This window comes from Bradysia coprophila (genome assembly GCF_014529535.1).
Source record: "Bradysia coprophila strain Holo2 chromosome X unlocalized genomic scaffold, BU_Bcop_v1 contig_79, whole genome shotgun sequence".
In the NCBI taxonomy this organism is placed as follows: domain Eukaryota; kingdom Metazoa; phylum Arthropoda; class Insecta; order Diptera; family Sciaridae; genus Bradysia; species Bradysia coprophila.
Window position 1 is genome coordinate 2250072 of NW_023503370.1, and position 144179 is coordinate 2394250.

Consider the following 144179-nt stretch of genomic DNA (forward strand, 5'->3'; position numbering starts at 1 on the left):
ACAAGCAAAGCCATCGGAAACATTCAAACCGCATTGTTTGCGTACTGATGTTCGACCAAAATATAGGATCAGAATTACGACACACACAGTTGATTCTATGTAAGTGCATATAGAAATATACGAAACAAGATATGGGCTATGCTCTATTCTATTTAGCACATGTAATACATATCGTGTATACACAGGATAAACTCTCTGAAACTGAGCGGTACAAGTGTTTAATGTGTTCAAAACCTTTACCTTCCAACAACCTATGCATCACCTCTACTACACAGCATACCCATTCTATATACGTATACACAGCGTAGATTATGTCCGCGCCGTTTTGCATCCGTTCGGGTGTAAATATTCTAGCATAACAACATTCACATTAAATCTATGGGTATATTGCGACAATGACACAAACAGAGGCTTATGTTTCTATCATTTTTGTCGCTGAACTTTTAAACGCACTCAGCTAATTATATGTTTCTCTGATTTCAATCGTTAAAAATGCTTTTTTATGTCCCTCGTGTGGTATTTATACCGACAAAATGCATAACAATCTTACAAGTTCATGTGAAAGCTTTTTACGTTGTTCATATGCAGTCAGACTCTGAAATCAACAATAAGAACTTAGGTTCCGCTTTGCGTCAGTATATTTAATGTGCACAATAACACTGCATCTAAACCAGAGATGTTGGATCTATAAATGGTGTCGGTCGTTGTACAATTTGAACAGTGGTTCATAATAGCCGAACTTTCCATGGAATCAGCCTTTTATACACACTCGGGATATTGAGACCGCAAAGCATTGAAGCACTCAAATTATCTCAATCATAATATCTATTTCAGAATTCGTTGAATTAATTAACTCAAAACAGCCCGACGCAATGTTCACAAAACACAATCATTTTTATCACAAACGTTCACAGCCACCAAATGCATTTTAGTTGCGGATTCCACATGCACTTGACTTATCCATTTGATATACATGAGGAATTCTCGGAATTTGAACACAAAATATATGGATCGGTCGGTATAAGAGCGGACATATATCATTGTTTGATTTCAAAAAGTTATATCAGTTTTACAGATGATTTACAATTTTTAACATAAAAAAACATGAAAATCCATTTAGTTAGTGCTGTACTTTTATGAGTTAAGTTTGCTGGAATAAAGCTCCCGGCAGTGCAAAAAAAAAACTACAACCAGTGAGTGCCCACCCATATGTCGATTGAAAAATGAATTCTAAAAAGAAGTTGTTTGCTCCATTGCATATAATCGCTAACTTGACAATATTATTCAGCGTGTTATGGGCCCTCTGACTAAATGCGTCAACTTTTCCATGGGAATATTTTTCAATTTCCTTACATTAACAAGTAACGGCTACACATGTTTCAGTTTAGAATGCCACAAAAGTCTCGTTTGTATTTTATTGATGATCTTCTGGCAATATACTAAAAATTATAAAGCTCATGCCATGCGTGAGAGACTAATTTAAAACATTAATTTCGTCGTTCCATGGCGGAACGCGCGTTGCATTTGTGCCAGTCTCAATAAATTTTCCTTTTCACCATTCATTATCATAATAGTTTATACAGTGCATAAACTTGTCCGTATATTCAAAACATCCGAGATGAATTCCCGGTCTAAATAAATTTACTCGTTTTTAATAAGACCCAAATAAACAAATTCCAAAATTATGGTTCTGAATAACATAATGTTCCGGGTATTTTCTACGTATATATGTATATAATATGTCCTGACGGTGACTACCATTTCGACCCCATCCATTCATCCCTTGTATGTTAATACACATAGTGTTGAATAGAATTTTCAGACAATATAAAGTATTTAATATCTATATATGTAGAGCATATGCGGACACTGTGGTTTATCATGACAATAAATTATATGTATGTGACATGAATACGGTAACAACTAACAACTGAAATTGTATACAGTTTAAAATGAATATTCATTGCATTGCAATGCAATGGTGGTTGGTTAGCTTTGCATAAAAAAAGGGAAAAAATCTAAAAAAAGGAAAAATAAAAATGCCCTGAGCAAAACCGAAAAAATGGGATTTTATTCCATAAAATTGTGCAAAGGTACCATAAATTGCAATAGCACAACGAAAGTTTTGTTTGAGCTTTTACACTGTTTTATTAAATAAAGACGGTAACTTAGATATACCCAGTTGTTTCAAATTAGATATTGTGATATTCTACATTGAGTTTAAATCAACAAACTTTTATTTGTTTATGTAGAAGAAGCAAAGAATCTTTCTTCTTATTCTTCTTCCACTTTTTTTTATTATTTTTTTTACCTTTCCGCTTGTTTGCACAAATCATTTTGAACCTGAGTTTTAAAACTGTGGATTTTTTTTTTCGTCAAAAGAATTACATTTTTCGTTCACATTTAACATAAGTTGTCACACCTCGAGAACCTTACGAATAAATAAACAACACAAAAAGTAGCGCCACATTTGCTACGATCTTTTGTTGGGGAAATGGTACGTTTGCTCTAATGAAAATGTCGAACGCTTCAAGCTGTTTGGAAACTAAAGCTCGAATGTAATAAATTCTATTACATTTCTAGTACATTTCGCTATTTTTTGGGGAACTAACTTCAACTACGACATTTCAGGTCATTGAAAATCATTGAGAAACGTATTGGAGACTTTCACATAACACTAGTTCTTTTCTCAAATTTGACACAAATTGTATATGAAATTCAGGGTTGGGCTGCGTTTGAAGTTTATAGAAATTTTAAAGAACAAAGTAGCGGTCCATACGGTACGAGATCTCAGCGTCATCCATTCAATAGTCACAGAATTGCTAGACATGTTCCTTGGAATCGATTGATATTGTATCGATTAACGATGAGTCAGTTGGGCATGCGCATTTTTTTGGTATCGACGAGAGGCAGTCGACAATTATTTTTTTTACATTTTCTATACAGCCACCTCAATTATGTTAGAAATTTTTATTCGACTTCTTGTTTTTATTACAGTTTAATATTCTTCGCATTCACTGTCGGACTTAATGTTTCTACTTGCAAGCGTAGAGGGAGACAATTGGTGTATAGACATTACAAAAGTGTGTAATTTATGGATGGAAGTGTGGAACTATTGCATTGACAAAAAAGATTTGAAAATCTTACATGTTGCAGGTAACTTTGGCTTCAGGTTACTACAACAGCTACCATAGCTATAGCGAAAAATCCATACAAAAAATACGGCTGCTGGTATCAGATTACCTGGAGAAAAAGTTACCTGCAACAGGTAAGATTTCTAAGTCTTTTTGTCAGTGTGGAACTTAAAAAAACAATCAAACACATGAATTACTTGCTAAGAAAATTGAGTTAAGTGTAGTAGTGGACCTGTGTTACGTTTGCTTACTAACGCGCGAGCATGATATTCTTTCTACTTACTTTGTAACGCCAAAGCGGCTGTGACGCAAAAGCTAAATACAAAATTGAAAACAGTAAGTATACGCTGATTGGAATTAGAGTATGCAATCTCATTCGAATCTTTTTATTCGATTATGAATGGCATGATTTTAGTAAATAAGAGAGAAGGAAAAAACTCAGATAATCCAATAATACAGAATGACTGACTATATTAATATTCTGAAGCTGTCTGAATGCTGTTGTGAAGACTTTTGATGATACTTTTTATCTGTTGCTTATTACAGCAGTCAAAGAATGATATATGAATGATGCTGTTCTTTTCTTGAAAATGGGGTTTTGGGCGGAGAAAAAAATATTCTGAAACTCAAAATGAATAGCGAAATTCAGCTATGTGAGATATTTTAATTAGAGCTGATGTTCAATAAACAAAGCTTCGAAATGGTTTTTTATTTTTATTTTTTATTTACTACTTTTCAATGAGTTTCGCAAAGTGCACCAAGGAACTGTACGGCGTGAATGATTTTTGTTTAACTTTAAATGGGTTTCGATAGCTTTTGAGCTTAATATTTGATTACAGAAATTTCCCTATGCTCTTTCAATGAAACGCGAATTAAAATGAAGCACCAGAGCGGTCGAAACGTGAAAATTGTAAGGACGATCCTAGATGACGACTGTTGACACAGATAAAAGTGACTTTGCTGCCAAGGTCTAAAATTATACCGCTGGGACAGTATCGCAAAAAATTGGTTGTTTTTGCTGTATCGTGCACAAAATTTTAGTGATAACTCCTCCATTAATTTGAACAACTTCCTTAGACCTTGGAAAAAGTGAACTTTTTCATAGGGGTAAACTATTACGGTTCATAAAATTCGTAAGTAAGTCAATTTCGTAAACTTTTGGCATTTAATGTATGGGCGAAAAGACAAACGTTTACGAAATTGGCATACTTACAAACTCTACGAACCAATTCGAAATTTCGTTAGATTCAATGAGCAACTATTATAAAGAGCAAAGTTATTATTGATAAATTGATGGGCTAATGTTTAACAAAATTATTAGAACTGTTTTGACTGCTCGTTTTTCTCAACAATTACAACGAAATTATTGCATAAACCTGTGGCCTAGTGTCATAATTACACATCTAGAGTCTAATAGAGTTTAATTGATACAACATTTTTGGGCCTTCCAACAGCGAAAACAAAAAATATTTAAATTTACCTATCGAAACTGTACGTTTGCTGGATGCGCTATTGAAATACCTGCAAAATGAGCTATCACAACAATAGCTTGAAAAAACTCACCCAAAAGAGATGACTTTTTCAATTATAAAATTCTTGAAAATTACACCTCGGTGAAACTTGGTGCTATACCAAAACGGCGGTAAAACATTTTTTTTAACTTTTTTTTAATTTTTGTATGTTCTAGTAGACCCTGTAGATGCCGTACAGAGTGAAAACTCTGCAAAAGCACCTGTAGATTTTTATTTGGCTCGGACCCACAATCCAGCTTCCTCCTTTAGCTAAAAAAAAGCGGTGAATCTGTCATTGTTTGCATCTTCGAGCTAACGAATTCTTTCGGTAGTCACTGGTTGCACTGGATTTATGTGTCTACTTATATTGATTATGTCTCGCTTGATGAATATATAATAATCTTGGTAGATTTCGTGCTTATTTCCTTCCTAATCGTATTACCATCAACATTTTGTGATGATTTATTGGAGTATATTCAATATGCAACTACTCTCATTTCTTTCTTCTTCTTTTTATTCGGGAAATGGAAAATATTTTCGTTTATTTATTGTACACTATTCATATCTACACTGTGTTATACAAATTGCTAACCATTTCAGTGTAATGCATAATGGATATTGTTATAATAATAATTTTTATATTAATAGTACAGTAGCTAACAATATTAAATGTACAAATTTAATACAGTTACGACTCTATTGTGGAGGACACGCAATCCAGCCCTACTGAGCAAAAATAAAAATGTAGAAAAAAAAACTATTGTGTATACGAATGCATAACTGTGATTAAGTTATACATAGTGTGACTGAGGATATGACATGAAAACATTACTTAATTATTATTTAGCTCATGTTTTCCTAACAAATAACAGAAAGCATGCAACATTTTTTTGCTCCTTCTCTCTCTCTTTCTCTCATTTTTCGTATTTATTTTTATTATTATTTTTTTTTGCTCCATCTTAATAAACATTGAAGTTTGATATTGCATTACAAAATAAAGTTTTTAATTCATTTTTTCATAATTTTAGGTTTCTATAAATTTTCAATAGCGTGGATAGAAAGAATAAAAAAATCCCCAGAACTGCTGTTTGGTGCTATTATATGGTAGTGCATGGGGTTGGTTACAATAAACATAACTTTTTCATGTAGAACAAATTTGAAATAATATAATACGAAATGTGTGCACAAACACATCTTTCACTATTATGGTGCGCGCCTTTTGCAAAAGGCAAACTACTAAAATGTTTATGGTGCTTCTGTGCAGCACCTTATTTTTCGCAAACGAAGTGAAGAATTTAGTATAGAGGTAAATTATCAGGAATATTTATCTTGATGTTGCAGTAAAGTCTCTGTTCGTTTTCATGTTTTTGATGGAGTTACTTCGTGGAGGGTTAGAATATAGAATAAACAATAAGTAAATTATTTTATTAACGCTCAAAAAAAGTAAAGTTTTTTATGTGTGCAAAACACATACATGGAAACCTGAAAGCTTGCATGTGCTGTTTAGGTATTTGGTATGGTAAAAATCTCGTAGCAATGACACCTGACACCCATTGACTTTTGATGGTGTGCTGAAAATGTTACATGGAAAAAATATGTTACTTCAGAGCCTAGTAAGATTTAAGTAATTCCTGAACATCACATTTGGGGTCCTTTTTAGTCCACTTTCTTGTGTCGAATAAAATGGCTCCGCGAGCCTTAAGTTCTTTAAGATTTTTCTTTGTTCCGTGTAGAGCCGGGCGCCGGCGCCAGCCGCGCCGTTCGCCGCCGAAAAAAAGAGCTAAAAACGACCTCGCCGCCGCCGAAGCATTGCAATCGGCTAGCCGATTCGCGCCGCCGCCGGTGTCATCAAACTCACTACGCCGCCGCCGCCGCCGGTTTGTTTTCTCATCATTTTTCGGCGCAATCAAAGTAGCTCTGAGTTCTGATACAAAATTAGTTGGAATTTGGAATAGAATTCATTTTAGTTTATTTCTGTCAATTTTATTATATTTCATAGTTAATACTGAGTACAAACAAACGATCGACAACAAAGAAACTTGCTCAATTGATGTAGTTATTTTCAATGTTAGCAAAAAGCGTCTTCTTAACTAATTCATAATTGTCGTGGATAAATAATGTTTTCTCGACGACGTATGGTGATAGGCTACTGCGCTTTGCGCTTATGAGAATCCCCGCGTACGAGAATGCTCGTTCACTCGACGTACTTGTCAATGGTATACACAGATATTTCTTAACTAATTCGCCTAACAGAGGCAGGCTGCTTTTGTTGTCCTTCCAAAATGACAAAATATTAAAGTCGTCTAATTTTGTCATCCGGTATAACCGTTAAGAAATACTTGTGTATTTCTTCATCCACTTTCGGGTCCTCGTTTGTTGGAGTAGGATTTGATTTTTGTGAGTGTTTTTTTATGAGAGTTGACAAAATTGATGGTTGTTTTTTCTTTGCTTTAGCTTTGGAATTCTTCCGTGAGTTTAACGCAGTCGTGGATGATTTTGGTTGACCGGCAACCAAGGACGACGGTTCAGACTGTTTGGAAATGCTTGGTTACATTTCTCTTCTCCAACTCTGACTGGAGTCTTGGAAGGTGTTGCAGTCTCGGATCGAGTAGAGCTCCAATCAAAATTTCGTCTGTAATCGGGAATCTGAAATCCAGTCGGCCTAACATTTTCTCTTTCAGCTCGGTGATGATGAAATGGTCGTCGTCGCTTGGTGTCAACAGTCAACACTGATTCGATTTCCATACGGAAAATTAATGCGCTCGACAGAGTGGGTTTCTTTTCGTAAGAGAAGGACTCAACGGCTTCTTTGAATACTTTAAGGAAACGAATAAGATTCATTACCAAGTCCCATTCTTCGGTGTTAATTGTTATCGGTTTTTTCAGAGTAGGTATAACTCTATTGACCGCAGCGCGCTGTGTGCCGAGGCTTTCGCACATGATTAGGATGCTATGCCAACGGGTTTCCGAATGAATTTTAACACTGATGTATCTTCCCTTCTCGATAGTCCGAACGGGATCAGATTCATCATTTAACAGCGATACCAATGCCAAAGGTAATCGCTCTTCTGCGGAAAAGCCTTCATCGTCGTCAGTGCCCTCGAACAAATCATTGAGAAGTGCTTCATCGAGCTCGTCGATTCTCGTCAAAATTTCATTCTGGACTTTTTTGCTCCGCGTTGCAAAATGTACTGATAACTGCAAATAATTTCTGATAAGAGCATAAGAGGGGATAAATTCGACAGTTCTGTCATAGTCCACTGTACTAAAATGTTGACAATGTTGATGGTCAAGGGTGGTGCTGTGGTATTTAATTTGTCGATTTATTTTATAATTATTTTTTTGGTCGAGCACTTGCAATTTTTTTAAAATAATTTTACAGATGATGATGATTTCAACCGTTACAACACATGAACACAACTAACCAAATATGTCGTTTCCTATTCCTCATAAAGAACGGTTAACGATTTTTTAACGATTTTTTAATACAAAGAATTTTAAAACGGGCGCCGTTCCTGCACCGAATGCGCCGCCGCCGCCGATAAATTTTTTGACGTACGCCGCCGCCGAATTTCGGGAAATCGGCTGAGCCGATTTCAGCCGCCGCCGAAAATTTAAAAATGACGTACAGCCGCCGCCACAAAATATTGACCGGCGCCCGGCTCTAGTTCCGTGTTGTTACCATGAAAAGTTGTGGAACAAAAAAAAATCCGGAATATTGTTTTTCCAGGCGGAAAGGCCATTTACATGGAAACCTTTAAGGACGAGTTTGGAGAAATAATGATATTTCATGGAAGAACTTTTTTTTTGTGGAGTAAGTATAAGGCCTCCCCGAAACAGTGTCCCGGAAAATTCATCATCGTTGAAGCCATTTTCCTTAGTCATTTCCAATTCATATTTCATGAACGAGGTTCCACTTGTAAGCAATATTGAAGTACTGCTTACTTCTGATGGCGGGCCGGCCATGATCCATGTGAAGGAGAAATGTCTAATCCTGACGTTCCAATATCTTATTTGTTCTAGAAACTAGACATTTCTGACGTTTTTCGCCACTTTTCCGGCTAACATTTGAACTTTTATCAAGTTTGAAGTCACCAGATGTTGACAATCGACATCTAGTCCGATAAAATACCTTCATAAGATTCTTGTTTCATAAATAACTATTTTCACGCTCATTTTTGGATGTAATAAAACTGGTTCAAACGATAGGCTATGTAAGTATCGAATTGCCTCACCAAATTGCATAAATTGCACATCGTATCTATGAAACAATCAAATACTCAAGTCTCATGGGACATGTTTGGCTTATAAAGGTTTGAAAAACTTTTATATGTTCACTGTTCACATACGTTTGTACAAAAAAAAAACCTTTGCTTTACAACCCATTAAAGCATCGTTTTAATTAACAAGTCTTTTCCGCCACTTTACTCATAGACCACAATTATTGTTCCACAAAAGAACACAAGAGAAGAGCATTTATTACATCCAAGCCAGTCCACTGTGTTGACTCCACTCACAGTTCTCCTGTAATTCAATGTAGCCTCATATTTTTCGGGAAAAGTCTCTGATTTTCAGTTATAACGGGATTAGAAGAACGCAGTGAATTAGCGCTGATTAGAACATATTTGTCATGTTCTATATTAAATCACGAAAATGTGATTAAATATGCCGAATGGCATAATGTAATTCTTCCGGCAAGTCTCCTAAACTAAACGGGATAACTAGAAAGGAGAAAAAGAAACTTTGGCCGTTATCACATTAGAATTACATTGGAATAATTCTTAATACAAACGAACGACCACACGGATATGTCTTGAATATTATAATTTGTTGTAAGAGCTCTTATTGTAGGACAGAGCAACAAACTATCTGTATGTGTATTATAGCCCGTAGCATCTATCTTATAAGGTTAAATCGACATGTTCCAACCTCAGTTGAATTTTGTAAAGTAAATGCATTAGCATTATGCTATTGAGAATATATAGTTCAAAGAGAATTATTATTATGTGTACACCTAAGAGACCACAATTCATGTGTTTCTACGGCACAAAGGAACAATATGTAATCTTCAATATATGATGGCATAGTGTGAGCATTACTCGAGGATATAAGAATGGGGCTCTTAGAAAATGTAATAAAGTAAGCAAACGAATTTATGTACACCATTCGTATATCATGGTTGATATTGTAGAAAATGAAATATATTACATTTTGATTCTGGAAGCAAAATAATACATTTTGAGTTGTACACATATATTTGTTGGCATATTAGCATATTAGTACAAGTACACACAACAATCTGTGGAAAACACATTAACATTGGATGTGTAAATTGAATAAAGAGTGGGAAATGTCGTTACGAGATGTATCGGATTTGTATTGTTTCTTGATGCAATTTTTTTCATTGGTTTTATTGGCCTGGTAATTTTCCATTGTTAACAGAGAGCCTCCAGGCATAGGTGACGAGCTGTCGTCATACAAACTAATTGCATCAAGATTTTTCGGATAATTAGTCGGGAAACAGCGACTTTTTATAATTTATTTTGACAAATAAGCTTATTTTAAGACCATAATTCTTCTACAACATATGAAAAAAACATAATTTAGTATTTTTAAAGTTCAAATGAAAATCCACAAAACTCACATCAAATTTATACGACAATCGGCAATGTTATAACATGGCTTCGATGTGCCTTTGTTATTGTTCATGTGTGTTTGTGTTAGTAAATAATAGTTCTGCATTTACAGAATTTCTTTTACGATAATTCAAATATATTTAAAAAGCATTTTAATAATTTTGTACGACTTTCTTCTCACTATTTTTAAATATTCAAAAAGACTGTCAAGAGACTGTAAGTTTTTTAGAACAGTTTAGAACTTTCATTTACTAAGGCACATAAACAATAACAAAGGCACATCGGATCCATGTTATAACATTGCCGATTGTCGTATATATTTGATGTGAGTTTTGTGGATTTTCATTTCAACTTTAAAAATATTAAATTGTGTTTTTTTGTGTTAACTAACTGGTAACTGTAAGCTAACTATAGTCAGCTATATGTTTTTCATAAGGACAAAAATTTTTATTTGTATTTGAAGTGGGTTGATTTGATGCGTAATAGTAGATTACGTTGGATGCTGTGAAAATAATCCATTACACGAGGCAACCATTTTGTGATAAAACCAAACTCACAAGTGTGTTTTTTGAACAACAAGCTTCGTTAACTTTCTTTTCGATAAGTAGTGTAGAGCCTGTTTATCCACTTGTCGAGTAGCAGTTTCGAAGCAAGTTAATTAAAAGCAAGTACAATTAACCGCAAATTTTCTTCATTTAATGGATCCTTTTGAGCAAGAGACAACCAGTCGTGTAATGGCCAACTTTCGAACGAGGCAGGCAATAAATTCTTTTACTCCAAGAGTTTCGTTGTTTCAACGGTTTAATGATTTAAACCAAGAAAAAATTCCTGATTATGGTGTCTCTACAATCTTATAAAATACCTCCCGAATGTAATCGATTTAGATCTTTAGAAAAAGTATTTTGACTCGGATCCCAGCAAATTCAAAAAATGTCCTATCGATGCAACGAAGGTAAAGTTCGAAAATCATCGAAATCAGTGGGAAATATCTCGGGAATGACAATAGTATATTATGTCACTGTATTTTTGACCCAGGTGGTTAAGACGTCCGTAGATGGAGCGGAGCGAAGCGATTCTGAGGACGTCTTCATCAATATACTTTTGGTCTCACTTGCGGTGAAAGAATGGGATAAAAAAAATTCACTTTACATTGTGCTAACCTAGGAGAAAAGTAAAAATTTCCAAATCGAGTGATGCTCTCTGCGTTTTAATGAGAAATATTTTGGTATTTTATAATCTTTTTTGTTTAACACATACCTGTTGAGTGCATCCGATATTCAGGCCTTGCCATTCTGTGTATATAAAACCACGCATGGTAAATGGATGCGTCCATTTCGGCAGGTAAAAGAACAGCTGGATGACATACACAGATCTACTGCAACCATTTTCAGTGCAATGTAATTTATTATATATTCACAGTTCCAAGCGGTTCCAAGAACTTCAGGTACACACATGACTGTGACTGGGTGCTATTATGACTGACAGTATGTTAGAAAAAATAGAACAGAAATCCATTTTACAGTTATGAACTGTGCATCTCTTCATACTGACTTATTTGTAAAATGTTTTTTCCTTCAGTGCTGAATGTGTGTGTACAGCATCCCTGATAGCATATACGTGATTTTTTTTATTTAACTAAAATGCTAGATCGTGTAATTATTCCATACAAGAGGCCAAATTCAGACAAGTCATCTTGTAATTCTTGGACAGAAATTGTAGTGAAACTTTCTATCACAAATTAACTCAATAATGTTTATTAATAGTCTAAACTTTAATGTCTAGTTTCCTCTTACCAAAAAAGTACTCCGTGTGAGAGACAGAATTGAATTTTTTCTTTGTTTATTTGACAGTTCACTCTCTAACGGAGTACTTTTTGTTGAGTGGAATGGACACTTAAAGACTTTATTGCATTGGCGTGTATATATCGACATTAAACACTGTTATTCGGAGTACCAAACATTATTTCACTCAATTATTCCATTGATATGACGTCATTATTATTTATCTAGGTAAATATATCCTACATTAATATGTCGATAAGTTGATCGTTTGCGCCAATACAATAATAGTACTTTATTTCATATGGAGTAGGATCCTCGAGCGACAGCGAGAATCCTACTCCATATGAAATACAATGCTTTATTGCATGAGCGAAAACGAGACAACAACATATGACTGCACGGAAAATCCTGATATGCGTGTGAGAGCTATAAGTGGACTTAGCACCCCCATTTTTTGGCATATAGCTGTGTAATGTATATTGCGAAGACTACAGTTAAAATAGCTGTGTAATTTATATTATAGCTGTGAGCCACATTTCAAATCTATCACGAGAAATAAAAATTTTTCCCAAACTTTCATGAATTTTGCGGTCACCCATCTAAGTACTAACCGCGCCGATTGATGCTTAACCTGAGAATCCAACCATCACATACGCTGCTGATGTGCTAATTTTGCTTGTGCTTTAACATGTTCTTATTTCGAAGCGTTGCTACGGCAATATAAATCCTGCAGCTATATTATGTGGCACACAGCCTAATTCAAGTCTGTAGTTTTTATATTTTACTTTTGTGAGTTGTCACTACAAGGATTGTTCTAGGTTCTGAAAGAAAGTGAATTGAAACCGCGCGAAGAATCACGAATTCAATTATTTTCTGTGAAATGACGAGTTTGATTTTTACGATTTGGCTAATTAATTAATTCGTTTCTAATGCAGTGAAATTTCGGATATTCTCATTCGTCTGTGTTTCTACGGAATCTGACAATATTGAAAAGGTATTACTATAACCTGATCATCAAGCTTCATTACAATCAGCCAAGATATTTTAGAACAGTTTTTGTTTGTATATTAACATTGAGTCCAACCAGCACGAATCATGACTTGAATGCATGGTCCCATACATTTTCTCATATGCAGCACACAGCTATATTTTTCATACGTCAAATATGCGTTACATAGATATGATATATAGTACACAGCCACAATATGCAGATCCTAGCCATAAAATGTGTCCCCGGTGCATAATGTAGCTCTGTAATCCATAATACAGTTGTGTAACTCATATTGCATCTAAATAACCAACATTAACAGAATATGCGTTTAGTAGCTATATTTTTATAAGTCTTGCAGCTATATTATAAAAACTACAGTCGAGGAAATTTAGATTTCGGGTTTTCCAAAGGTATTAATCTTATTTAACCCACACTTTATCCCACAACAATGGAATCCACAAATTTAAATTTAGTTAACACAACGGTCACAATAACGGCGCTGCAGTCACGATTTCAAAATGTGATATAGGGTGGCTAATTAAATTTTGGTTTTAGCTACATTTTCTCTTGGTTTTTAATTATTATATTAGGCTTCTAAATTAAGAGTAAATTTATGCAATATAAACCGTTTGAGTTTGAAAAAAGATGTTTTGTATCAGTGAACGATATAGGAAAGCGTTCAGTACGTCTCAACATACAAAAGAACGTAAAATATAATTGTACATTTAGCCACCCTACGTCCATCATCGCTTCTATTGTCTTCAAAAACATATTGTGTGCTTGTCATGATATGTATCAGTCGTTTGTTTATTTATGTGTCTCATCTAAAATGCTGGCCAGCAAAATTTTGATCATTAAATTCAACGGCAAAATTGATCTAAATGTTAAAATAATTGTGAATAATAGTGAAGTTAATGTGGTTTTGTTTTCTCTTCATAAAGGAATTTGCATCAGTTCGATGTAAAGTGCGGAGCACCATTGGAAAAAAAACTTGTCGCTGAAGAATGATCAAAAAGTTGCTGGACGCAATAGCTTCAACTAATGCTTTGCAGGATATAGAATCAAAATTAGAGAAACACCAAGAGCCGTCCATTTGAAATCTTCACAATCATCATTTCAACTAAAGGTTTTTTTTAACGAAACAGAAGTTCGCTCGCAGATTCGGATCGGAACATCTCATTCGTTTTCGCTAAAGCTCGTAGCCGTCATTAATCATGATTCCCATGAAGAATCGCCAAAAATAAAAAATTGGCAAGGGATGAAGAAACGCCGGCAAAAACAAAGATTGATAAATTTGTCTTTGTTGCGTTTCTTCACACTTTGGCGATTCTTCGTGGTGATTAAACAAATCCTTGGAAATTTATCCTTTTACGAAATTTATCTAAAAGGCGTTATTTGTTCGAAGCTAGTGAATCTATCCTTTTATAAAAGTTACGAAATGCTGCCTGGTTTGATCCTAAGGAAACTCTTATTTTACGTCAGGTAACGGCATCTTGTTCGATCCTAGGGAATTCATACTTTAACGAAAGATCCCGAGGACACTATCATTTTACGAAAGATAATGTAGAGACATTTCAAAAACGTATTTTTACACTTTGGCGTTTCCTCACACTCTGGCGATTTTTCTCTTCTTCTCTTCACACTCTATCGATTTTTCTTGGCAATTCATCATTATGGTTGATTTGTTAAATCAACAAGAAAAATCGCCATAATGTGAAGAAAAACCAAGAAATATCGCCAAAGAGTAAAGAAACTCCAAGGATCATAGAGAATTGAAAATTTGTCTTTATGGCGTTTCTTCACACTTCTGAGACTTTTCTTGATGATTTAACAAATCAACTAAATATGATGAATTGTCAAGAAAAATCGCCAAAGTGTGAAGAAACTCCGAAATATGACAAATACAATATTGTCGATTTGACTATAACTTTTATTTAGAAAAAGATTGTACGGGACAGTATGCACTGCTTATCATATAATTCCTCTCTCTTGTGTTTATCTGTGTTCTACGAAGCCAAAATATAATTTCGGACTACAAGTAAACCGTCTCGACTGCCCAGTAGTTATTTTCCTAAGTTCCTAATGAGTGCAAAAAGGCTATTTCAACATTAGTTAGGAAAGCATAATTTTTATGTGAATGTTTCTGAGGTTTTCCATCTTAATATTTTCATGAAGTTACAAATAATCCACAGAAAATTTTATTACCCTAGAACGAGGTCGGAAATACATCAAATAAATCAAATAGAAAACAGACTTGGAAATTGTTATTTTGTCTAAAAGTTGATATTAAAATTCTTTGGAAATCGTAAATCGCATAATTGCATGAGCAGGCATCTCAGGATTATAAATCAGGAACTTTGAAGTTCGTCATATATTCATATTCTTATCTTATTCCTGACCAGATTCTGTTTTCATGATTGAGCTCAATCATGAGCTTCACTTATACAAAGAGTTGAATTTATTTCCTATGCCAAATTGTAATTTGGCGAAAAAGAATGTTCCGAATCTGCGTTTCGTTTAAAAAAAAGCCTTTAGTTGAAATGATGATTGTGAAGATTTCAAATGGATGACTCTTGGTGTTTCTCTAATTTTGATTCTATATCCTGCAAAGCATTAGTTGAAGCTATTGCGTCCAGCAACTTTTTGATCATTCTTCAGCGACAAGTTTTTTTTTCTAATGGTGCTCCGCACTTTACATCGAACTGATGCAAATTCCTTTATGAAGAGAAAACAAAACCACATTAACTTCACTATTATTCACAATTATTTTAACATTTAGATCAATTTTGCCGTTGAATTTAATGATCAAAATTTTGCTGGCCAGCATTTTAGATGAGACACATAAATAAACAAACGTCTGATACATATCATGACAAGCACACAATATGTTTTTGAAGACAATAGAAGCGATGATGGACGTAGGGTGGCTAAATGTACAATTATATTTTACGTTCTTTTGTATGTTGAGACGTACTGAACGCTTTCCTATATCGTTCACTGATACAAAACATCTTTTTTCAAACTCAAACGGTTTATATTGCATAAAGGTACTCTTAATTTAGAAGCCGGATGTAATAATTAAAAACCAAGAGAAAATGTAACCAAAACCAAAATTTAGTTTATCCACCCTATATCACATTTTGAAATCGTGACTGTAGCGCCGTCATTGCGACCGCTGAGTTAACTAAATTTAAATTTGTGGATTCCAATGTTGTGGGATAAAGTGTGGGTTAAATAAGATTAATACCTTTGGAAAACCCGAAAACTAAATTTCTTCGACTGTACAGCTATATTATAAGTTACACAGCCTTTATCGAAATTCACGGATTTTCCGTGTGTTTTGACAGCGAACGATTAATGTATGAATTAGCGCTCTAGATAAGTAATTTTTCGGGGAATCACACCGCGAATGCAATAAAAATTATAAGGTACCAGTGCATATACCACGAACGAATCTCTTCTGTATATTACACGTACACTCGTACACTTGTGTTTGTGTAATATACAGAAGAGTATTAATTCTCGGTATATTCAGCGGTACCTTAATGTACTATTATACTTTAGCAGCGCCACCATTTATCTTTGTCTTTTCTTGTCAACCTCCAAGCCTTTACATCTTTATAGATTCAAATGAAATAAGTTAATAAGATTTCACATCTTTAGATCACACAGATGCCCTACGTTTCTATCAACACATTGCAAATCATGAATGCAACATCGGCTTTCTCGCTTTAATAAAGAGTATGGCTTGATGATGGCCGTATGTAGAATGTAGACGGAAACTTTAGTTGCCGATATGCTATTTTTGGTATAGTTTAATTAATTTTGTCACTATTCAAGAACAACCTCCCATCTCCCATGACCCATTGCATAAAGTTGCGAATCCGAATAAACATAACGTACGTCGTATGAGGCACAAGTGGATCGTTGTGGTTTTGAAATGTTTCATTTCTCGTAAAATTTGATATTTTGATCGTCTACACGCGCTAATAACGTCAAGCGTATCGATCCGTTTACTGGAACTAAACATCTATCTTCTTCAAAGTCAGTGGCCACATGGGATGTCAATCATATTTTGAAATCTTCATAGAAAATACCAATCAAATTATCCAGACACATCCATGAACATTTGGCTGAAACAATATTTGTGGATGTAGACTAGTCCATAAAACTATGGAGGAATTACCCCACAAAATGATAGTTGCCTAAAGCGAAAATCCAACAAAAGGTAATTGTTGTGACACGCCGTTGTATACCATTCGCATTCTTGAAAGTTTTCATTCCGTTAATACCAAGAAAAAATTGACTGGTGACATCTACGGCACATCAGACAAAACACATTTCTCTGCTATATGTATATAGATGGCACCACAGAACAGTTCATATAGTGACACTTCGAATATTCGTTAAAAATCGGAAATTATAAGACTCTCAGAGGAGAGTGTTTTGGAGTGCGTACAGTCCACAAAATTTCGTTAAATAATTCCTCCTGATGTTTTCTTGTAAACTAATTTTTATGAAACAAACACTGACCATGCCAAAAGATTTAAAGTTTTTTTTTTTGGACTTAAAGTGCAGATCTGTATGACAAAAGTTAGACCTCAAATGATTTTTTGACAGGTTTGTGAAGCCTTCCTTTCAAAGTTATACTTGACGAATAACCACTGGAACACATCGAATTGCTGTACGCTCTCTTGGCTCTTTTTGATTTCCATTTTTTAGTTTGTTTGAACGTCAACTTTGATAAGTCAAAGAAAGAAAACTAAAGTTTTTTTTCGCTATAATTCGATGTAAAAGACCGTAGAATTCAATCAAATTAAAATCAAAGTGTACTTTTCGGTCAGGGGATGATGTCTAAATCAATTGGTTACGCAAAAGCAATGAAAGAAACGTACTATCTCGCGTAATAATAACTGGTGTTTGTTCTATGTAAGTGCAATTTCTAATGTCCGAAATAAGCCAAGTGATTTTTTTTTTGTTTGAATTAGAATAAATTTATTAGGTCTGTAATAATGTCACCGCATGGAAATGCTGGATTTTAGCATTTTATTTTTAGATGTTTGTCGAGCGTGAAAAGTGTCAGCTTAAGCATAAAGTTTAGTAATATTTTGGTGTATATGAGGCGGTCTGTGCGGTGTTATCGATTTTTTTTTGTCGGTTCTCTCTCTGTTTGATTTGATTCATCATTTATTGTAACAGAACCGAACAAACAAAATGCAAACAATTTCGATGCGTAAATGTGCAATCCATTGTACGAATTTGCGTTGTGTGTGCGTGGTTCTTTTTATTATTATTATGTTCTGTTTAGACTTTGATCATTCGAATTCGATTGTGGCTTACCAAGGCGTTTTATTGCACAATATCACAATGGATAAAAAAAAACGTCTTACAAGAATATGGACTTATAAAACGTTGAATGATCTCAATTAATAATTTTTTCTTCTTCATGTTCATTTGATTACCCCCCGCATTTTAATGAGAAAATTATATTCGTTTGAGAAATTTATCTATTACAAGACTATGGCATCACACACATGTATATCTTACTACAATATTCATCGTGGTATCTTTTACGAGTAAATTAAATTAATATCCAAAACGATGTCGACATATTCGCACATAGTGTGGATATGTTTTGGTGTATCAGCTAATTACAACATTTTGTTTGACGTTCGAGTGGTGATATTACAAAATTAGTGTCAATTCTTGTCGTCAATTTTATCAATTTACTTTTATCCGCTTCTCTCGATTCGGATTCTTTCACTTCAAGAACTTAATTGCCTTTGATCAAAGTCGACCTATATCAACTGTTATTGTTTGTCGAAATTGATTCAGATCTGTTCACATTGTTTCTTATGTTTCTGTTTTTTTACTTAGATAAGAAAATCCAATTTCTCAATTTTATGTTTAGGTAATACCTTCAAATATACTTACCATTTTACACAAAATATGAACATTCAATACACACTGTACAGAGTACACTCACATCATAGGAAATATTGATTGCTTGAAGTAACTATATCCGTCAAGTGGATTTAAAAATGTCGTAACTGCGGTATTGTAATCGAGAAAAGGGAAAACAATTTGGCTGTGTATCAAATATCAGTCTTGCTTGCTATCGAGCTGTTTTTTTTTTCAATAAACGGAAGAAATTTTTAGCTGAGACTGATATTCATATTCTATCCTTAAATTCTGGTCAATGAGTTTGAACTTTCTACGAAGCTCTTCCAATTCTCTTGAGAATCTTAGCAGATCTTAAAATTCATTGAGTGAAGTTCGAAGTAATTTCCAGTCAAATTTTTATTTTAGACCGATAACACACGAGCAATTTTGCGTTGATGGGATCGACAATTATGCTGCGTTTTCCATTGTTTAGCCTGTTGTTAACATTCGATTACAATGGAAAATGCAGCATAAATGTCGAGATCCCAATAACGCAAAATTGCCCGAAATAAAGGCGAAAAGAGAGACAAAAGACAGCGCTGTTGACTATGTTGATCAAAAGACAAATAAAATCGATTGATGAACTGAAACATGATCCTTTAATACTTTCTTCCACTTTCTGGGCTTCGATGATGCACTTGGCGATTACAGTTATTGAGACAGAAATTCACAAATTTATATTCAATTCGAAAGCAAGGTTTTATTAACATCTGTGCCGATTGCAGTGAATTACTACACTGAACATGCGTTGATAGTTAATGGCTCAAATCCTTAGCGCAAATTTAAGATCTCAAGCATTTTCTCGTTCACGAAGTGTAAAACTAACGCTTTCGTCAAGCGGTTTTTCATTAAATTGAGTGGTCATGTACCAATGCCCCTTTTCATGCCACCCAGAATTTGCATAGATCCCATCCAATTTTATAGGTGTACAACAGGGCCTACTTTTGGAGATTTTTTTGGAAATTTCCAAAAAATTGCCAAAAATTTCCAAAAACCAAATTTTTCCACCATTTTGAACGGTTTTGGCAACTGCTGAATCAGCCTTGCGTTTTAACTGACTCTCGATTATTTCTTGACAACGTCAGGTTTCAAATCAAGAAGAGCATGATTAATTTGAAAGATGAAAGCGTCAATAAATCAAACATAAATCATTGAGAGCCGGCTTAAACATAAGGCTGAGTTTCGGAGTTGCCAAAACAGTTGAAATTATGGAAAAATTCGGTTTTTGGACGTTCGCAGTTTTTGGAAATTTTTGTCAATTTTTTTGCAGATTTTGGAAAAAATTTCCAAAAATATGCCCTGGTTGGAAGTAAGCCTTGAAAAGGTTTTGTCGCATCCGGTTGTCCCAACCGAACCGAACCCAAGGACCTCGACTTTTTTTTGATAAGAACTGAACCGCTGAACCGATTTTATCTTTTTAAAGAACCTCATTCCGAACCCGAACCCTTAAAAAGGAACATGATTTTTTTCCCGTTCAATTTCAATGATTTTATTTCATTCAATCAATTCCTGCCAAAATCAAAGAAACTTTAACAAAAAATCGAGTCTAACGTGCAATTTTCGATATTATTCGAATCGAACCCTCAAACCACTTTTTTGTCAAAAAGAACCGAGCCGCAAAACCGAACCTTATTCTTGATTAAGAACCGAAACCCGAACCTGAGTCATTGTTTTGACTATTTTTTATTACGTTTTTGCAAGGTTCGGTTGCCCGGTCGAATCTGAGCGTAAAGTTTTGATGTTTTTGATTGAAATAAGAAATAGATGAGAAGCCAGTGAATGAAATGACCTATTCTTCAGCTGACGTTATAGAAATGGTCTGCCCTTTTAGAGCTTAAAATTGTTGACGATCTTTTCCTCAATTCAATTTTGTTTTCCTTTTCTTTCAGATTAGAAACACCATCGTTAAAATTCTGATCTAATTGCTCAAGACAACAGAAAAAACACCTAAAAAATCAAAATGTCTAACAAAGTTCCCAGCAACGCTAACATTTGCAACGATATCTACGCTAATCTGCCTCCTCACAATATAGTTAATGAACCACTGAAACCTCAAAAGACCAACGACTCGCCGGCGTCACTAATAAATAATCAAAATTCCACACGAAAACCGAATCTGTGCAAAGAAATGCTGTACGCGACACCGTTACGAAAATCGGATCGATTCAAAGGCCGAGAAAAAACGAAAGCTGCGAGCATCGAGGCTGATCCGACAGAGGCTAGACAAATGAATAACGATGATTCGATAGGCCGGGGTAACGGTGATGCTGTACTGGAGGACCGTCGAATATTGAGCTTTCTGAAGGACACCACACAACTGCATAAGAAAATGGAGCTGCATCGAGACTTTCCGAACTCGAATTTTTCGTGTTTGGCCCGCGAGGAGCATTTTGCTAATTTGGTGCAACAGAATGTTGTCAACAGCGACGCGCAAAAAAGTCTAGAATCGAATGATGAGGCAACTGGTGTGGACGATTGCACTGAGAATTTGGAAGTGGATGGGGAAAAGAATCTGGAATGTTTGATGGAGAAAAAGCTGTCACCGGATAAGGAGGTCGGTGATCTGATCTGCTTGGATGGTGAAGTTCCTAATGGGATTGCTGCAGGTCGAAAATCTACCGGCAATCTCGCAAACATTCACATAAATCGTGAGTGGGTGCTGAAAAAAATTGCAATGTCGTTGGAACAACGATCGTCCAAGAAACCGATTTCGAGTGTGGCTAACGAACCGATGGTCAAATCAAAGGACCTTCCACCGTCCAGTTCAATGTTCCCTCGAACATCAGTACAGTCACAGAGTCCGTCTCATGTTGGGTGCATCATTCTCGGATCGAATGGTTCCGGGAAGACATCTGTATGCCGCAGCATATTGGAAGGTAATTCTGGAACGAAGGGAATTTTGAATCGGAAATTGCTCGGCTGTTATTTCGTCAATTCACAAAATCCTGACTGCCACAATTTGAGCATGTTCATAAGGAGCATCATTCTACAAATTCTGAGTCATTCCAGTCACATAGCCAAAGATGACGTTGTGTGTGCAAAATCATCCGGAAGCAAAACGGAGACTGACAACGAGAATCAGAGTTTTGATAAAGACTTGGAAAGTACCATTGAGATGAAAGAAAAGTCAATCGAAGAGCAAGAACTGCTGTTGTCCGAACTCAAATTGAGCGAAAAGGTGGCCGAATTTTGTGCAAGGAAATCTCCAACGAAAGGAATTATTCGTCAAAAATCAGAGCCGAGTTCCAGACATTATACTCCAGTTAAAGATTCCTATCAAACGCATCCACCTCATAGCAAATCTGTCGAGGCGAACATCAATTCAATTGATAGCAGTAATGGAAACACGCCAACCAAAACAGCAAAACCGAAGCAGAAAATATCGAAAATTCCGGTCAAAATAGGAACTAAGAGTCCGAAGCACGAATGTGTTCAGCAGACATCAAGTGGAGATGTTGCTGAGGATCAATTGGCCGACTCGTTGCCAGCGTCAGAATCGAATGCCAACAAAGACGACGAACCGGCGATTCCATCGAACGAAAATGTGACTGAAACTGTAGTAACAGACATTGACCGGCAGGAGGAAGAGCCAGCGGCTGCTGTTGTGCCAGAACTAGAAATGACTGACGAAAAATCATCATCCGAACATATTCCTCCACCATTACCCAAAACGAAATCGTGTCGAACAACAACGGCGGACGAGTACTACGAAATGTTGGTCAGCAATCCGGATATTTTCGAAAGTCTGTACGCTGACAATATCGAAAAGAATCCCGACGATTGTTTCAAGAAGGCGATTCTGTTTCCACTGTTAGAGTTGACACCGCCGAAAAACGCTCTCCTTCTGCTGATCGATTCGATTGACGAGAATTACATCAACGAAGGTAATTTGATATCGACACTGAAGGGCCGAAATTCAACGAAGAGCCGAAATATCGCCGAGTTGCTATCGAATCACATTCTTCTGTTTCCGAAGTGGCTGTTTTTAGTCTGCACCGCCAAGAAGCAAAACAAGCACATCACCAAGATTTTCAACGGCTTCAAGAAAATCACACTGGACGACCTGAGAAAGAGCCATGTCGTCAAAGATGTGCAGGAGTACATCATCAATCGTTTGAACACCGACTTCAAAGGATCCATAAATCTGTCCAAAGAGGTCATCGAAAGTCTCAACCAGCTGTACATTAAATCCAACGGATGCATTTTGTATCTACAGAAGGTGTTGAACGGCATCAAGGAAAGTTTCTTTTCATTCCGGGAAATTAAGTTGATTCCGTGCACGCTGAACGGCCTATATCTGTACATCTGCCAGAAATCGTTCAACAAAAAGCAATACACAAAAATACGGCCTATTCTGAACGTTCTACTGGCATGCAGTGGTTTCGTTGACCAACTATTCGTTCTGAATTGTCTGCGAGCACACAATTACAGCATCGATGCGGATGAATTCGATAAGCGAATCCACTACATGCAAAACATTCTCATCTTCAATGGCAATAAAATAAAGATCTTTCACAATTCGTTCTGCGACTGGCTGGTGGACGTGAAATTTGCAACGAAAAAATTTCTGTGTGATGTGAATGAAGGGCACGTAATGATTGCGATGTATTATACGCTGATCAGCGAAACATTGTGTCCGAATTTGGTGCGTCGCTACATTTACCATTTGATCAAATGCGGTGAATATTTGACCGGCAAAAATATCAACTTGGATCTGATACTGATACTGTTGGAAACGAAAACCAATCTGAGCGATTGTTTTTACACCAATTTGCTGAATTGCTGTAACGTTTGCGAGGACGAGTGCAAGAGTGACGAAAACTTCCTACCAAAGACGAAAGAGATAATCGAGAAATTTCTCAACAATGAACTGAACGAGGACTTTTCCAGTTTTTTGTGCGACTTTTTCAAACCCAATCTTCCAACCGATCCGAAAACGTTGAAACTATTAATTGAAACGGGTATCAACAATGCGGATTGCCAATTGTCCTACGAATCTTCAATGAATTCCCCAGCTCTAACCGACAAATCGCAAAATATCGATTCCGAACTCGCCGAATTGCTGATATCCAGCGAACGGAGTTGTCAACAGGAGGCGTTACAGCTGCAACAACGTCCACTCAGTCCCGATGACAGTGGCATTAAAACGGGTGTGGACTCAAAATCAGATAAGCTTTCCCTATCGCGACATCATCTCACGGAAAATCACAACTTTGAACTACACAAGGGCAAGGCGCTGATTCACATCCTGGCTAATGAAGGTAATTTCATGCTACTTGAACGAGCGTTAAAGGCATGCAAAGATCCAATCGATTTGGAAATCGAAGATGTTAACGGACAAACAGCATTGAATATAGCGGCAAGGAATGGACATTTGGAAATTGTTCAGCTGTTGCTGAGTCTGAAACCTACTTCCAGCGACCCAAAATTCAAGCAAGTTGATGTTAACCATGCCGATAGAGACGGATGGACACCGCTTCGTTCTGCGTCATGGGGTGGTCACACAGAAGTTGTTAAACTGTTGATCGATCAGCCATTCTGCGCAATAGATTTGGCTGACAAAGAGGAACGAACGGCACTTAGAGCAGCTGCTTGGAGTGGCCATGAAGATATTTTGAAAATTTTGATCAAAGCTGGTGCAGATGTGAACTCGGTTGATAAACAGGGTCGTACATCACTGATAGCAGCTTCGTACATGGGTCACTATGACATTGTCGAAATTTTGCTGGAAAATGGAGCCAATGTCAATCATTTGGACATTGATGGACGCAGCGCTCTTTGTGTGGCTGCACTGTGTGGCACATCCGGTTACAGCAAAGTTATTTCGTGCTTGTTGGAACATGGAGCCAATACAGACCAGTTGGATAATGACGGAATGTCACCGCTGCTGGTAAGTTCATTCGAAGGGAACAATGAGGTGTGCGAATTGTTGTTGGAAAACGGTGCAGATCCAGATCTTGCTGATTTTATGGGCCGAACTCCGTTGTGGGCTGCATGTACTGCTGGACATGCAGTTGTGGTGAAACTACTGTTATTCTGGGGATGTGGCATCGATTGTATGGATTCCGAAGGACGTACAGTCTTAAGCATTGCTGCAGCTCAAGGTAAATTCAAGGGTTGTCCGTCAGGCTTGAGTCAAAGTCTCTCTAAATTTGACATTTTGTGCTTCCCGTAGGAAACCTAGAAACAGTACGACAGCTTCTTGATCGTGGCTTGGATGAAACACATCGTGACAATGCCGGCTGGACACCATTGCATTATGCTTCGTTCGAAGGATACGCAGACATTTGTACTCAACTGGTGGAGTCTGGGGCAAAAATTGACGAGTGTGATAATGAAGGCAAGACTGCATTGCATCTTGCTGCGCAAGAAGGTCGCGATTCGGTTATTGAAGCACTACTGTCCATTCACAACCGAAATGGTTGCGTTGATCTACGTGCGCACGATGGAAAAACGTCGTTTCGATTGGCTTGTATTGAAGGTATCAGAGTCGTTACGGAGACAAATGAAAGTCGTGTGCCGTTGCAAGTAAACTTTTTTTTTCCCGTTCAGGTCACATCGAATGCATCAAAACTTTGCTGAAATTCGGTTGCGACGTCAACTTGAAGGATGCCGATTCACGAACAACGTTGTACATTCTCGCTTTGGAAAACAAAGTGAAAATTGTGAAATTCCTACTCGACCACTCTAACATTAATGTCAACATACCAGATAGTGAAGGACGCACTGCCTTACATGTGGCTTCGTGGCAGGGTCACATAGAAATGGTAAAGCTGTTAATATCTCAAGGTATGTCCCGTTAAAGAGCAAAATGATTGGTTAACGGTTATGTCATTGACGTTCCACTTTTTTGCACTTCAGGTCACGCAGATGTTAACGCTATGGATCACGATTGTCGTACTCCACTTCACTCTTGTGCTTGGCAAGGTAATTACGACTTACACGAACCAACGTTTTGACTGAAAATTCATGAACTTTCGTTGCATTGCAGGTAATCACGAAGTGATGGAAATTCTGTTGTATTTCGGTGCTGTTGCGGATCATGCATGTAAGCAAGGAGCAACTGCGCTCGGCATTTCGTCACAAGAAGGTCACGAAAAGTGTGTCACCCATTTGCTGCAATATGGTGCGAATCCCTACAAATCCGATCATTGCGGTCGAACACCGATCAAATTGGCAGCAAAATCGAATCGAAATAATGTGCTGCGTGTGCTGGAAAACTTTACCAAGAGTAAGTGGTCATCGTCGTTGACAACAGTCCCGTTTCGGTGAGTGCATGTTTCATGTGATTCCCATTATTTTGTTGCAGACGAGGCCAGCTTTGATCCGAAACACCATTTGGCGCACATACAGAAATCACCCGATAAGCCAATACTTGCCGTCAGCAATCAAAATCCGAATTTGTTAATGCCAACGAACGCAACCAACGCAACAAATTCGACGCAAAGCAGCAATAATTTCTATGAAAATACGATGCACTCCGACACAAGTAGCTTACAGAAACGGAAAAGTGTCATTTCTAGTCAGTCAACGGGTAGCAGTAATAACGAAGTGAGTATAAAGTCGGCAAGACACATGATTCAACAATAACAAAACGTCGTCGTTTCAGACACCGTTGTCGTTTACACAACAATTGCAAAGACATTCACGACATAGTTCTAGACATCAAATTGTTCAGTCTGGCCCAGTTAGCAACTCAAAATATTCCAAAGGATCTCAAAAACATTCACAAATTTTGCCAAATGTCGACGAATATCAAACAAACTTAGGTAAGTCAACACTTTTACGGCATGCACTTCAAAGCAATGGTTGCATCTTCGTCGTCTCCGAGCCTAAACATCCACATTCAATCCATAGGATCACACATACTGTCCAACGACGCCGATCAATTAGATTTGGGTTGTATGTCTCCGTTATATGCTACACCGCCGCATTCGCCCAGCAGTGACATTAGTTCTCCCGGTCAGCATCCATCTCTGCCGAATTTCGAAGATGTGGGCGCCACAAACTCCACGCTGACCAATCAAATGAAAATGGATCATTTTGCACGCGACACCCACATGCGCATCATTTTAGGAAATGCCAACAAAGAACAATCGTCGACGTGAGTTATATCGAATCATTGTAGACCGGGCAATATGCTCAGTAATGACTCGTTTCATACAGAAAATCAAAACGAAGCGGAATCGCAACCAATCCAGCTGTACGGATGATACGATTTTCCGCGGCTCAATTGATTCGACGCACCAATAATATGCTGTCATCGAACAGTAACAGTCAGGGATCATCTAGTATTGGAATCAAATCGGGGACATTTCAATGGCGTAAAGAGAGTCAAATGTAGTTATGGCCTAAGGGGAAATTTGCGGAAGAGAAGAGAGTGGAACGTGCGGAGATCGTAAGTTATTTAATTATTTGAGCTGTCATTCCTAAGGCTACAAAAAATATTTCACAGACTTGAGATCACAGACACCAAACAAAAATGTCTCGTGATCTTATATGTCTCGCTGGTGGTGTCTGTTTTAAAGAGCTTAACCACTTAATCGAACACAAAATACTAAACTGATTACTTATTACAACTTACAAGCTAACCTCGCCATTACATATACAAACAAAGCAAATGTTTCAGTTGCTTCAGTAGCTATCAAAACGACACAGTCACATTTCGTACTGAGAATAGCGTGAAGCTGATCATGTTCGGTGTACGCAAATTGTATTTTTTAATTGATAGAGTAACAAGCGAACGAGGGGTCTTCGAAACGTCCGTATCGATCTCTGAGACATTGTTTCAAGAAAGATTCTAGGTCGATGGACAACTTTTTGCGATACATCGATTCTGTCGGCATTTTTATTCATGATTGGATTAGCAAGGCCTCTATCGCTTCACTCAAAATTTTAAGCGTAGCATGTATTCAATGCATTTAGTGGTCCTCTTTTTTCGGATAACCAGCTCACCTCTGGTCCAGACACGGAATATAATTTTGCAATTTTATTATTTCTGCTACATAAGTTTTAGGGGTCTGAAAATGAAAGGTTGTTTTGTGAAGAGGAAGTCGGGTCAACCACCTTGAAATGCATGAAGAACCTCGAAAAGATCAAAGAGTAACCTGTGATGGGTTAGTGGTACCAGTGACAATATTTACTGTATTCATTACATTTTGTTGTCTCAATTTGCGTACACGAACTGATTCTGCTTTCGCCTGATAATTACTAGATTCTGAGTACTATGAATCTCCTGTGGAAACAACATCTATAGAAACGAGCATTTATGTGAATCCAATTCCAAATAACTTTGAACTTTGAGTGATTTTTGGGTCTGATGTATGTCTTACATCTAAATCGATAGAAAATGTCAAATAAAATTATTTTTGTATTGTTACAACCACCCACAACATTCTGTACATGACACACACTCAATTAATTATTCAAATTGTGATTAAATGTCATTGAATGTAAATGAGCACGAACAATGACTGGCAATCACACAATGGTGTTTTGGGTCTATATTGACTAATTGAATGTGTCAATGCTGTAGCTTTGCAATGTCATTGAATGATAGTAATGAAATTCAAGTTGTACAAGCTCCTATGTCGTTGTGAATTTGCACATCGCTCTTCGATCGGAAACATTATTATTATTGAGTGAGCAAAGGTTGCATATATGTATAGGCACATGAAAACAAGTAGATACGAAGTGCAATGTATCTACATTTGTCGAATTGTCAACCACAGATGATTTAGCCATCGTTATAGTTGATTAACTCGAATGCTAAGCATTAACCACATCAACAACGAATAAGTGCCATTAAGACAAACACGGTGTCGAATTGAGTGAGTTCCATGGAGATTTATGCCTCGAATTATCAATTCGATTGGGGTTTTGTATGCGCTGGCAATAGAAAAGTCACTATTTCAAGTTCGGTAGTACACCGTTGTAGGTGTTTGGATGAGTACAGACTTCTTGTCGAATATTCAAGATTAAGAGTATCACTGTCATCTGTTTATGTGAAAAATTAACAGAAAGAAAATCAGGTCATATTCCAACTCACTATCAGTTAACCGAAGAACCAGTGCCGCCTTAGCCTCAGAGTAGTGAGCCCATGCGACTTGTGATAGAAAATTGAAGATGATGTTTCTTATTATCTAAATTGCGAAAAGATCGCTTACACTTCTCATTTGTTTACACTTCTCATCAATCCGATTGTTGCGTGGTTGACTGTCAGAAAATATCGAATCAAATATCTCCTTTTAACAGCGTCTTCCTCACTGTCCTGTCGTGATTTTGTTGTTTTGGAATTGTCCTTTACCGATTGTTGGTTTCAATTCGTCGTTTCGTTTCCATTACAAGCTATGATGCAACTGAAACCTTAATATATTTTGGAATATACAAATTTATATTTTGCGCAATAAATACAACTCAAGAAACGTTGCATGGTATACACTATAACAAATATATTTAATTAATCGAATGAACTAAGAGAAATGAACAGAGGGAGAGAGAGAAAGAGAAACAAAGTTAATTACACTTACCATAGAGACGAATCCAACATTGAATAAGATATACAATAAATTAACAACAAGAAAAAGAGAAAAAATAAAACGAAATTAATTATAGAACAAAGAAGGAAAACCACTCAATACAAAAAGTCTAGATACGTATTTTAAGAATATAAGCAAAACAAAAAGCAAATATTTAAAGTATTTTTTGAAAATGAACAAAATCAGAAACACGGAGGAGGAGCAATGTTTCGTTTTGGTGACACACATTTTTCTTTTAACGTACTCTTTTGAATGAGCATCGTGATTATCATCCCAACCTATAATGCTACGTTATATTTCAGCCATTCTAAGACATAGTTATTGAAAATGCGAACTATTTATTCATAGAGCATGCAGTTAGAGTTCTCGTAGAAACAAACGACAGGCTCAAATTCTTAGGAATTTATGCGATTCTTTTGTATTTTTTCCTTTGGAAGGGATGACTTTTGGGGTTTACGCGAATGTCAGAATTCCACCCATTCCAAGTTAAAACGACCATGCCGAAAAACATTATTAACAGATTGACCCTAGGTCGCGTGCATCAATGGTTTTTCTGACAACGTCAAAGTTCACTATCCATCTCCCTCATCTACCCATGCGATATGTATAGCCTTGTTTAAACTATCAAAAATTTGCTAGTGAATGTTGACGCATAATTGTTGTACGTACGTGTATATGCGGGTAGCAGTTTTTTCAGCGTGAATCTTCAAATTAAATTTGATTTTTCTGTCACTTCATTCTTGGTATAGGTTACCCGCTCTCACCTTATTCCGTTTTCCTTCAAAACTGTCGTCAGATGAAAGCCCTTTGAAAATTTTGAGAACACTTCAATGTTCTGAAAATTCTCGAAAATTCCTGAAATTTGTAAGAATTTCCAAAAATTCTTCAAATTCTTGAAAGTTCCTAAAAATTCCTTGCAAGAGTTATCTAAAATAGGCTATGTGTCAGGTCAGGTCAATTTTCAAGTTTCATCAATTTCGGAATATGTCGACCTTGCTTAAAAAGCTGCCCTAATTATGGTTTGATTTAAACCTAGCATGTCAAGTTTCGGGTTAAATTGTGTACATAAATCCTTCCGATAGCTTTTCAGGCCAGATTGGACATTTCAGATTCAGGTAAATTCAGGTTCGGGTAAACGTGACCGAGCTTCACACAGTCATTCTGCCATTCGAATATTTTCTGAGTAACATGTCAAATCTGATGTTGTTGTGCGTTGTGCATAAAGGATGTGATATTAACATAAATAATCAACATAGCCCAACACATTTCAATTTAAAACTATTTGCTTTTAAGCGAAATTTTGTCGAGTCTTTAAGAATTGTTCAGAGTTTTTAAATAGAAGGAGAGTGCAAAAAGTATTGTAAAGTATGGATGACGACCGACGAGTTCATTATTTATGAAATTTGCCAATAGCTGGAATATAACGTTGCGAACGAACCTTTTTTATTTATTTATTTTAGAAAATATTAATAAAATTGTATATCATCTAGTCCTTTTATTTATTAAAACAAAAATATTTTTTCATTTTAATTTATTTTTATTTTATCGTTTCGAATTTGATTTTTATTTCTAATTATTATACACAAACAAAACAAAAAAAAAAAGTTAAACAACAATATGACCCGCAATGGTTTTTATATAATGGATTTTAGCTGTAGAAAACTTATAATAAATTAAGCAAGAAGTAGTGGTAGAAATTGTAATTAATTGAATTTGAAAAATATTATTTTTCCGTTTTCGTTTTTTTTGGATAAATTTTCTTTAAATTATTACATTCACATTAAAGTTGAACCATTTTCTTCTTTAATTATAAAGGCGTTTTCGAGTTCGATTGAATTTTTTTACTGGAACCTTTTTGTAAAACATATTTATTTGAATAAAAAATGATTTAATTAATTTTATTGATTTTAAATGGTCTGCCATCGGAAGTAAAATAAAAAAAAGTGATACGGAGACGTCGAAACGTAGCTACTTTAAACAATGAACTTAAGTTTAAACAAACAGTTGTGACAAAGTAATATCGGAAACGTTTCGTTTGACTAGATTCAGAATAAACATGAACGTTAAACGGGCAACGTGCCCTAATAGAAGTGTTTATTTATCAGTAGAAAGAATTTAGCTTTCTGGCACTAATGAAGTGCGAAGAATATCTCTTCCAGTAGCTACAACAGTAGCTGAAAGAAGTATCGAAGCTTCATCAAATTTCGAATATCGCGACCGTGACAGGACCGGTTCATTTGCGCTGAAGTAATGTGAGATTTGAACTAATGGTGTAAAGAGTTTGGTCATTCCTAAAAAATTGATGCACTCAGTGACGATTGACTACGAGAGAGGATTCGGGTTAACTGAAATGTTTGCACAATCGACAGAGGGTTTGGTCATTCCGTGAGAAGAATTGGTTCAATCTCACAGTCAATGTATAACCGGGGATTTGCATCCGGCATTGGCAAGACGAAAATTGAAATGATGGGAGAAACAAAGGCAGTAGAATTGGCTAGTGTGGTTTCCTCTCTTCACCCGAAAACCACAGATGGGAGTGTTAGGAATTCCACGAGTGTTTCCACTGTTCGAACTGAAATGAGCCTAGCAACCTCTTGAGTTGAAAATGGTCAACGTAGACCTAGACATTGCCTTAAATACGAGGTGCTTGTGTGAAATAGATTCAGAATAAACATGAACGTTAAACGGGCAACATGCCCTAATAGTGTTTATTTCTCGGTAGAAAGAATTTAGCTTTCTGGCACTAATGAAGTGCGGGAGAATATCCCTTCCAGTAGCTACAATTCTATTAGTAAATCTAGCTGGGCCGGCCTGAAAGAAGTATCGAAGCTTCATCAAAATTCGAATAGATGAGTTCCATGACACAAATTGCAAAAACTACCAGCTACGAAGACCATATTAGCCAAATACTTTATTCTGGCTTTGCTTCAGTAACTTCCTGACTATCATAAGAGATCCAACGATACAAACATTACGAAGGATCGTCAATCGTTAATCGAGTTCGCACAAAAATAAAAATCTTCAAACAAGAGATCGGCTTTGAATGAATGTTTTACATAGAATAAATCCAAAGTGAAAGGACACTGTTATTACTACAGTGAAAAATCTGAAAAAGTAAAAGTGACTGAAACGAATGGTAGTTTGAGACGGAGAAAAATCGGCTATAAATTATGAAATGACGCGAATTGAGCAGCCAAGCTTAATACTAACAACTAACAACCTTCTCTGGTCTATGCACTGTTCAATAAACAGTGTTCATTGTACACATAAATGCTCAGAAGTTGCTAATGACTTCCCGCATCTGCCATTAATACTTAAAACGGAACAACCATTACCCAATTCTAAATGATCGGTAGATATTTTCATTTGTTTTTATTCAATTTTAACTGGTACGAATTACTGCCATCTATACCAACTTCTTTGAACTTTGGTCAGATGTGTTAGACCAAAAAAAAAGTGAAAACTATACACATTTTTTGTCCACACTCAAATCATATATTTGTTTCTATAGGTATCATGCATGACTCACAACAAACACAATAATTATACGTTTAGGCTTTCGTTACTATGTCGTCAGCTAATGTGTACCGGTATAGCCAATTTATTGCTAGATAACTCTTAAAATTTGCGGTGCTGTCTGCTGAGATACTGATGCATTTTCTGTCTGTGTGGAAGAGGATGCCCCTTGCGAGAAGGATGATGTTCCCTGTGAATCATAATATTATGAACCTTCTTTAACAATCTACCCGGAAATTGAACGGGATTATTATTCGTGAAGTTTGGCTCGCTCTTTTTTTAATGAAATGCCGTCGAAATAGCTTACCTCATCTTCCTTCTTGTTGGTATCAGTATTCAATGTGAATCGATTCCGGAACTGGAGACCTTTCCATCGACTGTCGAAACCTTCAAGAAAGTCTTTGAAGTCCTTCATTTTGAGAGGTTTCCTTTTTGGCATTTTTCTTACAATTTTAATTTCAATTCACAACGAAAACAAAATTTTGGATAATAACGTTTCAATCAAGATTCAACCACTTGAAATTATCTTAAAATATTCTTTATCCAAGCCGCACTTTATCCAATTTCAGTATACAATGTAATGTCCGATATGTTCACATAGTCTGTCTTTTTGTCATTAATTATTCTGTTTTGTTATAGCCACGATTGATTCGAGTTTGAGAGATTCGAGTGTGTTATATTTACTCTCTGTTTTATGTTTCGGGGTCAGTTAAGGCGGACTCGTTAGAGACTTTCGCAATTTTGAGAGGTATTGCACTCTAGCTAAAATCACCCCAATTAAAATATATTTAAAAAGAAGTCATACAAAAACAGTTGATTAAATAGATGAACCCATTTCCAAATACAATATTTACACACAATCCTATCGCATCTTTCTCGCCCGTTTCCACAAAAAGAATAAAGCTAAACCGTTGAATGAAACATATAAAATGACTAAACACCACAAATTGCGCTGCAAATTACTGGGCACGAAACTGTAATGCTGTAAAACCTCTTCGCCAGTACGAAGACACGGTAAATCGTCATCCTGAATGTCGGTAAAGCAAGCTGAAACAATATCACAGAATGTTAGAATCGATTGCCATTTTCATGTTTCGAATGACGACGACAACTCAACTGATATTTTGTATCGATTCCCACTGAACGATCGATATCGCTTCGTTGGCATACATGAGCCAAGACAGATATTGCATCCACGACCAATATTTCGATACCGAGCTAAAATGGACGATTCACTTTCCGTTGATGGATCGTTTACGATATTTGTTACGTTTTGTTAGTGATACCTTAGGTTAATGAATGCCCCCGACGTCATCATCAAAATATAATCGAATGGTACTATGTAGGCCATAGCTAATGCTACCGAGTCGAAAGCGGTTGAAAATAATAGTCCTGGTGGAATAAGTGGTTTCGATAATCAAAGAAATAATTTTTTTTGCCTTGGCCCTTACCACATGAAGTAGCGACATTAATGACCAATATAGATGCCAACATTGTTATTAGAAAAGCGTTCAGCGATTCACGTAATCCGGCTAAGAAGTAAGCTATGACAACGAATATCATCGGCTCAAAAATTAGTCCAGGAATCTAGGAATAATTTCATTAGGTGTCTTCAGCAATAGAGGCCACAGTTGTCAAAATTGTACTAACAAGTGCAATGACATTAGCCAAATAATACAAAACCGTATTGTAGAGTCCTGAACGTTTCTCACGCAAAAACAAGGGGAAACCCTGAGGAAATATGGCCAACACCGAGTACATTGGACCAAAGGTATTTTCCGTTATCATAATAAAGACGGCTCCTTGGACAGATTGTATTCCTCTTTGGGTTAGCTCAGCCGATCCGAAAAAACATAGGCCAGCCATCAGTGCAATAACCTGGTGATGATTCAAGTATATAGAATGTGCAAACGAAACTGAGACGACCAACCGACTACTCACAATTTTCTGTATAATTCGTAATGTTTGTATCGTTGGATCTCTTATGATAGTCAGAAAGTTACGGTAGCAAAGCCAGAATAAGGTCTTTGGCCAATATGGTCTACGTAGCTGGTAGTTATTATAATTTGTGTCATGGAACTCTTCACATTCCATAATGTGCATTTCAAAATTAGTCAAAACGTTGATTCGTCCAGCAAATTCACTAACTGCATACTGATCACATATTCGATTAACTGATTTTTGTGATGCGTTCTCTGACCCGGGTGCGATAGCTAATGTACCAATTAGAAAATCAGCTGGATTGTATGTTTCAGGGCAGATGTAACCATTCCTAAACACAAGAAAGTAGTCACAATCATCACAACGCGACAATTCCTTTTCGGTTGAAAGAAATTTACCCAGCAAAAAAATCTAAAGCTTGATTAGGCGTTCCGATGAAAGCTATGCGGCCATCAGCCAACAACGTCACCTGATGAAACATAGAGAATAGCTGACTAGACGGCTGATGTATCGTACACATTATTGTTGTACCAGTACCAGCCAAAGACAATAATGTTCCTACTAATTGTTGAGCACTGTACGAATCCAAACCAGTGGTTGGTTCATCACAGAATAAAATAGCCGGATTGATTAACAATTCAGAAGCGAATGCTAAGCGTTTTTTCTCGCCACCCGACAATACTTTCATTCCGATGTCGTCGCTCCCGATTCTGTAGTTGGAACAAGCCGTTAGGCCCGTTTTTTCCAGCAGATCTTTTATGAGCTTACATTTCTGAAGCTTCGATATGCGACGATCCAAGCGTAGGTTGGCCTTAATGAGATATGTGACTTGAGACTAGGACATCTTGTTCCTTGTTGGAAAAAGTTACCATGAACGATAGATGCTCCATAACGGTCAGACTACCAATGAAGAGGTCGTCCTGGTACACAAATCCACTAATGTCATTCATAAATGGTCCAATCTTTCTACCATTTAATAATATGTCACCTTGAACGGTTACGCCAGCTGTAAAAATGGTAGAACAAAAATGGTTTCAATTACGGAATGTAAAGATGCATTGAATTACCAAACGTACCAGGATTGCGAAATGACAGTGCTGACATCAATGTGCTCTTACCAGAACCACTGAAGATAAAAGAATGTTTCAATAGTTTTTATAGTACGACTGTGATCTGTTAGTTTATTGTGATTGAGTGGTACAAGAACGAAAGGTTGACAATATTCCAAATGACCCTCCTCATACGTAAATTCAAGCGAACATTTATTTCAATGATTTCTTCAATTCTTGTAAGATCTTACATTGTTCCATACAAACGGATGGTAATATTCGAGCGTTATTTTATATGGATTTACCATATAATTGATGAATTACCGGTAAAATTTCCCGATATTGGTAGATATTGCTCGAAATTGAGTTAATAACGGTAAAATACTCCAAAAGGAAAAATTCCATTTGTAATCCAGGGATTGGAATATATTTCCCCGTTTACAAACGGCGAGCTTAGCGTTCCCTTTTTCTTTTTAACTTAGCAGTCACCAAAAAGGTTAGAGCGAAAGAAAATGTATTTTTAGTAGTGAACCGCTCACATATATTAAAACAGATTGGTCCTTAAGCCATCGAATCCTAACCTTGATCCCATTAATGCCATCAACGTTCCCGGCTGAATAGCCCCACTAGAGTTGTTAATTATCCTCTTCAGGCGGCAATTATTGGTCGATCGGTCCAAATTTGCATAAACACTGACATCTCGCCACACAAGCGTGCATCCGTCTGATGGCGCCCATTTCGAGTATCCGCGCAACGGCATTTCAATCTGATCATTTTTTACATTTGCCGTCATGGACTTTTCCACAGTTGAACTTCTATCAATGTTTGGCCTTTCTGTCGAAGACGAGTCACTACTGAATGCAATAACATCGGGAATGGATTCGGAACTGCTACTGCTACGTCGCGACATTTTATTTAATTAATGATTTTAACGACAACGAATTGAAAACTATCTTCAGCACATCATGACAACCGAATCTCGACTAACGTTGGCGAGGCGATGTGATACCCCTTGAGTCCCCTTTGCATTTGGAAATTAAAACCACAAAAATGAAATCTAAACCGAACTGTGTTGGATCGCATAGCATACAAGACAGATACAAAATGTTCTGCCGTTTCGATTGAGACAACACCAATGGCTTTTAACAGCGTGCAATGTAGGCATGTATAAATTGTTACACTGTGTCGACTCGTACACAGTTTTTGAATTTTATATTATTGCCATTGAATAGAATTGTATGGCTCAGTACAACACATAACACAGTGCCTGCATTATGTTCATGGAGTCCATTATCACTGAAATTTGATCATGTGTAACAGGGAATATCGACATTACGATGAAACCAATGAAACGCTAGAAGTATGTAAATAGACAAATGGTTTGAGACAACAATTCAGTTCATCAGAGATTTGAATGCTAATGCCTATGAATTCGATGAAATTGTTTTATGACGACACATGTAATATGGGAATTACGAAAAATGTTTATTAATGTAAACAATTCAAAAGTCATCCTGCTAACCAGAGGGTCGTCTCGGTTCTCTTTATATCTGGTCATAGTTGTAGCTCATGTTGCTCTACGTACTTGGTTCGTTCAAATTCTATGTTGACTACGTGTGCTCTATGTTCTGTGACTACAACGACACTTAATTAAGGTGAGACTCTAAAAATTTTGCTTTATTTCCTGGTGTGAGCTGATAGTAGCTTCCCTAAAAAGGAGTGGAGCGATTGAGACTCCCATCATATTTCGGAATATTGTTTAAGCGAAAACGTGTCAACAGACGTAGGGGACTTCTGAGTTCCGCTGACAATTCAAAATCGTCAAAATTAGGTGAGTAGTAAGAAATAACTATCGAAAAATGGATTTTGAGGAGACGTAAATCGGTGAATCGGTTAATCCAAAGTGCAAGTGATGATTAATGATCCTTATCAATGGTACGTTTAGTGGGTTTAGGAAAATCGACTTCCTGAACTTGTCAAAATTTCGTAAAATATATTAATTTGCTCTTCGGTGAATTTTTGGCAAGCATAGGAAGTGGACTTTGCACGAATTGACCCTGTGACGTAATCAATCTCGCGTATTCTCCTTTTTATGTATCCCCTCGCCTGAAACCGTTCTTTTGACCTTAAAAGTATTCTAGAGTTGTAAAAAAATCTGGATCGGAATGGGTCTGATTCTGTTCATTAAGACGCCCAAGAAAACAATTAAGAATCTGACGATCTGTATTAGTTTCATAGGTTAAATCTAAAAATTATTCCCCTCGTGAGATGGTAGTAAGTAGTGACAATGTCCGCCAGTGACTATATTTGGGAAATCGTTTTCCAGTCTTTTCTCAAATTTTCCCAAAAAATATTTTTTTTTTGGAAATGTCCCTAAAAATGTCCCTGATTCAATCCCACAAAAAGTAGCTTTCTTTTGCTCTTAACAAAAAAAAAACAGTCTGGCAAGCAGGACTGATTTCAAAACCATTTAATTTATAAAGTTAAACAACCGTAACCACCAAAAATTATGTTTTTAAATTTGCTCATGACAAAACTAATATCTCGACAAAAAGGTCAAAATAAAAGTGTAATAATGGGTTTCAAGCGATTTCTATCTGTAAAAACATTTCTCAAATTTTAACCGAATGAACACCATTATTACTGCAATTTTCTTTCAGATGGGCTAAGAATAAACGTCTCTTTAATTTCCATTGTTAACACAAATTCGGCAATATTTAAGACAACAATAAAGAATAAAATGTACCGAGAAAAATAAATTGTCATTCGTGTATGTATATGCAATAGATTATAACGAAATTCAGCTTTATCTCATCACATATTAAAACATGCATGTATGATGTGAGCTGCTCTATTATATGCGAACATTCCAGCGGTTATTTAAAATATGCTTTGACATTTTTACACCGCATATGAGGTGAGGTTATCCAGCTTGCAGTCGAGTTGATTTTGTTAACTCATGAAGTGATTTAGAAAAACATACAAATCCGATGATGATGGAACTGGATGCTTGCGGTGTATCTGTATGAGAATATGGCTTTTTCTGACCTGTGGAGAAAGTAAGGTTAATAACACCGCACTCCTAAAAAAATTGTTTAAAGTGTGTGGAATGTTTAACCTAATTTTATCCACTTAGAGTGACAAAATGACAGTTTGTTGACGTTTAGTTTGAAGACAATTCAGTGAAGAAAATTTCTACTCAGGGGAACAAAATAGAAATTTTCTCACTCGCAATTTTTACTTTGTTTTTGTTTTTAAAATTTGTATATGTCACTCTGTGGTAAGACTAACATTATGTATCAGCTCGGAGAGGGAGTTTGGGTCTATCTTTGCATCAACATATAAAAAATGATATGCACCTGTGTCCAAATGTTTACTTTGACGAGTTGGATTACAATCCGCGCCTTCGGCTAAGGGCCTATTTTTGGAATTTTTTTTGGAAACTTTTTCCAAAATTTCCAAAAAATTGCCAAAAATTTCCAAAAACTGCGAGGTCCAAAAATCGATTTTTCCATAATTTCGAACTGTTTTGGTAACTCCGGAGCTCAGCATTATGTTTTAGCCGGCTCTCAATGATTTATGTTTGATTATTGACGCTCTCATCTTTCAAATTAATCGTGAGTCAGTTAAAACGCAAGGCTGATTCAGCGGTTGCCAAAACCGTTCAAAATGGTGGAAAAACTTGGTTTTTGGCAATTTTTTTTGCAAAATAGGCCTTGCTTTGACGAGTTGGATTACGATCCGCGCCTTCGGCTTTTAAACATTTGTACACAAAGTAAACATGTGGACAGGTGCATAATATTTGTTATAATGAATTGATTTTTTCGTTTCGTGGAGACCACACCGCAAAGGAGAGGAAAAACCGATTGTTTTCTCGCCTGTGTTTTGAAATAGTTGATTGTTCAACGATGGAAATAAGTTAGAAATTGCAATTTTTTCCCGAGGTAAACTCAACGTTTTTCACAATAACGGCTTCCAAAGTTTGAAAGAAATTACTATTTTCTCACCTCATCTGAAACTTTGTTGTTTAAAACGTTATGTTGACACCGTGAACACCAACTTTATTCCCCTCGGTGAATAACAGACGATTGTTAGCTACGGTAACCGTATGATTAGATTATATACCAATTTTTAAAACACTAACAAAACCAATATTTGAACAAACGAAGAAAAAGATACAGCTGGACTATATGGTTAAAAGATCTCTCGGAATTATCCGTTAGCTGAATGAGCATTACATAAAAGAATACAAATTAATTTGATTTATTGCATTTGTAACCAGTCGCAATGCTTACATTACGTAGGTTATTGGATTAATGGCCAATTAGAAGGTGCTTGGTGATAAACTTAATTTTTTTGGGCACACGATGTTGTTTTTGGACTTCAAGAAAGAAAATGGGTTTTCTGTTCAATTTAATTAAATTAATTTTATTTGCCGTGCTACTTTATTGAGAAAAGAATCCGAGAAAAAAAAATTGAATGGGAAATTTTATGTGTTGACATTTTCCGATATAATGGAAGCAAAAAGTTTTTGTTGCTGTTGACCATTGGCAACATCAAAAAATCCAAATGCATTTCCATTGGATAATATTGTTGACGGAGTCAATTCAACTCGCCCGATACCTTTTTCTATTAATTTTGCATAATAATAGGAATAGTTTCGCATAATTCATTCAGAGTTATATTGATTTTGTTGCTGGTTTTACAATAAAATGCGCTACACATAAAAGATCGTAATAATTTAAAACGCATTGACCAAAACGGCAGATATTTTATGAAAGTTTGTTTTTTTTTCTCGTTCAATATTCAATGTTGGACAAGAAATTCCCTGCATTATGTCAGGGAAAAGAAACAAATAAAGTGATTTCGATTATGTCATTTCGTATGTCTTTAGAGATTTTTTTTTTTTTGAAAAGTGACAGTTTTTCTTTTGAAAATCGAAAATGTTACAAATAAATTTGAAATAAAATTTTATTTTTATTATTATGTTTAGCATCGATAATAATTTGAATAAATTTTAGTTTGTCATTTGGCGGTGTTTATTTGGTAAGAATAAAGTATTGTAACATTTTGATGTGGGTCAATTTCTGTATCAACAAAATCAGCGGAGATTTCTTTGTTTTGGTCCATTGTTGAACGACGATGACCTTATATCAGTTTGAGATGTCTTACTGTAAGCTTTTGTTTTTCGGAAAACTTTTGTTTCTTGTCAGAATTAAGTAATTCGTTATTTTTATATTTCATTATTACCATCAACGTTCTCGAAATGCATTGATGTAATGTGAATATTCAAGTGGGCTTTGTTTGCATAACAAAACTTCTTTGGTCGAAAAATGGCAAAATGCATGCTATTAAAAAAGTTGCATTGGTGGGTAGTAGATGAATAGACAATCCTCCCACTGACAAAAAAGGATTTCAAAAGATTAACTGTGGCGGATAATTCATCTCCGAGCTGTCGTTTTTCTCATCATACTGAAAAGAGGCTATTTGATGGCTGTGTGTTGTCTATTTTTGATGTCGCACTGAATATGTAATTCGAAATTAGACGTAGAATTTTTCTATGTTATCGCCGATCCTGTTGTAACGACATATTGTAGTTATGTGTATCGTTCTACATAATATTAAACTCACCACAAATTCGCCTTACTTGGGACTCGTGTGTTAACTGTAGTGTTTACATACTTTTGTAGCTGCATTCCCCATAACATGCTGCATGTCATTTGTGAAATTTACCAGAATTTTTCGATTTTTTTTTTGTAAAATGCCAAGTTTGTGAAATTTTGCCTTTGTGAAATTTTGCGAAATTTCACCAAATCCTTAATACATGAATTTTGAAAATTTCACAAAATATAGGTCCTGTAGCGTAGCAGCACGCTAACACGACATGCAGCTGTAATCTGACAAATTTTTACTAGGATATTTCTTGTTAAGACTTATGGGAATTTTACAGTTTTTGACGAATTCTGGGACGATTTCCCAATTTCTCCCAAATGGAGACAATGCATTCTATGGGTCCACAAAAACACTTTGTCTAAACGATCTATTAACATGCCTATGACCCGTATTTATATTAGAATTTAAAGTTGAAGACTGGAAACAAAAGTACCACCCCTTCCGCTTTAGATAACTCTTCCACTTCAAAAAAAAAAAGATTTTCAGATAGAAGAAACGAAAGACGAGAATGAAGAGGGTGCTAGTTTGTATAACACTCACCGAAAATCTGTTTTATTTTGTAAAAAAAACTTTTATTGAAATCACTCAGGTTACATCGTGTTTGTGTAATCTAGAAGCAGATTCAAGTGGTCAGCTAGGGTGCAGCTTTTCAAACTTTAAAAATGTCTTTATTTTGTTATGGAAAGAAATGCACTACTAGTGCATAGGCAGAAGAAACAATTTTTGGAAAAGAAATAAAAAAAACTTCCAATGATTGAACTTAAAGAACTAGGACTATTTACACAGCGAAAATCTTATTAAATCTCGAGTGCAGAGTTTGTTTTTCCTTTAATGTTGTCGACTTGGTATTATAAAAAATGAACAAACAGTTCATGCAACCGATGAGACATTGAAAAAGTAAACACTAAAGATGAAGTTCTCAATATTTCGCCAAGCATCAAGAAACAAAGCACCTCCTACTCCTATGCATATCTGATGGGAATTCAATCGCCTAATACGTCAATAGTATTCCGTTATTGAACAAAATACAAATATTTAAATTCAACACTTCAACAGTATAAAAACGGTATTGGCATGCAAACATCCCACAACCAGATATACACAACCAGATAAAATGTAAACAATCTTGTGCAAGCAAAGTCAATGGTAACATCAGTCTCAGTCTTACATAACATTTTTTCCAGTTTATTCGTCGTGCACACTGTTCCCTGTTGAACAACTTCTAAAACTGGAATATATCTTATAGTCTTCGTGTCGCATAAAAAAACCTGATTCTCAGAATCGAGACTTTTATTTTCTGAGGTCAGTTTTGCACATTTATACGCGACGTTGTTCTTACTGAGAGAATAACAAATAAAATTGCAGCAAGGTTTTTTTTATCTAACCGCATCATCTCGAACATTTAACTCTTCATATATGCTATGTCTAATATCTCAACGACCATGTGCACACGTACAGTATTATACCACTGATTGTACGTATTAATACGGAATTTCGATATAAATTGAATTTTTGTTTGTTGTATTCAAAGTTCTGATTGAGAAAAAAATGTGTTATACACAAAATACCGTTGAGGAATCTGTGGATAGCTGTTATGAAATTGCAGTTAATAATGACCTCCTTAACTCTTTAAAGTTCCGTACTACCGCAATATGCCCGATTGCCCGATCTACTTATTGATTAGATAATTCTAGGAATATGTTTGGCTATAATCTAATGCTATTACTGGTTTACGTATAGAATAATATCATACATTTAGAACGATCTGTCGGTGCTTGATGATCAGCGCGTATAATAAACAACGAAATGAATAGGCTCAGCTTGTTAAAACATTAAACCACAGAGCGATTAAACGGTAAATGATAAATGGTAATCTGTCTTTGCACAATTTGTTTAAAACAATTTCTAGTTTTGCTGAAGAAAAAAAAACTTTTTCTGAACAAATTATTTATGAATTTAGAATGTCTCATAACGTCCGCTCGTTACAACGGAGAGAAATGGAATGTACGCTTGAAATTAGCGAAATGTATTATCAACCACGAATTATTAGATTTAATATTTTATTGATCATAAATCGCTAATTTGGTACGTACCGTTAATTTTTGAATACCAAGGAAAAGGTGTAATGACCAACCATTTCACTTTTTTTTGTCTAATAATGTAGATTGGCAAATAATTTATAATCGGAAAAAAATTCCCAATTTAGGTAATCCGTTAAAATATCGACACTTCTGCCTAGGAAAGTTCTTCGATTGTTGCCACATTCATCACACTTTCACTATAAAAAGAACCTTTAATATATCGGAACTTGGAACCCAGCCGCTTAAATAATCACGTAATTTTTGGAGAACCTCTTTGATGATGAGTACACCGTCTAATATCACGTTAAATTTTGATTACAAGCTTGTCTTCCTTTTTGAACAGTCCTTGAAACCTCATAGTTTATTTAGAACTAAATCAGTTGCAGCTGTGGCTACCGGTTGCGGTCTGGAAAAATGCTGATCACGTCTTGAAACATCGTTCCATTACCACTTTACCCAAAATAATATTACCATCTCGATGTACTCCACCCATACATTTTAAGGTCCATTGTCCATTGTCTGCAGTTTGAGTAATCATGAATTTTGATCAATGAATTTTCTCGAAGATCTAAATGGACAGCGAAATGGAGAGGTCATGTGTATTATTAGTATTTAAATATTACTTTTCATAGTAAATTGCAATTTCATTCAGAAAGATCCATTGCCATTTGTTACAAGTTTGACCATTCGCTTGATCGAGTTCGTCCATCTTTCTGGTGGTCTGCCCATTGGTCGTGTCATTGGTGGTCTCCAATCCATTATGGTTTTGGTCCAACGTTCGTCTGTCATTCTCGCACTTCCACTTTAGAGATGCTACCACTTCCATCATGTCTACGACTTTCTTTACTGATTCGTCATTTTATCTCATTGCTCTTTGTGCTACTCTGAGCTGGTTCTCGGATGCTTTCGTTAGTATTAACGTTTCTGCTACATACGAATAGTCAAACACCTTCCTTTTCAGACTGTTGTTCATTTTGCTTTTAAAAACCATCCTAAATTTTCTGAGCGCTGCCCTTCCAAGACCAATCCTTCTTTTGTCCTCTGCTGTCTGATTGTCTGGACCTAGTTTTAACTTGTGGCCAACATACACATAGTTGTCGACTCTTTTACTGACTGACCCATGCGAAAGTTACCTTTTACATTGCAGTTTACCCCCTATGAAAATGATCTATTGCATGAAGAATATTTTCAGTTAACTTTACGTAAATTCCTTTGTGATATTGACCTTTTGCATGGGGAGAATTCATCGAATGCTTGTCATCAGCTGGAATATACACTTGTTAATAAGACAGTTAACTTGTTAATTAAAAAAAAAAAACAATTGTGAGTTTTCTTTCGCAGCATTCAATGTGTTCTACTATTTTGAGGCATGACGAAATGGAAATTACCGCAAAGGCCATCAGATCTATGAATTATTTGTGAGGAGTGTAAGGGTGTAAAGGAATGCGAGTAAAAACGAATACAGATCATAATCACCGCATTACGGATAGACCGACAGGTCAAAGTGAAACAAATTTATTTGCCAAATACCGCTTCCGCAATTTTTTATATTGTAAAGTGTAAATAATATTCAAGAAAAAAGATTTTATATCAAATTTAAGAAAAAGTAGCCAAAAAAAATCCACGTCGATATGAATACACATTTCCTGGTATACCCGAAAAGTAAATAAAATAAAATTAGAAATAAAGTTTAAGCTTTTACGTAAACCCATAAAAATAAAGTACATGCCGAAGTCAATAATTGTCTAATTTAATAACAATTTGCAACACTCGCATAACAATTCACCTTTTCCAACTAAAAAAACTAAACTTTTAAATTCTATTGTTTTTGTTAGATTTTCCAAATATATAATACGTAAGTAAACAAAAATAATATATAATATCCACAGAGGTATACAATAAATTTAACTATACACATCTGTCAGACCAGCAGCTATGTATCATTGTACGAACATATTATTGGAAAATCATAAATTTTCTCACACAAAATTTCTCTTTTTGTTTCAAACGAAAATTTTCTCTGTACGAAATATATTTTTTTTTCTTTAATTTAAATTTATATGTTTACCAGCGATACGATTTATCGAAAAATCATTTATTACTTGAAATGGTTGCATTCAATTTGCTCTGCAGTTTTGAGAGAAAATTCAGCCAAAAAAAAACAAAACACATCGGTTGCCACTCTTTTTTTCGGTATATTCGCTAAAAGACTCTGCATAAGATCGTGCACGAAGAAGTTATCAGAAGAAATTTTAGTTGCTGCTCACCTGTTGATTCGTTTAGACGGGTTTCGATGTGTATCGCGTAAATGAATTTTTGTTTTGGTCTTATGTTTAAAACAATTTTTTTAACGGTTACACGGTCTGTAGAATAAGTTAAATGACTGTCTTGGTGATTTATTACAAAATATTGTGCATTTCTTAATTATAATTATGAATTTTTAGTTGAAGAAAGATGATGGATGATATAGTTATCTAACTTAAAGTGTTATTTCATTTATGTATGGTGATAATGGTCTGTAACAAATATGCTCCATTCTTTAAAATGATTTCATAGTGGCAGTTGCTTAGTATAATTTAAAAAAAAAAATTAATTAATTAACTGATATGTACGAGAACTCTGTCGAAACAATATGATGTTGAGCTATACAAGAACTGTGTTGAAAGTGCAATTGAAAATGTGATTTTTCGATGACTGACAATTAATTAAATTGTGCAATATAACACCAAATGGATAAAAAATTTACCAAAAATGGATTACAGATTTACTTTACACAGATTATGGACTATTTTAATGTCAATTCATCTCGTAAATGGTAAGCAATGGCGAAATGCTCTTTCACTATTCTATAAATTAATAGCTAAATAATTAATTAACTCTGCAAACTGTGGAGTAAAGAAAATTAAAAAACCCATTCGAAAATCTAATTGTATATATTGCTAATGAAGTTAACATACTGAAGCATATCAATGGATTTTTAATTTGGATTTTCAAGAAAATTCCGAACTTTAGGATTGGGTTCTGTAATTGTTTGTCGCAACGTACATTACGAGATGTGAAGAAATTTGTTTTTTGATTTCAGTAATTTAAAATCAATTAAAAGGTGTCTGAAGTCATTTCAGTGTCCTTAAATGTTCATGTACCTTAAAAATGAGATTTATTAACACCTCCACGGTGCCACAACATTTTAAAATTTAAACCGCTCAGGACAAAACATTTTTTGGATCCATTCTCTCCATCTGTAACTACACTATTTCAATAGTGGTTATAGACGATTCCAGCTCGATTCTAATACTTTTCTCCCGTTTCAATAGTTTCGATAATATTATTTGCAGCCTTGGTTCGAACAGCATCTGCCTTTCTTTTCATCAATTTTCTTGATCCTTTAAGCCTATAAATTTAGTTTAATTAACTTTTTGCAACACAATTTCGATTCTGTTACTGCTTTTGTTTCAAATTGAAATAAAATCTGCTACTTCAACTAACTAAACTTTCTTCAATAGATCTGCTACTTCATTCCTTTTAACACGCGTTTTTCATCGCTCAATTTTGTCGTTGCTGTCGATGAGAGATGATTAATCATATCTAAATGAATTTAAAATTCTAAAAGCTGCGAATGAGATAAATTTAGAAAATTCTTTGTCACTCTACAAAAGCCGTTTGGAATTTAAAAAAAAAAATGTAAATTCTTTGAAGAAAATCCTCAAAATTATTTATTAAAATTCGATGACACTCCAAGAAAGTCCTCTGTTACTAAAACTCTTCGAAATGCAGGTGAATGACCTGATCTCGCAGGTTTTTTTTTGCTACAACCTACGTTTTCATGTTGAAATACAACTTAATTAACAAGGAAATTATAAATTGCAAAGTAAATTATTGTAATAGACTCGCCTTCGGCTCGAATTACATACTTCCCACATGTCATAACAACAAATGTCCCAGCAAGACAGCAAAATACTTTGTTTGCTTGCGGCCAAATGGAAAAAACAGGGGCCGCTACCAAACAAATTTACCGTTCACCAAAGAGCCCTGTAAACTAAAAGATACATTTCACATTGGACATCATCATTAGTCTCACATTTTGATATCCATATTTTATCCTCTAGTTTGTTACAATTAAATTTTTTGAATGTCAAGCCGACAATTGCATCAAATCCAACTTCTACACGTTGCATTCTCATTACTAAGCAGAAACGTTTCGCGTTTCAGCACTGCACAGTGTACATTTCTATCGAAACAAAGGTTTGTCTACGTTATTCTTAAACACTTTCAAAGTAACTATAAACAAAATTTGAGATTCAATTCGCTGAAGACGTGAACTATTCTCTGTAAATGAATTTTTCCTGATTCCAAAATGCACAAATCACAAACGAAAAAATTAGTTCAATAGGCTGAAGAGTTCATTATGTTAGGAGGATGGGAAAAAAATTGTTTGTCTCATGAAAGATGATATGGGAAATGCAATTAATTTTTGTTAGTTTATTTTGTCAGAAAAACACCATTGTCTGGTGCAATTTTTTTTTTTTATTATTTGTTTGAAGATGAGATGGGAAAATTGAATCAAAGAGAACATTTTTTTGCTAGAGTATCGTCTTGTTATGTTAAATGTTGCGCGGTGTTCGTAACGCCAGATTGGTTAATATAATAAATGACACGACGAATTGATACACTTTTTGTACTTAACACTTGGTGCAGTGATTTCGCATGGGCTGGTGTTTTTCTCGCAAATATTTCATAATAAAAATTATTGTTGCGTTTGTTATTGCTACTTTATGCAAAATATATTTTTATTGTTGAAATGAGAAGAGGCTAATAATTTGCGAGAAATTAAAAACTTGTGGGAATGGTTTCTTATGTAAAATTATTTAGATGATATATGTGTCTCGTTGCGTTGCATCATCACAGTTGGTTGTTTTTCTTCAGTCATTCTAATTTCTGCATAAATCATCAATAAAAATCCGAAAATCAATTGTTTGTCACCTCCCGGACACCCATGTAATTGCTCCGAGCAATAACGAATGCAAATTTATTTAAGCTTTTTTTTTCTAAAGTCATCCAAGTGAAAAACGTTTACGCAGAAAGCATAAATAAATGAAACATAAATATGTATTCAATTGATCGATTATGAACGTGAATAGTGTGTGCGGTTAAATATCATTTTGTAAAAATTTATTTTATAGTTAATGGTCGGCCAGACGGTCAGTACAAGTCACATGATTGTACAATAATTTTTCATTACCGCAAACAGTTCAAAGTATTCCAAATATTCTGTTGCGAGCTGATTTTGTTAGCAAAAACACCATCTGTTATTGATACCGATGACAAAAGTGAGCGTTGGCTGTTGTTCTCTTTTATACCAAAAAATTATGCTAGATCTAATGAAGAGAAGGACTAGACGATATTTTTAACAAAAGATGTAAATGATTGGATTTCAAAACGCTATTCCAAAAAGGTTAATGACCAGGTTAGTTTTTGCACAGTTTGATGAATGTAATGTCTAGATAGAAAGTCAATATAACGTGGTCCGGTGGTAATGAATTCACCCTGCGGACTTTCATAATTCTTTTTCCTAATTAAAAAAATAATTTAACAAAAGAGAATAAAATCTAAAAATTTAAAACACAATGTCAATAATATATCATTTCTGAGAATTAAATTTCTTTGTTCCTTTATTCGTGTGACTGAAAGTATTTACCAGATTATGTACACTATAGAAAAAAAAAAAGATTTTTTATTTGACTCTAGGTATTTGTAATTTTGACTAAAAAATGCAAAACGTAAACAGCTATGTCTTGGAAATGAAACAGCGATTTTTCATTGTCATTTGGAAAAATGAATCAAAGAAATTTGCATCGTGGTGGGACATTCCATACCGTTGATCATGTTACACTTATTACTGTAGCTCGGTTAGTATACTAATCAGAGCTTTTGCACATTATACATGATTATTAGAAATTATTTATCTATCTTCCTACCACCTATATGGAACAATATGTTCAAAGACTGCAATCGAGACTGCAATATAAATCTTTATCCTCAGGTTACGTATGTAAATAATAATACAAACTAGCAATTAGGCAATGATGTCGACATAAAGATACTTTAGATATACTTTGAAATGTGTATGTGTGCTGCGTATTACCGAATGTCTAAGTTTTACTTTAACCTTTAACCTTGTAATTGTGGCCTACAAAAATTTTGTTTAACAAACGAAAATCTAGATTTCATTTTCTGCCATTCAGAATATAGATTTTCATTTGCTAGCTCAAACAATCAGGGCCTATTTAAGAGGAATTTAATTCCGGAAATTTTCCCTAATTTTTCCGTCACGTTTTATCTGTTTCTCGAAAAAACACCTCCGTTGTTTTTATGGCCTTTTAGCCTTTTACTATTTGTATTTAAGAACTACATCGATGCCAATAGCATTTTCCTTTTTACACAGGCTATTGTCAGGCGCCTGCTAATAGCATTTTTGCAAACAACACGTTCAGTTTATTAAGTTTTGTTAGAAACAATGGTTATTTGTGTACCTGTTTTGGACGATTGATTTTAGGCAATTTCGCTGATTGTAGGCCGAACGAAGTGAGGTGCACATGTAAGTTTTCATGCAGAGGGTCGGAAACCCGAGAAAATTCGAAAAATTGCCCTCATTTTCGGCCCCGAAGCATGAAAAACTTTTTTTATGCCAAATACTGCGAAAGTTTGTATTTTCGGTCCTCAAATGGTGACCGAAAGTAAAAAAATTCAGGCCTTGGGCCGAAAGTAAATGTCACTGTCATGATTTTACTTTCGCCCCGTGGGCTTGCGTATTTGCGGGCCGAAAGTAAATGTCACTGTCATCATTTTACTTTCGGTCCTCATATGTCGCGAAAACACATGTTCACTTGATTGAAAGTACGCATTGAGTGTAGTGTTGTGTTGACGATAGCCAAATGTTTTGTGAGCAAGTGAATGTATGTTTACAGTAATTTCATTTGTTAAATTGTTTTTATTTTTATACCAGGGGGCTGCCTGTTGGATTTCCAATTGAATCATCTAGTAGACCTGTGTAAAACTTTAGTATGCCTTTATGCAATCGAGGCAATCGAGTTAGTTCTCTTATATTGGTCGATTAGTTTGGACGTCTTTCATTAAAATTATTTATATTTAGTATCCTCTGCGTTTATATATCTACCTGGAAACTCTGGATAACTAACAGGTTATGGGCCCAGAGTACGCGGACGGAGGATTACAGAAAATTTAGAGATTTCACATGGTCGAATTAAAATTACAAAATTTGTGACAAAACTTGGAAAGGAATCAATTGGAAAATGTTTGGAACTAAAATGATTTGTTGAGCAAGGAACCAGCGGAACATCCGATATCAGTGGTGTTGGGAGTGGCGTAAGCCATAGTCCAGCTGATAATCGTGAAAAGTGATTGGTAGAAACAATAAATACGGCCGATGTCGGATTTGAGCAATAGATGTGAGCCAGAGGAACGGCAAAAGAATTGAGCAACAGATTTGAGCCACAGGAAGAGCAATAGAATTGAGCAATAGATTTGAGCCACAAGAAGAGCGATAAAATTGAGCAACAGAATCCAAATCGGAAACATTATAAAATTGAATCTGAGACCAATCGAGATGGGGAATTAAGAGGTTCGTTAATTGAAGAATTACATTTGCAAGTTGTAGGAAGTGTTACGAACATGGATTGAAATCATTTGAACGGAGTAAAAGAAAATGTGAACTTATGAAAGTTAAGGAGGTGATCCGGACGATTCAATTGAGGAGGTGTGTTGGATTTCCAATTGAATCATCTAGTAGACCTGTGTAAAACTTTAGTATGCCTTTATGCAATCGAGGCAATCGAGTTAGTTCTCTTATATTGGTCGATTAGTTTGGACGTCTTTCATTAAAATTATTTATATTTAGTATCCTCTGCGTTTATATATCTACCTGGAAACTCTGGATAACTAACACTGCCGCCCCCTGGACCCCCGCGCTTTTCGGCATTTTCGTGTTTCTACAGCAAATTTTGTTGATAACTCAACAGTTTCATTAAATTTATGTTTTGTTTCGGACCGAAAATACAAATCTTCCGCAGTATTTGGCATAAAAAATAGTATGCATCACTCGGGGCAAAAGTAAAAAAACTCAAATCGTGTGATTGCCGCCCTTGCCTGCGGCGCGGGCTGCAAACTTCACACGTTTGAATTTTTTTACTTTCGCCCCTTGTTATGCAAAATACTATTTCATGTGTCGGGGCCGAAAATGAGGGAGTTTCGAGATTTTCCTCGGGTTTTCGAGCATGAAATTTTTTTTTGAGTATCTGTTTTGGACGATTGATTTTAGGCACTTTCGCATGTAGCGAACTTCGTTCGGGCTACAACTCTCGAAATTGCCTAAAATCAAACGTCCAAAACAGATACACAAATAACTATTGTAAGTCTCTGAAATTGCTTCACATAAGAGCATGAGTATTTGTGCTCCTCCTAGCATTAATATAGAAAATATTTGGAATCTGATGGTATTAGAATAGAATTTGTTTCGTTAAGAAAGCAGTCATGTTTTTTCGGTTTGAGATAAAATGCACTACGAAGTCTGGAGGCTTTTTGACGTCTGGCATACGAGTGTTAACGCTAGGAGTCACTTTTTTTCTTATAATGTCTACTAACCAAATATGTCCAGCATAACAGCTAAAAACGCTTTCGAAATAAGAATGATTCAATATCAATGGCGTCGACTCTATGTTGGGCCTAGTGAGAACAACATCCCTTTCGTCTCACCTTAATCAAACAAGTTGACAAAAACAATTGCTGAGATAGAAAGTGGTAATTGTAAGAATTGATAAACAAACAACAAATTGGATCGATCGAAAGACGAAAAACAAAAAACAACTTGGATCAACCGGTATCACCAACGTATAATATTGTAAACATCCTTTTCATTTATCAAAAAATTTCTATCTAAATGCATTTTTGCACTAAAACTGTTGCTGGTGCTCACACCAGTAAATCGCGTGAAAGATTTGCCGCTTTAACTTTCGCATTTAAATATATCCACTTAAAACGAAATATTATTTATGTGCATGTAATTTATGATACATACAAAATAGCAACAACAACACCACATTACAACAGTGCAAGATTTGTATGATGGTGCAGTTATTAAACTTGAATTAAAATTTTAACATTTCAAGAAATGGGTTTTTCACTGGTTGCAAGTTAATGCGACAGAACATCATGACTTAAATGTAGACGAATTTCGGCTTAACTAATTCGCACATATTTATGCGACACGTGAAGAAAGCTTTCATACATTAAATTTACATCTAGTTTGTTTAAATATGAAAAAACAAAAACAAAATCAAAATTGTAGAAATTGTGAGTAACCAACCACGAACCGCACTCAACTTTTTATGATATAATATTCATTAAAAGTCCACACGGTCAACATGGATGGAGGTTCGTCTCTCGGAGGTACGCACAAATTCAACAACTGGCTTAGCTGTTTGAGAATCTTTTTTTTTATTATTTCCTTTTGCTTTTGGTCAAAGTAAATTCGTGTTCAATACTTTTATATATACTTCCTATATCTTCCCAAGTCATGCAGCGATGTGCAGTCAAACATGCATGACTTAATTTCAAACAGTAGGCAATATACTGCTATCAAGATCTACATTTTTCTCACAGCTATATGATCATTCAAATACATCAGCACTGGAAGGCGATCAAACGAACAGCATAATCATATTTCACAAAATAATATTTAATTGTGTTCATCTGCCGTTACCGTGTTGCTCTTTGATTCAAATGAAAGAAACAAAACAACAACAACAAAAATCTCTTTATTAAAATTGATCTTTAACAACCAACAGAGAAATCTCCGAATCAATACTTTCGATTTTGTTTGTAAGATATGAGTCGAATATACGATTACGAATTGGTAATTGTCAGAAAGACCAATAATAATGACCAATTTTGGAGATAATTTAATAGATTTTATAATAGACAATTTTAAAATCAAATAAAATGCGTGTGGTAACAACCATCAAACAATGAGGATAATTTCGTATGACGAACGGAATGAATGAAATTGATAAACGATGGAAAACTTGTTTCCGATTGAATGGACGTGTATATTACGACACGTTTTGTTGTTTTGAATACAGTTTTTTTTTGGATATAATGTTATCTCAGCTCGACTTCGATTTTATGCAATTTTAAATGTTTTTATCGTCCCTTGGATTAGGTACCGTAGGTACGACGAATTTCATCAATTTTGGGGTCTGCTTAGGCTCTAGTATATTTCTCATTTGTGTGTGTGTGTGTGTAGGAGGAATATAACATTATCAAGGCTAATGATCACCCTTTTCAAGAAATTTTGTGCTGAACATGTAAATTTGATTTGATTTCTTTCATTTTCAAAGTAACGTAAAGTAATGCAAAGTATCTGTGATTTGAAATGAAAGAGGACTTACAGCTACAAAAGCCTATAGTCAGTTTCGCGGATAGGCGCTGTTGAAAGACAGTAGGACTGTCCAAATAATCAACATATGTTTAGTCATAAGTCAAGAACGGGTGACGGCCTTTACCGATGCCCATACGCTTTACGAAAAATCTGCCAGAGGTGCATATTCCTGTAACATTTCAACTTTTAAAAACATGTCTATCTCTAGGCATCACAAAAAAAATGACCCCGTGACATGCTCTAACTTTTCACCTGTTCACTCCAAAAATGTGCACCTAATCGAATGAGTTAAAGATACATATTTCTTAGAATTGAAACGATTCAAACGAGCAATGGTCTGTCCGGATTGCCGAACCATTGTTTTCGATTTGGCTGAAAAATTAGGAATTTAAATCCGCTAAAATACACTAACCTTTGTGTCGATAACAGATTACAGAGGAAGCAGATTGCTAGGGACTGAATAATTGTGGCAAAATCAAAGCTGTTTCATTCAGACCCGAACAATATTAAAATTACATATATCGCAGCATCCAGTCCGAAAATGAAGTAATATTTTCATTAACCGTGACGATTCCGGTTCGATTTGTGCATTTACCATTTTACAGATTAAATATTTATCTGTTAACATTATTGTTTAAAGCTTTGCGCTTATAAAACAATTGTAATTGGTTACAGTTATCAAACGTAAATTAAACAAATTAATCGTTTCCTTAAAGCGGTACAAATTTAAATTGATATGCGCGGTCGGTGAATATACAAATTCAAATGGTTTTACATCAATTTAAAATAGATCAACAGAAATGGAAAATGTTTAGATAAAACAACAAATAAGTTGGGTTGGAGCTTGCGGAAAACGAAAAGTGGATATTATATGCATGCTAATTCACTAAATATCATGAATTTGAGTTTAATGCTGGATTGAAATTTTTCTTGTAAAAGTTTACTATCGAAATACTGATGTAGTTACAATACGCACATAAGTTCATAAACTTTGAATTTTTACTTAAAAAATAAAAAAAAAACAACAAAACATAACCGCCAGCCACATTTAAATCATTTACGTTGCGCTACGTTAACTTCTGCTCTTGTTTTTAATTTTAATTTTATTAGAATTACATAGAGAGTAACAACAAACAAAAATTATTTACTTTCTTCTTTTTTGTCTGATCCGGAGAAAAGTAACATTTCGTTACATAAGCATGGTAATTATTGAAAGATTTTGGTTTTTTTTTTGTTCAGCAAAAGGTTGCGCTGGGCGAATAGAGATAATCTTTTTTCAAATATTACAACTTTTCTCAAATATTTTGGTGAATGTTTCAACGGCTGAGCACCAGACGGCAAATTAGATTTCCGGAAAATTGTATCTGTGCAAAACAGATCTCCAGCAACCGCATACACCTCGTTGACAAAATCAGAAAGACCAAAATCGGATAGTGTCGGCTTGCAAATTTCATTACAGTGTCCCATTTTAGGCCTCCTAATTTTGTAAACAAGGTGTATCCGGTTGCTGGAGAGCTACTTTGGTCTGTGAGATTAAGATACATGCCTGACTGTTTTGAATTAAGTGTTCAGATCCACTTCTTGTTGATTTTCGATAAATATTTAAATCTCTGAGGTCGAAGACAACACCACTATACGTATTATAATGACTTACATTGTGATAACACCACGGTGGTGTGCCTATGCAGCTTTTTCTTCGTCTGATTCATAAATTTCAGACTTTAGAGATTTATTCGGCCAGAAGTTACCGATTCCAAAGAATTTTGCTTGCATTTTGTTTATCTCGAAAAACTAATGAAAATTCACCAGCAAATATTGAGTTTTCAAAAAATTTCTGACGTCCGACCCTCACACTGTGCAACGTGATAAGGCCAAAAATAGTAGATGCACATCTGTTTAAAATGTTTAATTAATTGGAACTTCCAAGTTAGAAGTCATGTACACACACAGCCGAAGGTGTTGTAAAAAATCCAATTCGTCAAAACAATTATTTTGGACAGAGCTTATGCTATTTTATCTGCTGAGAACAGATGTATCGAGATAAACATTTGTGCACTAGAGGGATAAATGAGAGATTATGGTCCTAGGCAGACAATAGTAGAATATGTACCTCTGTCTGAAATCTTTATTTTGACGATTTAGAAGTTATGTACTGAGCCGAAGAGGTGGTACATAATCCAAATCGTCAAAATTAACATTTTAGACAGAGGTGCATTACAGAGGACTATTATCGGTGCATACAACTTCATCAACCGCGCCAACTGCTAGAAATCTTGAATTAAAATGTAAACCTGCGCAAAGTTATAATTTTCTTTTGCATTTCCACATATCTAAATCTGAAGATACAAGTGTTTCAGTTTTCGTTTTGAATTCACAGCCTCACACATCAGTCGAAGTAAAATTGAAAGCCCACTTGAAAAGTAGTTTCAATTACATGAAAATCACATGAATTTCAATTTAATTTAGAAAAATTAGACGTCTCAGAGTCGTGCCAATGTATATGCATTGCATGGTTCTGTTAAACTTTCATTCAATATGACCTATGTTACGTTATGATCGATATCACCTCCTACATAATCCGCATTTGCACGTGATTACCACTATTCGCTGATGGAAAAGTAAAAGTACATTGTAACGTTGCACTCAAAGTCTGCTAAAAAATAATTTTGCATTCGAACGGCTTTTCAATATGCAAGTTCAATGTTGGCCTCCGGTTATTTGTTTATTTTATTTCGTTTTTATATTGATATTGTAAGTTGTGCATCGACGTTTTCAACGTGTATGAAGAAATATATAAATATTATGGATGGCTTGGTTGCGAGCATGTGAAATCGTTGAAAATAATTTAGTGTTAAAAACGTGAATGAGAAAAGGGCATAAAAATGCATTTTACATCTGGATTTTTTTAACAATGATGAAACGAAACGAATCTGTTACGAACATTTTGCTTAACCATTCTTTCACTTCTTTTCTTTCCAGCTTGTTACTTTTACTCAAAACTTGGTCAAGATTCGGAAGCTGAGGGCGTTCGCTTCATTCGCGTGCGAGAAGATATGAACGTTGGCTCCGATATACTAACATTACGAGCCTATCCCAGAGATTCGATCAAAATCAAAGGCATTGATCGATCGTCGGATTATAAATTTTTTAAGCTATTAGAGATTAACAGCACCTTCGTTCAAGTTTTATTGGACAAAACACTGGAAGACTTAGTTGATAGAGACGTGCCACAGAATTTATTAAAATTTAAGATTGAATGTTCCAGCAGGGATGGTAGAAACGAAGAGACATCATCCTTGGCAATAACGGTTTACATTGAAGATATCAATGATAATTTTCCGAAATTTAAAAACCTGCCATACACAATAAATGTAGATGAGTCTACCCCGGTCGGGTCTACCGTATTCCAAGGCATATCGGCATTCGATCGCGACAAACCGAACACACCCAATTCGGACGTACAATATTCAATGGGGCTACAAGATTTTGGTCCTGGCGGGCCATATTTCTCCTTAGAAAGTCCTCATCGACCAGCCGTAGTTCTTCGTAGACCATTGGATTATGACGAGGGCATTCAACAGTTTGTGATACCTATTATCGCATCGGTAAATTGTGTACATGATAGTTAGCGCATGCGTGGAGATTATGTGGAAAATGTTTCTGTTTTCAGGATCGAGGAACACCGCCCAAAATATCGAACACAAATTTAACCATTTATATTGACGATAGTGATGATCAACCTCCTCGGTTCACAGAAGGCGTTTACCGAACCAAAATTAATGAGTTTTATCCCTTGACGGTAAGAAGGTTTTTTTTTAAATGATATTTGCTGGTTTCCACTAACTTGTTCATTTCCAGGGCAAACATATACGAAAGATCCTAAAATTTAAGCCCGAGATCAAGGCATACGACCAAGACTCCATAAACTCCACTTTGATTTACGATATAATCGCTGGTAATGAGCGAGGTCTGTTCACAGTTAATCCAACATCCGGCGATATTTTCTTGGAACGAGAAATCGATTTGGAAGAAGAAAGCCTACCGGGTAACACATTCGTACTACAATTGGAAACTCGCCAACAGGACAATCCGTTGAAACGGGCTGTGGCTCGGGTCGAAATCGAGATAATAGATCTGAATGATAATGCGCCGGAATTTGAAGTTGATCTGTACAACATATCGATAGTGGAAAATTTGCCGAGCGGTTTTAGCGTTCTACAAGTTAATGCCATCGACCGAGATCAGGGGGAAAATGCCGAGTTTTACTATCACATTAATGACGAAAATCCACCGGGAGCATTCGTTATAGACCCTCGAACTGGTTGGATCACTGTACGGGATCAAGAGCTCTTGGACAAAGAAGCGCGTCCCAATATTTTGATGTCAGTGCAGGCCCTGGAAAAGAAGGAACCGTACGATCGAAGAGATTATAATGCGGGAAAGGTTAACGTAGAGATAACATTACTCGATTCGAACGACAATACTCCGGAATTCGAGATGGGTAATTTGTATGAATTTAAATGCAATATCGACGCTCCTGTGGGCCACATAGTCGGATATGGTAACGTTACACTTATCGCATTATCATCAGTCGTATTCATTCGATGTTCATTCTTACAGTGACAGCAACTGATCCAGATGAGGGCCGTAATGGAATGATTTTATACGAATTGCAACATCCGAGAGGAAGTGGCGTTGTCCCTTTCAAATTAGACTCGAATTCTGGTGCGATCATGGTTTCTGGTCCACTGCGACGTGGAAGAATCGCTGTGTTCGTTGAAGCAAGTGATCAGGTACGTCGGTACATCTGTTGTCGTATCTTTTTTGTTTAAAGCAATTCCTCACTCCTAGCCGGCTAATCCATCGGAAAGACGATTTTCATTGGCTGTTGTTACGATTGAAGTTGTCGCTGAAATATCCACTGGTGCTGTGGACTTTATCGGTGCTCCTTATGAGTTTTGGGTCGGTGCCGATGTTCCGATCGGGTCCTCTATTGGACAAATACGAACGAATTTAGACTTTGACGGGCAAAGTGAAGTTATGTACGACCTTTTGCATTCATACTCTGAGGGTGTGCCGTTCGCTGTTGAAGAAAGGTCTGGAATTGTGACGGTAATCCGAGATTTTGCTGACTTTGATCGTGTATACTATGAGTTTGAAGCTGTAGCAGCGCACGTAAGTTGTTGGTTTGATAGACAATGCGTTCGAATAAAATGTTCTTTCCCTGTAGGAAGCAGTGGACAAGCCGTACAGCAAATTAATTCGTAGGAACTCAAAGTCCGAACGACAAATAACGAAAAATGGTGAAGTATTTGAGATTGACGAGGGAGTCATTTCAGACAGTCAAAATGTTCTGGTTACCAATGTGACCATTCACATTGTCAATCCGGACGATGAGCGGGGAATTTTGATGAGGTAATGAGGCTCAAACTGTGAAAATTTCCCTAGACGAAGTTAAACTTATCTCGTGTTTCAGAGGCACATACGCCGATCCGATCGAATTTCATATCAAGGAAAATTTGGCTGGTGCATTGATCGGTCAACTATTGTATCAGAATGCTACAGTGAAGCAACTAGAAAACTTTAAGCCTCAAGGGAAATCACTTCAGAGCAATACTACGACAACTGGTGATGAGCCCAGAGAAATGTACAGCGCAAAGAGTGCGAGAAAAGACCGACAGATTTTCCAGAAAAATCCACACAACGGAACGAACAAAGCAAAGAAGAAGTACACCCGGAAAAATCGCGACACTGACCTCTCGACATTTTATGTATCGGTTACACCAACCGTTTACTTCGACGATGTTTTATTCGGTGAAGAGGCTCAAACAATTCTGAGCATAGCGGAACCTCTAACAGCACCAGCACCATTGAAGGGTAAGAATGCCAAGATCAAAGAATTGGAAACGGGCGAACATATTGAGTACAGCCGAAAATCGACTTACGACACTCGCATCAATGGGAAAGATAAGCCAAGTCACTACGAAACTTATGCAGCCACGAAATTCGTGAATCCCATATCCAATGACGACATTCCGAATGATTCAATAGTGAGTGAGAGTCCCGATCAATCCTTAGACTCGGTGAACGTTCCGTCTGGGCCGGTGGAAGTTGTGATAACACCAAAGCCTCGAATTGCCAAGCAACGAAATCTATTTGTGCTAAAGCCGAACGTAACCGGCTCATCGCAAAAGATCGAAAAACGTTCCCACGACAGTTCGAATTTGCGATTTTTCATTGCCAATCAGCAAGATGTTACCGACATGATTTCGATCACAAATGATGGAACATTAACAACCGTCAAAGCTTTGGACAGAGAAGTTCGCGATTTGTATCGGTTGACTGTTATAGCTGAATACTCCAAGGGTTACGTGAATGGGGCCGGCATTTATCAGGTGATTGTCCATGTCGACGACGTCAACGACAATCCGCCTGTGTTCAATCAAAGGTCATATTCCGGCATCATATTGGAGAATAGTCCGATGGGCAGCGATGTCTATGTCATCAATCAACAAATTTTCATCCATGATGCGGACAAAGGAATCAATGCCGACTTTACGGTAACGCTGAGTGGAGACGGTGCCGATTTGTTTAAAGTGGAATTGGTCAATGGTTCGGTGCCCAGCAATCATACATTGCAGACGTTCGCTAAATATCCGAAAAATATGAACATTGCCGAGAGTTTTGCCAAATTGCAGATCATGTTGATGGACATAAAGACTCAGCCAATGAATGAACCACACTATGCCGTACGATTCGTTGGACCTAGGGTCTTAGATCGTGAACGCGAAAGTTTCTACGATCTGAAAATCATAGCAAAAGATCATGGCGGCCTAAGTTCCGTAGTTCCATTAAATATTTATGTGGCCGACGTTAACGACAACGCGCCCATATTCGACAAAATTGCTGTATTCAAAGACGTCGGCATTGAGATACTGGAATCGACAAACGATTTGGAAATATATTTTGTCGATCGTTTCGGTTCCGATTTTAATTCCGTCGCTGACCTCGGTCCAACGGTTGATCGGCGCAATGACAGCGAAAAGATCACCTACGGCATTAGTTTGCCGAACCGGGAAATCATGCAAATCGGCGAACGTGTCGCCATAGGTACACCGCGAGGTTTCAACACCAATGACAATGTGTCCAAACGGATCAGAAAATCGAAACAGTACGAAACTCCGTATCCGCTATTCTCCTTGTCGGAGAAGATACCGGTCGGTAGTGTCATTTTGAAAATATCAGCTACCGATGAGGATTACGACGAAAATGCTCAAATATTCTACGAAATTGTGTCGGAAACGTTCCTGCCGAAGAGAGTGATACCGAGGCAGGTGCACATAATGAAATACTTGGGCATCGATCGGCTATCGGGCGAAATCAAAACTAATCGTCCATTGCAAGCGGAGTCAGAGATTCGTCTCAATATATCAGCGAAGGATGTTGGCGGATTAACTGACTACACGACGCTGAAATTTAAAGTGATCGACATAAATGATCATGCGCCGATGTTCGAAAAGCCTTGGTACACATTCGATGTGAATGAAGGAGTCTATGCTGGAAGCGTTTTGGGGAAAATTGTAGCTACTGATGAGGACTATGGAGACAATGCCAATGTTTCGTATAGCATCCAGGCTGAGAAAGCTATTCCGTTTTTTGTCACCCCATTTTCGGGTGTTCTGAAAATAAACGGCGAGCTCGATCGTGAAGCGAAATCCAATTACGAATTCAAAATAATGGCCACGGACAACAGTAAAAGTGAGATGAAACTATCGTCATTCGCTGAAATCGAGGTAAACGTGTTGGATCTGAACGATAATGCACCCGAATTTACCGGCTACGATGAAATCTATTACGCCCGTTCGATCGCTGAATTTGGTGGCAATGAACGAAAATTCATTAACGGCGATGGAATCACATCTGAGAACAATCTACAAGATTTATCGAATCAACAGAACATTCCCGTGTACAAGGCCTATTTGAAGAAGACAACCGAACCGGGCACATTTGTCAAACAGATCTCAGCTATTGATAAAGATTTTACGGGAAACGGAAATGGTCTGGTGATGTATGCCCTTCATCACAACCAGTTGCCGTACTTCTTTGAAATCGATTCACGCGATGGAATCATTACGACAGTGTCAAAGTTTACGCGTTTCCACGGCTATGAGCATTTAAATCTGACAATTATTGCCTCTGATCTGGGCAGTCCGTCGCGAACTAGTTCGGCATTGTTGCTGGTCAATTTACAGGGAGCCGATGTGTATGATGGCAACGATGAAGATCGTAATTTCCCGGAAAAATACTACGAAATCGAAGTGGTCGAAAATAGTGAGGTTCCATTGGAGTTGATTCAGCTGAATGTGACATCACAGGAGGAACACTACAAGTGGTCAATTGTTCCCGAAATGGAAGTGTTGGTGAATGATGAATTCGAAATTGATGCCAAAAATGGAACATTGTGGTTGACGAGACCGCTTGACAGAGAAGCGAAAGACGCGTACAGTTTAAAGATCCGAGCAGAGAAGATTACGCGTGAGGCTAAAGCAATGCCGACAATCACATATCCTATAAGCGACGACAAAATTCAAGGGCTGATGGACAACGAAGTTCGGGTGAGTAATTTTTGGAATTTGAAGAAAATGTCACAAATTTTGAGTTAGGTGTGACCCCTCTTCTGTATACTAACACACCACATTGTCATCCAGATAATCATAAAAGTAATCGATGAAAATGATCACGAACCCAAATTTGTGGGAAATGGCAAGCCAATTATTGCCGTCATGCCGAACAGTGCCAATTTCGGCTTTCCCGTAACAAGAGTTCATGCCACTGACCAAGACATCGGATTGAATGCGGATGTCAGATACAGTTTATTGAACGAACCTTCGAAATTGTTTGGAATCGATGCCATTAGTGGACGGATCAGAGTTCTCGGACCGACTCGAAATGAGCAGAGAGTGTATGGGTTCGATGTGAAGGCTACCGATCGACAAGGGGCTGATGATGGTCGCAGTTCCATTGCTAACGTTTTTGTGAGTAGAATTTTTGTTTGTTCAGGGTCAATGGTGTGTTGAACGATTGTGTAATATTTGATAGGTCTATGTTCTGGACGAACATCGTCAAGTCAGACTTGTAATTGCTGGCGATCCGGTTGATGTGGAGAAAGAAATTGATACGTTAACTAGGTAACGAGATCACATTTTTTAAGTGGAAACATGAGCGGTCATTAGTCTCAACAATAAATTTTTCTTTCTAGAATGCTGAGCGATGCTACGGAACTGGACATACGGGTCCGTATGCTCGAACCGCATGTTGGAAGTGTAGATCCAGCGTAATTACCTTCAATGAAACCTTACTTTGCTCACTTTTCTAATAAGAATCCCATTTGTAGAACGGACGTTTTCATCTACGCAGTTGATCCGAGATCGAATTCTATCATTGACATGGACGACTTGCAGAGGTATGTCTGCGAGTTCCGTTCAAAATGCGAAACAATAAAAATTGAATTTTCCATTTTTTTAATCATCCAGTACCATGTCAACGGTGGCTATGCAGAATCTGACGACCTCAGCCCACATTCTCGAGCTGTCTCAAATCGGAAGCCACAATTTCAGGAACATAAACACCATTCATAATGCTTCACTGAAAACACCCGAATTGGCTTCGATCATTTTGGCCGTTGTTGTTTTTGCAGGCGGATTGGCTACAGCGCTATGTGTAGTTTGTGTTAGAAATAAACGGTGAGCATAATTGAATTGATTATATCGATGTAAAGGCTAAAAGTAGAGATCACAATTAGTACCATAACGTGCACAAACCGCACAATCACAAGGTGTAGTAATAAATGGGACGTTTTGCAATACTTATTTCACTTTGTACCATGTTATAATCAACGATTTACTTTTATCTAATATAATAAAACAAGACTGGTTTAATACAACGACTGTAGTTTTACATGTTTGGTGGTTTTACCAATTTTATGAAGCACAGATCACACACCACACCAAAGTCATTCAAATTAAATCAATACGTATCATCGAGAACCGAAACTCCTTGGAGAAATTAGGTAGATGATCGATGCTGGCAGTAGGATTTATTTTTGCACTGTTGATTTTCATGGTTGTAGTTGGTTATCATTTAAAAGTTTACACAGCTCGTAGTGTGAGAATTGCATATTTCGGTAAATTTGTAGGTAAATTTTCTTTGTGAAAGTAAGGCTCGGAATGGGACGGATTTCAACCCTAACTTGAACTAAAATTTCAGGTTCGACGCGAATCTGTAACAGATGTTACATGCTACAGGCACTGAAGAGCCTACAATCATTAAAACTTTTTTGCGAAGTTTCGGAAATTTTCACGATTTTTGCGGATCTCTCAAATCACAAATCACGTAAAAAATCGAGAAAACTCGCGAAAATTCATCAAAACGTCCTCACGATTATAGGTTCTGAAGTGTAGCAAACCACACTGTTCATGTTTCAAGCACTCTAACTTTAATCATTTTCATCTGGAATCTATTGATCTCGGCCTCGGCTCGGATCCACGAAATTCACCCGAAAACTGGAATTATGCCGACCGAGTGTGACAATAAACATCACCTGTCTAAGAAATCATTTATCACCGATTGCATACAACCATGGCAGAGATAACTTTACTCTGTCTTGATACAACGTTTTTCTTAATAATGTCAACGAAAGGTTTCGTTTCCGTCGATGAGTTGAGAAAAAAACTATTTCATCAGATGAGGGAACCTTTTCACTTTCTTCGCAATAGTTGGTACTGGAAGTCACTCTGTCCCATTCAATGTAAATAATGTTTTACATACGTCCACATCTGTGGTGCTGAATCACATCCATCAATACGAACTGCATTTCCGTTCGATATAAAAAAAAGGTCAGCAACCTTACAGAGTACACACTTGCATTCCCGGATGTGTTATTTTCATTGGCTTTGTCAAGAAATTGCAATCGATTTTAAAATAACGGTATCAGTTGTAATTACTTCTTTTTTTTGCAAACGTACTTACATCATGTTCTAGCTCACTGATCCTAGAACTGGTTGTTCAAGTTTCATTCTACATTCTCTATTAAATTGCAATTAAATGATCAGAATGTTTATGTACCGTCAGTGTAATGGTGTGGTTGTTACATTTTTTTTAAGTAATTTTTTTTTTATTCGATGCGGGTACCATTTTTCTTGTAGACGAAACCGGTTAAATGCACCAAGACAACAGCTTGCATATTCCATATCAGGCACGCCCAGTACAGTACGCACAACAAGCAAATCATCGGGAAGCACAAAACCAATGTTACCATCTACACGAACGTTGAGTTCACAATTAATTTACCGTGACAGCAATAAACACATTACCAAGTAAATCACATCATGGCACGATGGAGGAAATTCGATTGAATGTTTTAACGGAACGAAAATTATTTTCCAGAGATAGACATGCAGACCGGCCCAGAGAGTACATTGATGTACCACTACCTCAGTCAGTATTAAACTATAATTTAGATCATGATAGCAGTTGCTTGCGCTACAATCAGATCCATCCACAGTAAGTAAATAGTCAGTCAGGACGAAAGTGAGAAGTCACAAATTCATTTTCAATGACGCAAATTATCGCACGTGAAGCACGAAACAAGAGAAGAAAATTCAAAATTGTACCACCCGTATGTTTGTAGGAATTTGGACACATCGGTACCGTCTTTGCATTCAAGTGGACGTGATTCGGGATTGGATTTATCCCGTGAACGTAGCGAAAGTCCATCGAAACAGATTGTCCGGATTATGAGAGATTCGCAGGTGCGCAGTCGAATCGGCACCAAACGTAAGAAATGTACGTGCGGCCATGCCGAACAACACAGATGTAGTGGCGATGAGAGTAGGTTAGTTGATACAATGTTGCTAATTGGAGCACTTTACACTAATAAGCACAAGAACGGATTTTTTGAACGTGAAAATTGTCATTATTCCTCCTCATAAAATCAGAATGCGGTGGGATAACATAACAATCAAAACATAATTTACATAAATGAGTATAAAGTTAGCCTATAAAGTGAACAATGGAATAATGAAAATCAACTTGATTCATGTCATGAATTTGAACTTAGGGTTTGTTTGGGCTTTTGAGTCAAGAAAATAAATTTATTCCAACTTTGCTTTGTGAGCAAAAAGCATGGAAGTTCACCACTATTTTATGGTGTATTATGAGTGACGGTTGGAGATTTTGATAAATTCATCGATGGTTCGCGTCTTTGCTAAAGTTCCAATGCGAACTTACCGCTTAAATTCACATGCGAAATATTTCTCGAAATTTTTAACTATTACATCGACGAGGCGCCCTAGTTAATAAAAAAAATCTGTTCTAGTGCTTCTCACTACGTTGAAATGTGCCATGCGAACTCAAAACTGAATTATTTTCATCTTTGTTTTCAGTGACAGCTATGAAGACTCGTTAAAGAACATCAAAGTGTGCAGAAGAACGTCACTGCCGAAAAATTCGGTATTCCGACGAAGCTTGCAAATAAATGCGGTCGGAAGTAGAGGAATCAGACATTCATTTTCAGGTATGCAGATTGATCATTATAGCTCACATGTTGAATTTACATCTTAATTAGACGTAGGGTTAATGGGTTAATGTTCCACATTACAATTTGTAGTCCAATGAAAAATCTAGTTGGCAAAGTCTTGATTATTATTAGCTTCGCTATAGGACCGAATTAACTTCTACAGTAGTAACTACTACGCGGTCCATCTCCAACTATCAGTACATTTTCCATTATTTTTGGCGAGATGTTGAAAGGATATTAATAAAATTCTATTTTCTCCTACATCTAGCTTTTATGAATCTCATAAACGAATTTTATTGTCTGTCCCATGCGAAAGTTGACCATTACACAACAGTTTGCCCCTTGCAAAAATGATCCATTACGTGAAGAATATTCTTGTAACTCAACTTTCGCATGGAGCAGCAACAAACCAGAATAAATTGGATATTGGATGCTGCTAGGTTATTCAGTAATTCTGAAACAACCTTGTGATACCTAAAAACTCACTCGTCAGTTTCCTAGCAACTTGCTGCGGTAACTGTTTTTCGACAAGTTTAGTTGTATACCTCGGCTTCGACTCAGATTTACTAACTTTACACTTTTAAGCTTGTTGCTCAAAAAACCCGATAGTGAGCATCCAATGTAATCTACTATTATTTTCAAACTTGCGTTTACGACAACCAAAATCGAAATAATTTTATTTAATGCGTTCTTAAGGCATCCGAGACGATTTGGTGCAGGGGTCACCCGGTTTGTTACAACATCATCGGATGGACATAACCCGGACATCCGTTTCTGACTTGGAAGAACGGCTACGAAACTTGGAGCGAAGCTTTCGCGAACCATTTCACTTGAATAACAATTCGCGTTGTTGAATTGTTGTCACGGAATGCGGATTTATAGATCAAATTTTACTTTTATTTTATTATTTTGTTTATTTTTAATTTAATTTGATAGAAATTCATTTTACCATTTTTGTTTTACCCATTTAACTGTAGTTTAATCATTGTGATTCGATTTTATTTTTATTAATATTATTTCGCGCAATCGAGTGTTGTGAGGCAAAATGTGGTATTTCTGATGGACATTATACATTCGATGTTTTAATTTAAATTAAAAAAGATGAAAATCAGACGCTCAAATGAATTGGTGTACGACGCTGGATATAGCAGCTAACAAGGAATAGTTGAAAAACTTTGAATTTATAATGTCGGTCATTAATTGGACGAACTATAACACTACATAGGATATTATCGTATACATATTCGCTTAGTCTATTAAGAAAATTTTGTAACAACCGCTGATTAATTCATAAAGTTTGTTAAAATAAACGAAACAAAAAATTAAAATCAAGTTGAATATTCTGATCGGCATTTTGTGGTCTGAGAGGATGCTTTTACTCCGGGAACCATGTTTAGAGCAGTGTGGAAGTATGTGGTTTGTTTACGAAGAAGTTGGTGGTAACTACAATTTTTAATTCCGAAGTAAAATGCATTTTTCATTCGTCTAATTAGAATGGAAATGGTTTGTTTACACAACAATTATAGGGATGAAAATTGGTAAACGTGACTTTTCATTTTTATAGCCTGCATAACTGTATAAAACATGAAATCTATTACAACCCCAGACTTGTAAAATATATATGAAAATTCGTTGCACCATTGCATGAGTAATATAAGACTATGCACCTCTTGCCGGAATTGCTATCGAGACGTGTGGGCATTGTTTGTTGGTCGAGCCGAAGGCGAGAACCCGGGTGAAAAAAAAAGTGGTCTCTGAGACCTATTTTAGACCGGTTCGCTTGTATGGCAGTGAGACTACGTATTTTTGACCTTTGAGACCGAAAATTCATCGAGATTGTTCATCGGAATTCATCCGAGAATGGTGAGACGTCTCATTCGAGAATGGTTTTGAATTTGCGAGACGTCCTGAAACTAAGTGAGTGGTCTCATTTTGGATTTGCTAGACCTGGTGAGACTGACTGAGTGGTCTCGTTTCGGATTTGCTAGACCTGGTGAGACTGACTGAGTGGTCTCGTTTTGGATTTGCTAGACCTGGTGAGACTGACTGAGTGGTCTCGTTTTGGATTTGCTAGACCTGGTGAGACTGACTGAGTGGTCTCGTTTTGGATTTGCTAGACCTGGTGAGACTGACTGAGTGGTCTCGTTTTGGATTTGCTAGACCTGGTGAGACTGACTGAGTGGTCTCGTTTTGGATGTGCTAGACTGGTGAGACTGACTGAGTGGTCTCGTTTTGGATTTGCTAGACCTGGTGAGACTGACTGAGTGGTCTCGTTTTGGATTTGCTAGACCTGGTGAGACTGACTGAGTGGTCTCGTTTTGGATTTGCTAGACCTGGTGAGACTGACTGAGTGGTCTCGTTTTGGATTTGCTAGACCTGGTGAGACTGACTGAGTGGTCTCGTTTTGGATTTGCTAGACCTGGTGAGACTGACTGAGTGGTCTCGTTTTGGATTTGCTAGACCTGGTGAGACTGACTGAGTGGTCTCATTGCGAATTGCTATTTTAAAGACAGGAAAAAAAAAGATTTTTTTTAGACTATTTGAAACGTCTCTCATATTCGAGCTTTTTTAGACTGTTTGAGACTTCTCTCATATTCGAGTTTTTTTTTAGACTGTTTGAGACGTCTCCCATATTCGAGTTTTTTTTTAGACTGTTTGAGACGTCTCCCATATTCGAGTTTTTTTAGACTGTTTGAAACGTCTCTCATATTCGAGCTTTTTTAGACTGTTTGAGACGTCTCTCATATTCGAGCTTTTTTTAGACTGTTTGAGACTTCTCTCATATTCGAGTTTTTTTTAGACTGTTTGAGACGTCTCTCATTTTTCGAGTTTTTTGTTCGTATACTTCTTTATCGAGTCAACAGATGGCCACCACTTTTCATTTTTTTATAATTCGCTATTGTAAATGTAGAGAAGTGTTAGTAAATTTTATGAATTTATGAATTTTATTTTTACCTTTTTTTTTATTTCGTGATGCTTTTTCCGGTCACCCATCCAAGTACTAACCGCGACCAATGATGCTTAACTTTCCAGTGCGGACCGCCAACGACCTTACGCTTGCTGCTAAATCTGACATATGTACTGGTAGTTCTATTTTTGAACCGTTGTTACAAATGCTGAGACTGGATGAAAGGTCTCATTGTAGTTAGGTTTCCAGATCGCTTTAGACTAAGTGCGTAGTCTCATCGCTAATAAATATGGGTGGACAGTGCGAGACCGGTTGAAACGTCTCTTTGGTAGAAAATATTGTTTCGGATTTTTGAGACCGGCGGAGACGTCTTTTTAGTAGAAAATATTATTTCGGATTTTTGAGACCGGTTGAGACGTCTCTTTTTCAGAAAATGTTTTTTTTTTCACTTCTGAGACCGGTAGAGACGTGTCTTTGCTAGAATAATTTTTGTTGGACTTCTGAGACCGGTTGAGACGTCTCTTTTTCAGAAAATGTTTTTTTTTCACTTCTGAGACCGGTAGAGACGTCTCTTTGCTAGAATAATTTTTGTTGGACTTCTGAGACCGGTTGAGACGTCGCATTTTCAGAAAATATTTTTTTCCGTTCTGAGACTGGTGGAGACGTCTCTTTAGTAGAAAATATTATTTCGGATTTTTTGAGACCGGTTGAAACGTCTCTTTGGCAGAAAATATTATTTCGGATTTTTGAGATCGGTTGAGACGTCTCTTTTTCAGAAAATGTTTTTTTTCACTTCTGAGACCGGTAGAGACGTCTCTTTGCTAGAATAATTTTTGTTGGACTTCTGAGACCGGTTGAGACGTCTCATTTTCAGAAAATATTTTTTTCCGTTCTGAGACTGGTGGAGACGTCTCTTTAGTAGAAAATATTATTTCGGATTTTTGAGACCGGTTGAGACGTCCCTTTTTCAGAAAATGTTTTTTTTCACTTCTGAGACCGGTAGAGACGTCTCTTTGCTAGAATAATTTTTGTTGGACTTCTGAGACCGGTTGAGACGTCTCATTTTCAGAAAATATTTTTTTCCGTTCTGAGACTGGTGGAGACGTCTCTTTAGTAGAAAATATTATTTCGGATTTTTGAGACCGGTTGAAACGTCTCTTTGGCATAAAATATTATTTCGGATTTTTGAGACCGGTTGAAACGTCTCTTTGGCAGAAAATATTATTTCGGATGTTTGAGACCGGTTGAGACGTCTCATTTTCAGAAAATATTTTTTTCCGTTTCTGAGACCGGTAGAGACGTCTCTTTACTAGAAAAATTTTTGTTGGACTTCTGAGACCGGTTTAGACGTCTCTTTTTCGTGTGGTCTCACAATGGAAGAAATATTTTTTCAAACTAGTGAGACTGACTGAGTGGTCTCATGATGGAAGAAAGCAAAACTTTGCGTAAATTGAACAAAAATTATTTAGTTCGTTCGCTAAAGCTTGCACAGACTGAATGTCTCTGTTGTTATTTCTACACTGCACTTCGATTTCAAAACCCGAAGTACAATTTTCGTTTTTTTTTTTTGATTGAATGATTGTTTGTACGCACTAACACTCACAAAATTAAAAAAAAAAATTTTCCATCGTGGACCACAAGTCTCACAGTTCTGAAGAAAATTTTTTAATCTTCACGCTATAAGCGCATTTCAGAATTTGAATGATGAACCAATGAATCAAAAAATAAATGACAATGAAGTGAGTAGATTAAATTCAACGATTTGATTTAGCTGTTGTGCGTTTCATTTTGAATTTACAGTGGACTTCACGTGAAACTTTCTTCCATCATGAGACCACTCAGTCAGTCTCACTAGTTTGAAAAAATTTCCATTGTGAGACCACACGAAAAAGAGACGTCTCTACCGGTCTCAGAAACGGAAAAAAATATTTTCTGAAAATGAGACGTCTCAACCGGTCTCACAAGTCCAACAAAAATTATTCTAGCAATGAGACGTCTCTACCGGTCTCAGAAACGGAAAAAAATATTTTCTTAAAATGAGACGTCTCAACCGGTCTCACAAGTCCAACAAAAAATTTTCTAGTAAAGAGACGTCTCTACTGGTCTCAGAAACGGAAAAAAATATTTTCTGAAAATGAGACGTCTCAACCGGTCTCACAAGTCCAACAAAAATTATTCTAGCAAAGAGACGTCTCTACCGGTCTCAGAAACGGAAAAAAAATATTTTCTGAAAATGAGACGTCTCAACCGGTCTCACAAGTCCAACAAGAATTATTCTAGCAATGAGACGTCTCTACCGGTCTCAGAAACGGAAAAAAATATTTTCTGAAAATGAGACGTCTCAACCGGTCTCACAAGTCCAACAAGAATTATTCTAGCAATGAGACGTCTCACCGGGGTCACAAGTCCAACAAAAATTATTCTAGCAAAGAGACGTCTCTACCGGTCTCAGAAACGGAAAAAAAATTCTGAAAATGAGACGTCTCAACCACGCACAAGTCCAAGAAAAAACGAAATGAAAACATAACTACAATGAGACCACTTGTCCAGTCTCACAAGTCCAAAGAAATATTTTTTCCATCGTGAGACCACTCAGTCAGTCTCCACAATTCAAAAAAATATTTTCTGCCACAGAGACCACTCATTCAGTCTCGCACTGTTCACAAATAAATGTTAGCAAAAAGACTATTCGTTCAGTCTCAAGCGATCTGGAGATATAACTGCTACGAGACCACTCATCCAGTCTCGTACAGATCACGCATAGATGTTAGCAAAGAGACTACTCGTTCCGTCTGAAGCGATCTGAAAACATATAAGCAATGAGACCACTCATTCAGCCTCACAAGGTCTGGCAAAGACATTTATCGAAAAGAGACTACTCGTTCAGCCTACAGCATTCTCATTCGTTCATCCAAAATGTATTTAGCACACAAAAAATATTTTGAGACCGAAATGAAAATTCCAGCAATTTTGAGACTGGAGTTAGACCGTTGAGAATACGTATTTCGTGGTCTCATGAGACCGACATTTTCACCCGGGAACCATAATGACCACACGTCAATATAACAATTTTGGCAAGAGGTGCATAATCTTTTTTATCTGCTGAGAACATTATACAGTGATAAACAAATATGCTCTAGAGGGATAAGTGGGAAATTATTGAATTCGATTCTCACACGCTAAAAAAGACTTTTAGTCCTAGGTACGAAATGTACTATTAAAACACAAAACTGAAAGTGTTGGCCATTTTATTGTAGCAATTATTGCAGATGAAAACTTCGAAAAACAATTCAATGTCAGTCAACACGACACCAACCCAATATCAATTATTTTGTTTGCGTGAAACGGGTTACGATTTTATTTGTATTCTGAAGTATTTGTTTTCTTAGTTTTCTTTAGGAAATTTTCGAAAGCTGTTATTTTGACACGTGTAGTTGCATACCTCGCCCTCGGCTCGGATATGAAAACTTTACCCTTGTCAAAATAACAGTTTTCAAACCTTGGCGCTCAAACACACACTTGTGAGTTCCGCTCGTATCACAAATTGATCCCTCATGTAATGATAGACTTTCGCAGGGCCAAATGTAATCTACTATTACACAAGAAGTAACATTTCCATCACAATGATGCCTCGATGATAAGTAATATACTCTTACCACGGCAGAGTAAAGTAAACCAGGCAGGAGCACTTAATTTGAGTAGGAATCTGAATAATCTATTAGCTTTATTTTTTTTGCAAAAATTAGTACATTATGTACCTGCTTCCAAATTTTTAATTTGGCTAGTACAGAAACTGAAAATTTGAAGAAAAAAAAGTCTTGTTCAAAAACTGGTATCGATTGTAAGTTAATTTAGATAACTCTTTACATGCCAACGCTTAGCTTTGGATTGTTTATAGCCCTGAAGATGGTCGTTTGACCGAATGCATGGAAAATAAATAATCACAACCAAAACATAGCATCTACTCTATGAATCTGTTTTTCGCGCTAGCAGATAAATTTAATTCAATTTATGTCAATGTTTATTTGAGTTCATTTTTATACAGCGTATTAGGTCCATTATTTGACGTTTCGAAAATGAACCGCTCCTGCCTGGTCTATTTTACTCTTCCGTGATTTTACTAACATGCCATTTTGACTAAGAAAGCTATCAGTCGAAAATGCTTAAAAGAGTTAAAAGTGACGCAAGTCCTTGTGCAACTAAATAAAAATACTTCGAAAACAACTGATATCGTTTTAGGTGACGCATTCTGCGCTTGTACGCAAAAATTATAACAACAAAATTTTGACTCAAAACAATGTTTAAATGAGATTTTACAAAAAAAGAAAATGGCGTCATATTTGGCAAATTATTCGTCCATCATATTTTTGAATGCTTTTCACAAACCGTTTTCTTAACTGTACTTTTCTAAACATGTTGACGAAAAAAAGACTGCTCTCAATAACCACTTTCATTAAAGAACCCAACTTTTCAAACTTTTCAATCTAAAATCACGACAAATTATTTTTTGTATTCCCAGAAATTTTGTACACTTCTGAAGATTTTCTATAGAATTCTTTTGTTGTTTTACAAATTTCTTTGGAAATTTACAAAATTCCGAGAATCCAAAAAAATAATTTAGACCGGCGTGATTTTAGATTGACCATGCAATTTTGGTGTCAATTTTAAAAATGGAAAATCGATCCACCCTAATAATAATTAAATTTTCTTGAAAGAATTAGGGTGAATCGACATCCTAATTTTGAAAATCAACACCCAACCCACATTGCAGCTTTCGGACGAACTTATCTGCATTCTATTTCTGACTACTTTTGAATGGCACACGGCTGTATGAATGGCTTTTTGGTGTGAACTTTAAGAAGCACTGCTGCTCCAACAAATTATCCGAAGATCTTGAATACTGACTGCACTTGATGTATTTTACCTATGCTTTCCAAAGAAACTCCTATTTCCACATGCATTTGTAGTGATGACAAACTTGTGTGGCATATGGCGCCTCTACTCGAATTAAGAGGCGTGCTGTATAAAGCCGGTACAGAGATACTAAAAACAGTTGCTTTGGCAGGTGGTCTTCATCATATTTAGACTCAGCGTACTCATCGTTAATATGATGATGATAGCTTAATCACAGTTACATCCCAAGATATGGATCTTCCAGTGATTCAATGGAATTGAAGTTTTTGTTTAATTTTCTTTTACATTTATTACACGGCTTCAGATAGGCTTCGATGAACAAAGTGCGCCGGAAATCTGATCTTTTCAACTTTTCGACCCTCCTTACGTAAGCGAACATTCAATGGAAAAACGTTCACACTTGTTCTCACATATAGAATGAGTGCTATTTTAATTGAAATGCAAAATCAAATACAATGTGTTATTGTGCCACACAATCTAAAAACTAACTATTTAATGAGAAAAGAATTTCTTGAACTCGGCAAGACCAGCTTCATTTAGATCATATCCCGGTGTTGTTGCCTTGCACTTAGCATACCACTTCTCAACGTTCGGATACTTGCTCAGATCGAAACCAGCTAGATCATACGACGAAATGGTGGCAACCAATGTGATATCGGCCAATGTCAACGATTCCCCAGCCGAATATGTTTGTCCGTCCAAGAATATGTTCAAGAATTCAACGGCTTCTTCCATTTTCTTGAAGTTTTCCGGATTCGCTGGTGCCTTGGCAAAGATTTGCGGATAGTAGTAAGTGGCGAAACGATCGTACAGCGTTCCCATGTCGAAGTACATGCGTTGATTGACAACAGCACGTTTGGTTGGATCTTTCGGATAAAGGGAATCGGTTTTGCCATACTTTTCCACCAAATATGCCATAATGGCACGAGATTCCCATAAATTTAAGTCACCATCAACCATGGTCGGAATTGTATGTTGGGGATTAATCTGAAATGGTTAAAAACGAAATTCAACATCGATGATGCAGAGTTGTATATTTGCAGTATCAAATTGAAAATGGTTTCTGAATTATGCAATGCAATGCCTATGCAAATATGAATGTTAGTATGAGTGAAGCATACACATTTCATGTATCGATTTATGAACCTTTTTTTTATTGAAAAGCAACAGCTAACAACAATTTCAATGAAAATATTTCTGAGTTCATCAACCCAAACTATATCAACGGCTAACAGCATAGTAGTAGATTTTTATGTATTGCATGCATTATAATGCACACGATCATGGTCTTTATGGAAGTGTAACGAACATACCAGAAGGTTTTTTTTTGTCTTGCAGCAAAGACAGTTTTTGTTGTCCAATGACGATTTTTAAATCGTCTATTTAATTTCGAAATTTAATATTCCCGTACAGGTACATGGGTAAAGCTATCAATTTATCATGGTTTCGGGTCATTGCAGTGCTTCATTAAATAAATTTCCTTGAAATCTAATTATTAGGTAGCCGTAACGTGGTGCCCGTTTGTCTGTAGGTGTACATAGTTTCCATAGCAATCATTCCCACAAAACGATTTCTTCCTCAAAGTCACGAGTCACGACTCGTCGTTATAGTTATCGCGACCGGAAGCTTATGATTCCTCATGAGTACTAACTGCTAGAGAGTCATGAGTCATGAAAAATTACCAATACTTTCAGTATAGCATTACCACTAGTGTTGTTCCCAGCAAGGGATCATTCATAAATTATTTAACGCTTTTTCAGTGCTGTCATCAAAATAATATCTTAAATAGCTCGAGAAATTCGGGTTCTGCAAAGGTAAAATTATGTTCCACAACTAAATGAGGGAGTAGAACAAAGTAGAACATCTCACGGAGTATATTTCTCGAGTTATTTAAGATTTCATTTTGCTGGCAGCACTGAAAAAGTGTTACGTAAATTGTATGAATGATTCCGAAGAAGAGATGACAATGTATCATGGGCCACATAATATTAGTGTAATTGCAAGTATCGTTCATTATGAATCGAGAAAAACGTAAAATCCTGACGCTGATTGAAATCTTTACTGTAATTTATATGAAATGCTTTTGCAGTCCATTGGAGAAAGAGTACAATAAAGTTGTCATGAATTTCCTTGCAGAATGTTTGATCAGTTTAAATATTTATCAACTGAATGTGAACTTTGTCGTTTTTCAACGATGATTTATTAGAGACGTTTTATATTTCTATTATAATTATGCGATGAGTATTGACAGGACCGTCATTATTATGTGGTTTATCTAATCGACTATCGAATCTCTGAATTGAATGTTAAGTAATAATGTGATTGCATGTTCTGTACATTTGTAATATCAGAATAAATTAGGTATACTGTTTGCTGTAAGGAATGTGGGTCAAATCATTCGTTTCGCTATACTGTAGAGAATTATGTTTTTGTTGGAATTCACGACTTATACCATCGCTTAGAATATTTGTGAATTGAAATGAATGCCAACAGGCAACACCAGTAATTATTCATAAATTATTTTCGAATTAAATGCTTTAATTAAAAGCCAAGACCATGACATAGCTCAGAAGTTCATCGAAAAAATAAAGAAATTAAATTGTAACGATGTTGTGTTGCTTGCTTTGTTGCTCAGTAAGATTTGCTGGCCAGCAACACAGATTACATACAATTATCTTTCTTTTTGTTTTAAACTTAAAGTCTGTGCCGATTTCTGTCGTCTTACCTTTAGAAATTCAGGCTTTAGTTGTTCTCCAGCCATTAGATTGACGAGTTTCAAGTTAAGTTCCACTCCAACAGCTTTGGCTGTCATCAAAACAGCGCGGCACGGAGCAGATCCAGGTAAGTAGTAAAAATCGATAGTCATTTTCTACGATTCGGGATTACCTGAAAAGCGAAAAATTTGTTAGATGAGACTGGAATATAACTGGATGAGTAGACGGTACTGAACTCCTAGAATGCTGGACTAAACGCTTAATAATCGATGACTGGAGGATTTGTAATTACGAAGATTTTAAACGAAATAATAGTAGGCAAGTCCTCGCAGTCGCTCGACGTTGTTTTTTTTTACTTTGGAACACTAGATTGATTTAACCATAGCACTGAACAAAGCACTAGAACAGTCAAGAGGGGCCTTCTCGACGCAGTAGTCCAAATTTCTCAAATGTTCAGTGCTATGATTTAACAAATCGCATATTCAACTAAATCTAGTTCTTGTAACTTCGAATCTAATACATATTAAGCGGATGATATTTGTGAGTTGAAGATACAAAAAATATTTTTTTTTTTAAATTTTATTGACATTATTGAGCGAAAGAAAATATTATTCTCTTGACTGTAAGTCAAGGTCTTACAACAAAATATTCACTCAGATTAAAAATGCAGTCAAAATCCAATTCTTGTTATCCATTCCCCTTACATTACCAGTGTTACATATATATAATGTGGAATGATCAAACATCAATTGGGTTGTAATCGTTGAAAATGTGACTCCTGTATTTTGTCGCACTAAATGTTAAACCAATCAAGGGTGTATACTTTGGGGAGGTCACGCAGACCGCCATTTTATTAGATACGCGGGAACACACCACTTCTGATGACTTTACATATACAAAAAATTCACCACATCATCAAGACGACGAGAATCATCAGAGTAGGTGAATTTTTGTATGAAATCGGCCATTTTATCATCAACTGTGGTGTGTAACCCGCGTATCTGTATCTGTGTGACCTCCCCAAGTATACAGCCTTGAAACCAATACCCTCACTAGCAAACAAACTACGTTTTGACGCTGTCAAAATATTCTGGCAAAAAATGTTAGATTTACAATCTCATGATCTAGCAGACGTTGAAAATGGATAAGTACGCTTTGATTAAGTTATTACTTAATGTTCAGTTCTTTTAAATTAGTCAAAGCTTTCGGACGTTTCAAATGAATTCACTGCATTTTTCTAATCTTTGTATTCGTTATTGCTCATGGAAACCTGCAAATCCAACAAAAAAGAGTTGACAATCTTACCTGTAGCAGGTAACTTCATCTCCAGGCTGTTGACTGATTTCTAATTTTACATGCAAAATTCAAAGACTACGTTGCATTTTTACTACCCTAATAAAATGTAGTTAGTTTGCTAGAGAGGGTATTGCTTAAACGTTAAATACAGTGGTGGATCAAGTAAATTATCTGACCTATGCGGTTGAAATTTAAAAATGTTTTGACTCGGGAGGTCAAAAATTTAACTTTTTGACTGAGGAGGTCGCGATGACCGTCCATAGGTGGTTATAATATACTAAAATGCTTGTCACAATTTTCTTTTCGTGCTTATTGTCAACAGATTTTCAAAAACTTTTTTCTATTCGACGAGAACTAAAATTCCTGTGGTTCAGTTCGGTGATGGAAAAAATAGGAGTAACATAAACATAAAACATAAAATGTGTCGATTTTCCAAATTCCGTGCGTGTAAATCGATCATTCAAGTAACCTGATCCACCCAAGAGGTGGGCTTAGTTTATAAGTAACTTATAAGCACATTTTTTATAGTTTTTGAATAGGCAGTTGGTTAAACTTTACATCAAAATACAAATTATTGTTCAGCTATATCTTATCAACTCAACGATATAAATAAATGTCAAATAAGAGGATTATCAAACGTCAGGCCCGAACTTTGTTGATAATCATGTATTTATACTTAACTAATGCGACACGTTAAAAATTTACATAATTCGGCTCTGAAAACAGATTTTTATTTACTGTTTTCATAATCACGGCAACCTAACAATAAAGATCGGGGAATACATCAATGCATGAGTTCGAGTTCCTCAACTAGCGAAGTCCGCATAAGATTTAAACTATAATATTTTAAGGTGTCTGAAACATTTCTATTGATAATATTTTTGGAAGACAATATGATCTAAGAACAGAACCTCAGGTTGCCAGCAAACATTTGTCTAATTAAAGATTATTTCACTGAGATAAAGTCAAATGAATGTCTTCAAGTATACGAAGCAACTACGATATTAATCATACAGAATTTCAAAACGAAAATGTGAATTCATGTTCCTAAGAACAGGTTCCCATTATACCTAACAACCCATACAGTAATTGGTGAGTGATTACACGGTTTTTTTTTGTTCAATTTAAATTGTTTCGTTTGTTAGTTCGGTTATTTATTTATTTTTTTGGTGAGCTACTTTCACAAAAATGAGATCAATTAATACTTTATATTCTTGTCTGCATTATATCTAGACATAAAATCTTATGCAGCATGTGGGATGCACACCGAACAAATCTACATATAACACCATCATAACGGCAATGAAATTTTGTTAAAGAATGGTGAAAAGTGAAAGGAATTTAAAATGGTTTATGTTTCGCTCGACATGTTTTTTTTTTCATAAAAAGTTCGAATCTAAGTGGGACTTGTAGATGTTGAATAGGTATAACAAACTTCTCGTTCAGCATTTCTCTCACAGTTCAAATACCGAAACTGTTAAAATCGAAAATTTGAGCCGGAAACACAACCACTTTACCGAATCGATTGCGATACAATAGAGTTGAGAGTACGTACAAGTGATACATTTATTTTTGTCAGTTGAACTTTAGAAGAGTGGGTTATAAAGCCGAAATTGTCAATTCTTTTGTAAATTATTTTCATACCAATAGTATTGGATATTGAGAAAGTAATTCATCACATGAGGTTTTTGTTAGGACTAGGACATGGAACTAGGCATGTTCGATAATTCATTCGATTGATAAAATATCGATTATTTCCCTGGAATCGATTATCGATATTTTCAGAAAATCAATATCAATCGAATGAAATATCGACTGAAAATCGATAAATATCGCCTGATATTCGGTACATAACGACTGATAATCGGCAAATATAGACTGATAATTCGATTTTCAGTGGATATTTGTTGATTATCAGTCGATATTTATCGATTATCGATAAAACATTCGATTGATATAGTATCGATTATTTGAAAATTTTATCATCGATTGATGATATTTTTCAGTGAACATGCTTACATGGAACGGCGTACTACTTTACCCCGAAAACTGTTGCTGGAGCAAGTTGCTCAAAACACATGAGTGAGTTTGCAAGTATCACAAAGTTGTTTCCGAAATAATAGGGGTAGACCATTGTGGTTGGTAAAGTTTGTAAGTAAGTCAATTTCGTAAACGTTTGACATTTAATGTATGAGAGAAATGTCAAAAGTTTACGAAATTTACTTACTTTAAGTAAGTTACTTACGAACTTATCGAACCCCTAATGAAGTACGTAGCAGTATCCAATGGATGAAAAATAGTCCTAATGTAATGGTTAATTTTCACAGGGGCAAATTTCTATGTAATGGTGAAATTTCGAATGGGACAGGTAGTAAATATTATTCACTTGATCTGTGAATATTGAAGGTTTTTGATGTAATGTAACTTCTATTTGTCGTATCGGTAAAAAGTAAAGACCTCAACGTCTAGGCAAACCCACCCTGTAAGTCGTTAATTGTTTGACTTAAGTCAGCTACTACTAATATTCATTTCGTGCAAGAGTTATGAACTACAACCATTTCTGCGCCGGATGTAAGCGTCACGCCTACTTTCAATTACATATTATATTATTACTTAACTTAGTACATCTACCAAACCGACATCATATTTATCGCATTTTAACTTTATACACGAACGATTAAACAAATATAATCTGCACAATTCGTTTTACAAAGAAGAGACGACTAAACAGTAATAAAAATGCTTGCATCTAAATTCGAAATAAACATCGTAACAAACAAAAAGCGAAAAGACCGGTCAGGATTTTGCCGACTCATTGTCAAACAAAAAATAAATAATTACATTAATCACACCAGCGTGTTATATAACTGAGCCATAAATAACTGAGACTTCACAATCAAACTAGTGCGATTCATTCTAGGAACTTTTTAATTATTAAAATTTAATAATTAACCATCGTAAGCAATTTTTGCGAGTGTACATCGTATGTTCATAACATATGGACAGAATTTAATATATCGTTTTAACTTACTGTAACTTTTATAAAACACGGCCAAACAATCACTATACACGAAAAAAAAGAGTTGTTGGATACCAACGATATTTATCCGCTGATTACGTACACAAAACTGGCTTGGGACGCTCGTGTAGCCGGCAATTTATATATAGAACTCTGTGCGAGAGAGCTGCTATAGTTAGTTGGTGTTAGTTTTTTTTAAACATTATATTATGAGACAATCAAATGTATGTTGCTCGAAGAGGCGCCGAGTATTTCATGCAATGTTATAACATATAGGAAAGAATGGATTTATGTTAGTGAGTCTGATACTGATATATCTATTCTCTTTTGAGAGAACTTGATGTTTCTCTAAAGCCAGAGGAGTTGACTTTCGGAAAGAAAATGAATGGATGACTTTTGGTCCTGACGTGACTTAAACAGGTTACAGGTGCAATTGATCGATTGACCTTTAACCTATATAACTGATGGTCAGTTTCTTCTATGTATTGTATTGTATAAGCATTTTAGGGGCCATTCAAATAGTGCGCACGCAGTTTCCTGGGAATTTTTGATACCCCCTCCCCCTCTGCACGCTTTCGCACGTTTTTCAAAACCCCTACCCCCAAAAGTGCGCACGTTTTCAAAAAAAAATTTTTTTCCAAAAATTGTCAGCTTTTCTGGTAGCTGATCCAGAAATTCAATAGAATAAACTTTAATTAAGTTTTGCGTGATAGTGTGATCAATTTTAGTGCAACACCACACGAAAGTCTTTTTTGGCTATTGAAAATTGTATTTCCAAGGTCGAACTATACGTTTATATGTATCACTTCGTCGAAGGATTGATTCCAGCGCAATTCCCAACCAAATTTGTGTCAGGATGAGATCACTTGGATTGAACCAAATACCTTCTCTACACAATTTTGTATACGGACGAGGTCACTTGCGTTGACAAAAAGACCTTCTCTGCACAATTTGTGTAAGGATTTTGCTATAATATTGTGTAGAGCAGACGTTTGATTAAATTAATATGACTTTGTCCGTTTACAAAAGAGAGGGTCTTTGGTTCCATCCAGATGACTTTATCCTTATACAAATTGTGTAGAGAAGGTGTTTGGAATAAAGCCAATAGCCAAAGTAGAATAGATTTCACCTTTGTCTGTCTTGAACTAAAATATCGCATGTGTCAGTCATACTATGAACATAACACCGTATCTAAATTATGTTAAATAATGATTTTAGAGCGCTTGACTCAAGAAATTCACTCCTACTTGTGCAGGAAATCTTTCATTTGCTGAAGAAGTAATTCCACATGTGTTTGGTTATTCTGATTGTTTTCTTAAGAATATCCAATGACCGACTAGAGAGTTTCTTGAGCAAAGCGATAGTTCTAGTAGGGTTTTGGGACATTTCTAGTTTACAAGTTTCGGCCCAAATTGAGTGCGCACGCTTTTAGCTAACTCCCCCCTCCCCAGCGCACTTTTCTGCACGCTTTTAACAACCCCCCCTCCCCCCTAAAGTGCGTGCGCACTATTTGAATGGCCCCTTATATTGTAGTTTTATGTAAGCTAGTGGGTAGTAGACAATATTTTCACGAATCCTGTTTTCCAATTTTTCATTTGACTCAGGCCAACTTATATTTTACATGTTCAAAATAGCAAAAACCGAAGTCAGTACACACTCGAAAAAGTGATGTTCCATTTTCATCCCGAGCACAGCCTAAACATAGAATATTTCCGGAAGCTGATGCTATGCACTTCTTTCGTTCAGACCGAAGTCATGTTTTAGTGGTGTGACCTAACACACAACCCATGTAACGCAACGCATACATGTACTTATCAAAATTTATAGATTTTTTGAGGACTGGTCAGACTTAGGTGGCATGTATCAGGAAAGTTCAACATTTTTCACCACCTTCCCTTTTAGTGCTATCATATCATTTAGGAATGTCAAAATAAAGATTCGGAACCACGGACGTAATGTACTATGAAATCAATTTCTTGAAAATAATTTTATTAAATGAGGTAATAGATCAAATAGGAAAAATGCAGATATTCTTGCTGTTTGTAAAAAATTAACTAGAAATTCAAATTGCATCGCGCGTAATGTTTTCCTTTTTTTTATAAATTATTAGAATTCTCTGAGACCGAAAAAATAAATGAAAATAAAACAAAAGTGTCATCGTTATTCAATGATTTTTGTTACTCTTAGCCTATATGTTCTATAAATCATCAACCGGAATAATTCGGTGTGAGTGCAGGTATACCAATAATTATTACTCTTATTTGTGGTTAGCCGTACATACAATGGAAATCAAAATAACCATGATTAACCGTCGCGTTGCTTTAGGGTTTCCTATTACTCAGAATGAGTGATTCGTAAAAATGTAAAAACCAGTTTCATATAACAGTTTGTATGCGAGAATCTTCTCGATATGTATTTGATGTCTTATGGTCGTAAACATAATATGCCGACTGGAAACAAAATTGCGATGAAATTTATCAATTTCTGCGAATATCGACAGAGAGTAAAAATTCTCACAGAAAACGTGAACTAATCCTACCTTCGTACACAAACGACATGTCCTGTAAAATTTTACTAGGAAAGTAATAAGGACCTAGGACAATGCCTTTACCAACCTCGTAAGTTAAAATAGCATAGCACCTGGATACGAGATAACTCGTCACTTCGCAGTTATAGTGATCTACTATTATCATCACCAACGTCGACAGTTACGCGCGGATCCCTACTTTCCTAATTTATTTTCGTTATGATGTACACATATTGAACATATGATAATGACAACATTTCCAAAATAAATTCACCTGCAATCGGGATCCGTAATTTATCTGATCCGCTGAGGGTTTGTTGCCTTCTGTGTTTATATACTCTGAACATGATAACTTGAATTCGTATCGGATTTCGATTACTCATAAAATCTTGACATTAAGTTCGAAGATAGGATATAACGGACTGGTGATCTTAGAGATAAACTCGCCTCAAAATAGTTAACAAGGAATTTTTTATCTTTGGTTGTTTTTCATAGATTCCAATAGTTCCACTTACCACACCTAAATAACCTCCATACAAACTGCACACACACTCTACGGGGAATAATGATCGAGATGTCCGTTGCGTTGCGTTGTGATATTTTATAAGGACCAATACTTGCGTAAAATTTGTAGTGTCACATTTTGTTTATGTTTGCAACGTAAAGTTTTGTGGTACACATTTTCTTAAAGCGTACTGTTTGTTTCGATGTTTCTTGCAATTTTATGTAATTTCAATTGTTTATTGAACATTGACACCAGCAATAACGGTGGAGAATTCGAAGACATGGAATATATAGAAAAGCATAAGTCGGTACGCCGGTCACTGAAAATTCTAAATTGTATCAATATACTGGTCATCATTTCAATGTTTTACGCATTTATCGGTTTCTGCGCTAAAATAATAATCGATCTGTCATTAAAATAAAGAAATTGTGATTTTGTATCTGCGGATCTAATTTTATTTTTGTTTTCATGCGGACCGGACTTCTTATTAAATGATTTGTACGTGATTTACTGCCGCTACAGGCTATGGACATACATGTATGTGGGCCCAGATATCTTACATCTCCTGTACCATTGTTAGAAAATGACAAAAATAATGTTTCAGTCACAGGTTCAGGATACTTTTTTGGGTACAAAGTGCTTGCCCCATATTTACTGGACAGTACCTATCGAATGAGGCTTGTAGCCTGTAGCGTCAGTAAATCACGTGCAAAAAACACCCTTTTTCGACTTTTGGTGGAAGTTCCACAGCCAATAAAGAATATTAAAATTAAACGACTGCGATTTTCGACTATTGGGGCCAAGGGCAATCTGGGCATGTAAACAAAGCGTCGCTAATAGCTCCGACGGAGCCTGGTTCACTTTCAAAAAAATCCCTCTTACTGAATTTGCTATTGATTTCCCAAAACTGGACGCGAAAAGATGACATAAAAGCAATAATAGAAATTGAATATCTACTTTAAAATAAATCCAAGATTAAAAATCTAATTTAGCTATTTTATCATGTCAATTTATCAAATACAATTAAAAATCTAACGAAACAAAAGTAAGTACCAACATAAACTTCAAATTTTTCGCGCGTCAAAATATGACAGTGGTCCTTAACGCATGAAATGAAAAAAACGTTGACGTACATCTCGATCATTATTCCCCGTAGAGTGTGTGTGCAGTTTGTATGGAGGTTATTTAACCACACCATGTTGCATGTGCATAACAAAGGGAATCATACTAACACATGGAACAAGTGGGTTATAACATTTGGGAATTAAATTCCTTGTGTTAAGTTCGTCAATGAATCTAGAAGTTATTCCGATAAGAACGGTTTGCCGCAATTCACTTGAGCTGAATACTCAACTCAATAGGAGAAATGACCGAACTTTTCAACTGATATATTATTTGCTAAAAAGGGCTTATAAAATAGAAAATTTCAACGATTGTGAATTATACGGCCAGAGCGCAGCAAGAACCTATATTGACACGAGTTTCAATTTTATTCAAGAGGTAAGAAAGATATTTTTCTAGTGCCTTCAGCAGATAATATGACTTAAGCATCTGTTTATTCTGAAAATGAGGTTTGAATGAAACAAAAGGAATGCACAGTTAATGGCAAAGTATGACGACTTCATGAAATTTTTGTAACAGTTACAGGGATCTGTTAAGGCCCGTCATTGGGAAATGACAGGACAGTTTCCCGAAAATGTATGCAAAAATTTATCACAAAAATTCACCGAAAAAATTCAAAGAAACTCACCTCTGATACTTTCCATTGTATTCGGGCATAGTATCTTTAGGTCGCCAAGGCATATTTGAACACTAAACACTTTTAACTCGATGCAAAAACAAAAAGTTTTTTTTTTGTTTTGTCGCAACAAAAACAAAGAAAATATTTCGACACAACTGTGACACTCCGCTACTATAAGTACCGGAATGAATGTTTGCTGTGTTCACTTCGGCGGTAAAATATTTTCATTCAAAAAAGTGTCGGACATTTAAAAACAATCATCAAACGGTTGACAAAGGGTAGCGTATACATTTAATAATGCTCATCGACCATTTTTTAAAGCTTTACGAGAGCTCAGCGGACATTCTCTCAACGATGGGAGAGCATTTATTAAAAATTTAGCCTCTCGTAAGACTGCACTGAGCGTAAATAAATGTTCGTTTCTCTTTAGTAAGCTAAGAAGACTTCGCGAAGTCTAATTATGCCACCTCTTTGAATAAAAATATCGGCTGAGGTCGAATAATTCTTCGCTGAGCTTTAACAAACCTCCGCTGAGCTCTAATAATTCTCCGCTAGGCTTCAGGAAGTGTCCTTTAGGCCTAAGGAAGTTTCAGGAGGCTTAATGAAGCTAATCGGACACTCAGCGGAGATCTGCCAAAGCTAAGTGGAGTCTTATTAAATCATAGCAACAATTATTAGGTATCCACTGATGCTTATTGAGTGGTCGCTTAGCTTCATTGCCTTACTACAACGTGCTAAGGTCTGACGGACTCTTACTGAAGCCTAGCGGAGAAATATTAGAGCTCATTAGAGGTTTGTCAAAGCTCAGCGGAGAATTATTAGACTCAGCGAAGTCTTGTTAGCTTACTAAAGAAGTGGGAGAGGTTACAATTTTAATAAATGTCTACCATCGTTGAAGGGTCAGACACTTTTTTGAATGAAAATATTTTACCGCCGAAGTGAACACAGCAAACATTCACTCTAGTTCTTATAATAGCGGAGTGTCACAATTGTGTCGAAATATTTTCTGTGTTTTTGTCGCGACAAAACAAAAAAAAACTTTTTGTTTTTTCATCGAGTAAAAAGTGTTTAGTGTTCAAATATGCCTTGGCGACCTAAAGAGACCATGACCGAATACAATGGAAAGCATAAGAGGTGAGCTTCTTTGAATTTTTTCGGTGAATTTTTGTGATAAAATTTTCCATACGTTTTCGGGAAACTGTCCTGTCATTTCCCAATGACGGGCCTTAAGAAAATCAGTTAAGAGCGCTCACCCCTTGGCAAAATTCTAGCCTACCTTTGTGCGCAAAAATATTCGTTTTTTTAATGATTTCTCTGAACGAAAATCTTTTTTTTGAAAAAGTAAAACCATTAAAGAATGCAAAAAAGTGTCACTTTCAAAGGAAAAATTGGTTTGTGGGTGATAAGTTATCCCACTTGGAGAAACCTTTGCAAAATGTGTAAATTACACATTTTGCAATGGTTTCTCCAAGTGGGGTAAAGTAATGACTTACAAACCAATTTTTGCTTTAAAAGTAACACATTTTTGCATGCTTTAATGGTTTTACTTTTTCGAAAAGAGATTTTCGTTCAGAGCATCAAAAAACGAATATTTTTGAGCACAAATGTAGGCTAGAATTTTGCCAAGGGGTGAGCGCTGTTAATCAAGTGACCTGACCGACCCAAAAGGTGGAGCCTTGTAATTAATTGAATAAGACTAAGACCCGCATTATGCCAAATAAAGGTCCTTCACAAACGATAGCACGTAAGTACACCATATAATAAAAATGACAGTTGCTATTTTTAAAAGCTTTTTTATTCAATGGTGAATTTAAGCAATAAACTCTTTATGTGCAAATACCAACCAGATTCTAATACGTGCCATGCGAAATTTCTTTTGTTAGTTAACGTACACATAAATTAAAAATAATAAAGTGCTGACTGTTGATTCGTCTCGTAGTGATAAAGTCAACTCATAGAATTACAATATGTCGTCTTTAAACATGTCTGGATACCCATTCAATTGATTATCAATAGCGCCACTATATAACTTCTAGAGTATACCTCTACGAGAAAACCGTTTCCCTGATTTAAAAGAATTCTTCTTTCGACAGTAGAACTAGTCACTAGACCAAAATTAATATTTTCTTCAATTTTAACACTAGGTATAGCAACTGTGAAAGTCATACTTGGGTTTTTATTCGAGATGGCTTTCTAATAATTTTTTTTTTCGCAGATGCCACTTCACATTTCTTTAAAAATTCACTGTTTGGTGTGAATTTTTTAAAAAGTTTTTTTAATGGAGACCCAGGACTGTCACTGTTTCGGTGTTTGCTTGCATTTGTAATTTTAGTGAATAGCTATAATTCTATGATGAGATTTTTTGAAGTCGATTTTAGTGCAAAAAGCCCAAGGTCTACTACGTCACTCGAAACTTTTTTCTACCATTACTTTAAAAATGACAATAAAACGAGCCGCTGGCTGATTCACTTCATAGAATTATGCCTATTCACCATACCTACAAAGCAGTACCATTTCAGTGACTGTATCTGAGAAAAACGTTTTTAAAAAGATTCACTTCGAAATTTTCAAAGCGGTATACTGGCCATCTGGGTGGATTGTTTTCGTTTTCGCCTTCGCAAACTCTCTCCAATAAACCCACCCAAGTATGACTTACACTGTTACTATATCCAGTCGAAAAACCAATCAACACTTCATTTCTGCTTTATGTGCACCTTATGTCATTGTTTACAATAAGTCTTTTCGAATTCGCTGTTATATTTTCAAAATTCAATCAAATCAATCGAGAAAAATGCAACAGTAGATGCGAAATCGACAGATCAATAAAATATGATCGCAACACAAAAGACTTTCACTCAATTTCGCATTGTTGTGTGAACCAACAGTGATTAAAATGAGTCAACAAAGAGTGAACGGAGCAAACATGACAACCAAATTATTTAAGTTTAGATCTAAATAAGCTCGCTAAAACATCACAGCCAGTTTGATTTATTTCCTGCAAAGAACAAGTCCAGCATCACGACAAAAGTAAATTCAGATCGAAAACTGAAATAACCGTACCTCATAACCATACGCCTCCAAAGCACCTTTACATCGATTCAACCATATCGCAACTCTTGCATACGGTTTTATGTCGAAATCCATTGCTTCGATTTGCGAAACGGTCACCAACAATGTTATATCGGCAACGGTGAGAGAGTTAGCAGCACACCATGTTCGACCTTTTAGCATAACATCGAACCAACCCAAAGCTTCGTCCAAGCGAGCTTTTTTCGTTTCATCCAAGGGCGCACCCATGATCATAGTGGGGAACTTTAAATCGGTTTTTTCAATTTCAATTTCATTTGGATATTTGGTAGAATTCAATCGAAACACTTACGTAGTAGTCGGTCATCCGAGCATACAATGTACCCAAATCGAATTGAATTCGTTGATCGACAAGAGCTCTAACCTTCACATCTTTCGGATATAATGAGTCGTCGGTTGCATATTCCGACACCAAATAAGTCATAATAGCTCGACTGGAACAGTCAGCAACACTTGAGTTAATGAAAAGATATTAAAATTGCATCCGATGACAAACGTACCTTTCCCATAACACAAGTCCTGTATCGTCCATTGTCGGAATGCAATGCTGCGGATTTATCTATTTGTGCAACGAGTTGGTGAAGTGCATGATTTATTGAACTTCTTTAAAAATGAAAATAAAAAAATCACCGCCACAAATTCCGGCTTAAATTGCTCCTGTTCCATAACATTAACCGGTTTCAATTCAAAATTTACATCTATCATACGTGCGAGCATCATGACAGCTCTACAAGGTGGACTGGGCGGCAAAAAATATAACACTGGCATGACTTTGTCACCTCTGAAAAGACAATAAACAAATTCCTCAACAATATTCCGGGTAGAGTCAACCATAAAGATTGGAAGGACAGTTCGGTGGTTGTTTTTTTCCGTATATAGCAAACACCACACAATGCGTTGAACGATGATTTGTTTATTCAATGAATATTCCAACGACTGCAATAAATCGTGTGTTGTACTTTTTGCTGTCGTGAACAAACACAGACTAGTTTACTATTTTCAATCAAACCGCTTTATATCGATCTTTTTAGCTAAAAGCTTTTTATATCGAAATAGTAAAAAAAATGAATTCAATAAACCATACGACGAGTGTACGTATACTAAATTATGCAGGGATAGAAAGTAATGTGAAAGAGATGAAATGTACGAAAAACGTTGTTTTCTGTTTTGATTAATTCAATGGAAAATGTTTTATCGATTGAATATATTTCTGTACGTTTGGCGTACTGTACATTTTTTTTTTAATTAATTATAAACGACGCATCTTTGCATTATTGGCCTAACATCACAAACATGTTCAATTTTTCATTGAAAAAAAAAAATCCATTATGATAGAGACAGAGCGAGCTATTCAAATTATTCGATTTTAATCATAAATTTTAGAGATAATTTTTAAAGGATTTTTTTTTTAAATAAAAGTTTATGAGTGCCAGCAGCATGTGATCAACAGTATGGTAGAGGATAGCCCGGAAATATTTGTTAACAATTTTTTTTTGCTATGTTTATTTTTAAATGGATAACGTTGTCGACCCTTTGGTGTTTTTATCCGGGAGAAAAACAGACCATTATGTATGTATGAATTACCTACTATTAGCCCTTGTTTGTGAACATCGTTAGTCATATCGTCAGTATAGCTACTAGATCTGCATATTGTTTGATCTAAGTATTATACAGTGATAAACTCTCTAAACTCTAAGTGGCCGTCTTTTTCGAATATTTCTCTTACTTCTCTCGTTTCTCTATATATTCGTTATGGAGAAATGAGAGAAGTTGAAGAAATAAGAGACCTAGAAAAAGACGGCCATTTAGAGAGTTTATCACTGTAAAGGATTTACATTTTACATTTTACAACCCCATGGCTGTAAAGAATCCAATTATTCAAAAATTCGTATGTAAAGTTGTGCAATTTTTTCGGGATAAAAATGAATGAAAAAAATGTCATTTCGTCATTGATATTGGCTTCGCCTCGGATCAATAAAATACACCCAAAAGTCGACTTGTCAATATTTCATCCCAAGTTATGTAAATAACTATTACTTGATTAGTTGGTATAAAATGTGTTATGAACCATATAACCGCATATTAGGGTGAGCTCATCGCATATTTTAGTAGCGTTGAACGCTAAGCGTTCCCATTTTTGAATTTTGAAATAGGACGCCTCTGCTATCGAAAAAGAGGACACCTCTGCTATCGAAAAAGAGGACACCTCTACTATCGAAAAAGAAGACGCCTCTACTATCGAAAAAGAGCACGAAAAGTACATTTCCAACGGGGAATCAAAACTTTATCATGCACTACGTCCAGGGTCAAACTACATGTTGTAAGTCAAGAATTCGAATATCCTTGTAATTAATCATTGAAATCATGAAGATGTTTTTTTTAGTGATATAATCCAGCGAATATTATGCGAATGAGGACCATTTGCACTGAGAAAAAAGAGTTGAAAATCTCACCTGTGACTGGTAATTTTGGCTCCAGATAATCTACAATTGCTACGATAGCTGTAAATTTGGTATACGGTGCTTCAGCTGTGGCAGCTATTGTAGATTACCTGGAGCCAAAATTAGCAGCTACAGGTGAGAATTTCAACTCTTTTTCCTCAGTGTGCTAATCTCGCGAGCGGAATATTTTCATGCTATAGAATTGTTTGTTTTATTAACTCCGTTTTGTAGAAAGCAAAGTCATTAGTTGAAGCGGCGCAACGAAACTGTTTTGCTCTATGGGTATGAACTACGAAAAATTTACTTACAAACGACGTTTGTTTTGAAAAACATTCCTCAATTTCACTCAGTTTTATCCTATAAATCAAGTTCCAGACAAAGAAAACAGTAGGTGACTCTACGGTAGAACACGCATGTCAAAGACAGCTGCGATGCATGGGAGAGATACCCAAGACACATGCCATTGATTGAATTTTTATAGACTGTTCTACCTCGTACCCAAGCCAGAGCCTTGGCACCTGTATTTTATTATTCCAATTAATTGTTGCAGTAACGATTTAGGAGTTAGAAAAACCAAATTCTGCCCAAACTACCCTAATTATGCTCAATCAATTGATCATTGTTTATACACTTCTTCTTAAATTAATAGTCGTGTTGGAGATGGAGATGCGTTGCAAACTTTACCGCCTTTTTATAGTTAATTCACCGGTTCTGTGCGTGCATCGTTAATCATTCCAACTAATTTGACTTCATGTCAAGAATCGAAATTGCATCAATACAGTTTCCCAGTTTGATTACTAAAAATGTTTGCACATCAATTTATTTATCGACAACAAGGATAAACGGATGGGTGTGTCGAGAAAATAACCCATTAATTGAATGGATTGTTAAGTGCTTGACTATTAAACTGATTTCTTGCACTAAATGCTTTAGGACTCGATTGATCTCTTATTCTATTTTGTCATTTCAATCATTAAAGATTCAATTCAAAATTGCATACTGGTGGCACACAATTGTACACATTATATGCAATATTTACAGCTTATTCATGATTGCACAAAGTTCATATTGATTACTGTTTCTTTATGAATAAAATTCGAATCTTTTGAATAAACAAGCGTCAATTCTAAGTGAAACCAGCAGTACGGCAGGTATCAATAACAGCTGACTCGGCCATTCTAGACGTTTTTCTCATTTCACTATACCAACTCGTTAAAATGTATCACAAAAATGGTTTCAAAATTTGGCAATTTTCACAGATATAAATTCGGACTCAGTTCTGTAATTCAGAAATAAACATCCAAATACGTCTCATTGTGATACATTGACACGGAAATATGAAATTTGAAAATACCACCCAGACTTTATGTATACGGCTGCCACAAGCACCGATTTACTATTGTTAAATAGCATTTAGAAGAGTAAAATTAATAATTTTTTGAACAAACAATTGGTATTCTGCTCAATAATAACCGTCATAGAAATAAGTGCAGTTAGAGCTGCTCGAGTGTGGGATGTGGTAACAATGTTTGCATTCATTGCTTTTGAATATCCTTCAAAATTTTTGTGATAAAAACGGGTGTCGTTTCTTCGGAACCACTAGACCGACAGATATAAACTTTTTTGTGTTTTTGGTAACTATATATTATTGACGGCATAATAGACCTATAGTATGTACTTCGTAGCAACATTCACACTACACGGAAATGCAAGAAAAGGATACATCAGAACGCGAATCTGTTGCATCTGAAGAAAGATGATGGTAGATGCCTGATTTATCTTTAGAAAAATTTGAATTGAATTGAATTTCAATAAAAACAAAAGTATTTTATCCTACCATTTCACCCTACAAATACAGAAAGAAATGCAAGCAATTAATCAGAACTTTAATAATCTAGTGTTGCGAACAGCATCTACTCCCAACGAGTCTCTCCAGTTACTCCAAATGTAATTCGCCCTTTTTGGTTTAATATGTTTTGTTTTATCGATAATTCCCAATCACTTTGTCCATTAGTTTAATATTCTTCTGAATTGCCGAGATATTCGTTCAAAAATAAAAAAAATAGGTCAAACCGTTCAAATAGTCACGTTAAACGTTTTTAATCCTTTTTTTTTCCTGCTTAAAGTTAAATTGTGCTACTATACCGTCCTATCAGTCCAACTTACTTGACAGCTCCTTTCAGCACAGTGTCTGAATCCGAATCCATACAGTTTCCCAGTTTGATGATTAAAACGTTTGCACATCAATCACAACAAAATAAACACACACTGTGTTTGTGTGTCGAGCGAGCGAGCAAAGAAAAGAAAAACCTTTTTATTGTTTTCGTGTATTAAATGTTGAATTGTTTGGAGCAAACAGAAACGGATTTCTACTATTAAGCGTTTACAGACCGACCGATCGACGTCTCTTGTTCCATTTTGAAAACCTTACAGTAAAATGACAATTTATTCATAATAATATACTGGCGGCGGGCAAAAATTATACATTCCAACCCATATAGCTACCCCATCACAGTTTATTTATCGTTGTTCATATAGTTTATATCCGAATTGGCATTGGGATTCATGTTGATTTCGTTTTCATTATGAATAAAATACGAACTCTAGAATGAACTACCGCCACCGTTACTACCAGTTTGGAAAAACTACATTATGGTGGAATTGAAAACATAATTTTTTCTGATATTCTTTGATGGAAATGGCTTTTTTTCCCGTTCTTTTTTATGAGTTCCTCTAAACTCGCATTGCGCAGTGTCTGGTGTAGTGATAGAGATATTTTTTTTTGCTAAAAAAAAGTTTTACTATTCCACTATTCCACTATGACATTCATATTGGTTTATACCAACATTTATGTATAAACGGATAAAGAATGAGTTCAAACTTAGAATTTTATTTGTTTCTGGTGGTCTTATAGCTTGTTAAACGAACCAAGTATAATATATAAAAAGTGGTGTGAAAGTTTCAAATTTCAGCAACAAGTAAATAATGTTTTGTGAATTTTAATGCACAAAAAAAAACTAATAAAATTTTAAATTACATGACATTTGACAGATCTAATTATGGATGGTAGCTATGGAATACTTCGAGTTAGCTTCGGATGTATTGGAAAATAAAACATTTGATCGGACGTGTTACAAATTCTAAATTAAACTTTCTGACTAACATTAACATAAATAATCTTCTTGGGACATTCGTCCATAAGTTTACTGAACTTTCAACGCCTACATATGTTATTGAAAAACTCTACGTAAAAATGTACGAAATGTGCATCTTGTATCTTCTACAAACTGGTGTCGGGACCACATTTTATCGTACGAAATACCAGTTATGTATGATTAGTCGTTTTACTTTATCAAACCGAAAGCAATGGTTACAATCACACAAAGTACAATCACACAATACAAAATATTTGAGCTCGGTTTGGCTCGGATCAACCAATTTCACATGAAAACTGGACTTTTAACTGTTTGTCACCTTTTCGTGTCAATAGCTATTACTCACTAACCACGAGAAATGAGTTTTAATGCTAATGTCTATGAAGTAATGGCTCAGTTTCCGAGGTTGCAATGAGTAATAGTATATTACTTCCGAGATTCCAAGTTGTGTATTTGATAAGTGGGGTGTTACACCTCGACCCAAAGGGGAGAGCTGTATTCCCCACTTGTCAAATAACAACTTGTAACCTCGTAAGTACAATGCTTTACGTGATTAGGCAATGCAAATGAAAATGAAACATGCCGTAACACGTAAAAATATTTACTTTACTAGTGAGAGAATGTGGCCATTACCTCACTAGTGAGTCTTTCCCTCGCTCGTAAAGTAAAACGCCATACTGTACCAGTGAATGAATTTGATATCTCTTATCACGATCACGAGTAAAAGTATCCGAGATATCATATTCCTTCGCTGGTGCAGTAATCTACTATTTACGTTCGTGTAACTCGTATAATTTGCTTGGAAATCGTTTTTTTACTAGTAAATCATAGCCCTTACCTTCGTCTAGGAACTACAAACTATAGTCAAAACAAACAAATTCCAAACAAATAAATACGTAATCTACTAAAATACATGTTTCGTTCAAATTTAATGACAAGGGTACTCATCAATAACTCCCTGCGATGTATGCTTTGTTCATATTATGGTGATAAACAAACAATGTAAAAAATGAGTAGTTACATATTTAAGTTAAAAACTCTACCACAAAGGCATGCAAACACTGGGAAGTTAACATGAATCAGTCGCGCGGTCAACGACGTTAGTTCGATAATAACGTTCTATTTTACCCGAAATGATGTTGACGATGATTTCATATATGGATCGAGTTTCTATGCATTTGATAGCTTTTTGAGAAAGAACCAGTTGACGTTGGTATCATTCTTATACATAGTGTAAGGACCACTTTTAACAGTTCGTTTACAACCATAAAAACGTTTGGCTACTACCTCCAAAACGTTTAATTTTTCAATCTTTTTTTTCGGTACAAGACTTTTAAAAATGACTAAAGAAAGAATTTAGGCTAGTCTCGCCAAAAAAACAACATTCTGGGGAGACTTGATTTTTGGGCTGTAAATATTCTCATCAACTAGTAAGAAAACACTCGGAATCATACGCCGAGAGCACCGTTTTTTAGCAGAGCAAATAAATTTTTTAGAATAAACAATGTTCATAGTACTTGCAAACAGCCCAAGGAGTGAAAACGACCATTTTCATGCATAAGATATGTTTTGAATTGATGTCTCGGTGTATTTGGGACTAAACCTGTCTTAGTTTGGTCTTTGTTTAGTCCCAAATACACCGAGAAACGGGCAAGACAGGTCTAGTCCCAAATACACCGAGACAAGACAGGTTTAGTCCCAAGTATACCGAAATACACCAAGGCAGGTTTAGTCCCAAACAAACACCGAGAGAGAGAAACGGGCAAGACAAATACACCGAGATGCATACGAAAGCGGAGTTAATTCTCTCACTCTCTTTACTGTTTTTGTTTTGCGTCTTTTTTATCATAATGCATGAAAAGTTGTGTACGTATCTATTGTGGACGATTGATTTTAGGCACTTTCGCTTGTCGCCCTAACTTCGTTCTGGATACAAAACTACAAAAACACACGAAATTGCCTAAAATCTATCGTCCACAACAGATATAAAAATTACTATTTCTCTCCATTCTGTCTTGTCTACAACCTCAATATCCCTAAAGTAAAATGTAAGTAGAAAGAAATACAATCTGAACAATTTTGTTGACCTCTAACAGTCAGCGGTCTAATTTACCAATCAGAAGTAAAAGATATTGTGGAACGACCTGATATTTGTGCGGGAAAAATGACTAGTGATGGTTGGACGAACGTGTTGTCTATGGCTTTAACGACTTACCCACACGATCAATTTTCATTTTACTGCTACATTTTCTAGAGAAGGAAAACTGTGCGCCCATAAATAATGTGACGAAGAAAAGTAACTGATTTTTTAAGTGCTAAATATTTTCGCATGTGCCATCAACAAAAATATATATTTCAACGACGACACTCTACACTCATCGCGTAACACACACACACACACACATAGAGAGAGACACACATCTCAATCCACTTAACGGATACAGTCCACTTTCGTTATCATTGCAATCATAAACCATGCCATAACGAAAACTAATATTTCGTTAGCATTTAAGCATTGCAGATAATATATTCAGTTTATTGGATATATAAACTTATAGGTAAGATCCCTAATAGATCAAAAATATCTCACCTTATCATAAAAAGCGTATAACATTTATATGACTTTAAAAAAAACGTTCTTTACTGACGCCAAATAATTTTAGGTTCTCTACAAACACACACAACCCATATTCATATAAAAAATATATATTCCACCAACACAAACATTTTATCTTTATGGAAACAAGGAGGAGGAAAGATGAAATTGATATATCTTTCAAAAAACATAAATTTGCACTTACCTACATTTCAGCGATGATATGTATTGCCTTAGCCTTTCTATATAGTTATATTGATGTTCCTACATCTAAACCGAAGAGAGTCTGACGGTATTTTAATATGAAAAGATGATGTTCAACAAAAAAAAAGACGACATTCTATCTCCAATATTATCAACCCGGGTATAAGGGTTGGTGTGTAGAAGAAGACGAGGTATTCCATGCTTTTCGGTTATGAGAAAGACCGTAAACAACAATATATGAGCTTTGGTATCATAGTATCTCAATACACTTTACAAAAGCGCATAGGAGAAACTCTTGATAATAGATACATTATAATAATGGGTATACCTTTTAGATAATGGTCTTTCTATTTAAGAGGTTAAAGGGATTTGTTTGGCATGAGATATAGATGGTAAAAGGAACTTTCCATTTAAGGGAAATGATTTTTTAAGTGATTGATTATTGGACAGTCTTTTGTTACCTATTTTACATAGACACTTTAGAAATACCAATTTACTTCGTTCGGGTCGTTAAAGTTAACTTAACAGACTATAAATTCTGTAAAGATCGAGGCGTTTTTTTGTTGTTGTAAAGCTCACTTGTATTCGGTTGCTCCATTGTCTTCGTGCATAACATTAAAAGCTCTGCAATATTAAGCGAATAACGAACCGTTGTCGATAGTATAAATCGATTAAGTATTTTTGTTGGAATGAGATTAATAATCGAGGAAATAACTGGTCATTTGACTGGTGAAAAATAGCTTTATGCAATTCAGTGTGCGGAATGTCGTACGAACGTATTATATCACACTAGTGTGATAAAGAATTTGCAAGGGGTTTTATCGCACTAGTGCCACGTGTTAGTGAAGTTTTTTGACATTTTTTATCTCTTGTTCTGTAAATGACTATTTAATGATTTTGCTTTGCGCACTAGAAGCGAAAATTACCAATAAAGGCCGAAAGTGCACAGAGATTTGGATACAATGTTAATATGATGGTTTATTCTTGGCGTGAAGTTGTCCGAAAATTTAAAACCCAGTTGAAGATAATCGAACGAAATATTGAAAACCATCGGGGCAATACTGTACGTGACTTATGAACTAAGCTAACAATCAATGCTAAAATGTTTTAAAAAAAATCAAAATTCGACACATCCCTTTCACGACAAGTCAATGCTTTAAAACAATATTCCTGTCATTTATCGAATTCACTTGTTGCTTTCATAAACTGCTGTGACTGCCAAATGCATATAATAAATATTGACTGCACAGTCAATGTTATTTTCTCAATATTTAGATTAGTAGGTAGCGAGACAATGTTTTTGTTTCTAACAGAAATATGTTAAATTGATTCCATAATTAAGTTATATTGCGAGGGAAAGTTAAATCCGAGGTGATTAACGGTTTGTTGTTATTGACATAAACCAATTAGTTACAAAATAGCTAATGGTCTAAACTTTTAATGGCAACTCCTATGTATTCGCACGGTATAGAATACATTTTAGTTTTGCAACATGATACTTAAGGTAATCGATTTAGGAACTGGGTTTGTTTGTTTTTCTTTATGTGAAAAATTCACCTATCATGATGTCTCCTGCCTCGAACCTGTGTAGTCGATAGTGTATCTAACCATTAGAGTTATACGTTTCGAAATTATTTAACACTAAGAATTGATATGAATGTCTTTGCGCAAACCCATCAATCCGAATTTGGCCGGTAGGTAGCATTCATGTTAAACGAGAGATCTGTAAATACCCTAGGCAATAATGAAAGATTTGTATACGCTCATAAAGACAGTTCGTCACTTGCTAGTTGAAGATCACATAATTTAAATTCCCATTGAAACGAGAAGTTATCAAAAAAATCAAAGAGCCGCGGAAAGTCTGTCAATTTTAATAGCTGTGATGAAAGAAGCGGATAATCATAGTTCTAATGACTCTACGTGCATCTCATACAGAGTTGTATTAATGTGGGTTCTTTTACGACCCAAATTTTTTGTAACCGTTCAATGGGTCTTGTTGCAAATTTCTCATGTTTTGCTTAACAAAATGACTGACCACAGCACTTCCCCTAGCAATAACATAGAAAATATTTTGGGTCATACATTCTCAGTGTGAGTCAAAACAAACAACACATGCGTTTACACATTCATGTTACAAAATTTGGAAGTTCTTTTTGACGTCTGAGAAGCGAGCTGTAATGCTAGCAGCAGTGCTATGGACTGACTGATTTGACATCTTTTGCTTCGATGTCTATCAGTTGTGAACAAATGGTCTATTAATATTAGTCGATGTGTTTGGTAGATTTTAGACAATTTTGCGAGTTGTTTGTGGTCCGAACGAAGTGAGAAAAATTGTGTAATTTTGTATAAAAGTTAAAAAATAACTAGTAACCTACAGTAACCTCGTACTGCCGCTAGTGAAATGAATCTTACAAAGAAAAAATAAGAATAAGAGGTCAATTATCTCCGACCTGCACCGATGTAGTCGAATGTATCGATAATAAATCAATCGATTTTCAGTTTTTTATGTACAATGTCAGTAAGCTTATATCCGTTTTGATAAATCAATAAATTAAATGTAACCTTGGTGATGATCCCTTGATAGAATCGGTCACCAAAAAAAATCCAAAACCCAGCTGACCTCTCAATCTATATTTCGTTTAATCTCACAAAAATTAGCAACACTTTCTTGATGTGTGTCTGTTAATAAATATTTTCTTTGCGACAAGTTAAGAGGAAAAGTAGTAAGCAAGCATGTCATTCTTATAACATACACAAGGTTATAATTCCATTACCGTTTATGATATTAAAAAGGTTCCCATATGAATGTGTTTAAGACGCGTAAGAAAAACATGCTCATTACTTTTTATCTCAATTGTCACTTTTATGCGGAGATACAACAAAAGAAACAATTTCAAAGAATTAGCTGCGAAATAGAAATATCTAATTTCACAAAAAAAAATTAATGAAGCAAAAATGGGAAAAAAGTATTAGATAGAGACGCAATAATTATCACTCGCAATCGAACAAAGAAAATTCCATCAAGCAGTCATTCCCGAGAATCAGGAGATTTAACATCATATTTGAAATTTCTCTTCGTCATTGGAAATTATTTTGTTCTCCAAATAATACGAATCCCCGACGATAAAGCCAACAATTTATTCAACGAATTCCCAAATCGGAAACTCAAATCTCATTATCTATGTCATTTGAAATTTAGAGCAACAAATTTACCTTGAATTTCATATTCTGGAAATCGGATTTTAATTTACACAAGTTTTCCATTTAATTTGTTCTACCTGGTGATTAACCCAAAATTGTTCGCATTCCATACGAAAACGAATGGTAGAATTTTGCCAACGGTTTTAATATTTTTTTCTTCTTCTTTTCTTCGAAACTAATGTCGTTGGGTGCTTATCCGATGGAAGGGATAGTTATATAAAAATGGTGGCACCCTTAATTGTAAAATTCATTTCTAAGACAAGTGTTGCTCAGTAATGATATTGTGTCTAGTTGAATACTGAAAATAGTTCGTCTTGTTCGACGGTTTTTGTTTAAAAAAAAAAATATTTGTTCAATTGTGAAACGTGAATTAGTATCGTCAAAAATGCTTAGAAACATTTTTTTTGTGATCGTTGTGTCTGTCGCAGTGATAAGTGCGGACGAAAAAACGTCGAAATATACCCAAGTTATACAGCCGGCATCACGTCAATTACCGGCTACACATGATGGATATCAATCGGATGCAGTGTATGCCCAGCAAAGTGCACCGTATCCAATGGCATATCAACCAGCTGAAGGAATTTATCCACCAGCTAACGAAGACGTTGGTGCAGATACTCAGGCTCATCAAGCAGAGCAGGTGTGTGCTTTCTTCTTTCTTCGTATTCTCAGTTTCTTTTCTTGTTGTCTAAAATTCGAAAGATGTGCCAGTCTTTTTTCACTGAACAAATGTGTACAGGCTTAGTGTTAATTTACAGTGAATTTAGACGTAGAGTGAGCGCCAACTGTGCATTTTACCAGTGTTATTAAAGTTCTTAAATTTGTCGACTTGCCGTTTGTGCATAGACCGTGCACATTTTGAACAACAACTGCAACATCCGAAAATTTAAAAAAATGCAGTAAAGATTTACCCGACAACAAAATGACCAAAAATATTTTACTTAGACAAAAGGGGATTTACCTAATGCAAAATGCAGCGAAAAGTTCTAGGATCACTATCCTTCCACGAAGCGTATCAACCGAAAGTATTTCCACTACCTTGTATTGTATTTTGTACAAGGAAAATATTTTTGGTCGTTTTGTTTTTAGTTAAAACTTCACCGTAGTATAATTAAAAATTTCAAAGTTACAAAGTTTTTTAGTTGAAATCGTAAGAACCAATAGAACTGTGAACTGTAATTGATTTTCGTTTTTAATTATTTGCAGCCATTGGAAAATCCAAATTACGATTCCGGTGTCTATCCCAACTACGGGCCACAAGACAATGTACAACAATATGTGAGTTCATATGGTGGTCCGTATGCACCAGGCGTCAATGCCGTTGGCTATCCAATCTATGGCGGAGGTTATGGCCCGAGTGGATTCGGCGTACAAACTGGTTTCGAAGGATATTATGTGCCATCGGGTGTACCAATTCCACCACCACCACCACCGCCAGGTCCAGCAATCTGGGACCTTTTCCGAAACAATCTACCCTATCCGCGCACCATGTTGTCCATGCTGATGCGATCGGGAACATATCTATTGAGTTCGATCGGTGTCGTATTGTTTGGCGGTGCGGTCACAACAGCCATTTGCACATTCACACCACTGTGCACGATTTCGTTTGCTGCACTTCCGTTGCTCGGTCTGAGAGAAACGTTGAACTCGAAAACGATTAAGGAGTCGATAGCCAGCGAAATAACATCGGATCGTGTCCGACGAGCAGCAGAATTTCTTCGAACCGCTTTGGAAAAATACAATCAAATTCAAGAGGATACCAGTAAAGAGGCAAAGAGTGAGGCGGCTGGAACCAGTGCGGTTGCCAAAAAAGTTAGCGCCACTAGTGCGACACGTCGATAAGTAATTAATTTCTTCTTTTTTTTAAATAATCCGCTCAGTTCAGAAATCTTTTGTTTTATTTTGAACCAAAACCATTGAACTCTGAGGCCATTTTATTCTTATTCCTAAAATCAATGTGATGAATTTCGGATAATATTGTTGCCGACAACTTAGTTTATTGGTTTTGGTTTGACTGCTTAGATTTTTGCTTTTAAAATGTAAAATATTTTGCTAACAAATTTTAGTAATTTCAAAATGGAAAACGAATAAATTTTATCAAATCCAACACATCTGTGTAATTGTTAACGAGCACTCAGTTAAACGCAAAAAGAACACAAGAATTTTAATAATACCAAAAAACCGAAGAGTGACGCGGACTTATGATTTATAGTGAAGTGAGTATACCGCACACAAGCGAAGAATGAGATTCACATTAATTATTTTCCAACCGATCAGTGCATTGCTATAAATGTATATGTGCAAAACCAACCAACGTACAATGTAATCTATTAACCACCGACGAATTAACCTTTTTCTGTCGCGCCGAAGGTACAATGTTCTCATCAATTGTGCAATATTGTAGAAATCTACGCTGTTTTACCGTATCATAATGAATCTTTCTCTGCGTTTACTTATTGGTTATTGATATAACTTGCGTATGTTAAATGAGAATTTAATTGCGCATAATTTCCGTTAAAATAAACTTTCTCTGTGGAAAAATTGAAATTTTTATGTTTCGTTTCTTGGAAACCATTAACAGTTTTGGCTTATCTACAATTTGGGTATTTCGGTACCTGTGCACAATATGGTTGAAATAGATAAGTTTGTTATTGGTCGGAACCAATAAACATATATCTGGATGTAAGAAATCAGGTAAGAAATTTACTTTCAAAAATAATCCTACAACTTCCGGTGGATGATAGCAGTTTCAAATGCGATTGCTGAATGTATTGTACCTGAAATTGGTTGATAATTAATATTAGTGAGAGTTTATTTTGTATACGGACCGTTATGGTCGGTGTCTATTTGTCTAACACAAATGGTTATTACAAATTGCGCAATGTTTTCAATAATGATAACCACGCATTAGGGTATCTTGGTGTAACGGGAAACATTTAAATTTTAACGAATTTTTTTAGGACCTGGGAAATAGTAAATAGAAACAGTGAAACTGTATGAACGGAATGGTAGTCAAATATGTAAAACGTTTGAAGCAATAAATTACATCGAGACTGAAAGACGACAAGTCAAGTCAGTGTATCATTAGGCAAAGGTTCGAAAACTGTCTCTGTGTGACTGAAGACGAAAAATGTTTGTTCTGGCACTTATTCTTTCGCGCGGCCCAAACGTTGTGGGAGTATTGTATCGACCTACGTCGCATAAAGATAGTTATTTGTTCACTTCGCAAAAAAATAGGAAATTTCATTTCGAGGGTGTACAGGGTGAACCAGAGCGAGGGCCATAAGTCACCGAGAAAATGAAGTTTACTACTTTTTCAACAAAAACCCTACCGAAGTTTCAGCTGAGGAGAGAAAATACCTATTTTCTCGCCTGCCTGCGTTGTGAAAAACCAGTTGTGTCAGTTGTGAGTATTTACGATCGCATTGTCGGTTGAAATCAAATATTTTTTGTGTGTATTTGCGTGCGTGCCTCACAAGTCGCACCAACCTTACATTTTGAGACTAATTCGGTTTCTAATTTATTCACGTAAGACCATACGAATATATCGATTAAACACATCGATGAACAACTCTTCGCTTTGAAAATTCATTTCATAATCTTTGGTTAAAACGCAAGTCCAACATATTGTGCCAAATAAATTCCCTAACTCATCAATGTTTTCCTTCTCCTTTCATGATGTATAATTCTGCTCTCTAACCGAAATCATGATTCTGCATTAGAATCACGTGCCGTCTTAGTCTGCAAGTAATTGAAAATCATTATTATCCCCAAGATATTTATTTTATTTTGTTGTCGAAGAATATAACAGACAGACTGTCAATAAATGGATATCACTCATATAAGTGGGCAACTATAACGATACATTACAGTGAAAGCAACTTAATGGGCGAGAGAGACTATATATTTACATGCAGGAAGGTGTTAAGTCAATTGATAAATTTATCCTGCAGATAAAAGTAAAATTAAAGACCAAACACTGGGAGGAAAGTGTTCGGAACGACATAATTTACGTTGCTAATGCTGCTGTGGAAATTACAATGTAGATGGAATTACAGACGACTTATCTGGTATCGACAGTAACGATAAAGATAATTTCTGGCTAATTTGATCTTATTTATAGTGTTTAGTGTACGTTACAACTCATGCAGCAAAATATTTTCAATCAAACTTCTAAAATTAATTGAAAGAAATTCGATAATTATATTGGTGACATGGTTGGTTTACGATAAAGTAACAACATCAACAACAAATACAACTGATTCGAGACGAAATTTTCTTGTTGATGTGGTCCAAGGCTGAACACAATATTATTATTTGGTCGCAGAAAAAGGACTGACACCAACAGTCAAATCAATTGAATCGATAAAAACGTCAGGAACAAATAACAGACCATAGCTAGGGTGATCCTATTTAAAAAAAAAAAACCTGTTCAAAACAAATGACGTACAAGATTTGAAGATGAGAATTTTACTTGAATCGATAATAAAAATGCTAAAATGTGTGCCGGATGATTGGAAAAAATGAATTAACTGTTCGAACTATTAATGTTCTGGATGGAATTAATGAACGAAGGTTTCGTCGCAGCAATCCACGGAAATGATTAATTATCTAATGATTGTGACAATTCGCAAGTAACAGTAACAGTATTTTACCAAGTGTGGCGTTTGCACCTCGAGGCGAAGCAACCAAACAATTACTTAAGTTATGTTACTCACTAGGTCCCCAGGAAATGAGTTCTAACGCTACTATCAATAAATTAATAATTTGTTTTCCAGAGAGGAAGTGAGTAAAGTTTCGACGGCTCGTGCTACATACTACCCACTAGCCAAAATAAAAATGTTTATACAAGGACTTAATCCACTATCGTTTCTTAGTAACTCTAACTTCAACCGACGGGTGTCAACCAAAAAACTTACAATACCATCTCATCCAAGCGTTAAATGACAGCAAAAATATGTAGAAATTTCCATTGCGAAGTAATTAATTTCCAACTTCTAATTGATTTATTTTGCATACTCATTTTATTTTGTAATGTCGTCAGATTATTCTTTTTACATCAATATTTATCATTTCCCAACCCCATAGCATCAGTTCCAGTTCTAATTGACCTCATGACTAAAACCTATATACCCTTCATGAACCTGTACAAACAAACGTTACACACCATATTTTTACAATTCATCTGAAAACACATTGACATCGCATTGAAAATAGCCTTTCATTAACCCTCATAATCTTGTTAAAGACCTTTGTGTAACACCAAACCGAATCCTATGGTATTTATAGATCAACCTAAAACAATATTGTTGAACTTTCATACGATTGTATATGGTATATGTGCCACGTATAGGAATAATGTGAAAACATCCACCACATAATAGAAAATCATATAAGTTTGAAAATTGATTGAGGAAAATTCATCTCAATTTTATAAGTATATTGAAGCTGGGTGTGTGTTTTATGAATTCTGTACCACATGTTTAGTATTTTTTATTCATTGATCGCGTAAGGGTGGAAAATGGCTTTTTAATAAATATATTTTCTATCGATACGTGTGAAGAAAACAGAAGAAATCGTTTAACGGATTTTTAGCACTAAACCGAATGTTGCTTGTTTTTAATAAATTTTCCATTTCGATAAAAATCATTTTATTTTTCCGAGAAGAAAACGAAAATTGTGTTAAATGTGTTAAAGTGAATGAAAAACACCTGCCGAACAATGTCTCTATTTTCCGTTGAATCTGAATCGATTTGGGAAAAGTTTTCGTTTTACAAAAATGTTGCTGGTTTAAAGTTTCGTGAACTTAAGAAATAAGTGCCGACCGGTTGAAAGCTAGTTGAATATTTGAAGACATTCACCGTGCTGATTCAAGCATTTTTTTTTATTAAATAACATTTCAATTTCTGGTCAGATGTTAGTGAATTCAGTAGTTACGTCTGAGTTTTAGTGAATACAACATTTCATTCAATTATCGGCATTCCATTTAGATGAAAAAAAAAATCCTTGCACTTCAAATTCAGCCAAACGAAAGACCTATTAAATGTTCTCCCTTTTACGATTTTATGAGGCAGAACAGAGACTTTCGCACATCCAACGCACTTCAAGCACTTCAAAGGGATCATAGTTGACAGCTACCAAAAAGAGTACTATTTTGTATGAAATAGCTTTTTTACAGTAATTAGGGTGTAGCGTTTTGCAAAAAGTTTATTTTTTATTTTTTAAGGCATGTGGGTGGGTATGGTATGTTCCAACTAGAAATGATAACTGATTACGAAAGTACTAATAAATTGATCATTTATCAACTATAGCAACATTAAGAACAGTAAGAAACAATTTACGTCAGTTTTTTGTAAAAAATTTCGAAATCAATTTTTACGTTGATGGGATTTTTATGATAATTTTGTCGACAATAACGCAATATTTTGCTTTAACCTTTCAGCGAGTGATAGAAATTTCAATTCCTTACAAAACAAGCTATGAAACGTTTATTTCAGTTTCCATTTAGAGGAACCATAGCCTCCAAAGCAGTGCCTATTTTTGGAATTTTTTTCTCGATTATTTCTTGACACTATCAGCTTTCAAATGAAGTCGAGCATGATTAATTTGATAGATGAGAGCGTCAATAATCCAACAAAATCATTGAGAGCCGGCTAATACACAAGACTGAACTCCGGAGTTGCCACAACCGTTCGAAATGATGGAAAAATCGGTTTTTCGTTCGCAGTTTTTGAAAAATTTTGGCCATTTTTCGGAAATTTTGGAAAAAATTGCAAAAATAGACTCTACTCCAAAGTGATACAATTTTTGAAAAAAGTCATAGTCGGGAACACTTTTCCATATTTCCATATTTTTCGTTGTGAAGGCAAAAAACAATTTATCTGCAAAGTATACCCTAAAATAAAGTCTCTAGATAGGAGTGAAGTAGTGTCGCTTTCTATTTACATGTCGCATAGAAGACAGGCGACACCGAAAACTCGATTTTCATATGTGTGTATGGACAGTTTGAACTTTGAAATTTAAAAAAAAGTAGTTTCGTGATCAGTGGTATATTCTGGTTGGAACATACCACCAGGCCTTAAAAAATAAAAGACTCTTTTCAAAACGGTATACCCTAACATGAATATGATACACTGTCAAGTTTCAGTACCACTCATGCTTGAAGTGCTTTGGCACATCACATATAGTAAAGTCGACTCTCCATACTACATACTAAATACATGTTGTATAGAGCAGAGAAGTATAACTCGAGAAATATTAAAAATTTCCACGTAATGTGGCAAGTTAATATAAATGAAAATTAGTCTCCCATATATTGTCAGTATAAGGAGGTAGCAACTTCAATCGCTTGAAACTCTTAAATAATCCGTTTTCCAGAAAGCTCAGACGGGATCTGTTTCTTCACAGGTAAAAAGGTTTCCACCTTAGGTTGTAAGAAAATTATTTTACTGAAACTCATTTCCCGGGGTTTCCCGGGTTTAGTGACTAGAAAATAATCTACATAATTGTTTAGAAATTGGTATTTTGTCTTGGGTGGTTGAACCCCTCGCAGTCGGCTCAAGCTGCAAACACCACACTTGGCAAAATTAAAAGTTTCAATCAAGGACATATTCTACTATTTACACCTACTTGAAGCAATTGAAGTTATCACTTATTGACGTTCCCAATTGACAAAAATTCTGCTACAGACATACTGGAATACTTTCAGTTCTACCAAAAGTTTACAAAATATTTTTTTTTAAAGCACCGTATCTACGACTTGGTTTTTTATGCGAACATTTTAAGTTTTGTCACTCAATGCTTTCAGCAGAGGTAGGGATTTTTTTGGTAATGGCTCGACATTAAACTATAATGATCATAAACTATAAGATCCACTTGAGCAGACTATCTAGATAATTTTAAAGCAAAACCAAATATTGAAAGTATCGGTTATTGTTGGCCCAAAAGTGTTTTAAGGAAACTTGTGAGTTTTTTGAAGAAAACGTTTTTAGGTTTTGGAGATATTTGTTTTTGGGATATTAGGGAGATTGCGTTTACCATTTTTTGGACATACATATAGGAAATTGAAAGTTGACTTTCTGCCTCGATACAATTTGTATGAACAAGGTACTTATAATTTTCAAGTCTTACGACAACTTATCACGGGAAACTCGCAATCTACCTGTACCTATTAATGCAGACCCTCCCTACTCTATTACGACAATATTTGTAACATTTCGACAATTCACATCGTTAGGAGAACACTTAGAGTATCGTCAACTCTTATTATTATTATCGTTATTGTCTTAAAACTATTTTGAAGAAATACTGAGCCGGGCCAAAAAGTTCTCGAAGTTCGGTTTAACATTTTGGCTGAATTGTCATAAGAAGTCTTCACATTTACATTGTTTCCACCATTGACATTTAAAGAATGTGATAGTATCATCAGTATATCATTTTCAATGTCGATAAAAATTATAATCAATAAAATCGTCTGCCAAAGTGACATGCTAATGTGATAGGTCCTACTAGGTCGATAGGTCGATAGGTCATTTTGGGCCGCTTATAATTTCTAAATTAAAAAAATAAATTTTACGAGATGCCCAACCCTGGAAACACAGTGCTGCAGCAATTGACAATGTAAAATTCTGAATGAAACATTATAAAGAAAATCTTTACTGCATCAGTAGCGGCTTAAGAAGTCTTTTCAGCTACTGCTGTGCATCATTCCAATTGACACTGTCAATCAGAACACAAACTTTGTTTTGTATTTTCTCCTCAATATTCAGTGCTCGTAAACAACACGTTCCTAATTTATAATAAACTTTTTGCAAGTTATAGAAAAAAAGGTTTACTTTTGGAAAGTATTTGCATCAATTTTCTGCTCAATTTCCCAGACATGTATAATTTAGTTTGAACGAGTTACACCTTGTTGTTACATTTAAGTATTTCATGATGAAGCCGTTTTCGTACCCCATCTCTACTTAACATTTTAATAACATCATAAACACATATTTAAATTTAAATCAATCGACAAACAATGTGTAAATTACTTGTGAACGAGAGGTTATTTACTTTCGACCTAATTCCCATAAATAACACATCATACACTTTTCTTGAAAGCATCTAACCCAATGTACCTTGATACTAACAGATCAAATCACTGTCATCTATAAAGCACATAAAATGTTATACCGTTCGTATAAAAATCATGCGCCCTAAATAGGTGAAATAAATATTTTAGCATATAAAAATAAAAGCATCCCATCCAGAGCACGATGTGAATCACATCGAAACATCTCATACCATGGAACAAATTTTCACACAGTGCCTTTATTTGCACCTTTTTTTACGTCGCTTTTCGTTATACGGTGTTTGTAATAGTATGATAAAATGTTGTTCTTCCGTTTTCCCCAACACGCTTTTGTTAAAATTCCATGTATATACAACAGATAGGAAGACCGGACGTTGTCGCTGTGTTATAAAGTTTTGTAAACAATGTGCTTGAGGTAAAAGTGGGACACTTAACTTCAAATCGAATTAAAAGGGACATAAAATCAAGGATATCATATCTATCGTTGAACACGACCAACACATACCAAAACCACCATATAAAAAGGGATATAAACATTTTGACAATGATGAACATCAAATTTTGCTCGGATTAGTTTGGATATAGAGAGATAATGATTTTATGGCGGCTCAAGACGATGTGGTTGTACATAATGACAACCGCGATAGCGTTGCTGATGTGTAATTGTGATGGATTTGGTAAAGGTAAATTTCGATGGGATATAAGTGTCACTTTCACGATGATGTATACACATAAAATGTTTGCATGTGTGTGTTGATAACTATATATAGTTTAACATGGTCCGGTTGGAGTTGGAGATCGTGACGCAAGTTTCAGTAAAAAAGCATACAGACAATTTTCACTACCTCTATCTAAAAACGAAAAATGATTTGTTTCCCGTAAAATAAAGGAAGAGACTATTGGCACCGGGTGCCAATAGTCTCTTTATAATACTGTGGCTAATGGCACCGGGTGCCAATAGTCTCTTTACTTTACTGTGGCTAATGGCACCAGGTACCAATAGTCTCTTTATTATACTAATGCTAATCACACCCGGTGCCATTAGCCACAGTATTATAAAAAGACTATTGGCAACCGGAAGAAATAAAATTTGAATAAAAAATCCGGACATTTTGAAAATTAAACTTGTTTTGTACACAATTCTAGGGAATTCATATTTTTACAAAATGTAAGGTAAAGGCTGATTGTTCGATCCTGTGGAACTCATCGTTTTACAAAATGTAACGTAAAGAGAGATGCCAGGTGCCATTAGCTACAGTATTATAAAGAGACTATTGGCACCCGGTGCCAATAGCATATTCGTAAAAAAACCAGGTTGAATATAAACCATTTTCGGCGCATCAGTCCATCATCATGACACTGTTTAAAACCAATGTCACATTGTTACATTACCGGAAACCAATACCAATTTTGACACCAATCAGAATTTTCTATACAATGTGTGACGACAGAGATGTACACTATTGCCCTTCCAGCTCTCAAAAATCAAAGTCGCACAGCAAAAGCTTTTTTTTGTGTAACAATAACATTATGTCATTGCTTTCAAACCGTGACCAAACCGTGCGGGACTGACTTGTATATGGGCTCCCGGTCTATATACCGATTTTCCGAATGGACTTGTGTCACCCGCAGATTCTCTATTGCTTTGCGGGTTTCTGAAATGCGATATGGTGCCGGCTTGTGGTGTTCGTTATCGCAGATTGGGCATTAGCCCTACCATTCAACACATCATGCAACATAAATAATTCTCAATGGAAATTCCTTTCCTTTGAAGAGACATTTATTTATGGATTTGAAATTACATATCAGAAATAGTTATTATAAATTTCAGTTTGTAAGTGCATAAACCAGAGTGGAACTAAAGGAAATGAATGGGGATCATTGGCGATAGCATCTAATGAAAGTCGTTTAAATGGATACGAGTGTGCCCTAATTTATATTCGTGGAGCACCTGGCGAAATTGTCGAGTTACGATTTTACGACATCAACTTAAGAAAAGGGTAAGCTTGCTGTAACTACCAGAGAATATGCAAAGTAAAGGGATTTTCACCGGCGTTTTTATGGTTTTATTAAGTCACGAAAAATCATTTCGCATTTCTGTCATAAAGATTAATGTTTTCAACATTTGAACACATTCTCACAAAATATTATTCGAAAGTTTAAGTCTTGAAAACTATTATTTTGCATAAATCAAGTGAGTCAAATCTCGGTCTTATGAGTAGCAGATTTTTTTTAGAGGTGGTGGAACGATAACAACAAAATCGTGGGAACGGAATTTTGTTGGCCGAGTGCCTATAGCGTTTCACTAATTATGAAAAGTGTCGACATAAATTCTGTAGTGGTAACTTTCTTATCACATTGGGCAATAGTTTTTTTTTCATGTGGGCGGTGTTAATAGCCCTATTTTCTCCACTCAAAATGACATTTTGTTGACTATCTGCATAACGATAACTCAGGTGAGAATATTTCTACTTTCTCATAGGGAGAAAATTTATATATCCGATCAGTACGTGGTCAAGTTTTCAACTACAACCAAAGAAAACCAATTTAAAGTCACCGACCGACACCGAAATTATGTCATGATCCATTATTTTTGTTCAACATTTTAAAGTATATAAACCGCATTTGAAACCAATTTAAAATATTTGAATGAAAATTAAATCATTCCACATAAATTGTGGATTTACCGGATTAACTTGACCGAAATCTAATATCATAAGTTTTACTTGGTACATACAAGCAGTTGAAAATTAGAAATATTCGTTAGAAATTAGAGCACAGGTGTGGTTTTTAACGTACATCGAGCAGTGGCTGAGTGAAACATTTTACAAAGTAAGTGCAATAAATGGTCCGAATCAAGTTGAAATATTTTCTTTCTTTTTTTTTCTTATTTTTAATTTAATAAGAATTCTGTTTCTAATATGAAACGGATAGTAATTAAAAGACGGAAGAGATTTATGGATGACTACGTTGCAATATTTATTTCAATATATCGTCACGTATCCGGAAACAAGAGGAAAAGAATATCGCACATTACCGTTCAGTGTCGAATGGCCATTGAATAATATGGGAACTGTTAAATTTTTATTTTCGCTATTGGAAGAGAGTAACAACTAAGGGGTCATACATAAAGTGCGCATGCAAAAAATGACTAATCTTAGACCCCTCTCCCACATCGGACGTAAAGGTGTATGGAAAAGTTTCTGACTCTCCCTTCCTCCGTGCGTACGCGTACTCTGTGAATGAACCGGAAGGTAGCGTTCAAAAAATACGTCCGAACTTTTCGATTTTTTCAAGCTACACACTGCATCCGGGTTACCTGCTAATTTTATTCTTGAATAACATCAAAGTGCCACTTTTATCGAAGATGAATCCATCCATAAAACTGGAAGTTTTTTTTTGAACGATGCCTCAAATCAAATCAATTAAAATTTCAAGATCAATTAATTTTTGTTTCACCAGATAGAATGGTCTCTTTAAATTAAATTCTTTCACTGGACTTCAATGGGTTTCTTCTTTCGATGAGCGAACTTTTTATTTTTTCACAGAAAAAAGTTTTCTCTCTCTCTTTTTACGATGAAGTGAAAACTACATGCAAATAAGTTTTCACTTGATTGTAAAAAAAAAACAACCACTGCGGTAGTTCTAGACTGGTAATACCACGCATAGGCCAAGGCGTTGAAGCCAAAGTATACCAAATTGTATGTGCAAAATTTTAACACACAAATTGAAGTGAATATATGGCGTCTGATGCCATTATATATGGTATTCACCCTCACCAGCATACCGATTCGTATTTTATTTTGACTTTACTTTCCGTACGAAGTCAATGTGTTGCATTGCTAGTCTATATATTTGCAATGTCATTGGGTAGACGGCAATCAGATTTTCTCAGTTTCAGTCACATTAGTTGTTGTTCCGATATTTTGTGATTGAAAGTTAAACTTTTCTTGAAAACATTGTACGATGGTGGTGTTATCGCCAAAAGATGTTCGGTATTATCCGTTTAAATGTATTTTCTGCACGTTATTCCAATTAGTTGTACAGAGGGAGAAGTATATCCAATTAAAAGTCTCCTGATTTTCCTGATTTTTTTTTTTTTGGAAAATAAAGTTAGAGGCAGTGAAATTTCAGCATTAATTGCCTTCAGCTGTTTTTCAGCTGATCCACATAAATAGTCTAAACTGTTTATACATTTGTATATGGTTTTACCACTTCCACACGCGTACATGTAGCAGCTTTAACCGTATAAACAAGTATAAGCAGTTTTGGTGGAAATGGTTTTGACTGAATGAAAAAAAAAATCACAAAAATTGTGTGTTGAAAGGTTTTTTTGTTGAAATTTTGAATTCCGAGTTCAGTCAGACGCAGATTTAGTCACCATTGGCGTTATAAGGAGGAATTATATTGAAATCGAACTCATTTTCCAGCAGACCTTTTTATATGTGCCTAGATTAGTCCTAGAAGCCGAAACAACTTTCAAAAAATTCCTCGACGCTTGGGTGGCTAGTGGAAGGTGATCGAAAACCGAATTCATGTACTTTTCTTATGGAAATTTCACCAGGTACATACATGAAACGTAAAAGGGCGTACTTACGGGGCAAATAAGTCTTATTTTGGTTAAAATTCATTCGCTCTGATATATGAGCCGCTGCAAAAAATTGTTTTACATGCTACATGCGTCGAAAACCGTACTTTTCATGTTTCAAGCACCTCTTTCGACGCTATCAGCATGTAAAATCCATTACGTAACTCGGGATAAAAATGAAAAGGCTCGTTTTCGTGTTTTTATTGACCTCGGCTTCGCCTTGGATCAACAAAATTCACACCAAAACTCTACTTTTCATCTTTTTATCCCTAGTTATGTAAAAAACTATTCCTTGATTATTCGTGCTTTTAAGACTCAGTTCCTCTACTCGAATAATTACGTGCACTGGAAAAATTTGATCAAAAAATATTTATAATGCAGTAAATTACAGCTGTTGACTCACTTTTACTGCAGTTACTTAAGTGAACACACAAGGACTTGCGTCTCCTTTAACCTTTAAAAGTTTCTTGACTGATTTATAGTTTAACGATCGGGCTTACCCTTTTTTAAATAACCCAAATATTACGAAGCAGAGTCTCATATGGAAAAACACGTTTGATTGATGTATATATTTACGATTGCCTGTTACTGTAATTTTTTTAAAACCAGGAACCAGGACATAATAGTCTGTCTACAGCAGCACATTACCTACGCAATATTTATAGTACTTAAACACATCCTTTTTCTCTCCACATTACACAGAAAATGTGCGATAAATTTCCAGCTGGTTGAAAGGCATGCATTCATTATCACTTGGTACGTTGTCAAGAAAAGAATAATGTGTGTCAACAAGTCGTAATAGTAGAGCATATAGAAATTAAATTAAAGTGCTGTTGAAATGTACCGGGTACATGGGTCCAACACACACTGCGATATGCTGATGTTAACTAAGCTAATTAAAAATCGATCAAGAATTGTGATATGAAAGTGTTAATAAAAGGCATTTGAAAATTTTGGTAATGGATTTAGCAGTATCGTTAGATGTATGCTGCAATATATGCATCATGGTTATTTTGGTTGAGGAATGTACACTCCAAAGAAAGTGGAAAAGAAAAATGTTCAAACTAAAATAAAATTTTATTCGTATTTGCAAGAAACATTCTTCCATCAGATGGAATCAAAGTATTTTTTCCACTTAGTTTTCGGATGGTTTCCGTTTCCTTAGACCACCCAATAACTTACAAAATCCCTGATAATCAATCATTGGCGGTTCTCCGGGCTTATTTTTATTACCAATCGGAGCTTCTTCCAGGGCAGTATATGCTTCCTTTTCAGTGAATCTATCACCGTAACAAATCAGGTCATGTCGTATTCTTAAAGAGAAATAGTTTTGTTTTGTATGAAATACCGACTTCGCCTCAATATTTATTAATTCATTTAACTTGTCTTCACTGATAAGTCCCGTTTGTCCAACGTCCCATTTGCTCAGCGCTTCTAAGAGCACATCTTCTGGGTCCAGTTCAATAGTTTTGTATCCCAACAGCATGACAAATGCATCGAAATCCAATGGATTCATCGCCTGTCATTAATGATTACGCATTGATAAATGGAACTGGGAATGAATTATACATTATCAGTACTTCACTCATCATTTGTTCGATCAGTCCTTCAGGTATGTTATCTTCACCTAGGGTTCCGAAAGTTGCTCGTAAATCTTCTTCATCGATACATCCGTCGCCATTTAAGTCGAAGAGGAGAAATGCCTGATAAGTTTGAAAACAGTAAACGTAAGGGAAATTTGGGCATAAATTTTCTTCAGCTATTTTTCGCCTGGTCCACTAGTACAAATAAAATTGCTCATACTTCTCTATCTGGTTTTACTACTACCACGCGCGTGTATGTAGCTATTTCACAAAAGTAATCACTTTTGTTTGTATTAGTGGATCAGCTAAAAAACTGCTGAATAAAATTCATGTCTTAATTTCACTAACATCGTCTGTAGATGGTTTGAAAAAAATAATATTTATTGATATCTAAGCCAAGACCGACCTGAAAAATCACAGGTGCTCCTTTCGGTAGCCAGTCCGTCCCTGTGATATCACTTGATAACCATGACTTCTCAACATCTATCATCTATCCCGAATCTTTAATCTAACGAACTTCTTACCTCTTTCAATTCAATAATTTTTCGCTCATCTAATTCCTGAAGGGCATTAACATCTCCAGCTTTCACTGCTGTTGGCACATTGTACGGTTTCGACGGATCAAATTCCGGCATCGGAGGATTTAAAATGTCATTAATGATTTCCATCGGCGTTTTTTCAACCGCTTGTTTCTGCCCATCATCAGTTGGCTCTGGCTCAACAACATTTGCCGGTGGTACAGATTCGATTTCATTACTCTTTTGTTCGTCATCGTGATTGACAATTTTCACTTGATCATCGACGGTTAAATTTTCAGAAATCGGTGTTTCGTCTTCTACTTTGTCCTGACCGACATCCGATGATTTTCGTTTTTCTCCAATGCTATTCTTCTTTAAAATTGATTTCTTTTTCTTCTGCAATGTACCAATAAAAACATTTTTTATTTGCAAATGTTATTCCATAGAAAATTACGTTGCCAATGAAGTTTTTATACCCGCACAGCTACACACGGGGGCCACTTATGATGATTGAATGGAAGTCAAAGTTTCCTTTTTTTCTTTACTCTATTGGTCGTCGCGAAAATGTGCACAAAGTTTATTCAGTTTGCAAAATTGAATAAGTAAATAAAAAAAAAAAACTGCACAACATCGAATGTCGCACGAATCCCATCCCCATCACTGGTAAAAGGTAGAAGAATAAAAAAAAATGTTGTGGTAAGAAAGCGGAAAAATGTAAATTACATTCGACAAGGAAAAATCGCAAGAACCCCTACATCTTATCTGTGTTGGGTATAAAAACTTTAAAGCAAGCACTAAAAACAATTTCAATAAACAAACTTTTTCTTTAACTTCTTCTTTATTATTGTCGGCCATTTCACTTGTAAAACGTTGGAATAGATTTTTCACTTTTCGCTAAAGCTTAATAGACACACTCATACAGAACGAACGATAAAAAAAATTGGAAGAAAAATATTTTTTTTTGTTCTCGAAGAAAAACAAATTCAATAAATCTCAGTAATAGTCACTTAATCCACAAGTAAAAAATAAATTAAAACATTATTTTCACCATTGATAGAGTGCGACCGACATGCTACTACTAGCGTAATGTTTTTACTTATGTGGTGGGATATAGTTCGTATATTAAATTAAGACTTTACGAGTTTTCTCGTGAAATTTTCACTGAAGTATGAAAACATATTTCCAGTACTTGGTCTTTATATATGGTTGGAAAATTCGTGGGATTGAAAATTTATTTGGCAAAAGATTAATTAAAGTTTGTTAAAGTATATTTTTAAAATAATTATATTTTCGATACGTTGTAAGCCGACATTCATAGTTATGATTGAGCAGAAGAGATGTTTCAATCAAAAAAATGTAGATTAAAATTGTGATTAACGATTTTTCGTCAGAATTCCATTAAAATATCTTTATATATATGCCGTGCCTTTTCACCTGTTTGACTCGATCAGAAGCATGAAATTAAATTTTCAGAATTTGATTGCAATTAAAGTCGTTAATTTAAATAGCGTAACACATCGTAAGACACTATTTTACTTACATTTATTTATGCAAGTTAAGTGTGACATCATCGACACGATACCTGTGCGTGCAGTACATGCAATATGTTTCTATTTGCACTTTTTGGCATAGTCTTTAGTCGAATCGGATATAGTTATTGGATCACTTAATCGATAAGCAATTCATCGTCATACACCTTCAATACAAACTTTCTTTTAAAAGATTGGATTAGATGTTGTACTTTAGGAAAAAGGGATAAAGTCAACCGGATACTACTGCGATCTTAAGCGGTATGTGTGATGCAGGTCCCATTGTGTCCTCAGTTTCAAAAAAGTATCGCTAAAGAGCCACCAGGGTGGATTCCGCAACGATCGCTCAACAACAGACCAGTTGTTTAGCATCAGGCAGAAATGCAGAGAGTTCTATGTTGCTCTACACCATTTGTTTGTTGATTTTGAAACGGCATATGACAGGGTTTTTCGGAGGAAACTATGGAATGCGATGGTGGAACTTGGTTACCCCAAACAACTTATTCATTTGGCTAGAATGACCCTGTAACATGTGAGAGCCACGGTCAGATCGGAACAATCTATCTGATACCTTTGAAGCCTTTGAAGGACTTAGACAAGGCGATGAACTGGCAGCTTTATTCTTCAACATTGTTCTTGAGAAGGTGATAAGAGAGAGCGACGTGAAAACCACCGGTACAATCTTCAGAAAGTTTAGTCGGTTGTTAGGATATGCTGATGACCTAGACTTAATTGGACGGAATATTGACATCGTTAAAGAGAATTTCACGAAAATTGAAGATAGGGGTGCTGAGTTCGGTCTCAAGGTCAGTGAGAGAAAAAGCAAGTACATGACAACTTCATTGTCTGATGGCAGATCAACGGACCATACGCTGGAGGTGAATGGAAAACACTTCGAGACTGCCGACACCTTTATTTACCTTGGGTCGCTGGTCAATAGTGATAATAGCATCGGAGAGGAAATACGTTGAAGGGTAACGCTTGGCAACAGGAGTTACTACAGTCTTCAAAAACTCATCCGGTCAAAAACACTCAACCGCAACCTTAAGTGCGAATTGTACAGATCGCTGATTCGACCAGTGGATCGGAAGCTTGGTGCATGACACAAAGTGACCAGCAGACACTTTTGGTTTTTGAAAGAAGAATTCTTCGATCAATTTTTAGAGGTGTCAATGTGAACGGCAACTGGAGAAGAAGATACAACCATGAGCTGTATCAGCTTTACAAGGAGCCTGGTATAGTCAAATTCATCAAAATCAATCGATTAAGATGGGTTCGTCATGTACAAAGAATGAACGAGGAACGTGTACCACTGAAACTGCTAAATACAAATCCCGATGGAAGACGCAGACCAGGAAGACCAAGAGCGAGATGGAAAGATGCAATTGAGTCTGATCTAAAAGTACTAAGAGTGAGCGAGTGGAGAACGTTGGCGCGGAATAGGTCCGATTGGAGAAGATTGCCAAAACCAATAGTAGGTTGTAGTGCCCGCCTAAGTAAGTAAGTAAGTATTGATAAAGATGACGGATCTGCTGAACAATACAAAGAAAATTTGTGCCAGACGCCACAGAAGGCCGAAACACAGCATCATTCTCGATCCCATCAACGCAAAATTTCTCGTGTGTTTTAGGCCTTATTACCGTGGTGTCGTAATTAGTGTGGTCGTTGATCAAGATCGTTTCGCGAAGTGCTATTCTAAATTAGAATTTGTGGAACAGCATATCGTGCATACTAAATGATTCATATTTAAGTTTGGAATCCAGCACCTAGCTCGCCATTGTGCCAATTGGGAGAAACCCTAGGAACGCTGTCGACCATGGACATATAGGGTTCCATTGCTCTTTCGACTGAACTACTAGTAATGTATACCTAGGCTTACCTAAATTTCAAATAATATTTTGTTTAAAATATCCCAAATTCCTATGCCTATGTGCAAAATTCAAGACTTAATTTGTTCGTTGGTGATGCGAGTAAATAAAAATTTTGTTCCGTATGTATACCACAATATGTAGACGTTTAAGTATTACAGTTGAAATGAAGGAAATATTTGAATAGTATTTCATCATTCACCTCTACTGCACTGATTCGAGTTCTTAGACGTTGCCATTTGTTACTACCAACTGCTGTTTCCTTTTATCCGTTCTTGACAATCCTATTTGAATCTCTAGTATTTGCTGCCGGCTTCTATCTATTAATGTAGAATTCCATGTATTGAATATTACCAATATTGAACGTCATGTAATCTGTCTGTCCAATACACAGACAAGTTGTCTGAAACAGCCATTTCACCTCTGGAGGTGTAGCAATGTTAAAATATTTGTTCAAGAATAATTAAGTTGTTTTGTGTGCTGGTGCTGTCTTATCATTTATCAAAAATATTAATAAAACGACGGAAGAGAAGAACAAGAATAAGAGAAAAAGATATAAACACATGTAACAACTAAAACCAGCTAAACTAAATCCATTGACACAATTCACATTAACATCAATTTCTATAGATGAAAGATTCCTTTACAAAGAATTGAATTTCACTCAGTGAAATAAAAAAAATTCTGTCGAATTCGCATTGCAGAACTAATAAATGGAATAAATTTCTATTTATACTCCAGCAGCCATCCTCTAGAGCTCAAAAAAAAGATGAGACAATTTATTATATCGAAATATGTGTATGTGCGGTGTTACATCATATGAACCTAATATGAGTATTTATGATGTAGAAATTTACTCTATCTCTAGCATAATATATACGTTTTTGGTAAAAAATATTGTACAAACGTGACTTATCTGTCCATCTGAAAATGTGTATTGGATGAACAATTTGTGTTTGCCTTTATCCCACTTTTATACGTGTCAATTGGATGCAGTGAATGGGGGGAATGATGAACAAATGTGGAAAATCTGTGTCAAATATCAACTGTAGTTTATTATTGGACCCATAACCAATACAGTGCTTTATTGATCCGCGAGTCCGTTTGCAATAGAATCGATTCGATTTTCGATTTTTTTTTTAAATTTAGTTTTTGCGATTTGTTTGCACCAAACAAAAATTATTATTATTTGTCAAAGGGGGAGTGGTAGGCCTCCGGGGGCAACTTTTTTTTTTCTTTAAACGACATCTGTAGTCCTGCAATCCAATAGAATTGGGTTGATATTTAAGTCAGAGCCGTTGCTACTAACGGGCAATCTGTTCATTGCCCACTCTGAGAGTTGCGGTAAATAAGTTTTTCTTTAATGATGCCATGATAATTCTGCAGTTCTGATTTTGAATTTCTATCTCGGAACTGACATGAATTGACAGTGGATGTCAGTGAAATGTAGGCCTGAATTTGCTTCAGCTGTTTTTCAGCTTGTCCACTCCTACAAAAACTTGATTAATAAACAAAGTTGATAGAGGTGAAATAGTTACACGCTCGTGGCAGATAATGGTATAACCGTATTAAGAAACATGAACAGTTTTCCAGGTCCAGCTGAAGCAAATTCATGTCTAAATTTGACTGACGTCCACTGTAGCATTCTTAAACTTTAGCAGGCTTTTCTCTCAATCTCGTACGTAGTTTTCTTTTTTCCCCATTTAGTTTCTTCAAATAAAAACGTACTCCTCCTACTTGTCCATTTTATAAATTCAACTCAAGTTCTATCAAAATGTTATCCATCAGAACATCATCTAAAGTAGAGCATTAAAAGAATGAAAATACTCATGCAATGTGATGTAAAAATAATGCAATGTCTGTCTTCAGTGACTTCACATGCCTGCAGCAATATTCATTATTTATTATTAAAATCTATCGTTGCTTCTCGAAGTTGTCAGACACATACACAGAAGTTATAATGGACCGTTAAACTGTTAAATACTCAATATTAGTTGATCAGATCATTATGTTCCACCGCAAGAAGGCATTGTCACATCGAACTCAATTAAAGATTCATTGCAAACTGCACATAGTCATCGATAACACAATGCGTCTCAAACTAACTATTTACCCACTTAATTACACACAATTCTAATGAATATTTTATTGTCCTGCACATGCCAGTGGCTCGGCACTATTATGAATATGAAATTTCTTTCAGTTTTTTTAGGTTGAATTTGAGAAGATTTGGTTGAAAAAATCTCAATTTTTGTATTGTCGCTATAATGCAATCAGACATATTTTAAGATCGGAAAACTGCTGGAGGAAAAAATACTTTGCGATTTCAGTAGAGCTTTTTTTAAGATTTTGTGAGTGTTCCTCTTGTGCAATATCAGAAAATACTTTGATGTTAGGTGGAAGACAAAGCATTTTGTTTTTAAAAGTTCTTTGTGTATTGTGTCTCCGTTCAATGGGTTTATAACAATCGCTCGAAATAAGCTCTGACGGGACTAGGAATATAATAGGTCAGTTTGAAGTTTTTGGAATTCTATCTATGTAGCTGACAGTTCTTTGTTAGTTTTAAGTTTTATTTTAACGTTAAATAATTTGACTAGCCGCCGACGACTTTTGTCTTCTTTTCTTTCCACTCTCATGTCTGGTAAAATTTCACCGAAAGACTTTTCATTATTGAAATGATGGTGGTCTAGGCATCAGCATTCTATAAAAGTTCTCAATTTTCAAGCGATCCAAGCGAAATAAGTTGCCGTTGTATAGATGCCGTTCAACCTGCCCATTTGCATAGACTTATAGTTGGTGTTCAAAGCATTTGATCATAATATATTGATGCCAGCACATGTAATAGCAAGAATATTACCCTTTTTAACCTTTCCCACAATCGACACACAAACTATATTATATAATAGGAAAATGTCAGGACATTATACCGTCCATATTTATCGCTAAGATTGATTAATTATACCTTTCAAATTAATTATAATTTTATACCGTGACGAAGGTTCGATACATACTCAACAAATTTCGATTTAATGTTTTAACGGAGTGCTACTAAATATTGCATCAACTTTTATTAATTAATAGAGGCAAAGGAGTCAAGTCCTTTTTAGCATATTACGCAAACAATGTTTTATTATAGTCTAGTCATGCAGTTCGGCTTGACGCGATCAAACGTGTAACAGGGGAAAAAAACTTTTTATTGACCCAATTGACCCTTCAACTGAAATTTTTCTGTGGTAAAATTGAAAGGTTATACAAAATTATGAGATGTATGAAAAAACGTGCGACGTATATAAATTGCGATAAAAATGGTCGGCTTATTTACTTTCTCGTCTATTTCGCATTGAAGTTCGAAGTAAAAAACGAGAGAAAAGAAGAGCAGAAAAAAAACTAGAAAGTATTTTGTTCCGTCATTAATCATTTCGAAATCTCCACTCTCTTAAATACAAATTTTCCACATAATTAAATTTTCCTATTTTTTTTTATTCGTTCAAATTTTCCAGATGCCAAGATGAATTTCAAATTTTTCCACATCTGAAAGAATCAATGATATCTGATACGGCCATACCAGAAGAAGTAATTTGTGCAGAAAATGCCGGACAATTTGTAACAACAAACACATCATTGCAAAGTGATTCGGTGGATGCCACAGTGACTAACAATATCGTCGAAAAAAGTGATGTTGACCATACATATGAGGACAATCAGTCAGCCGGACATAAATCATTCAATGGAAATGAAGTTGTTGCTGTTGAACGGAGAAAAACGCTGTTCAGTTCGGATAATATATTTGGTTTACGATTGGACTTTAAACATGCTCTCGATTTTCCAAACACTTATTTCAGCATTTCTGGATCATATCGATTTGTTGATAAAGGTTGGTGACATTTTTGTCGGTTTTCAATTTCATTTTTAACTATTTTTCACCATCACAATCATATCACACCTCATTCGTGGGTTCAGTTAATTGTTTAAATATTTTGAATATAAGCGAGTCATATTTTTGCGGTTTTCCATAGAGTTTTCTGTTACTCTTTTGAAACCGTACAAGAACGGCTAACGATCTGTTATCGACAGTAGCGACAAGATATAAGCGATGATCTACTGTTAATATGGTCTTTTATAGTAAAACAAATGAAGTACAAGATTTTGCATAACACTAGGCGACAGATGATTCTACCGCGATACGTTTTTCGTTTATAAAAGGTTAAGAATCGATCGAGAAGATGAGGAAATAGCGGAGGTCGGCATTTCGGGACGGAAAATGTCAAAAATCTTTTTATGCTAAAGTAGTTCTGCTTATAAAATACATTTAGTTCCACTAATTTGTTCCTGAGAGCCAGAAATACAGCATTAGCTCAACGACGCAGAAGCGATAAAGTAAACAATGTACAGGGCAGCTTGGCATCCATATGAATTAGTGCTAGGTAACAAGCCAGTTAAAGCCAATAATGTCGAAGAGAATCTTCAACATGAATTATATTTACGAGCCGAAAGGCGAATTTGTCAGATTAGGGAATAAGTAGCTTCCAACAGCGAATGCATGTCGTAAAAACAGTTTTTATATAATGACTCGGTAGAAATATTTTTCAAAGCTCAAATACTGCACGAAGAACGACAACACCACATCATTTCGTTACTATTTTCTTTTTGAGTGCTTTAATCATCGATCGTTGCAGTGGTATGTAGTGCCTGTAACCTTTTCTTAGTTATTTTTTATAAAAATACGTCTATCATGAGATGGATTCGGTAACTATATAATAGCATAGCCGTGGGTGAAAGGTTAGCCGTTACGTCTTCATTCTCATCTCATCTCAATCGTTAAAATCCTTTTTTCAATTCAAAGGAAAAACTTTAATGGATGAGAGAGAAATAAGCACACATTTAATGTAGCGATGATTTTCTAAATGAACACAAAATAGCTGTTTCCGATATACATGTATAGCAATGGCGCAATGGTTCTATAATGTAACATCATGTGCGTAAAATACCATATCGGTACAAGCATGAAGACAAGATTTTTTGCTCATTCGTGTTAAGGTTAGCACTCGCTGGAAGGTACGCGAAACAATCGGTTTTTAGAAGTGTCCAATATATAATGTTTGTTATACGCGCAAGCAGTCCAAGGAAAGAAAAACAATCGCTTACATTCAATTGATCAAGCTGCCGACTTGCTTCGAATTCTCGCTCTATTCTATATGCATATGAAGACGTTTTACCGTGTTTGTTGTTTGTGTGGTGGTAACATGTCGTGAGAGCCGAAGGCGAACCTCCTAATTTCGCACACATGTATTACTCGTTCACATAGGCTCTTCTGTACAGTGCTTTAATGTGTAAGGCATCATGTAAGTTGTATTTACATTGTCTAAGACGAAACTACGAAACAATTTTGCATAAAAATAGCATTTCGAAACCTTTCCACTCCTAAACATTTTGCACTAAAATTTCATTTTCATTTAGTGGGCATCGGAACTGCATGCCATTCCGGTGATATTTCTTGACTTTTTGTTTGTTGCTATTCTCAGTTTCAATGAAAAAGTTTTGATTTTGTTGTTTGAAATCAATAATTTATTGGCGATTTTAGTGTTTTCTTAATTGTATCGATGGTATGTGCACCAAAAAATAGTTCTACCAGTGTAAATTCTAATTTATACCGTGGTTTGTGTGAAGTGAAAATATAAACCAAATCATCGAAAAATTTCCGACCAGCGCACGTAAATAATCGCGCATAGTATATATATCATCGAAAAACCTAACATGTAAATTTCATTTACATTCTCATCGCAAATAATGTAAATACAATGTACAGGATGCCTACACATTAATATATATTACATGCGTGCATCGAAAGTAATGCTTTAACCCACAGGGCTGCAGACGGTCGCAGCGCTGTATGTTGGGTAAAAAAGAACAACATAAAACAACAATTTTTAGCCTCGTACGAAGTACTGGGGGCTTATAAGATTAATATGCCGTTTGTAACACGTCGAATTGGAAGCAGACAGTAAGGGCAAAGCATTTGGTTGTGTTCATAGATGACGAATCCGCAATAAAAAAAATGTCCGTCCGTCCGTCCGTCTGTGACCCCTCTAGCTTGAGCAAATCACAACCTTTTTCAAAATTCTTTTTTTTTCCGATTGGTATCGACAAAAGTAAGGTCAAGTTCGAAAATGGGCATGGTAGGGTCGGCCCTTCCAGAGCTAGGGCCCAATAGGTGTTTTTCAGTCTTTCGACGATATCTACCGAAATACGCACGCAATAGCTGCTTGTGATATATCAAATGAAAGGTATTGACGAGTAGAACAAATTTGCTGAACATTGTTTTGGGTAAGATGCAACGTGGGCTTGTTGGGAGGGCTCAAAGTTCGTTACTCGGCCCTAAGTGTTTTTTGCACATAAATCGAGTAAATCTCATCCGATTTTGCTAGTTTTTGTTTCATTTGAGAGATAATTGAATGCCAAATAGAATGATGGCGAAAAAAGTTTCAAATTTGGGCCCTTGGACTAAGGCCGCTACTCGGCCCTAAGTGTTTTTTGCGCATAAATCGAGTAAATCTCATCTGATTTTGCTAGTTTTTGTTTCATTTGAGAGATAATTGAATGCCAAATAGAATGATGGCGAGAAAAGTTTCAAATTTGAACCCTTGGACTAAGGCCGCTACTCGGCCCTAAGTGTTTTTTGCACATAAATCGAGTAAATCTCATCTGATTTTGCTAGTTTTTGTTTCATTTGAGAGGTAATTGAATACCCAATGGAAAGTTGGCAAAAAATTTTGGGTTTCTAAAATAATGTCGTGAATTGTTGGTTTTTTTTTAAAGGTACTTCGTACGGGCTTTCATAATTGCGCTATGCGCAATTTTAAAAATGAACACTTTCAGTAAATTTGACCATGCCCAACTTGACTAGCATTTTGGTAACAGACGCATTAGAGGGTTGTACACGTATTAGGGTTACGGGCGTATTAGGGCTACGGACTTATTATGGTTACGGACGAAATAGGATTACGGGTCGTACGGGGCTAAGTCGCAGCAAACGCTCCGACTGTTCTGATGCCTTGTTTTAAAACGCCTACTTAAAAAAAATAAACCGACAGTGGTTTACCCGGTTTACTCTTTACCGTTAGTAGCAGTAGGGTTAAGCATGAAAAGTACGGTTTTCGACACATGTGGAATGTAAAATCTATTGAGTTCGATTCATGATTATTTTCATACTAAGCTAAGGTATATTTTATGAGAAGGAAAAAAAATAGATTTGCATACCATCAAAACTGCTTGTACGTGTTTATACGGATGTAAAAAAAACAGTATGGGTGGACCAACTCAATACCAGCTGCTTCAAGCAGATTTTATGTGAAAATTTGTTGTTCCTAACTGTGTGAGCTGCAGGAACAATTTGTCCTTTTTTTGCAATTTGAAGGGTATGCCTGGAAATGAATTCAAGTATATTACATTTTTAACTCTCAACCTCATTTACGTTTTTATTTTTTAATATAAATTTTATGCTGATCTGATATTTCATATTTTGTGATAAGAGGGACCAGCCAAAAATTTATATATTTCGGAACAATGAAATTTACACTATACATAACACAAATACCAGATAACATATTGGAACGCATTATTCAGCCATAATAGTATAATTCAGAGTTCATAATTTAAAATCACCGAAAAAAAGCTTTTTCCTTCCATTTTTCATACACACCCATAAAGTTTCGTAATAACTATTTATCATCTCTCATTCTCATCGGGTGAAAAAAGCACTGAACAAAAAAAAATAATAATAATATATAATAATAATAAAACAAAAACTTCACATATCCACCCCAAAAAAACACAGCCTTATTCAAAATCGACGGCAATTTACTACCAACAACATTGTGCGATTACCAGTTTTTGCCGTATCCTCTACACTACGGACAAGAGCATAAATATGAAAATACTTTATGGCGTTATTTCTACTCTCCACGGTATCCGGCGAAATATCCGGGACATATAAAATGCGCCTATAAATTTATCGGTCGGTATGTATACCTACCTAATATGTATGAGAATTTGTATGTTTGCCCATTTCCATAATACACACTCACACACACACACACTTTAAAACAGATTTTCTTCTGCACCACATTAAAAAGATGATATTTGAATTAAATTCGTTTTGGTGCAAAAACGATTTGGTTGTATTTAAATGTTCTCATTTCAGGCCGAACACAATTGTCGAGATTGAGTTTCAGGCAATTCATTTTGCGGAGAATAGACTGAGAAGGTAATTTTTTGTTTTTTGTTTTTTTTTGTATTTAAAAGCTAAACGAAGATAATTTACGTTGTAAATCCTAATGCTAAAAAGACACTAACTAGCAATTGTAATTGTGGATCTCTGTAGCGAAAAAATATATTCACACAAAAATGAACTTTTCATGAGTGCGGTGTGAACAGCCCTATTTGCTCCACTCAAAATATCTTGAGAAATAGTATTTTACAAAACTAGGAATAAAGATGAAAAGTAAAGTTTTCGTGTGAATTTTGTTGTTCCGAGGCGACTCCGAGGTCAATAAACACACTAAAACGAGACTTTTTATTTTTATCCCGAGTTATGTAATGGATTCTACATGCTGAGGGCTTCGAAAGAAGTGCTTGAAACATGAAAAGTACAGTCTTCGACGCATGTAGCATGTAAATGACATTTTGTTGAACTTTTGTCTCATTCAGGGTATAAAATTTCTAATTTTCCAGCACTTTTGTTGACTAAATTTTCATTTAGGCACTTGTTTTGACAATTTTTCTTTTGCATAAGTAACTATTTCTCGGCAAATATAAAATTGGTCTCCAAAATTTATTGATTCATTCACCTGTCGCGAGGTAGAATGCGTATATCAAATGACAATTTTATCCCGAGTGTTGTGTTACACCCGAACTGATAACATGACAAGGGAAAAAAGTGGAAGGTGCCAGTTCCCGTGTGAAGTTTGTTGATCCAAGGCGAAGCCGATGTCAACATTTTCACAAAAACGAAACTTTTCATTTATCCCGAGTTATGTAATGGATTTTACACGCTGAGGGCGTTGAAAGTAGTAATTGAAACATACGGTTTTCGACGCATGGATAATGTAATTATCATTTAATTTCGACATGCACAATCTACCTGGCACTTCTTGGGTTACAATATGATTTCAAAATAATTTCCAATAAAAAATTTCATTCATCGGCCTACCTTTTTTATTAATCCAATGGGTTGAATTGCCCTTGTTTTTTAAGCTTCAGTTTAACATTTGAAGTGGTTCGATTACATAATAACAATAACAAGTGGCAATCGCGTAGAAAAACAACTGCAATTTATGAAATATTGATATTGCTCAATTGGTTTTTATTTTGAATCGAAAATTAAATTGGCTTCGATTGATGCATTATTAACTTTAATTTCAATATTTTCCGCTAATAGCGACACCTAATCGATTGGCATTTCGCTCATTTATTCTATTCGCTTACGCATACCGTTTGTGTCCTACACACTCTTTGCCCACGCCAGGCGATAAGCAATTCAATATTCTTATTAGACTTGTGAAGCTAACGGCCTTAGATCCTTTTTATCAAGATTTCCTGCAAACAATTTCCTATTTTTGTCATACGATTCAAGTGTCTGTGATATTAAAAAAAAAAATGGGTGAAACTTGGTGACATGCAGAGCTGTCTAACAAACACTTCCGTATGATTGTTGAAAATTGTTCTAACAAAGTGAAAATTTCAATATTGAATGCAACACTTGTGCTAATGACAGCACTAATTATTTATTATAAATTCTTTTTCAAATAAAACATTTCCCTTTGCCTTGATAGCTCATAAGCAAAGTTCTAAATAAAATTATCGTGCACTAATATTTTCCTTGCATTGTCTCTCTCTCTCTCTCTCTCTCTCGCTCTTTCTATTCCATTTCCTCTTGCACTAGAAACCATACCCGACATCATAATGAGTGTAAGAGAATTTTGCTTTGATAAAATTCATTTCATTATGTAAAATCTCGTTACTAGCTGATACCCATACAACATCCGACATATTCTGAATATCAAAAAATGTTTCTACCTCGTGCTTTTCAGTAAAATTCCCGACAATTTCTATGGAACTAATGATATGCCTTCATGTGTGGCTATGGGCCTCGCCTTCGGCTCGGATGAAGTAATTTTGACATAAGAAGCACATTTGTGCTACTTTTTGAGTGAATGAATGAGATTGAATCTGTTGTGTGATTGGGTTGCATGGGTTTCTTCGGTGAGTTCATATATCGGTCATGATTTTTTGAACTGTTCCTTCATAGTTCCGTGGGGTATATGCATAGATTATGTATAGCAGTACCAAAGGGAGCGTCAGTCATGAGTTCTTGCGTATGTAGTGCTTATTTCACTTTTTTCAGCGTTGAACACATGCAATACATTAGCTGTGTGGGTCGCCCGAACATGTCGGGTCAACCAAATTTTTGTCGATTCAGACGAGATCGGTTAAAGAAAATGTAAAATAAAAATCTTGGCACGCACAGGGTATACTGTCTGCATACCTGACGTTATTTTTGTAGAAATTAGAAAAAGCGATAAATGAACGGAAAATGTAAATTACATGAACTATTTGCATGCTGAACTATCTACGACCATCTGCGCTAACCAACATTTTTTTAAAAATAAAATCTATTTTCTTAACCAAAAATTTCAGCTGCATCAATTCAACCGAAAAAATTACCATATATGACCATAAAATTGCCGATAAAATTTTCGTTATTGATGTACTGTGCAATGTGAAACAAAACAAACAAATAACCAGTACCGGACCAAATCTTGTGATTGAATTTGAATCGAGTTCAAATCGTACAACAAACGGATTTTGTGCCAAGTACCGATTTATTGATATTCAATGTATGTTTTTGCTGATATTTATTTTAGTTGTCTATTTTTTGTTGTTGTTGTCTATAACTGCAGTATAATTTATATTTTGTGTTTGTCGTAACATTCATTCATTCAATCGGCCTGTTCTTCATTCATTCATTCACTCGGCCTGTTCTTCATTCATTCATTCATTTGTTCATTCATTGCGTTAATTCACTACTAACCATTTTGCAATTTTTTGTTTGTTTGGATTTGCTTAGGTTACAAAATCTACCAGACCTACAGCAAACACTTTAATTTCAGATTACCATAGATTATGTAGTAGATATATGGTTTAAAATTGCAATTTCAATTTAAATCTGGAAAAACGCCTAAATGTTTGTTTTCATTTAAACATTTTGATAGATATTTGGTCGGAATATAAAATTAAAACGGATGATGATACTGATCAATATTATATGAGTTTGAAATTTTACATTTCAGATTTTACATGAAATGCTGGTTTAATTACCACAAAGCAAACATTTCATCTAAATAATTAAAATTTGGAATTAAATACTACGCCACATTTGCTTGTATCATTTTCTCATTATACTATAATATTCATCGCATGTTATTTGGTCGTATTCTACATGCACGTATGGTTACACAAATGCAAAAATTATGAATTAAAAAAAAAACATTTGCAAAAGTTTGTCGAAAAGGGTTTAGAAAAAAGGTTCCATGAAGATAGTGATAGAACTTCAGCTGTAAATAAAACAGCGAAAACTGCTGGTTAATTTAATTAAACATTAAGCCCATATAAAAACCTAAAACAATTTTTTGAGAAGTGTCTCCGTTAGACACAAGGTCATATTTTTTTTCTGAAACTCAGAGCCTGGTGTCCAATTTAATTTGTCATTATGTAGGTAGTCATTCTTTCACAATTCTTGAAAAAAAAGAATAATGAGCTCAGACGACAGTCGATTTCAACGAAGTGGGTATCTACTTACTTACTTACTTACTTACTTACTTACTTACTTACTTACCAGTGACTTTTAATCTGACACCGGACTGCTGGCTCCCCAGTATTTTCTTGTTTCATAACTCAAGAAATGTTGTTAAGTAGTTGAATATATCGTTTGGCAATAGCTCTTCTACTTCATTTATAATTAAATCTTCGATTTCTTCATTATCATGTATCTGGATTTCAAGGTGCAATCAGCTGCTTGAACTGCAATTTCTAACTTTGGTAACTTCGGTTGTAAATTTTTCTGGTTTTGTTGCGGCATTTTTTTTTTATAACTTGCCTGTTTGATGTAAATTCTGAAATTGGTGGTATTATAGGATCTCACGATAAAGCTTTATTATTTCACCAATCGTGTAAACAGCACTTTGAAGGATTCTTTTGAAAGTCTTGGAATAAAAAGAAAAGCTTCGAACTATCGACAGTGTGTTCGAAGATCGAAAAAGTTCAATTTTCACAAACGTTTTTCTCCTACAGGTGAAGAAGATCATAGCCAAACATGGTATCATTGGATAATTGAGGTCAGACTGTTTTGGTGGAAATATGATCTTATTAGGTCTGGAACTCACCTTCACGGAGATTAGTTTCATTGTAACGGAGAACTTTTAAGCTGTAGGGTCTTTTCTGCCTCGACAAAACCACTAAATTTGAAAACACTGTGTGTCTTAGTTACTTCAAATCTCAGCTTTAGAATGAAAGCTATAACGCATGGGTAGTGTTACGATAGGTATATTTTCAATAAGGAAATATGCCACTCAGTCACGTGACTCGAAAAATCTGTCAGAACGAAGAGTTCTGATTTTAGTAAGACTGCCATTCAAAAGAAACCCTCTACATAAGAGTTAAATTTGTATTTTGTACCCGTGATGTTGAACTTTTTATATCACTTAGATCTGTAAAAGCGACTGCACTGACAAATTACAAATTTTTCCGCATCGAATTGATGATCTTTGCAAGAGATAAATGTTAAACGTAAAAATCAATTACCACAGGGACATTTCGAAACAGTGGGGCTATACGTTTTTACGAACCAGCACAATATAGCATCGCCGACAATTTGACGATAAAGGTTTATTAAATCACATGAAAACCATTCTGTTTCACCGATTTCACAATTCAATTAATTAATTAGGTGCAGACCGGTATATACATATAAATATAAATTCATCAGATTGGCGAGGTGTTGCACGATGATTTCATGTCAACATTAATTTGCTATAATATTTTTGAGATTCATCGACAGCCAGCTAACTATCGATGATTTAATTAAAATTCCATTTTTTATTCATTCATGTTCGACGTAATATTGAAATAAAAATTGTGGAAAATGTTTTCGCATAAAAAAAAAATTGTATGATATTTCGTTGCGACGGGGTTGACTGCGAGATGATTGATTGAGTAAACTTTTTTTTTTATTAAAACCATATTTGAACTCGAAACAATTTTTTTTTAATTTTATTAAAAATGTTTATTATTAGTCGCGTAGCGATATTAAAAATTAAATTAAAGTTGAAATTTAAAGTGTACATTCAATTAAATTAAAAGCATAGTTAGAATCCAATTTTATAAACACTTACACTTTGAACGATTGTGCTTCGGTGTCGTTCTGATTTTTTTAATAGCTTCCACTTAAGAAGTATAGAAAAGCGAATAACACTCCAGAAAGTACATATAGATTTTCTCTTCATTTCATTAATCAACAATTTTCCAGTCATTGAAAGTCAATGTAGAGTTCGTTCTTCGGTTTAAATGTGATATCACACACTGATTGTTTCATTTATTTTCGCTAAACGCGAACAGTTATACAACAGTCCTTTGCACTTTATACAGTCCTTGACAATGTCCATCTACCTGTAATTTCATATCCAATTCAGTTACTAAATACTAAACTTGTATCCATGTTTCTTTGAACTATCGATTGGTACCTTTTTAAATCACAAGCACGTATAATATACGGTGGAAATAGCCAGCACAGAGTATATATGTATGTCATGTTCTCGTACATTAGTTTCATTTACACTCTTATAAAAACCTTTCGATTTTTTATTTTCTGTTTCAAAATTGAATTTCTGTAATATAAAACAAATAAAAAAAAATTGTAAAGACGAAAAAAAAAACTTTAAATTGAAATGCAGTTTCCTCCCGTTGCTTTTCCATGCGAATAATATGGAATATGAGCGAATGCACTGTAATGGAAACGAATTTTTCCAACAAAGAGGAATTGTTTTTATTGAAAATTTTCATGTTTTCGGTTTTTGCGGTATTATATGTTTGGCTGTATATATTTGTAATGCCCATTATTTGGTTTAGTCGATGTTCACAAACGCAGTGTGAATTTATTTGTTTGTGCTTTTACCTAGACCGATATTGAAATTTTTTTGAAGTTGAACCATTAAAATTGTAAGTGTATCCGTTTCAATCGATTGAAAAAAGGATTGTTCCAACTTGTTCAAAAAAAATTTAGTTTTGTTAGACTCGGGAAAATTTTGTATATCGGTCGGTCGGTTGGTTTCAGTAGAAGCCAAGGTTTTGCCAAGCAATTACAACAATTTGAATGATCCTTGAGAAATTTTCAAATTGAATTTACCCAAAGCAGAGTTCATAGCTTAAAATAATTATTCGATTGAATTGCTAAATGATTTTTCTTTATAGAAAACTAGCTATTGAGTCGTTACATGTTATCGAAAATTGTAGTGAAATGATTTGTTCGCTAAGTTCATTTGAACGTCAGTATTCTGTGATACCGAAATAAAGCTTGGTCCCCCTCTAATGAATTTTAACTTTAAACGATTTTCTCACTTGACAAAAATGGACGATGTTTAATGTGTTGAAGAAAACTTTTTGTTTCTTGCATTTACATTCCTTCCGATACAAACTGAATCGACAACCATTTTCTACTATGTATGTGTACGAACATGCTATTTGCCCCCGAACACGAAGAGTCAAATTATTATTTATGTTTCATAAGAAACCTAGAGAAAAGAGTGTGAGGAAAAGGCCTACCTATACGCGATGAGTCTATGAAGTAAGGAAACACTTCTCAAAACCTTTTTAATTATATAACACTCATCGGTACCGGAGTGGAAAGTAATGAAAATACCGACGAAATGGCTAAGGATGGCTCTTCAGCGTGCGGGCCTGGAACATCAAATCAAAATACCTATGCTTTTGAACTCTAAACGATTGGATGAGGGCTAAGCACGATGATGTTTTACCCTACCCGCACTCAAACTATCGAACTAACTAAGCACGACGATTCTAAAGAAACTCCAAGTGCTTCCTTCCGAAGCCGAATAAAAAATTGTCCAAGACACCTCAGGTTTGGGTCATATTCTACTGGTACTGTGACACTTCATTATTATAAACTAATGATTTAATCCGGGGACGAATAGCATTACCTATAATGCTTTTGCCAGGTCTGGACTGGTCATATGGGCTAATCAGCAAATCCCGATTTGACATGATCTTTTAATATTATTACTAAAAACTCCCACTACCATTTAAGCAGAATGCCCGACGCGTCTTTTGATAGCCAGTCCGGGCCTGACCTTGGCTAATCGCTTCTAATTAATAACGCGTGGAATATACTTTGGTCATCTTTGAAACGGGAATGATAAAATCTATTTCATCACTCTGACACATCACCACAATCACAGTCATAAACGAGTTATCTTTTGTATACGAAAACTTTCGAGTGTCCGTATCTATTCCAGATCTAATTGCTCTTTCGTTTTTGAATAGCGTCCCAAATCTTTCTCTGTGTTACTTCCAGACTCCTAACTTTTCCTATATTTTGATTACCTTCCCATATACAGTAAAACTTTCATATATTCATGTTTCGTAAGTGGTTTCCAACTAAATTAAATTTCATAGCCAACGAACGAGTATGGTCGTCAAGACTGTAACTTTGTAAATGAGCAAAATATATAATAATTGCTTCGGTCTTTTTCCTTGGTAATAATTTTTGGATATAATTGTAGATAGATGTTGTAGATATTAAATTGGCTTTATCCAGACGGTTCGTGTTATTCTTTCTATAACTATGTAGAGATATTGCAGTGTCTATATATTTGCATACATTTACATTTCAATTGCAATTCGATTAGAATAGATGATGTGAAAGCTTTTGATGCAAATACATTTTGAAAGTTTTTTTGTCAATATTTCCATTGATGTTTAATCCCATAAAGTGGTATTTTTATACGACAAAATAAAAACTGTTTGCCATATTATGAATATTATGATATTAATAACTTGCAATTACAATTTTATAGAATAGAATATAAATGGCAAATAGAGTAGAGATTTAAAAAAAAGCTTTGTAGAAAGAAAATGTCTCCAATGTTCGATCGAACTAAATTATTGTCGTCATACTTGCTCTGAGCCAATTTTTGCAGTACGATAGATCGAGAAAAATCTTGAATCTTGTTGAAAATTCTTGAAATTTTAGTTCAAGAAACTTAAAAAAATTTTGATAATTGAAATTCTCGAAAATATGCATTGTATCTACAGCCAAGGACAGTCAAAAAAGTGTATTTTTATGATTTTCGTGTTTATCGATTTCAGCTGTTTTAACAATACAAATTACAATGGCAAAACAGCTGAAATCGATGAAACACGTATAGAATAAAAATACACTTTTTTGACTGTCCCAGGCTGTAAGTGCAAGTTAAATATGGAAAATTCGATGAGCAGACTTTTGCAATTGGTATTGTACTAGATTTTTGAAACTAGCGGAAACTCTTCAGAAATCTCTCCCTCATTCGTCGGCCCATATAGGCGCCACATTTTTTTTCATTCTTTTCTACTAAAATAACTTCACTTTGGTAAATTATCCATGAAATGTCATTGCAGTGAAGTTGGTCCACAAAATAAAAATGCAGCGCTGACATTAGCAATTTTGTGACGAATAAAATTTTTCAAAAGATTTAGTTACCGAATAGCATTTCCCTATGACTAGGTATAATTTGGACTGCAAAACTTTTCTATACCACGGTTGATTCGTGACCAAACTTTCTGTTCTCGGGCGTCAATCTTTTTCTAATATTTTTCCACTAAATCCAACCATCTCCTTCGGTTTCTTCCCGGCGCACTGTTGTTATCAAATGCTTTTTTAGGCATTCATTTTTCGTGCATTTGAGTCTCATGACTTATCAGCTGACTACTGAGTATGTATAGACCTAGAATTTTCATCTTTTATGTCAATTTATAAGCTATCATTCATTTCAGGGCTGTTTGTTGAGTAGCGAGTGTACATGCATTTTTAAAAACAGATTTCAGGTGTCCTGAACTCCCTAGTATTCTTTTTTATAAACTGTTTACGTATGTAACATATTATATGAAAGTGGTAACCGTACGTGCTTTTTATTCAAATTCATTGACATCATCTATTCAAGATAGACTATTAACAATACTTGTTAGTTTATGCCATTTAGTTTGAAAGTTTGCAGAAAAGTCAGACCATAAATTGGGTACACCATCTTGGGTTACAGTGCGCCATCTTTTATTGGGTACAAATGCATCCAAAACCGAACGAGCATTTTATATTTTCAAAACATTTTGCTGATTCTGACAAAAGATAATATACATACAATGTTCACAAGAATTCAAATTACATTCGTAAAATACAAAAATGTTGCCATTGTCTGCTATGTTGATAGATGGAATATTGCCATTCAGAACATTCTGCAAAAGATTTTATGTTATATCTATGCTTTTTGGTTTTAAGTTTTATTTGACAGAAAATCGCTTTGATTCTTGCATTTTTGGACTGTAAATCGGTTTATCGCTTAAGACTATTGTGCGATATATCGCACAGCTCATCATCTGTAACGTTTTTACCAGAAGATACAAAATTTCGGAAAATTTCAGAGAAAACGTTCAAAGTTTAGATCTTTCACCCCTCCTACTAAAACCGGATGTCCATTTGCGCCGTAAGTGCGCTTCAGAATTTGAATTTTGGGCGAATCAATTGATGAAGAATATCATGAGTCATCCATATGGGATGCTGCCTTTGATTTGTGACTCTCTTAATTTCGAATTTTTTGTCAATTTTAGTTCTAAAATCTCCGAAAAAGTTCACAAAAAAAATCCGAAAAATTACACTGTGAACTCATCAAAAGGTTTTATTTTTCTTTTGTTTCTTTCGTTCTATTCGTTCCACTTTCATTCCACCACATAGGAGAAGCGGTTGTCTTTACGTTTCTTCAATTCCACACGTACGTATGAGTGAAACGACTCTCTTTACGTTTCTTTTGTAGTCAACATGTGAAACGATGTAGGTTGAACAACGGAACGAAACAAACGAAAAGTAAAACCTTATGGAGTTAAGTTTACCAAAAATTCTGACATGCTTTTAGGACGTTTTCGGAATTTTCCGGATTTTTCAGAGTTAAAATCCCCAAAAATAAACGGAAAACGGTGGTGTGCTTTAGTCTCATTTCATTTATAAAAAAAAAAAACTAAACAATGCATCGCGTAGCTCCAGTATGCATTAACAGTTCAAGAGCTACAAACTCTTAGTCACTACTCTCACATTAGTAGTTATGCACATCATGAGCATACTCTACTTTGGTTGAAGTAGCCTATTTTCGTTCATTTCTTTGTACAAACATCTTTTTTGAAAAAAGAGTAGAACCAAAATCCCATTCCAAATTCTATACATAAACAACTAAAGGTAATGCAAGGCACATAAAATACAGGACCCCACTTTCGGATGAACTCGACTCGAGTTACTCTAGTTCAGCGTTATTCAGCGTCTATTCAGTAGAAGAGTTATGATAGCTAGAAACACACTGTCGGATTTGAATTGTGTATATCACGGAAAACAATTTGTATTAGGTTCACGACACAGGGGTGGGGACTTAGAACAATTTTTATTGTCGCTGGTAGTATATTTTTGATTTTTATACCAACCCTGTTGAATGTCGTTCAAAATGATCGATTCGTTTTTTAATTTTCTGAATGTTAAAGTTTTAGCCAACGGACTTTCTGCTATACTAAATTTTAATTGACTTCGGCAATTGCCTAAAATCGATACTATTATATTGGTTTGGAACGGCATTGTGTTTTTTTAAAGAATGTTTCTACAAAGAAATAAACGAACATATCTCGTCTCAACGCCCGAATGTAGACTACATTTTACAACAGTAGAATCGACTCTAAAAGAAAAACCGAAAATATTGAAAACTTTTCCAATTCATTTTAAACAAAAAAAAAAACTTTCGTCAAAATAACTTTTACACAATAAATGTGTCGTTACACCACATGCCAAATCAAAAATTGTAGCCTATCATATCACGTAGACTATGAACTAATGTTTTGTGTAATTCACAGGGAAAATCAATTCAACCACCAAACATAAATCATCACGAAACATGCTATCTCAACAATTATCAACGTCATCTGTGGATTTTGATTCGACAAAGCAGTCACAACTGAAAATCAAGTCCAAAATTGAAAATGTAACAAATGGAAGCAATATGAATACGGAGCACAAACAACGGAATCGCAGTACGAGTATTTGCCCGCCAGGTAATCATTTTCGTTTACATTCATTTCGTGCATATTTGATACTCGTCTTTATGCATATATTTACATTAAATTACTTAAACACAGGAATGTTATCTTGTTCAGTAAATGGTTGAAAGCTATAATGTAATTACACATTCTACTTAATCACAATGAGAATTATCGTTCGTATTATAATAACCGTTATGATAGAGGGTAATTTACAAATAATTTATTTCACGCGTGAGCTATTCCAGTCGAAGGTGTGGTTAAATCTTAAGACAATAACTATTAGTTCTAATTCAAATTAGCGAAGTAGCTAATTTTACTCCTCAAGACACATCCTCTGTTAAATTAATTTGGGTTTTCCGCTTCACATTTTACATCGAGTTGCGTTTGCAACCTTTGTATCTCTGACATGATACATTTTAAGACCATTGATTCGTTTCGCTGCGACTACTTTTATAACGCAAAATGCAAATATCGTCTAGATACAAATTTATGATGTATCAACTGTATCTTTTACCGCACTGGTGCGATAAATGAGTTTTGTGAAAATACTACAACTATTGCTTTTGGGAAGCAATGTACCAAAGGTCTTCTTTGATTTATTGCATTGATATGGCGTTTTGAACAGGACAAGGCAGGCAGGCAGGCGTAATCATATATCGAAAATAGCGATTCCTAAACTCTGTGACGAAAAGTAAAACTTTCGTTGATTCTTTTGAGAAAAACTTTTTGATAAACTATTTTGTTAGGCACACTATGTGTATTGTCACACTCGGTCTGCGACTTCGAGTTACAATTACACATTTAGGCACTAGAAACACCATAACCATTTTTTGTACCAAGACAGGTAACGTCGATTTTCAGCACCATTCCTTAGTCCTAAGTGGCTCTGCTTGTAAGGAAATTTAGAACATATGATGAAAAAATCACTTTCCTGTCGAGGTACAAACAACGTTTTGTTCACATGACAACTGAAATAGACAAACACCCAAATAAGTCAATAAATCACTTCGACGAACAATCAAATAATCAAAAAGTCTATCACAACTCGTGCGGGAATAGTTATTTACATAACATGTGGCGAAAAGTTGGCCTTATGCGTATAACGTCAATAAATGAACTAACTAACGAACTATGCAACTCTATGATAAATGCTTTTTTAGGCACTAGATGTGAAGATTGTGACTAGAGGCCGTTGGCCGAGTGTGACAATACATATCGTGTGCCTAAAAAAGCATTTATCACTCGGTTGTGTAAATAACTATTACATAACAAGGGATAAAAAATTGAAAAGTAGAGTTTTCGTGTGAATTATGTTGATCCGAGGCGAAGTCGAGGTCAATAAACACACTAAAACGAGACTTTTCATTTTTATCCCCAGCAGGTTTTTACAGGTTTTTGAAACCAGTTTTCTTGTTTTCCCCAGGTGTGTAATAAGCCATTTTCGACACTAGGAAAAAAAAACATGTTTTACTATCGGGTCTATTACTTCAGAAAGATACAAGAATTTGATACAAGAATTTTCAAGACATTGATTTGAAATCTTTTACTTCATTTATAAATAAATGTGTCTCTTAGGCCCTTTAGGTCTTCCACCGACTTTTGACGGTCTTTTTGGCTTACATCCCTGATAACTTTTCGTTGACCCAATCTGTCACATACGACTATTCATCTGTTATCGATAACGACGACAAAAATAATGACAAGCTCTGAGTAATATGGTCCGTTATATAGTAAAATGTATGTTAAAACGATTGAAGTACAAGATTTGAAATAATCCGGTTAAAATACTTTGATAGATGGAAGTAATAGACCCGATAATACGATAATTAGACTGGTCATATGCTCGCCTTCTGCAACCGGTTAATAATGTGAAATAATGAAAAATGTTGTCATTGGGAATGATGAAGGGTATAAATACTCCTCATGTCGTATGTCGTCATTTCCTTATCGTTCATTTTCGTTTTATTTTAACGGATGGATTTAAATGTTTCTCATAATTTTTACCTTCAATTACTGGTCGACGATGAAAAAAATAAACCACAAAATTCAATACATTTTTCTCCATCTCACCAACCGCAATATTTTATTTAATGATGATGTACACAGTGAATCAGGAAATGAACAACGGCTTCCTCGAAGGAAATGAACTTTTCAACCGATTGCTATAGCAAAATAATTGCACACAGAAAAAAAAATGGAAGAGCAAACGTAATGCTATGGCAAAGATAAATTGACTAAAATGTTAACTATTTGTGGTTCGAATTGCTTGCAAATGTAAATTGTCTATATAGAAAAAGCATTTTCATTTTCATGTTTATTCGTTTAATAGGTTTTCTAAGATGAGTTGATTTAGTGCGGATTTTTTTTTGCTTTTCCTATATATTACATCTACTGCTATACAGCGATAAAATGCAAATAAAATTACAGCCCACAGTATTTATTGTGGAAATGTAAATCTTGTCTGCAATTGGTTTCTGTTAGTGGAGACGCTATATGCACGGAGAAAATATAGATAATGAAAAGTGAATTCAATAAAATTAAATTACAATAACCGGCATTGATCAAACAAATGAGATTGCTACTACTGTTATAAGAACAGGATTTCACTGTTACACTGGGGAGAAGAAGTGACTTTTGGGTTGACTCGGATACGTGTTTTTGCTCAGTAGAACCTATGAAAATATTTGATAATTCAAAGCAAATGACTGCACGGAATATAACCGTAATCTGTATGGCGATGTAGACACGATATGAACAAAGAACTTCTCTTATTTAGGTTACCTTCATGACTCGATATATATTATTTTTTTACCGAAAGCCAAAAACACCACCATTAGCATTAACTCCAGCAAGAGTTAACTTATTTTTGGCAAATCGCCCCGTTTGACTCAAACAAATCACCAAAGTTATTGTTTTGTGTACGAACGTTTTACTGAATCCATTACTTTAAATTATGCGACGTGACGAAATGCATGACTTGTGTGGTGCAATGTATAACATGTATAACATAATATAATATGCGCCTGGGAGAGTTGACGGTGCATTAGCAATAAAAATATTGTATACACTGTAAATGGTATGCGATTTTATATTATGGTTAACTTGTTGAGCACAGTTTCAACAAAATGAATTTTTAACTTTTTTCGAGGCAAAAAGTGAATCTCAGCAGTATATATTGTGCAGTACGGTTAGGAGAACACGGTTACAGTGCGAACGATGGTTGCTAATTAAATCCCGAAAATATTTCATTGTGTTGAATCATATAATGTTAACGAACAAAATAATAACAAGAGGAACTAAACCGAAAGCGCATATTAACTTGCATATATTCTTAAGCCATAAATTCACGTAAACATCATCATCATCATCGTATTACAAAAGATGTATACCAATTTATATGTATATGCAAATTTATTTAGAATGGAAAAATGCTAAAATATTTTATTACATATTCTGTATGTACAAAAACTTTACTCGTTACACCCATGGATCCATGGATCTGGAGAATGCTTTTATTTGTAAGTATATTACAAACACCCTTTTTCATATTTCATTGTTGGATATTTTAAGCATTCACGGATATATAATGCCATAGCACTCCGATATTCACAGTAGTACGTGTGTGTGTATTCTATGCTTGTGCATATATCTATATATGTTAGGCAACAAATTCAGTCGCTTGTTATGTTAATATAACTTCTACTGAAGTTAAAATATTTTAAATTTGAACGTGACATGATATAATATTCACTTCTTTTCGGATCACTTAAATGTTGACGCCAAATATTTTCGAGTGGTAACATAATCGCTGTTGATGATAAAAATTTATGCGATTCTTTCATCGCCAATAATCATCATCATATTGTGAACTGAAAACGCATTAGGGATGGTAATCCATTCGAATCGTTGGGTTTTTAATCGTTTGAAGAGCAAAGTGCATCGACCTGTAGAATGGGAATTGGTGCGATTGGAGTTAAATCTAATGAGAACCATTATAATCGCAATCGACCGTTTAATCTGCTATTCCAAATGCCACAGGTCATTAACTGGATTATTTGGAACGAATGGAACACAAATGAAATTTACTGTCTTTTACGTCGAGATGAAAGATGTTTTTATGGGAGTTTATTTATGGAAATTGCTGGTAGAGGTCATTCAAATAATACGAAGTGCTCTTTATGTAATAATGACGTTCCCATATTTTATTGATTTTTTGGATACTTCTTTAGAGTTGCAGGTCGACGATAGTTACAACTTGCAAGTCTAAGAAAGTTTCATGTCTACGACAGTTGCAAGTCTACGAGAGTTGCAAGTCTACTAGAGTTGCAAGTCTACGAGAGTTGCAAATCTACGAGAGTTGCAAGTCTGCTTCTCGTAGGTCTATTTTTGTGAAAATTTTATCTCCAAATTAAATTTTTTAATTTTCAAATATTTTCCCTAATTAAAAATAATTTTTTCTGGAAAATTTAGGAAAATTTTTGGAAAGTATAGGACAA

At 35.4% G+C, this 144179-nt stretch overlaps 8 protein-coding genes and 1 long non-coding RNA gene across 10 annotated transcripts; 4 read left to right on the forward strand and 5 right to left on the reverse strand.

Moving 5' to 3' along the window:
* Positions 1-17775: 17775 nt before the first annotated feature.
* Positions 17776-31430, forward strand: LOC119070484. The gene is made up of 10 exons (XM_037174837.1): positions 17776-17982; positions 20886-25100; positions 25172-25477; positions 25549-25785; positions 25858-25923; positions 25988-26227; positions 26306-26547; positions 26606-26765; positions 26854-27100; positions 27163-31430. Exons 2-10 carry the CDS (start codon positions 20957-20959, stop codon positions 27338-27340), a joined length of 5820 nt encoding a protein of 1939 aa, XP_037030732.1. The 5' UTR covers positions 17776-17982; positions 20886-20956; the 3' UTR covers positions 27341-31430.
* A 2067-nt stretch (positions 31431-33497) lies between these two features.
* On the reverse strand, positions 33498-37075 carry LOC119070485 (protein scarlet). Its single transcript, XM_037174838.1, has 10 exons — positions 36622-37075; positions 36068-36117; positions 35861-35997; positions 35390-35802; positions 34992-35322; positions 34701-34928; positions 34502-34637; positions 34337-34442; positions 34168-34268; positions 33498-34097 (listed from the first exon to the last, which is right to left on the reverse strand). Exons 1-10 carry the CDS (start codon positions 36948-36950, stop codon positions 33913-33915), a joined length of 2016 nt encoding a protein of 671 aa, XP_037030733.1. The 5' UTR covers positions 36951-37075; the 3' UTR covers positions 33498-33912.
* Positions 37076-46083: 9008 nt separating this feature from the next.
* On the forward strand, positions 46084-68253 carry LOC119070486 (cadherin-89D). The gene is made up of 18 exons (XM_037174839.1): positions 46084-46609; positions 57227-57852; positions 57918-58046; positions 58106-58808; positions 58868-59040; positions 59099-59422; positions 59478-59662; positions 59724-62862; positions 62956-63282; positions 63347-63435; positions 63507-63581; positions 63642-63710; positions 63781-63990; positions 65452-65622; positions 65693-65809; positions 65937-66140; positions 66691-66821; positions 67521-68253. Exons 1-18 carry the CDS (start codon positions 46546-46548, stop codon positions 67676-67678), a joined length of 6894 nt encoding a protein of 2297 aa, XP_037030734.1. The 5' UTR covers positions 46084-46545; the 3' UTR covers positions 67679-68253.
* Positions 68254-75045: 6792 nt separating this feature from the next.
* On the reverse strand, positions 75046-81838 carry LOC119070487 (glutathione S-transferase 1-1-like). Its single transcript, XM_037174840.1, has 3 exons — positions 81688-81838; positions 77372-77532; positions 75046-75633 (listed from the first exon to the last, which is right to left on the reverse strand). Exons 2-3 carry the CDS (start codon positions 77510-77512, stop codon positions 75139-75141), a joined length of 636 nt encoding a protein of 211 aa, XP_037030735.1. The 5' UTR covers positions 77513-77532; positions 81688-81838; the 3' UTR covers positions 75046-75138.
* Positions 81839-89124: 7286 nt separating this feature from the next.
* On the reverse strand, positions 89125-94492 carry LOC119070488 (glutathione S-transferase D7). 2 transcript variants are annotated; one of them, XM_037174842.1, is made up of 6 exons: positions 94143-94492; positions 90166-90316; positions 90036-90094; positions 89828-89969; positions 89509-89760; positions 89125-89443 (listed from the first exon to the last, which is right to left on the reverse strand). In XM_037174842.1, exons 1-6 carry the CDS (start codon positions 94181-94183, stop codon positions 89384-89386), a joined length of 705 nt encoding a protein of 234 aa, XP_037030737.1. In that variant the 5' UTR covers positions 94184-94492; the 3' UTR covers positions 89125-89383. The 2 variants fall into 2 exon arrangements, with proteins under 2 accessions (XP_037030737.1, XP_037030736.1); XM_037174841.1 differs by lacking the exon at positions 94143-94492 and having other exon boundaries at positions 90166-90535.
* Positions 94493-97187: 2695 nt separating this feature from the next.
* Positions 97188-119293, reverse strand: LOC119070493. Its single transcript, XR_005086526.1, has 3 exons — positions 119152-119293; positions 100307-100312; positions 97188-97200 (listed from the first exon to the last, which is right to left on the reverse strand). It is a non-coding gene; the product is annotated as an uncharacterized LOC119070493 (long non-coding RNA).
* Positions 101372-103676, forward strand: LOC119070489. The gene is made up of 2 exons (XM_037174843.1): positions 101372-101772; positions 102339-103676. Exons 1-2 carry the CDS (start codon positions 101518-101520, stop codon positions 102972-102974), a joined length of 891 nt encoding a protein of 296 aa, XP_037030738.1. The 5' UTR covers positions 101372-101517; the 3' UTR covers positions 102975-103676.
* On the forward strand, positions 110572-131138 carry LOC119070492. Its single transcript, XM_037174845.1, has 5 exons — positions 110572-110888; positions 112037-112205; positions 123792-124165; positions 128492-128554; positions 130987-131138. Exons 1-4 carry the CDS (start codon positions 110798-110800, stop codon positions 128548-128550), a joined length of 693 nt encoding a protein of 230 aa, XP_037030740.1. The 5' UTR covers positions 110572-110797; the 3' UTR covers positions 128551-128554; positions 130987-131138.
* Positions 115852-118064, reverse strand: LOC119070491 (myosin regulatory light chain 10). The gene is made up of 5 exons (XM_037174844.1): positions 117714-118064; positions 116901-117290; positions 116374-116496; positions 116176-116312; positions 115852-116106 (listed from the first exon to the last, which is right to left on the reverse strand). Exons 1-5 carry the CDS (start codon positions 117747-117749, stop codon positions 115929-115931), a joined length of 864 nt encoding a protein of 287 aa, XP_037030739.1. The 5' UTR covers positions 117750-118064; the 3' UTR covers positions 115852-115928.
* Positions 131139-144179: the final 13041 nt, after the last annotated feature.

Excerpts from the sequence above, each read along its gene's own strand:
- LOC119070492 (XM_037174845.1), top strand. The coding sequence starts at position 110,798 with ATGATTTTATGGCGGCTCAAGACGATGTGGTTGTACATAATGACAACC. Across the intron at positions 110,889-112,036 it reads TTGTGATGGATTTGGTAAAG|TTTGTAAGTGCATAAACCAG; the intron begins GTAAATTTCGAT and ends TATAAATTTCAG. Across the intron at positions 112,206-123,791 it reads GACATCAACTTAAGAAAAGG|ATGCCAAGATGAATTTCAAA; the intron begins GTAAGCTTGCTG and ends CAAATTTTCCAG.
- LOC119070491 (XM_037174844.1), bottom strand. The coding sequence starts at position 117,749 with ATGGCCGACAATAATAAAGAAGAAGTTAAAGAAAAA. Across the intron at positions 116,313-116,373 it reads TCGAACAAATGATGAGTGAA|GCGATGAATCCATTGGATTT; the intron begins GTACTGATAATG and ends CATTAATGACAG. Across the intron at positions 116,107-116,175 it reads GGACTTATCAGTGAAGACAA|AATACGACATGACCTGATTT; the intron begins GTTAAATGAATT and ends TTTCTCTTTAAG.
- LOC119070489 (XM_037174843.1), top strand. The coding sequence starts at position 101,518 with ATGCTTAGAAACATTTTTTTTGTGATCGTTGTGTCTGTCGCAGTGATA. Across the intron at positions 101,773-102,338 it reads AGGCTCATCAAGCAGAGCAG|CCATTGGAAAATCCAAATTA; the intron begins GTGTGTGCTTTC and ends AATTATTTGCAG.
- LOC119070484 (XM_037174837.1), top strand. The coding sequence starts at position 20,957 with ATGTCTAACAAAGTTCCCAGCAACGCTAACATTTGCAACGATATCTAC. Across the intron at positions 25,924-25,987 it reads TCACTCTTGTGCTTGGCAAG|GTAATCACGAAGTGATGGAA; the intron begins GTAATTACGACT and ends GTTGCATTGCAG. Across the intron at positions 26,228-26,305 it reads GCTGGAAAACTTTACCAAGA|ACGAGGCCAGCTTTGATCCG; the intron begins GTAAGTGGTCAT and ends ATTTTGTTGCAG.
- LOC119070487 (XM_037174840.1), bottom strand. The coding sequence starts at position 77,512 with ATGACTATCGATTTTTACTACTTACCTGGATCTGCTCCGTGCCGCGCT. Across the intron at positions 75,634-77,371 it reads TAAAGCCTGAATTTCTAAAG|ATTAATCCCCAACATACAAT; the intron begins GTAAGACGACAG and ends TAACCATTTCAG.
- LOC119070485 (XM_037174838.1), bottom strand. The coding sequence starts at position 36,950 with ATGTCGCGACGTAGCAGTAGCAGTTCCGAATCCATTCCCGATGTTATT. Across the intron at positions 35,803-35,860 it reads TGGAGCATCTATCGTTCATG|GCCAACCTACGCTTGGATCG; the intron begins GTAACTTTTTCC and ends TATCTCATTAAG. Across the intron at positions 34,929-34,991 it reads TACGAATTATACAGAAAATT|GTTATTGCACTGATGGCTGG; the intron begins GTGAGTAGTCGG and ends AATCATCACCAG.
- LOC119070488 (XM_037174841.1), bottom strand. The coding sequence starts at position 90,369 with ATGGTTGACTCTACCCGGAATATTGTTGAGGAATTTGTTTATTGTCTT. Across the intron at positions 89,970-90,035 it reads GGACTTGTGTTATGGGAAAG|TCGAGCTATTATGACTTATT; the intron begins GTACGTTTGTCA and ends TGACTGTTCCAG. Across the intron at positions 89,444-89,508 it reads TGGAGGCGTATGGTTATGAG|GAAATAAATCAAACTGGCTG; the intron begins GTACGGTTATTT and ends TGTTCTTTGCAG.
- LOC119070486 (XM_037174839.1), top strand. The coding sequence starts at position 46,546 with ATGGATTACAGATTTACTTTACACAGATTATGGACTATTTTAATGTCA. Across the intron at positions 59,041-59,098 it reads TCGTTGAAGCAAGTGATCAG|CCGGCTAATCCATCGGAAAG; the intron begins GTACGTCGGTAC and ends CCTCACTCCTAG. Across the intron at positions 65,810-65,936 it reads TACAATCAGATCCATCCACA|GAATTTGGACACATCGGTAC; the intron begins GTAAGTAAATAG and ends GTATGTTTGTAG.